At 35.7% G+C, this 140,542-nt stretch overlaps 7 protein-coding genes, 1 non-coding gene and 1 pseudogene across 16 annotated transcripts; 5 read left to right on the top strand and 4 right to left on the bottom strand.

Moving 5' to 3' along the window:
• Positions 1-6,298: 6,298 nt before the first annotated feature.
• LOC148570371 (small nucleolar RNA R71) lies at positions 6,299-6,406 on the top strand. Its single transcript, XR_015908761.1, has one exon. It is a non-coding gene; the product is annotated as a small nucleolar RNA R71 (small nucleolar RNA).
• A 19,468-nt stretch (positions 6,407-25,874) lies between these two features.
• LOC148570370 (serine/threonine-protein phosphatase 7 long form homolog) lies at positions 25,875-27,839 on the bottom strand. The gene is made up of 5 exons (XM_088507004.1): positions 27,774-27,839; positions 26,486-27,228; positions 26,319-26,406; positions 25,963-26,205; positions 25,875-25,901 (listed from the first exon to the last, which is right to left on the bottom strand). Exons 1-5 carry the CDS (start codon positions 27,837-27,839, stop codon positions 25,875-25,877), a joined length of 1,167 nt encoding a protein of 388 aa, XP_088363130.1.
• A 3,961-nt stretch (positions 27,840-31,800) lies between these two features.
• Positions 31,801-33,384, bottom strand: LOC107634394 (transcription factor MYB62). Its single transcript, XM_016337906.3, has 3 exons — positions 33,089-33,384; positions 32,631-32,760; positions 31,801-32,531 (listed from the first exon to the last, which is right to left on the bottom strand). Exons 1-3 carry the CDS (start codon positions 33,240-33,242, stop codon positions 31,940-31,942), a joined length of 876 nt encoding a protein of 291 aa, XP_016193392.1. The 5' UTR covers positions 33,243-33,384; the 3' UTR covers positions 31,801-31,939.
• Positions 33,385-39,282: 5,898 nt separating this feature from the next.
• On the bottom strand, positions 39,283-42,776 carry LOC107630332 (F-box/kelch-repeat protein At3g23880). 6 transcript variants are annotated; one of them, XR_002359250.2, is made up of 4 exons: positions 42,615-42,776; positions 41,176-42,514; positions 40,972-41,060; positions 39,283-39,595 (listed from the first exon to the last, which is right to left on the bottom strand). XR_002359250.2 is itself a non-coding variant. In XM_016333430.3 (3 exons), exon 2 carries the CDS (start codon positions 42,370-42,372, stop codon positions 41,218-41,220), a length of 1,155 nt encoding a protein of 384 aa, XP_016188916.1. In that variant the 5' UTR covers positions 42,373-42,514; positions 42,615-42,756; the 3' UTR covers positions 39,283-39,595; positions 41,176-41,217. The 6 variants fall into 6 exon arrangements, 2 of the variants coding, with proteins under 2 accessions (XP_016188916.1, XP_016188917.1); XR_001618248.3 differs by having other exon boundaries at positions 40,887-41,060; positions 42,615-42,756; XR_015907353.1 differs by lacking the exon at positions 40,972-41,060 and adding an exon at positions 40,721-40,753 and having other exon boundaries at positions 41,133-42,401; positions 42,615-42,750.
• Positions 42,777-45,431: 2,655 nt separating this feature from the next.
• On the top strand, positions 45,432-46,895 carry LOC107634393 (transcription factor BEE 1-like). Its single transcript, XM_016337905.3, has 6 exons — positions 45,432-45,870; positions 45,976-46,095; positions 46,176-46,241; positions 46,316-46,384; positions 46,465-46,542; positions 46,625-46,895. Exons 1-6 carry the CDS (start codon positions 45,493-45,495, stop codon positions 46,709-46,711), a joined length of 798 nt encoding a protein of 265 aa, XP_016193391.1. The 5' UTR covers positions 45,432-45,492; the 3' UTR covers positions 46,712-46,895.
• A 15,740-nt stretch (positions 46,896-62,635) lies between these two features.
• On the top strand, positions 62,636-67,840 carry LOC107630331 (uncharacterized). Its single transcript, XM_088509447.1, has 14 exons — positions 62,636-63,184; positions 63,268-63,342; positions 63,442-63,549; positions 63,713-63,745; positions 63,882-63,971; positions 64,054-64,179; positions 64,437-64,562; positions 64,812-65,219; positions 65,328-65,462; positions 65,854-66,072; positions 66,326-66,598; positions 66,741-66,878; positions 67,072-67,374; positions 67,469-67,840. Exons 1-14 carry the CDS (start codon positions 63,002-63,004, stop codon positions 67,673-67,675), a joined length of 2,424 nt encoding a protein of 807 aa, XP_088365573.1. The 5' UTR covers positions 62,636-63,001; the 3' UTR covers positions 67,676-67,840.
• Positions 67,758-69,868, top strand: LOC110270121 (CRM-domain containing factor CFM3A, chloroplastic/mitochondrial-like). 4 transcript variants are annotated; one of them, XM_088509448.1, is made up of 6 exons: positions 67,758-67,836; positions 68,108-68,352; positions 68,444-68,574; positions 68,662-68,992; positions 69,114-69,270; positions 69,352-69,868. In XM_088509448.1, exons 2-5 carry the CDS (start codon positions 68,172-68,174, stop codon positions 69,131-69,133), a joined length of 663 nt encoding a protein of 220 aa, XP_088365574.1. In that variant the 5' UTR covers positions 67,758-67,836; positions 68,108-68,171; the 3' UTR covers positions 69,134-69,270; positions 69,352-69,868. The 4 variants fall into 4 exon arrangements, with proteins under 4 accessions (XP_088365574.1, XP_088365575.1, XP_088365576.1 ...); XM_088509449.1 differs by having other exon boundaries at positions 67,761-67,836; positions 68,140-68,352; XM_088509450.1 differs by lacking the exon at positions 67,758-67,836 and having other exon boundaries at positions 67,970-68,352; positions 68,448-68,574.
• A 5,210-nt stretch (positions 69,869-75,078) lies between these two features.
• Positions 75,079-76,014, bottom strand: LOC148570369 (uncharacterized). The gene is made up of 4 exons (XM_088507003.1): positions 75,864-76,014; positions 75,552-75,756; positions 75,308-75,456; positions 75,079-75,236 (listed from the first exon to the last, which is right to left on the bottom strand). The coding sequence occupies exons 1-4, from the start codon at positions 76,012-76,014 to the stop codon at positions 75,079-75,081; spliced, it is 663 nt and encodes a 220-aa protein (XP_088363129.1).
• Positions 76,015-76,717: 703 nt separating this feature from the next.
• On the top strand, positions 76,718-77,497 carry LOC148570368 (uncharacterized; annotated as a pseudogene).
• The last annotated feature ends 63,045 nt before the right edge of the window (positions 77,498-140,542 follow it).

The following is a 140,542-nucleotide window of genomic DNA, read 5'->3' as shown; positions in this document are numbered from 1 at the left end:
ACGTGACTCTTAACGTGGGCAATGATGGCTTCGAGAGCGTTATTGGCAATTACTTTTCTCATTAACTTTGCAAGTTACTCCCATTCCACGTTAGTGTTAACGTTAGTGTAACTAACGTACCCACTAATGTGGTTCTTCTCTGCTTCCTTTGTCCTGAAATCAAGCAATAAAGTGCATCAAAGTTCTAGTCCAAGTCATGGGAAATGCAACATCCAATTTGTCATTAAATTCATGCAAAATCCTCATGAAATCATGTAAAGTGCACAATGTATGCTTGAATCAAGATGTAAGTGAATATCTACCCAAAACTAGCTTATTTCCTAAGGAAATGCATGAAACTACCCTAAAAATAGTAAAGAAAAGGTCAGTAAAACTGGCCAAAATGCCCTGGCATCACAACACCAAACTTAAAGCTTGCTTGTCCCTAAGCAAGTACTGGAACAAGAGAATGATGAATGGAATGCCTAGAGAAATGAGTCATTCTTGTGGAAGTCATGTCCCTGGTTTTATGGTGGTTTCATGCATAGCAACTTAGGTTCATTCCTGGCTTTCAGACCTTTATCATGTCCTAGAATACTCACTGTGATTGCATCCCATGAGACTTTTATTCATTGGTCCTTTTGTTGTCATTTCAGGGCTTATTTTTGTTCTTAAGCTAAGTGCTCTGTAAGGGGGCAACTCTTTAAAATAAGCTTTTAGCCAACACTCCCGAACCAGTTGGTTCAAGATGCTAAGTGTTGAAGCACCCCTAAGGACTTACTTGCTCAAGTCTCTCCCCCATACATACACACCACAGGCATATAGTTTATTTATTTTCTTTTCTTGAGACCTTGGTGTTCAGCACCTCTTTGGGTTACTAAATGCTCTGTAGTGAGGGTTACCCTTGATAGTGGACTTTCAGTTGATAATCCCGAGTTAGTTAACCCAATTTACCAAGTGATAAGGCACCCCTAAGAGCTTATTCATCCAAGTAAATCCCTCACACAGGAGCACCACAGACACATGCCTCAAGATTAAAACCATTGGTGCCTAGCCTTATTGCTTACTCTTTTTCTTTTATTTTCCAACCTTTATTATTCTTTCCTTTTTTCTTATTAGGATCTTCTTATTTAGCTAGTCTCATGGGGTGTATTCAAAGCATATGATTCAGGACAGATAGTTGTCTTCCCACCTTATGGTTGGACCAACTTAGCTAACTTATGACTGGTGCACGAAATTGTGATGTCCAGGCTCAAACAATCCCTGGCAACGTGAGCAACTTGGTACGCGTCATCGTGATTACACTTTAATTATGTAAAATTCATGGCTCTTTCTTTCCTTGGCAATGGCGCCAAGAACATGGTGCCAATACCATGGTTCACAACTTCGATACAACAAACCAGCAAGTGCACTAGGTCGTCCAAGTAATACCTTACGTGAGTAAGGGTCGAATCCCACGGAGATTGTTGGTATGAAGCAAGCTATGGTCACCTTGCAAATCTCAGTTAGGCAGATATAAATTGATAATGGTGTATTCCAATAATAATTAATAGAATAGGGATAGAAATACTTATGTAATTCATTAGTAGGAATTTCAGATAAGCGAATGGAGATGCTTTTCGTTCCTCTGAACCTCTGCTTTCCTGCTATCTTCATCCAATCAGTCTTACTCCTTTCCATGGCTGGCTTTATGCAAGGGCATCACCGTTGTCAGTGGCTACATCCCCTCCTCTCAGTAAAAAATATGCTCACATGCTCTGTCACAGCACGGCTAATCATCTGTCGGTTCTCGATCATGCTGGAATAGGATTCACCCTCCTTTTGCGTCTGTCACTAACGCCCAGCACTCGCGAGTTTGAAGCTCGTCACAGTCATTCAATCATTGAATCCTACTCGGAATACCACAGACAAGGTTTAGAATTTCCGGATTCTCTTGAATGTCGCCATCATTCTAGCTTACGCCACGAAGATTCTGGTTAGGAGATCTAAGAGATATTCATTCTAGCTTGTTGCATGTAGAACGGAAGTGGTTGTCAGGCACGTGTTCATGGGGGAGAATGGTGATGAGCGTCACACATAATCATCACCTTCATCACGTTCTTGGGTGCGAATGGATATCTTAGAAGCGAAATAAAATGAGTTGAATAGAAAACAGTAGTACTTTGCATTAATCTTTGAGGAACAGCAAAGCTCCACACCTTAATCTTATGGAGTGTAGAAACTCTACCGTTAAAATTACATAAGTGAAAGGTCCAGGCATCAAAATACAATCCAGGATGCCTAATACACTAGTAAAAGGTCCTATTTATAATAAACTAGCTACTAGGGTTTACATGAGTAAGTAATTAATGCATAAATCCACTTTCAGGGCCCACTTGGTGTGTGTTTGGGCTGAGCTTTAAGTGTTGCACGTGCAGAGGCCATTTGTGGAGTTGAACGCCAGGTTTTGATCCATTTCTGGCGTTCAACTCTGGTTTTGGATCCTTTTCTGGCGCTGGACGCCAGATTTGGGCAGAGAGCTGGCGTTGAACGCCAGTTTGCGTCGTCTATTCTTAGCCAAAGTATGGACTATTATATATTGCTGGAAAGCCCTGGATGTCTACTTTCCAACGCAATTAGAAGCGCGCCATTTTGAGTTCTGTAGCTCCAGAAAATCCACTTTGAGTGCAGGGAGGTCAGAATCCAACAGCATCAGCAGTCCTTCTTCAACCTCTGAATCTGATTTCTGCTCAAGTCCCTCAATTTCAGCCAGAAAATACCTGAAATTACAGAAAAACATACAAACTCATAGTAAAGTCTAGAAATGTGAATTTAACATAAAAACTAATGAAAACATCCCTAAAAGTAACTAGATCCTACTAAAAACATACTAAAAATAATGCCAAAAAGCGTATAAATTATCCGCTCATCACAACACCAAACTTAAATTGTTGCTTGTTCCCAAGCAACTGAAAATCAAATAGGATAAAAAGAAGAGAATATACTACAAATTCCAAACTATCAATGAAACAGAGCTTCAATCATATGAGCGGGACTTATAGCTTTTTGCCTCTTGAATAGTTTTGGCATCTCACTTTATCCATTGAGGTTCAGAATGATTGGCATCTATAGGAACTTCAGATTTCGAATAGTGTTATTGATTCTCCTAGTTCAGTATGATGATTCTTGAACACAGCTGTTTTATGAGTCTTGGCCGTGGCCCTAAGCACTTTGTTTTCCAGTATTACCACCGGATACATAAATGCCACAGACACATAATTGGGTGAACCTTTTCAGATTGTGACTCAGCTTTGCTAAAGTCCCCAATTAGAGGTGTCCAGGGTTCTTAAGCACACTCTTTTTTTTGCTTTGGACCTTGACTTTAACCGCTCAGTCTCAAGTTTTCACTTGACACCTACACGCCACAAGCACATGGTTAGGGACAGCTTGGTTCAGCCGCTTAGACCAGGATTTTATTCCTTTTAGGCCCTCCTATCCACTGATGCTCAAAGCCTTGGGATCCTTTTTATTTGCCCTTGCCTTTTGGTTTTAAGGGTTATTGGCTTTTTGCTCTTGCCTCTTGGTTTTAAGAGCTTTTGGCTTTTTCTGCTTGCTTTTCTTTCTATTATATTTTTTTTCGCCCCTTTTTTTTCTGCAAGCTTTGTTCTTTGCTGCTTTTTCTTGCTTCAATAATCATTTTTATGATTTTTCAGATTATCAAATAACATGTCTCCTAGTCATCATTCTTTCAAGAGCCAACATATTTAACATTCTTAAACAACAACTTCAAAAGACATATGCACTGTTCAACATATTCTCTTGATTTGCAGTCAAATGTTCTACCACTGAGCTATAGACCCTTGATGGAAGCTTTTGTCTTCCCTTTCCTCTTTCTAGAGGTTTCTCTGGCCTTAGGTGCCATCAATGGTTATGAAAAAAACAAAAAAGCTATGCTTTTACCACACCAAACTTAGAATGTTGCTCGCCCTCGAGCAAAAGAAGAAAGAATAGAAGAATAAGAAGAAGATATGGAGGAGATGGATGGGAGTGTGTATTCGGCCATATGGGTGGGATTGGGTGAGAGAGAGATGTTGAATTTTGAAGGTAGTGGGTGTATGGATGTGAGTGGTAAATGGAAAACAGAAGGGATGATCATGAATAGGAAGAGAGATGATGAGGTAGGTGGGGATCCTGTGGGGTCCACAGATCCTGAGGTGTCAAGGCATTTACATCCCTGCACCAATTTAGGCATGTAAAATGCCCTTGCACACAACTCTGGGCGTTCAGCGCCAGGTTGGTGCCCATTTTGGGCATTCAACGCCCCTTTGCTGCCATTTCTGGCATTGAACGCCAGAACCATGCTTGTTCTGGGCGTTCAGTGCCAGGATGCTGCCCATTCTGGGCGTTCAGTGCCAGAACCATGCTCTGTTCTGGCGTTTGAACGCCAGACAGATGCTCCTCCAGGGTGTGATTTTTCTTCTGCTATTTTTGATTCCATTTTTGAATTTTTTTTGTTTATTTTATGACTCCACATGATCATGAACCTATAAAGACATATAACTAAGAAAAATATAGTTAGATAAATAAAAGTTGGGTTGCCTCCCAACAAGCGCTTCTTTAATGTCAATAGCTTGACAGTGGGCTCTCATGGAGCCTCACAGATGTGCAGAGCTTTGTTGAGACTCTCCAACGCCAAACTTAGAGTTTGGATATGGGAGTTCAACACCAAACTTAGAGTTTGGTTGTGGCCTCCCAACACCAAACTTAGAGTTTGACTGTGGGGGCTCTGGTTGACTCTGCTTTGAGAGAAGCTTTTTCTGCTTCCTCTCCATGGTTACAGAGGGAGATCCTTGAGTTTTAAACACAAGGGAGTCCTCATTCCATTGAAGGACTATTTCACCTCTGTCAACATCAATCACAGCTCTTGCTGTGGCCAGGAAAGGTCTTCCTAGGATGATGGATTCATCCTCTTCCTTTCCAGTATCCAGGACTATGAAATCAGCAGGGATGTAAAGGCCTTCAACCTTTACTAGCACGTCCTCTACTTGTCCATAAGCCTGTTTTCTTGAACTGTCTGCCATCTCTAATGAGATTTTAGCAGCTTGCACCCCATAGATTCCCAGTTTCTCTATTACAGAGAGGGGCATGAGGTTTATTCCTGAACCAAGGTCACACAGAGCCTTAAAGATCATGGTGCCTATGGTACAGGATATTATGAACTTTCCAGGATCCTGTCTCTTCTGAGGCAATGTCAGTTGATCCAGATCACTTAGTTCATTGATGAACAAGGGAGGTTCAACTTCCCAAGTATCAATGCCAAATAGTTTGCATTCAGCTTCATGATTGCACCAAGAAACTTGGCAGTTTGCTCTTCAGTAACATCCTCATTCTCTTCAGAAGAGGAATACTCATCAGAGCTCATGAAGGGCATAAGGAGGTTCAATGGAATCTCTATGGTCTCTAGATGAGCCTCAGAGTCCTTTGGTTCCTCAGAGGGAAGCTCCTTATTGATCACTGGACGTCCCAGGAGGTCTTCCTCCTTGGGATTCATGTCCTCCACTCCCCTTGTAGGTTCGGCCATGGTGCTTATGTCAATGGCCTTGCACTCTCCTTTTGGGTTCTCTTCTGTATTGCTTGGGAGAGTACTGGGAGGGATTTCAGTGATCTTTTTACTCAGCTGGCCCACTTGTGCTTCCAAATTTCTAATGGAAGATCTTGTTTCATTCATGAAGCTCACAGTGGCCTTGGATAGATCAGAGACTAGATTTGCTAAATTAGAAGCATTTTGTTTAAAGTTCTCTGTCTGTTGCTGAGTGGATGATGGAAAAGGCTTGCTATTGCTAAACCTGTTGCTTCCACCATTATTAAAGCCTTGTTGAGGCTTTTGATCCTTCCATGAGAAATTTGGATGATTTCTCCATGATGAGTTATAGGTGTTTCCATAAGGTTCACCTAAGTAATTCACCTCTGCTATTGCAGGGTTCTCAGGATCATAAGCTTCTTCTTCAGGAGAAGCCTCTTGAGTACTGTTGGATGCAGCTTGCATTCCATTCAGACTCTGAGAAATCATATTGACTTGCTGAGTCAATATTTTGTTCTGAGCCAATATGGCATTCAGAGTATCAACTTCAAGAACTCCCTTCTTCATAGGCGTCCCATTATTCACAGGATTCCTTTCAGAAGTGTACATGAAGTGGTTATTAGCAACCATGTCAATGAGTTCTTGAGCTTCTGCAGGCGTTTTCTTTAGGTGAATGGATCCACCTGCAGAAGTGTCCAGTGACATCTTTGATAGCTCAGATAAACCATCATAGAATATATCCAGGATGGTCCATTCTGAAAGCATGTCAGAAGGACACTTTTTGGTCAACTGTTTGTATCTTTTCCAAGCTTCATAGAGGGATTCACCTTCTTTCTGTCTGAAGGTTTGAACATCAGCTCTAAGCTTGCTCAGCTTTTGAGGAGGAAAGTACTTGGCTAAGAAAGCCGTGACCAGCTTATCCCAAGAGTTCAGGCTGTCTTTGGGTTGAGAATCCAACCATAATCTAGCTCTGTCTCTTACAGCAAAAGGGAAAAGCATGAGCCTGTAGACTTCAAGATCTACTCCATTAGTCTTAACAGTATCACATATCTGCAAGAATTCAGTTAAGAACTGAAAAGGATCTTCAGATGGAAGTCCATGAAACATGCAGTTCTGCTGCATCAGAGAAACTAATTGAGGTTTCAGCTCAAAGTTGTTTGCTCCAATGGCAGGAATGAAGATGCTTCTTCCATGTAGATTGGAATTAGGTGCAGTAAAGTCACCAAGCATCTTCCTTACATTATTATTATTTTCGGCTGCCATCTCCTTCTCCTGTTCGAAAATTTCTGAAAGGTTATCTCTGGATTGTTGTATTTTAGCTTCTCTTAATTTTTTCTTCAGAGTCCTTTCAGGTTTTGGATCTGCTTCCACAAGAATGTTCTTATCCTTGCTCCTGCTCATATGACAAAGAAGAAGGCACAGAAAAATAATAATAATAATAGAGATCCTTTATACCACAGTATAGGGATCCCTGTGTGAGTAGAAGAAGAGGGGGAGACAAAGAATGTAATATAATGGAAGAAACACAACTGTGAGGATGGCAGAGATGTGAGATGAGATGTCAGGATATGAATGAATAATTAGAATAAGATGGGAGAGAGAGAATTTTCGAAAATAATTTTTGAAAAAGAGTTAGTGATTTTCGAAAATGGTTTTTGAAAAATGTTAGTATTTTTCGAAAATTAAGATTTAAAAATTAAAATAATTAATAAATTAAAAAGAAATTTTGAAAAAGGGGGAAGATATTTTCGAAAATGAGAGAGAGAGACTTAGTTAGGTAGTTTTGAAAAAGTTAAGAAACAAACAAAAAGTTAGTTAGTTAGTTGGAACAAATTTTGAAAAGATAAGAAGTTAGGAAGTTAGAAAAGATATTTTGAAATCGAATTTTTGAAAAAGATAAGAAGATATTTTTGAAAAGATATGATTGAAATTAGTTTTGAAAAAGATTTGATTTTTAAAATCACAATTAATGACTTGATTCATAAGAAATCACAAGATATGATTCTAGAACTCAAAGTTTGAATCTTTCTTAACAAGCAAGTAACAAACTTCAAATTTTTGAATCAAAACATTAATTGATTGTTATTTTCGAAAATTTGGTATAAAAATAAGAAAAAGATTTTTGAAAAATATTTTTGGAATTTTCGAAAATAACTAAGAATTTTGAAAAAGATTTGATTTTTGAAAAAGATTTTGAAAAAGATAAGATTTTCAAATTGAAAATTTGATTTGACTCATAAGAAACAACTTGATTTTAAAAAATTTTGAAAAAGTCAACTCAAATTTTCGAATTTGATGAGAGAAAAAGGAAAATATATTTTTTGATTTTTGAAATTTTTATGAAAAACATGAAAATTATGCAATGCATGAGATTTTTAGATCAAAATAATGAATGCATGCAAGAATGCTATGAATGTCAAGATGAACACCAAGAACACTTTGAATGTCAAGATGAACATCATAGACACAATTTTGAAAAATTTTTAATGCAAAGAAAACATGCAAGACACCAAACTTAGAAATCTTTCATGTTTAGACTCTAAGAAACAAAAAATGCACATGTAAAACAAGAAAAGATACAAAACATGAAAACATCAAGATCAAACAAGAAGACTTACCAAGAACAACTTGAAGATCATGAAGAACACTATGAATGCATGATATTTTCGAAAAATGTAAGATGCATATGCAAGTGACACCAAACTTATGATATGACTCAAGACTCAAACAAGAAATACAAAAATATTTTTTATTTTTATGATTTTCTAATTTTTTTTGGATTTTTTCAAAAATTATATGAAAAAGAAAAATAAGGATTCCAAAATTTTTAATATGTATTCCAGGAATCTTGCATTCTTAGTCTAAAGCTTCAGTCCAGGAATTAGACATGGCTCACTAGCCAGCCAAGCTTTCAATGAAAGCTCCGGTCCAAAATACTAGACATTGCCAATGGCCAGCCAAGCTTCAGCATGTAATTCAGATATGACATGCCTGACATACTCATTCCCAAAGGAATAGACATGGCTTTACAGCCAGCCAAGCTTCAACATGCTTTATGAAACACTAGAATTCATTCTTAAAAATTTTGAATAAAAAATTTTTTTTGAAAACATTTTTATTTATTATTTTTTTTCGAAAACAGATGAGAAAATTTTAGAAATATTTTTGAAAAATTTTTGAAAATAAAATAAAAAGAAAATTACCTAATCTGAGCAACAGGATGAACCGTCAGTTGTCCAAACTCGAACAATCCCCGGCAACGGCGCCAAAAATTTGGTGCACGAAATTGTGATGTCCAGGCTCAAACAATCCCTGGCAACGTGAGCAACTTGGTACGCGTAATCGTGATTACACTATAATTATGTAAAATTCATGGCTCTTTCTTTCCCTGGCAATGGCGCCAAGAACATGGTGCCAATACCATGGTTCACAACTTCGATACAACTAACCAGCAAGTGCACTGGGTCGTCCAAGTAATACCTTACGTGAGTAAGGGTCGAATCCCACGGAGATTGTTGGTATGAAGCAAGCTATGGTCACCTTGCAAATCTCAGTTAGGCAGATATAAATTGATAATGGTGTATTCGAATAATAATTAATAGAATAGGGATAGAAATACTTATGTAATTCATTAGTAGGAATTTCAGATAAGCGAATGGAGATGCTTTTCGTTCCTCTGAACCTCTGCTTTCCTGCTATCTTCATCCAATCAGTCTTACTCCTTTCCATGGCTAGCTTTATGCAAGGGCATCACCGTTGTCAGTGGCTACATCCCCTCCTCTCAGTGAAAAATATGCTCACATGCTCTGTCACAGCACGGCTAATCATCTGTCGGTTCTCGATCATGCTGGAATAGGATTCACCCTCCTTTTGCGTCTGTCACTAACGCCCAGCACTCGTGAGTTTGAAGCTCGTCACAGTCATTCAATCATTGAATCCTACTCAGAATACCACAGACAAGGTTTAGACTTTCCGGATTCTCTTGAATGCCGCCATCATTCTAACTTACGCCACGAAGATTCTGGTTAGGAGATCTAAGAGATATTCATTCTAGCTTCTTGCATGTAGAACGGAAGTGGTTGTCAGGCACGTGTTCATGGGGGAGAATGGTGATGAGCGTCACACATAATCATCACCTTCATCATGTTCTTGGGTGCGAATGGATATCTTAGAAGCAAAATAAGATGAGTTGAATAGAAAACAGTAGTACTTTGCATTAATCTTTGAGGAACAGCAGAGTTCCACACCTTAATCTTATGGAGTGTAGAAACTCTACCGTTAAAGTTACATAAGTGAAAGGTCCAGGTATGGCCGAGATGGCCAGCCCCCAAAACGTGATCACAGGATCAAAATATAATCCAGGATGCCTAATACACTAGTAAAAGGTCCTATTTATAATAAACTAGCTACTAGGGTTTACATGAGTAAGTAATTAATGCATAAATCCACTTCCGGGGCCCACTTGGTGTGTGTTTGGGCTGAGCTTTAAGTGTTGCACGTGCAGAGGCCATTTGTGGAGTTGAACGCCAGGTTTTGATCCATTTCTGGCGTTCAACTCTGGTTTTGGATCCTTTTCTGGCGCTGGACGCCAGATTTGGGCAGAGAGCTGGCGTTGAACGCCAGTTTGCGTCGTCTATTCTTGGCCAAAGTATAGACTATTATATATTTCTGGAAAGCCCTGGATGTCTACTTTCCAACGCAATTGGAATCGCGCCATTTGGAGATATGTAACTCCAGAAAATCCACTTTGAGTGCAGGGAGGTCAGAATCCAACAGCATCAGCAGTCCTTCTTCAACCTCTGAATCTGATTTCTGCTCAAGTCCCTCAATTTCAGCCAGAAAATACCTAAAATCACAGAAAAATACACAAACTCATAGTAAAGTCCAGAAATGTGAATTTAACATAAAAACTAATGAAAACATCCCTAAAAGTAACTAGATCCTACTAAAAACAATGCCAAAAAGCGTATAAATTATCCGCTCATCAATGACTATACCATAAACTCATGAACTTACTCCATAGTATGAACTCCTCTCTGGTCTTTAAAAACACTCATTCTCTTTTCATTTGATTCAAAGAGACAAACATACAAGTATGCTAAGTAAGGATGCAGTGACATAAAGACTAGTGAACATAGACCTCTTCAACACAAAAACTTAAAAGACAGAATTTAAAAAGGTTCAAACTATTATGGAAGCATGTTCTATTTCATACAAGATCTTCCTTATTCAAAGCATAGAAAAAGATGGACCAAAGAAGGAACTCCACCACCTTTTACTCATGTGGTTGCCCATGCTCTCCTCCTTGCTTGTCCTCCTTGTGTCCCTCTTGATTGCTCGTACTCCCACTCCCTTTGCTTTTTCCAATCAGCTTCTTCCAGAAACCACCATCTTCCATCTTCTTCTTGAGTGTTTCCTTCTGTTGTTTCACCTTCCTCTCTTCTTGTTCTACAAAATTTTTTTGGACCTCATCATATGTAGGGATGGCATAGTGTAGATGATGCATATTACTAGACATGTAGTTCAACTTGGCTTGAGTGTTTACGTTGAACTCTTCCCTATGTAGTTGCCGTCCTTCATTAAGTACAGTGAACTCATTGAATGCTTTCATCTGAGCTATTTGCCGCTAATTGAGTTCCTGCAAATGCTTATCTTGACGTTCTTGCCTCTCAGTAACTTGGTGGATGGCTTGAGTGAGCTGGGAGTATTGTTCCTGTTGCTGCTCCATTTGTTGTTTCTGCCACTCTTCTTGTTGGCTCATCTAGTTGGACTGAAGATTTAGTATTTGCTCTTGTCCTTCCATATGTCTCATCCCCAAATCTTCAATGGCTTTTAGAAGGTGATTCATATTCAAGTCGGCTGGGTAAGGATGCTCTTCTTGTTGATATTCTTCCTGATGAGACTCCTCTTGGTGAGCTCCTTCTTTTGCTTTTAGTTTCCCTATTTGTGGCCTTCTTTGTTGCTGAACAGGTGTAGTATAGACCATACGCTGGATTGTTATTAGCCTCCCAGGGTTCACCCAGTCTGGATTGCTATCCTCAAAGACCACCTTGGCCTTTTTGCATAATCTGAAAATGGTGCTGGGGTACCAAAGTCTGGCACCTGATTCAAGCTTCTCAGCTGAATCTTGAATTCCTTCAGCTATAAGTTCATGCACATTGATTTCTCCACCTTGTACTAGGCAATGTACCATAGTTGCTCGATTAATATTGACCTCTGAATTATTTGCAGCCGGGAGGATAGACCTCATCACGAGTTCAAACCACCCATTGGCTTCCGGGCTAAGGTCTCCCCTTTTGATGAATCGGGGTCTCCCATCTCCATACATCTCCCAGTCAGCTGCTATAACACAGATGTCAGTCACGATCTCAGTGAGCTCATCATTGTCTTGGCTTTTACTTATCCTTGCATGATAACTGGGCTCATCAAAATGTGGTGATTTCAGGTGAAGAGCTCTTGTTATAGCATTTGGGCTGAAGTCCACCTCCTTTCCTCTTACATAACTTTTGAAGGTTGGAGCCCTGGTTTTATCTTCTCTCACCACATTTGCGTAGAACTCTTTGATGAAGTTTCCATTGATCTTCCCCTCTGGATTAGTGAGCCTTTGCCACCCTCTTTTTTCAATTTTCTCCCGAATCTGTGGGCATTCGTCTTCATTGAATTGGAAGGTTAACTCGAGCAATATCTTTTTGAGCTTGATCCGCTCAAATTCTCGTTCATGGAAGGCAGTTTTGAATCTCTTCTCATCGAAAGGAATGCTCTCCATTGGTTCCTTCCTTTTTTTGCCTATTGGAGCTTGATGATGCCATGAATTTGAGTTGCTGTGTAAGGGAATTTGAAGGTAAGGATGGATGAAGAATTTGGTTGGTTAGGATGAGGTGTGATGAAGAGGTTTTGGACATCGAAAGTGTGGAGTGTGGAGAGTGGGAATTTGAGTGTGAGGGATAAGTATGCACTAGGACTCACTTATATAGGGAGATTGTGAGTGAAAGGAGGGTGTGAATTGATGGAATGGTTGCTTGATGGACGGTTGGGGTTGTGCATGGAGAAAGGACAAGGATCATCATTTTGTGAGGGTTATTGGTTCGGTCTTCAAGAGTCTCCTTTCTTCAATGTTGCATGGCAACATTTTCCAATGCATTCCTTCTTGAGACAAGTGTGTAGTCCCTCTTCATGAAATGGCCGAGCCTTTCTCATTTAATTGTCCAATCAATCTCCTTCAATGCTCCTCTCCTTTTCCCTATAAAGATCAAATAAGAAAAGTAAGAATTAATATCATAAAAAATCAATTTAAATTTTACGGCTAGAATAATAAAGAGAAGAAAAGATTTTGTTTATTCATGAACTCCAACTAACTAACTAACTGTGTATCCTTATATGCACATTGGTGGCACCATGGGGTGACACCAAACTTAGTTTGTAGCACTGTGATGAAAAGTTCTGTTCAAAGCTCCAAGACCAGCATGCTCTCAGTTGCATTCATGCTTTCTTGGCATGCTTTGAACACCAAACTTATTCTTCACTATATACTGCATATTAAGGATTTCACCAAGTTTTTGTCAAGTTTGGGTTGGAATTTATGAATATTGACTTATTCACTAGTAAAAGCTCATAAAACATGGGTTGCCTCCCATGAAGCGCTTCTTTAGCATCACTAGCTTAACGTTTCTCCTTCATCAGGGAGGTTGATAATGCTTCAAGTCATCCCCTCTTGCCTTGGACTTATATCCATTGGTTGTATCAATGATCTCTACATGTTCCAAGGAGAGAACTCTGTTGATAGTGAAGACCTTAGGTAACTGAGATGGTACAGTTGGGAGATTAGGGGGGATATCTGGGAAGTAAGCTGAGATCACTTTATCCCCTGGAGAGAAGCCTTCCGTAGGGATCTTCTTGTTCCTCCACCCCCTTGGTACCTTCTTCCTTGTCCCTTTTGATGTTGCCTTGCTCTTGGTGACTTCTTCTTCTAAGGGAATTTTGTTGTTGTCTTCACATGTCTCTGGTGGTTTAGGTTCCTCCAGCTTTTCCTTGAGTTGTGACAACTGCTTATTTCCTTGTTCATCAACCAAGGGTTTTCCCAGATGGGCTGGTTGTGCTTCAATGCTTGCTTCCTCTGTCAGCATCTCATTATGATCTTTGCTTGGTTCTTTGTTCTCTTGGTCTGCTTCTTGTGAGAGTTTGAAGACATTAAAGCTGAGTCATTCATCATGGATCCTCAATATTAGCTCCCCTTGCTCCATATCTATGAGTGCTCTAGCTGTAGCTAGGAATGGTCTTCCCAATATGATTGGGTGAGTGTGACTTTCTTCCATGTCCAGGATGACAAAGTCTGTTGGGAGGAAGTATTTCCCAACCTTTAACAATACATTTTCCACCACCCCTATTACTTGTTTTTGAGTTTTGTCAGCCAGCCTAATGACTACATCTGTGGGTATTATCTCATTGATCTGCAGCCTCTTAACCAGGAATAAGGGCATTAAGTTGATGCTTGCTCCCAAATCGTAGAGTGGTTTATCAAACATTGTTTCTCCTATGGCACAGGGGACATGAAAACTCCCTGGATCTTTTCTTTTTGTAGGCAACTGCGGTTGAATGAGGGCACTGCACTCCTTGTTCATCACTATAGTTTGGCCTCCCTTGAGTGAGCTTTTCCTGGGAAGCAGCTCCTTCATATACTTAATGTATGCAGGCATTTGTTGAATAGTCTTGATGAATGGTATGTTGACATGCAGAGATGCAAACAAATCTAGAAATCTTAAGTATATTCTCTTCTCCACAGCACCATTGAGCAGTTGGGGAAAAGGTGCATAGAGTCCCAGCAGCTCCTGTTGTGAGATTTCTAGTTCTTGATGATCTTTTTCATTCTTCTCTACTGAGGTATCTTCAGGTTGTTCTGACAGCTTGCTTGGCTTGTCCTCAGTCTCCTTATCACTTATAGTGACCATCTTGTAATCTTCCCATCTTACTTTCTTTGTTTCACCTCTCGGATTCTTCTCTGTGTCACTTGAAAATCCATATGTGGGTTTGGAAATTTGCTCAGAGAGATACTCCACTTGAGATTCCAACCTCTTGATTGTGTCTCCCTGGTTCTTGAAACTGGCTCGCACTTCCTCCTTGAACACCTTGTTGTCTTGAATCTCTTTGCCTATGCCTTCAAGTAGATTCTCAATCCTTGAGAGTCTGTCATCAAGTGATTGTAGATCAGGATTAGAGGTGGAAGGATGAGGTAAGTTATTTTGGTTTTGATGTGGATGTAGAGAGGTGTTGTTATGGGGTGTTGATATGGTCTAGATGTGAAATGTTGGTGGCTTGCATTGTTGGGATTTGGGTGTCTTTGATCAAGGCTTGGGTCTTGTTGATTTTCTCACCCAAAGTTTGGGTGATTCCTCCATCCAGGGTTGTAGGTCTTGGAGTATGGGTCATGATTTTGCCTAGGTGAATTCCCAATGTAGTTGGCTTGCTCCTGACTACCCTCTGCTTCTTCATTCACTCCTTCTTGGGTTGTTGATGAAGTGGCAATTGCTGCTACTTGGTTCCTCTCCATCTTCTTGGTGAGGTCAGCCAGCTGCTGGGTAATGAGCTTGTTTTGGGCCAGCAGAGCATCTACATTGTTTAGCTCCATTACTCCTCTTGTGTTCCCTCTTTCGGAAGCATAGTAGTCATTCTCTGCTACAGTTTCAATGACATCTATGGCCTCCTCAATGGTCTTCTTCTTGTTCAAAGATCCTCCGGATGAATGGTCTACGGCCTTCTTTGACTCATAAGAGAGCCCTTCATAGAAAATGTGCAGTTGCACCCATTCATTGAACATATTTGGTGGGAACCTCCTTGTTAGGTCTTTAAACCTCTCCCATGCTTCATATAGAGTCTCACCATCTTGTTGCCTGAAAGTTTGGACCTCAGCTCTCAGCCTATTGATTCGTTGAGGGGGGTAAAATCTTGCTAAGAATTTGTTCACCACATCTTCCCAAGTTGTCAAGCTCTCCTTTGGGAAAGACTCCAGCCACTTGGCTGCCTTATCCTTGAGTGAGAATGGAAATAAGAGCAGTCTATAGGCGTCAGGATGAACACCATTAGACTTCACTGTGTCACATATTCTCAGGAAGGTGGTTAGATGTTGATTTGGGTCTTCTTGGACACTTCCTCCGAACGAACAGTTGTTCTGAATAAGGGTGATGAGCTGTGGTTTTAGTTCAAAATTGTTGGCATGGATGGTTGGCTTTTGAATTCGACTTCCACAGTTTCCTGGGTTTAGATTGATGTAAGAGCCTAAAACTCTTCTATCCTCCCCAGCATGATTTGCTCGTCCTCCTCCGCCATGGTTGTGAGCTTCTTCTTCACGATGGTTTTCCATGTTTTCTTCCATGTTTGGTTCAAAGTATTCCTCAAAGTGTTCATCCTCTTCTTCAGCACCAACTACACATTTTTCTCTTGCCTCCCTCCTTAGTCTAAGGAAGGTTCTCTCAGGTTCAGAATCAAAGGAAGTTGAAGCCCCGCTTCTTCTCCCTGTCATACAACCAACAAGTACAAGCAAAGAGAATAGGTGCAGAAAGTATATCTATCAGAATTACTGTTAGTGTGAGTGATGCAATATATCAAACAGTTAGTGGGTTAGTGAAATGAATGGTAAATAACAAAGAAAAAGTAGGGGAAAGGGAAGAAATTAACTAAAACAGAAAGTAAATGACTCAAACAGAAAATTAAATCAAACAAAAATAAAATGCTCAATCTAGTTATCCTCCAATTTAATTATTGTTGATGCACAATCAATCCCCGGCAACGGCGCCATAAACTTGATGCACGGAAAACTTGTCTCATAACAAATCTCCCTTCGGCAAGTGTACCGAATTTGTCGTCAAGTAAAAACTCATAATAGAGTGAGGTCGAATCTCACAGGGATTGATTGATCAAGCAACTTTAATTAGAGGAATGTTCTAGTTGAGCGAATCCAAAATTTGAGTTGAGAATTGCAGAAAATAAAATGGCGGGAAGGTAAATGACAGAAAAAGTAAAATGCTAGAATTAAAGAACTGAAAATAAATGACTGAAAGTAAATTGCTGAATTGTAAACGGGAATGGGGTATTGCTCATAAATGTAAATGGCAGAAATTAAAGAGAATGGGTAAGATCAGAAATGGGGAGTTCATTGGGCTCAGGAGATGTTGCATTCTCCGGATCAATTTCATTTTCATCTCTTCCTCAATCAATGCACTCATTGATCTCCTTAGCAATCTTAAGTGATCGAATCACAATTTCTTGTAATTCAATCTCTCAAATCTTGATCAATAGCCAATTCCTTGGTCAATTGCTCATGAGAAGAGATGAAGTATGGTCACTGATTATACCACATGCATTTCCCAAATCAAGTGTTGAGAGGATTATAGTCACATATCCATCCAAACCTAATTTGGTCCAGCATGAGAAAGCATTTCTAGCATGATCTCTTCATTCCTCTTTCAAGGTTCAGAAGAGATCCAAGTATGAATAGCTTCTTTTCCAAGATAACTACCCAATTGGATGAAGATAGAAAGCTTTCAACTAAAATCAAAAGAAAAGATAGAAAAAGAATAATGAAAACTAGTATTGATCCATCAAATTACAACAGAGCTCCCTAACCCAATGAAAGGGGTTTAGTTGTTCATAGCTCTGGAAAATAAAAACAAAGATGGAGAATACATGATGAAACTAGAAGTGCAGAGAAAGTAAATACATAGAGTAATTCTATGCCCAGAGGCTCCCTATAATTTCCAACTCCCAATTTAATTCAAAGCTACTCCTATATATACTACTCTTCTGTTCTTCTAGTTGGTTCTTCAAGTCTTGGGTATGGGCCTTTGGATCTTGAGTTTGAAGCAGTTCTCTTCTTCATTGGGCTTGGCTTTACTTGCAGAGAGAAAGTTTGAAGTGGGCAGAGACTTTAGCTCAGGACGTTAGTGGTGTTAACGTTCAGTGAAAATATGGGTTCGAGAACGTTAGTGACAATCACCTTTTTCACTAACGTTCCTTACCAAAGTAAGAGACACGTTAACTTCAACGTTAGTGGCACAAACGTTGCCACTAACGTTGCCTCTTTGTCCTTCGCACACGTTATTGGGACTTGCCTTTCCCAATAACGTTGAGAAGTCTCCCCCTTCCCTACGTTAGAGTCCATGTTAACTTAGTTAACGTGGCTCTTTTAACGTAGGCTTGCCAACCTTCGAGAACGTTAGTAACACTTACCATTGTCACTAACGTTCCAATGTGCCCCTATTTCTCACGTTAGAGTCCACATTAACTAGGTTAACGTGGCTTCTAACGTGGCCATGCTAGCCATCTCCAACGTTAGTGACAAAGTTGAGTGTCACTAACGTTGGCTCATCATTCCCTTATCCACGTTAGCTTCCACGTTAACTAAGTTAACGTGGCTCATAGTGGCTTGTGTGGGCTCATTCCAACGTTAGTGACAATGTTGGGTGTCACTAACGTTGGCGATCACCTCCCTTCTTCACGTTAACTTCCACGTTAACTAGGTTAACGTCGGAATTAACGTGGCTTATTGGGGCTTGTGTGGGTTCCTTCCAACGTTAGTGACAATGTTTGGTGTCACTAACGTTGTTGACCACCTTGTTTCTTCACGTTAGCTTCCACGTTAACTAGGTTAACGTGGGAGTTAACGTGACTTTTTGTTACTTGGCCAACGTTAGTGATAAAGTTTAATGTCACTAACGTTGGCTTCCCATTTACTTCTTAACATTAGAGGCCACGTTAACTAAGTTAACGTGACAACTAACGTGGCCACTTATGAGCTTGGTCCAACGTTAGTGATAATGTTAAGTGTCACTAACGTTGGCTCCATTTCCTTTCTTCCACGTTAGAGTTTACGTTAACTTAGTTAACGTGACTCTTAACGTGGGCAATGATGGCTTCGAGAGCGTTATTGGCAATTACTTTTCTCATTAACTTTGCAAGTTACTCCCATTCCACGTTAGTGTTAACGTTAGTGTAACTAACGTACCCACTAATGTGGTTCTTCTCTGCTTCCTTTGTCCTGAAATCAAACAATAAAGTGCATCAAAGTTCTAGTCCAAGTCATGGGAAATGCAACATCCAATTTGTCATTAAATTCATGCAAAATCCTCATGAAATCATGTAAAGTGCACAATGTATGCTTGAATCAAGATGTAAGTGAATATCTACCCAAAACTAGCTTATTTCCTAAGGAAATGCATGAAACTACCCTAAAAACAGTAAAGAAAAGGTCAGTGAAACTGGCCAAAATGCCCTGGCATCACAAGGTCCTTAGAAAGGAAGCAGTCAAAATTGAACTTCTGATGACGACAGGAACCAAAACAAGTCATAATAAAAACTGCTTAATAGCCACTAGAAATTAGTAATAACAAAAATTGTTTCATATATACTTTATATCATTTCACAACTGTACATTTTTAACATTCATCTTGTATAATTGTCCCATTGCATGTATTAAAAATATAACACGCTTAAAAAATATTATTTCTATATAAATACGTATTTTTTTAGAATTTGAACACGTGTTTTTAAAACATTCATGATCCAGAATAATAAAGTCATAGTTCACTAACTCATAGCATTATTATTTTACAATATTTTTGTTTGATAAAACATGAAGGGCACTTCAAAATTCTTTGCGATCTAATTTTATGGAACTTGCAATTATTTATTACACATGTAACTATAAACATAGTTCCTTCCCTGCTTTTCTTATCTTGAATTAAAGTCATTAAGTTTTTCAAAAGGAAGAAAAACGGAAGAAAGTAAAGGTGATTTGTTTCATTGAGCTGTTGGGGAGAATAATCACCAAATCATTATTGAAAGAAATAAGAAGTGATGTTGGTTATGTATTTGACCAAATAATTTGCAAATTCAATGCAATGCCCTGTTTATTTTGATCTAATGCGTCAAAAGGACTAATCTTATTGACTTATTAATTGTTTTTAAAATCTAAACCGGCTATGTTTAGAATGTACCAAAAAAAGGATTGCGATAGTAGATGAAGATGGTCATCAGCATGGAAACAGAGACTTTAAATGGTCAAACTCAATACCAAAGCTACTTTCTTTTACATCCTATTCAATCAAATGCATCAACATCTTCTTATATAGCACGTAGACATGTAAAGAAAAAGCATAATACACTTTCAGCTGAGATTAAAAAACCTTAAAGTGTTGCCAAATTATATTTACAATTTTTTTCCTTAAACAAACAAATATGATACCAATTAAACCCTATTTATTCATAATCAAAGATGCCTAATCAGTAAATTGAACAATTATTCCCACATGACACCCTGTTAAGTGAGCTAACGAAAGAAAAAAAATTGGTTACCAACCTCAACTAAATTTCAAACACTTGTGAAAAATTTCAACCATCCATTCACGTATAGAAATAACCATCCGACTTACAATGAATAAACAACTCATAACACAACAAATTTAAAGCACGTGCTTCACACCAATTGCTAACTTACTAATACACGAAGACAAAACAAATCCAAATTCAGTCAACCACTAAAGACACGACAAGAAAAATAGGCTTCTCAACAATATTTACGGGTCATTATTTTTTTCAATTTTCTTATGTTAACAAACACTTCCAGAAGTCAAACAAACCCAGCAATTCCCACAAGTAGCAAAACAGCTCAATGCAACCATAACAAAAAAAATACTATAAAAATCTAATCTGTGAAGGAACAGCTAACGGTGGACTTACTTTCGATGCGGGCGAACATGCACCCACGACGGTTGCTCTGGGTTTGTCGGAGGAAGACCATAGGCGACGCGAACACGCCCGGACTTCAAGCTCGGGAGCTGGCCATTAGAAGAGGACGCAGGTTGCGGCTGGACGATGTCCACGCGACGACAACAGGGGGCTACGACTGCCGCTGCTCCTCTACACAACGGAGGCGCCCCGGAGGATGATTGCTGCGGCGACAGGCAGGCTGGACGACGGCAAGCAGTACAGACGAAGCGCCGGCTGTGAAGGGTCCTCCTTCGTCAATGCCGTTTCAATTGGGGGTAGGAGGGGGCTCTTTCTTTGTGAATGCCGTTTCAGTTGGGGGTAGGAAAAAAGTTTTTACTGCTAGGTCAAAAAAGAGGGGAGTGGGTGGGATGATTATGATGTTAGTAATTAGGATGATTAAAATTAGGATTTGGGGGAGGGGTGTCTACGGGTGTACTGTGTTATTAGTTTAATTGGGGTAATTTTTAGGTCCGTTGTTCATATTGTTCAAGATGGTCATTGTCTACCTAACACTCTCCTTTTGGTAATTATGGAAGAAAGCTTTTTTGGGTAATGAGAGACTGAATTGGAATATGATTATGGTGCCAATGAGGCTTAGCTCACATGGCATGTCTTTTCCTCCCCACATCAAAGGTATCGGGTTCAATTTCTACCGACTACAACCGAGGAGAAAAAATTGGTAAGTGTGTGAGGAGTGTGTGGGTGTGTGTTGTACTTAGGATTAGGAGTTGTCGAATTCACTGACCAAAGAAAAAAAATAGGATCATAGTGAAATGGAATGAGTGTAGTTGAATATTTGTGTTAACTTTTTTTATTGTACATTATGGATAGAATATTTAAATGGACAAAGTTAAAATATTTAAAAATTAAATTAAATGAATAAAATATTGAGTTATTAAGTATTATGAAACACACTGAAAATTAATTTCTCCTTATCACGTTAATGAATCATTAAAATGCCTAGGCAACATGAAAGTAGTTTATATTAATGTGGTTTCGAAAATGCCAAAATGGTATAAATAAAATTTTGGAGAAATAGAAATTTGAATAAATAATTTGAGACCAAGCATATTCTTAAATTATATAGAAGATATGTTTAAAGTAAAGATGAGATTTAAAATTTGAAACCCTTTTTATTAGAAAAAATCAGTTAGTTTTAAATTAAAAATGATAAAAATTCAAGTGCAGTTAATTACAGGTAAAGTTAATAATTAAAAATTGTTAGATAAAAATTTAATTAAATTAGTAAGTTATTTAATTACTTTCAACTATTAATTTCACGTAAAATCAACCACATTTAAATTTTTACCTTAAAAATTTGAAATTGAGAAGGATAACTTTAATAGAAAGTTCAGTTAACAAAATATTTAAAATTAAATATTTTTACATGTTGTTAATTTTATTTGCAAAGAAAACAAAATAAGAAACCGAAGATAGTTTAATTGCTGCTAATGTTCTCACGTTGTGTTTCTTTTGCATTACTAATTGTTAATTTAATAATTTTTTGGTAATACTTTACATGATGGAATATTTTTAACAAATAATGTATTTATAATGGAATATTTTTAACAAATAATGTATTTAAAAAATATGGTGTATTTAAGGTTTGTGTTTAATAAATTAAAAAATTTATATACTTGTACTTTTAAAAGTTAGGGATACTTTTAAAAGTACTTAAAAAAACTTTTAAAAATTAACTTATATTTATCAAAATTAAAAAATTTAATATAATCTCATCCATTAAAAATTTAATTCTTACATTAATATTTATTATAATATTTTTAAAATTTAAAAATTATTTTATCAAATATATTTATTATTATTATTTGTGCTTATTAAAATAATTTTTAATTTAATTTATCAAATATAAATATTATAACTTTTAAATATAATTAAAATGAAGTTAATCCCGCGCCACAAAAGCAAAGTAAAGTTTTTTTTTTATTTTTGGTCATGGACTAAATCCAAAGACCCTACCGAACCCCAATTTAACCAGCCCATCCAACTCCTAAATTAATTATCTCCTTCACGGGTGCTGAATGTTGTGACCGAAAACTTCATTTCATGGCCGCCATGAGTAGACTATGCTTATCCACTTTCAGAATAATCCGAATGAAACTTCTCTCCAAATGAAGCTTTTAATCTTTTGAGGAGTTTGGAAATTTCATATCTCCTTCCATAATTCTTTTAAATTCATAATTGATGAAACTTCTTCTAATCTATTATTTTGGCTTTCCATCTTAGTTATGTGATATTCAATTCTAACACTATAGTTTTCATTCTTTTTATATGGTCAGATAAATCTAGCTTCTCTTCTCAAAATGTTTGTAGGAGTCTTAAAATTTTTTTCTTTGACAATATCAATAAAAATTCCTTTAATCTTCTTCATATCCTGCCCGTCTCTTCCTTCAAAAGTTCACTAATATAATTTAACTCTATTCCCTCTCATCTTTGAATTTTTCTTTCGTCTACTACCCAATTATCATCCCAAACATTAAACTTTGATCCGCTATCCACATTCCATCTCCCATTTCTACAAAAAAAATTTCTTCCTTTAATTATAATTTTTCAAGCTCAAGATGCATTGTTATAGCATTTTGCATTCTAAAAATCTCCTTCAAAAAAATAGACCGTCTTTAAAATACGTACCCATATTAAATTAAAATTTTTTATTATTCTTCCAACTTATTTTGCTAAAAGAGCTAAATTTTGGTCTCGAAGATTTTTGGAATCTAGCCTTTCATTTCTTTTGCTTACACAAATCTTGTCTATTTATTCTATTTGTGGTCTATAACAAAATTAGTTTGGATATAGTATTGTAATTCTTAATTAGTTATATTGGCAATTAGTTTATTCTTTAATGAAAAGAATACGACTGTTTATAAAATTTATAGTTTGAGTTCTCAATTCTAATCATCACAATAAACACTCTAATTCTATCTAGATTGGTAATTCAAGAATTGAAAACTCTAAATTGAATTAAAGATTTTATTATTATGAGTGAAGGTACATAAATTATTTATTTTTATAAAATATCCAACATATAACTGATATTTAACTTTAGGTTTAATTATTCTGTTGGTCCTTATAGTTTCGCAAAATTTTCAATTAGGTTCCTATATTTTTTTTTCCTTTTAATTGAGTTCCTGCACCAAATTTTTTTTTTCAATTAGGTCCCTCTTAACAGTAATTTGTTTAATTATATAGGGACTCAATTAAAAAAAAATTGATGCAAAAATCCAAATAAAAAAATATAAGAATCCAATTAAAAATATTTAATGCAAGAACTTAATTAAAAAAAATATAAAGACTCAATTAAAAATTTTGCAAAATTATGAAAACCACAGCATAATTAAACCTTAACTTTATACACAATATCAACTTACAATAATGACTATTTTTCTAAACAAATATCTGTTGAAGTTATCAAGAGGCAATCCAGCAAAAACAATTTTTTAAAAGAAAGAAAATAAATTAAGACGACTTTTTGCCATAATAAAACTTTTTTTTGTTTATATTAGTAATTCACAACTCTTCAGTATAAGGAGGAGACGCAAACTAAATAAATAAAAAAAATTCCTACTTTTAAAATTATATAGTGAAAAATAATGTTATTGAATATTCTAAACTTATATATAAAACCTTGTTTATCATACATATATACATTGCATGATTAAAAAGAGAAGATTAATGGCTAGAAACATTGTTAGATATGTAGTAGCAATAATATCGATTATTGGAGAAATTGTCTGTTTTGCCTTCGCTGAATGTGATGACACTATTTGTGATCGATTTGCGACTTCGCATGAATTGTCATTATGTATAGGCAGATGTCGCAGAGCTTTTTCAGGTCATTTACTATTGTTATTACAATGCATTGGATATTGCTCAAGGTAGTATAAGTTATTAGTTATTACGAATATTTTTTAAATTTTCTCTATATTTTTAATTAAGTTTAAATAAAACTCTGACGTGATAAATTTTTCACTTTTTTATGTGGTATTGATGGAGAGGTATGTTCTGTGAAATACTTTTGAAGGGTTTAGGTATTTCTAATTGATTTCATCATGGATTTTTTTATTCTTTTTTGGGGTATTAAGGTGGTGAAATTAAACGAATTTTCTAATAAATGAAAAAATGATTTTGAGCCCTTCCAAATTAAAAAAGTGATTGAATTGGTACGAAATAGTAGATTAAAATGATGCTATAATGAATTTATGACACCTAAGATATTCGTTCTTTATAAATTTATCATTGTCGATAGGTTTAATTACTCTGTTAGTACTTATAAGTTTGCGAAATTTTTAATTAGGTTTTTTTATATATTTTTTTTAATTGACTTCCTGCACTAATTTTTTTTTTAATTGGATTCTTCTTAGCAGTAATTGACTTAATTTTATAAGGATCAAACTAAAAAAAAATTTGGTGCAGAGACTCAAATAAAAAGAAAAAAAAGTATCATAACCCAATTAAAAAAAAGGGCAATTTACGTTAGTAAATTGTTTCAGTTTCAATATTATGCAAATGCATTGTTTCCAAATCCAATACGCAAATGCATTGATTCACATATCTATATAAACCGCTACAACCAGCCGCGGTTTACGTGTTAAAAGGGTAATACATAAACCGCTACAAGTAACAGCGGTTTACGTGTGTGCGTGTGTGAGGGTAAACCGCTATAGGCTATAGCGGTTTATGTGCAGTTGGCTGAATGGGGCTGCCTATATAAACCATGGAGGGGCCAAATGTGGAGAGGTAGAGTGTTATTCACAAATGGAGGGGGAGGATAGTTTTGTGGCTCTGGTTCACTGCTCTGGAAAAATTCAAAAGAGTAAAAGGCATGGTGTAAAATTCACAGATAGAGAACCGCTTAGTATTTTTATCCGATCGTCGAATACGTTGGCAGAGATTAAGCTAAGCATATTACGGAAGTTCGGTACCTGTGGGACGAAGTGGGTAAAAAAGTTATTTTACAAGATTCTCATTGCCGTTGTGTCAACTGGTGTGAGATATGAGACCTTCGTGATCGGGTCGGATGAAGACCTGCAGGTCTTGTTTCACTGCAGGCGTAGTTTTCCGGAGGTGAGGATACCTGAGCTGCTTGCGAAGTTGGAAGATGGTGTGGATAGCTCTGGGGCATCGGCACCGAATCCTCAGTCGACCACAGTCGGTGGTGCATCGACATCGATGCCTGTGGTAGCAGCGGCAGTTCTGATTCCTGAGCCCGAACATGCTGGGGCTGTTCATGCATATGTTGCTTCTGTTGTGCCTGATTTCGAATGTGATGCCGGACCGGATCGAGTTAAGAATGCACTGTGTGACGATGATTCGGATGAGGAGCCTGTCAATATTGGTGGGGACAGTGATGATGATATTCCAAGAAGTACACGTTCAACCCATGGAGGTTCCGGTTCTGGAACACAAGAGTACCCTCCCCACCTCTCTTCAGGTAGTTGTGATCTGCGTGGGACCTGAGACGATCCTCTCTGAAATGCCTCTGGAGGTATCTGGGTGCCTCTGGGATCCGCGAATGCTGCCCCTGGGCTAAGGAACCGCTGAGCCTCGCGGTACCACCAATCTAAGTAATCAGCAGAGGGGTCGGGATCTGCCACTCGCTCAATGGAAATGACTACATCAAGTCTGTTCCCCCAGTGTAAATGCCAGACCTGATAGTAATGGGGGAACCACCTATCCCCTCCCCTCTCGTCCTTAGCATGCAGCCAGTCTACGTTCAAAGCATCCTCTGGGATATGCTGTACTCCACCCAACTGTGGAACAACCCTGTCAACCTGATGCCACTCGATGACCGCAAAGTATATCAAAGTAGTCACCGCTCGCCATATGCGACTATGCTCCTCTGTAAATATCTCTGGATGGACCACAGCAAGTACATCAAGCGCGGAGTAGGGCTCCCATACAATTTGAAAATTCAGAACTCATCAGACATTACCACAACAAGTATATATCTAGTCACGACTAGAGAGCAAACCAAAAATGAAACTCTAACTGGTATAAAACTTACATCACAAGCGGTCAATCGATCCAATGCAAGCCAATACCTTATGACCCTCTGTTCCTTGCCATCGTTAGGAGGTAAGTAGGCAGACCACCTAAATTTAAGTCATATGAGACACAAACTTAAAAAACCGCCCATGAAATTTTTAAGCATTAAAAAAACATAATCCATACCTGGATGCCAGCGGGAAAGAGAAAACCTCAAGCCCGGACGGCCTCAAAGACGAAAACCGCCAGAATATCCAACTCTGTAGCAACTGGAGCGGACCCGCAAGGTTAGTCACATTTCTGTTCGCTACCCGACACATGCATCGGTACAACCATGCCAAAGCGGCCGACCCCCAACTATACCTCCCCATGTCATCAAGGTTTGCCACAAATGGCAACCACCGTATATGTACCTGGTTCGCACTCTTGTCCCCAAATAACTGAGTCGATAACAGCATCATGATGTAGGCTCGTGCGTAGATGCGGACAGTGTCCTCGCTCGCATCTGGTGGTAGCACCCTAAACCTCTCGTGGAACCATGTAAAGTGTACTATCATCTGCTTGACCTTATTCGGTGGAGGCCGCTCACCGAATAGGTCCTCAAACCACTCCCAAGCTGGTCGGCCACCCTCCATGTATTTCTCAAACTCACCAAGGCAACCACTCACAGCCTCCCCATCCACAGGCAGCCCTAGCTGAAATGCCACGTCTTGTAATGTCACTGCGCACTCTCCGAAAGGCATATGGAACGTGTGCGTCTCAGGACGCCACCTCTCAACGAACGCACTAACCAATGGCTCATCCAACCAGAACCATTGGCTGTTTAGCCTGGCCAAATGGTACAATCCAATCCTCTCTAAATACGGGATGATCCTTTCATGCATGGGCATATTCTGTTGCCGTCTCACACTGTATATACACCTAGTGGGCTGCACAGAACAGCAAAGAAATACAAAGTCTAATTAAATTCTCCTATCCATAAAAAAAATTCCCCTATCTAACTGGATACAAATATCTTAAACCATCAACAAATGATGAACCATCAACAAATTCTCCTAAAAAAAAATTTCCCTAATCACGATAGTAAAAATAACAACACACATACTTGAATAAATAACAGTCAGAAATATAAAAATATTATAAAGCTTTAAAATTAAAAAACTTCATATCATACAAATACACTAACCAAACTAAAATAATTCACTAACGTCAACTGTCCCTTTCCCTAAACTAAACCAACACCATGTAGAATAACATTCATTGAAGGGATTTGAAATTCAGCTAAGTAGTCATATTTATAACTTAACAAGAAAAACTCAAAATACTAAACCAAACCCATTAAACTAACATCCTAGCATGCGAAGCCTAATTTCAAACTAGAGGGAATAATCTATAAATTCTAGTTCGTCTACCTTACATACCATTTTTCTGACTAACATATGCAAAGCCTAGAAAAAAATAATTATTAACTAACCTCGTCACTAGTAGAACCGGCAATATGCGCAACACCGTTCAGTCGGTACAAGGTCCTGTCTGCCATGATAACTTGCCGGAAGTCGCCGCTGAGATACCTCGGACCCGCTCTCAACTTACTCTGACCTCTCTCTAGAATTTCCTCTCTATAAAAAACTTCACAACCCCTCTAAATGAATAATCCGCGGCTACCACCACGGTTTATATAGACAGCACACTACACGTAAACTGCTATAGCCTATAGCGGTTTACCCTCATACACGCACACACGTAAACCGCTGCTACTTGTAGCAGTTTATGTATTACCCTTTTAACACGTAAACTGCGGCTGGTTGTAGCGGTTTATGCACACCTGTAAATCGCTACTGTCAGTAGCGGTTTATATAGATATGTGAATCAATGTATTTGCGTATTGGATTTGGAAACAACGCATTTGCATAATATTGAGGGTGAAACAATTTAATAACGTAAATTGCCCTAAAAAAACTTGGTGCAATGACTCAATTGAAAAAAAAAAGTACAAAGACCTAATTAAAAATTTCGCAAAACTATAAAAAACAGCAGAAAATGACATCCATATAATAAATTTAACATTAATTTCATAATTTTTATAATATTATGCTATCTAATTATATAAAAATGACACTATAAAAGATGATTTCATATATTATGGATCTAAATTCTAATATTTTATATGCTATTTGAAGAATAATTTTTATTTTATGAAATTCATTTGTTATATTATCTATTATAATATATAAAAGAAAAGATTAAAATAGTGTTATAATGAACTAATTATACATACATTCTTAAGATTTAGTATGGAAAGATGTTTTTTTTGTATAGATAAGTGACATTAAAAAAAGATAAATAATTTTACTTTTTTAATTTGACATTATTTAAATGTTATACATCTATTATTTATTATTGATTGTCTATTATAATATATAAAAATAGAGAGCAAAGTAATGTTACAGTGAGTTAATAACATTAAAGTTCTCAATAAGTTTGTCATGTTAATATTAAATTTAATTTGTAGTAATATAGAGAAAAATATCTACTTATATAGGCACTTTTATTGTGATATATAATAGAGAATAATATCTATATAATCATTCGGTTCTATTACATATTCAAGTGTTTTTATCAATTAAATTTAATTAAATTGGTTTAATTTTTTTTAGTATAACTAATTTGTTGTATGTTTAAACTTTATTTAATAAAATTATATAATTATAACACATACTAGCGTTAATTTTATTTTATGTATTTTTTTTATTAAACTTCGATTAGATTGTAATATAATTATATTGTTTCAGATAGGGATGACCACAAGTTCACATGTTACGAACAGGCCTTATTTTTATTATGACAACGATGACTATCAGGCTCCATAATCATTAGCGCTTTATTTTGATTAATTTAGCAGCATTTTAATCCTTCGTATTTTTATTTTGTATATTTGATATTTCACATCATATATACATCATTATTTTCAGATAAATTACTATTTTATTTTTTATTAATTGAGAGTTGATTATCAATTATTAACTATCGGGGTCCATTATATATTAAAAAAACCTACTGTCAAATTTACCGTTAGAATTATCCAATGGTAACGATCTTACAGTTTAATAAAAAAATAAAAAAATAAAAAAAATCACCGTCGAATTTTTTCAACAGTAACTCAACGCAAAGTCACAATGTCTGGTGCCAAATTTACCGTCGGATAATTTTCGACGATAACTGGCATCATAATTTTGTAACCTTCACATCATATTCCGATGCTGACTCCACGAAAATTACAGTCGAAAAAATAAATCCACAGGTAATCAATTACCAGCGAGATTTATATCGATGGATTGTATCTGATGCAAAATCCAATGAAAACAAATTTATCGGATTATTTTTGTTATTTCGCCGGTAAGTCCAATAGTACTCTTCTTTTGTACTTTTCACCTCATTGTCGTTCTTTATTGTTGTTGCTATTGTTGCACTTTTTTTTTCTCCTTCTCGTCCTCCTCCTCCTTCTGCTAGTTTTCTTCTTCGTATTTTTTCTTCTTTTTTGCATGTTTCTACCTCATCGTTATCCTTTATTGTTGTTGATATTACTGTATTTTTTTATTTCTTCTCTTTCTTCTCCTCCTTCTAGTGTTATTGCAGTCTTTTTTATTTCTTTTTTTGTTTGATTTTTTCTCCTTTTCTTGTTTTTATTCTTGTTAAGAGAGTGAAACAAAAAGAATTATGAAAAGGTAAAATAAGAAGAAAAAAATATAGAAAAAAAATAACAAGATGATGAAGAAGAAAAGGAGGAATACTGTTGAATTGTGCATAATTTAATTAATTTATCAGAAAAATAGCATTGAAATGTTTAACGATGACACAACAAATTTTTTAATTTTGACACATGAATATTTTAACCGTGACACAGATTCTTATTGAGAATATGAAACAAGAAGAATTATAAAAATGTAAAATAAAAAAGAGAAGATAAAGAAGTAAAATTAAAAGAAAAAGAAAATGATGATAAAGAAGAAGAGAAGGAAGAAGATGAGAAAGATCGGAAGAAGAGGAGAAGTATCTTTAGGATCACGAAAAGTAACTAGTCTTACATAATTTTAATAGAGTAAACTAATATTTCTATCTACGAAAGTTGAAAACATAGACACATCTACCCATGGAAGAAGAAAATTACCATTTGTACCCATAAAACATAGGTTCTACCCAACAAAATTATCCAAATACTAAAAAATCAACTAAAAATTCCAAATTACCCTTATCATCATCACATTCTCTCTCTCTCTTCGCAGAAGAAACAGATCCAAGGCCACAAATTCAATCCACAATGTGCAACTCCATCATTTCGTCTCTGTTTCTTTCCACATTCTCTAACAACAACAATAGCAATAGCAACAATAATAAAGGGGTAACAGAAAATGAGAAAAGAGATGAAGGGTATGAAGGGTACCATTGCAGAATTAGATGTTGAAGTCATAGGTGATGGTCCTTAGCAAACTTTCCGCCCTCTAGTTCTCTGGCGACAACAACTACCAGTGAATACAATTCTCCTATAATCTTCTTGTGAAGCCACGGAGTCCAGTCTTCGTCAGAGATCGCGTCCTCGCGCTCTGCAATGCCGGCTCGTCGTGACTGATAGAGGTCGCGCGACAGTGTTGATGGTTGGTGAATTGAAGTCGCTGTGGCTGATAGAGATCGTGCAATAGTACTTCAGGGAGTCCAGCAAGTTCAAGATTTTTGGAGGCAGAGATAGGATTTGCTTCTCGACAAAGCAGATCGGGAGTGGGAAGACGTCAGAGGCTTTTGGAAGTAGAGGGGAAGGTGTAATGGTGGTGATTGTGGGTCTCTTGGTCGTTGCGGTAGAGTTGGGGGAGGCGAAGAGAAAAATAAGGAATGGAAAAAATAAAAAGAGAATGCGAAAAGAGAAAGGGAGAGGGGGTGTGATGGTAGTATTGATAAAAATAAGGGTAATTTAAAATTTTTAGGTAGTTTTTTAGTGTGTGGATAATTTTATTGTGTGGAATCATATTTCTTGGTTACCAATGATAATTTTCTTCTTCTATGACTAAATGTGTAGCATTTTCAACTTTCATGAATAAATAGTAGTTTACCCAATTTTAATATAATACTTTATAATTCTGATTAATCCAATATATGATCATACATACAAAAAACTATATATTTTTATTATATACTTCTCTTGTCATATGCTTTAATTATCTTTAAGTATTAGTAGTCTAATTATATATTTTTAATACTATTGTGAAATGAAATAATGATCTCAATTTTATAACATAAGTATTTGAAAGTCCTCACTGAAATCATTATTGGCACTGAATTTCCAACTAAGCAATTCAATGCAAATCACATACTTTCTACTATCGAGTATTAACAGATACATTCAATATATTAAAAATATAAAAAGTTATCCTTTTTAATAAGTTTTAGTAAAATATTTTTTTATAATACTCTTAAAATTTTCTTGTTAGAATACGTATTAACAAAACCCATAAAACAATAGATTTCTATTTTACTTTGGTAGCTAATAGTAATCCACAATTAATTATCTAATAATACAGTACATACCCTTTATGGAAATAGTATTTGGGTCATTCAAAATAATAATAATAATAATAAACTAAAAAGATGTTATTTTTTAAAGTTACTAAATTGGCAGCATTCATCCATGTTCCACAAGTCACATGCAAAATCATTCACCCAATTGTGTCTTGCCATTTGGCAATCATCAACAGGGTATTCCATGTTGAGGGTCTCATTGTCATAGCCATTGCTATTTACATGGTAGCCATAATCATATGTGAAGGTCCCAAATTCATCGGTATCCAAGCCATTACCAAAATGGTTGGAGTTGTATCCCAATAACTGAGGCAATTTTGGTTCAGAGAAGGATACGCATGAACCATTGCTGTGTTGCTCAAGTCGTTGATCCAAATAATTTGGACATGTTGGGTGCACACAAGGTGGTGGTGTTATTGCTGCTGCTGAATACTGAGAAACAGGCATAGTTGCTTGGTTTTGGATTGGCAGGGCTGAAGAAGAGGACGATTCTCTTGCTTTCTGAAGCAATCTTGGAATCCAAAAACGCCTCACTAGTTCTTCAAACTCTCTGCTATCGGTGTCGATTTTCAAATGCCTTGCTTGTTTCTGAATCTTGGTTCTCCAGTAGTTCTTGATTTCATTGTCTGTCCTGCCCGGTAAATGCTGTGCAATCTTTGACCACCTGCAATCATAATCATAAAATTAAACACAATTAATATTATAAAAATCTATATCTTAATTACATATGTGTATTGATACATAGTTCCTTTATAATAAGCACCTGTTCCCCCACTTTGAGTGAAGTTCAAGAATCAAAAGCTGCTCCTGTGGTGTTAAATTTCCTCTCTTTACATCCGGCTTTAGATAATTCAGCCACCTTAATCTGCAGCTTTTTCCTGTTCTCTTTAATCCTGATTCATAAAACAGAACCATCCTTAGCATAAAAAATTGGTGAAAACTAAAATGAAAAGGCACACAATCTTATATTAACAATGAGAAAGTTCTGGCCAACAACACATCGCCAATATTGCAGTCAATATCCGACATAAGAAACAAAACATCCGAAACTCCTAAAAACAAGAATATCCATAATACAATTAGAAGAAACATCCGAAATTCAAACTCATCAAAAACTCATTATTAATGAACTTCATATTAAACTTGTTTGACAACACATGCTATAGTATTGATCTCTTAGCTTTCTATAACAATATATGATTTGGCATGTTAATGGTTTACCTGAACATTTAGCAAGTAAATTCCAACGGCCTTCGCCTTGGTTAGCAATGGATTGTGTGAGAAGATTATCCTCTTCAAGAGTCCAAGGCCCTCTTCTAATTTCATTGTCATCTTCACTACCACTGCTACTGACACTCTTTGAACTAGACATCATGGTGATGAAGGTGGGGGAGATTCTTAATCAGTATTAATTATAACACCTTATGCAGGGCTTAAGAAAGAAAAAAAAAAAAAAAGAGTGGTCAACAAAAGACACGAGTAATAAGAGTTAGAAAGCAAATTGGGGTACGCAAGATATGTACATACATACATATATGGTATAGTAATAGTAATAGTATAAATGTATGCTGTATCCCATTTGAGTTTGACGTCAAAGTGAATAATATATATATACTACTACTTTACTACTTTTCTAAAAGAGTTAAAAAAAAAAAAGGCTACTAATGCTGCTGCTTCCACAAATTCCATACGACAGCTTCCATTCACCTTCCATAGTCACACGACCACTGCAGAAACTGAAGACAAACTCTAAAGTGGATAGGTTCATTGCTCTTGGTATGCTATCTTAATATTAATAACATAAAAGGGACAGTTTACTTTTATTAGTTTGATGTGGCATCAGTCAGACACACACTCGCACTAGGAACCAAAATAGGAAAATAAGCGTTACTTACTTCTCTGTCACTAAAGATTCATATCATTCTTCTTTGTGTTGGTAATTTCTTTGAACCAGGTGCTCTTCCAAAACTGGTTATTATTCTTTGTAAAACCTAAGCCAACCATATATATTCGATGTAACACTTATCTATTTATCCATTGCAGTGGATTAAGGCATTGAATTACTAGCTAGTCCAAGTCATTGTAGGTAATATTCGTAAACAGTGACAGAAACGTGCTTGACTAGAGCATATATAACTTAAATTAGAAAAAAAAAGTAATGACCTTAATCAACACGTGCAATTAAGGGTGTTGGCATAACAAGGGGCGGCAAGGAAAGCCTGCTAAGAATCTTAGAATTAGGACCACTTTTCTATTTTGATTGGTTCTGTTCTGTCGCATGATGTTTGCTTTTACATAAGAATAGCCTTAATCACTAAGCCTTAGTTACGTGGTTCCCTTTTGTCCAAAAACTTCCCGCTTGTTCTTCTGGACACAACTCAACTCAAGAACAACTCCACAATCAGAAAAAAGTCTACATCGATTTATCACTGCTGCAATATTTGACCTTAATTTAAGGTATATATACAATTGCTGTAAGTTTATGCACATGTTCAATAATAAAGAAGGTAAAAATTTACGTACACATATTTTTATATAAAATTAATAATTAAAAATTATTAAATTATAATTTAGTTAAATATATCAAATATTTAAATTATCTAACAAATCTTAATTATCAATTTTGTATGGAAATAATTATAGGTGAGTCTTTACCTAATAATAAATGACTCATTTTTTATCTACTTATATTTATTGTAAGATAAAATGTGATACATATTTTTTATAATTTAATAAAAGATTAATTAAATGCATAAAAAAATGAGTCAATCATATATTTTTTATAATTTTCTGTATAGTTTTAACCGTTTAAACTTAGACGGCCGCATTAAGCGGATAATTAAGGGTCGGTTGATTAAACTTTTCTGCATATGTTGGTTAATTCGCATTAAGCTGAGGATTGATTTGAGCTATTATTTATTGGCAAAAAATTTGAAAAGATAGGAGACTTAAACTCACAACTTCTTAATTGAATATGGAGAATCTATACCTTTGAGCTATTACTGATTGGCAAAAATATTTAAAGTTGACAAGACTTGATAGTTGAATTGTATATCATTTGCTGGCTGTGATAAGTTTTAGTTGTGGTGTCAAATTTAGAACTTATTATTAAGTATATTCACGTGTAAGTCGAGAATTTCATTCCAATCTGTTTATTTTCTTGCCCCTCGTGAAAAATTTTTAGCTAAATTTTTCATTGGCCATTGTAACTAAATAGAAAAGTATAGGAAGACAATAAAAATACTAAACAATATAAATAATGAATATATTGAATATTTAATTTATTAGGTGTGCAGATTATTATCTTAATATTAAAATTTAGGTAAATAATTTAAAATGTAGTATATTTTTATTTTAATGGACTAATTTTAAAATTTTTTTTATTCACGTTATTCACAAAAGTTATTATCTACCTACTAAAATTCTAACTAAATACAAAGTTACATTTACGACTCCTTTTGCTATTGAAAACACAGCAATTTCATATGCAGTAATAAAAGGATTTGCTCCCATACATATTGTAAGTGTGGAGAGATACAAAGACATGCAATGCAAGTCTCTCTTATTCATTTTTATTTTTAATGAGTGTGGTAGTACAATTTTAATATGTATATAAATTAAATATTTCTCGTAATAAAATGAGTTAATCTTAGCTAAGGCTGAAAATGAGTCAAGCCAACTCATGAGTCAACTCGAGCTCGACTCATTAATAGTTCGATAAGCTGAACTCGTGAGCTGGCTCGATTATATGTATAATATTAAAAATATAGATTAAATGCATATAAGATATACGTATTAATAATTTAATATATATATATATATATATATATATATATATATATATATATATTTAATTATTTAAAATTTTATAGTAATCTTTTATATATAATTTTGATGTAGAACATAAATAAAAAATTTATAATTGATAGATAGACAATATATAAAATTTATCTTTTTTTAAAATTTTTTAAATATATATATATATATATATATATATATATATATATATATATGTTATAATTTATTAATATAGAATTATATATTATATTCCTATTATTTGAGTTAGTTCGTGAGCTCCAGCCAGTTCATGAGCTTTTGTTGAGTCGAGCTTGAACTTACAAAATAGGTTCGATTGTTAATGAGTCAAATCGCGAGCCAAACTTAATTTTCGTGAGTCGAGCTTAAGCTTGATCTAACTCAACTCAGCTCGCCTCACTTCCAACCCTAATCTTACCCATAAATTTCATAAATAGCATGCCTTTTGCATTTATTTTCTTTCTTGAGTAAGTGCCTCCATGATGCAATTAGAGGAGCATATATAGGTGAGATTTTTTTTAAATAAACATTTTAAATGTTTTATTTATCGGTATAAATAATTTGGATATGATTTATATTTTTATGTTTTATTATTTATCTCATTTACGAATTAATTATAAATATTTTATTTGTTTAAAATTTTAAATGAGATATATTCATAATTAATTCGTTTATACAGTAAACAAGATAAACAATAAAACACAAAAATAAAAATTATGTCTAAATTACTTATACCAATAAATAAAATATTTATTTTAAAAAATCCTATATAGGTGATAATTACTCACAACATAATTGTAAATATATTGAAGGATAGTCAGTCCTCTATTATATATTACTAATTGAAATTAAATTTTTTTATTAAAATTATTTTTTTTATTCACTCTATCTTTTTTTATATATTATTATTAATAATTAATTACAAAATTTATAAGTAAAATATGCAATATAATATTTTCTTTTATATATCATTATTAATAATTAAGTACAAAATTTATAATTAAATTATGCAACATAACATTCTCTATTTTTTTAATTATAATTAAAATTAAAATTAAAATTAAAATATAACTAAAAATTAAATTTTTTCATATGAAAATAATAATTACAAAATTTATTATTTGATTTTTCTTATCTATAAAAAGTAAAAACCTTAGTTTTTTTAACTGACGAAAATTTTTGTCTTCTATAATTTTTTTTATAAAAATAGTTTGATTTTATAAATTTTTTTGAGTAAACTCCTATTTCTATCCATACAAATTTTAAATATTGACAAATCTACCCACAAAGAAACCAAAATTAAAATTGTACCTACGAGAGATGAGTTTCTTAGGACAAAATTATCCAAACACTAAAATACCATCTAAAACCTCCAAATTACCCTTCTTAACCTAACCTAACCTATCCTAATCCCTAACCCTTTGCCACAGCTAAAATTTTTCTAGATCTCATCCACAACCGCCAGTGCCACCTTCAACAGAACCCAGCAGTTGAGTTGAAAGAAACAAAGATGGCATCAGCAAACACCAAACAGGGCAAAAACAGAGTTGGCCAAACTAGGAGCAGAGTTCTGTTCATGTATCACAAGCTTTATCCCTTTTAACTTGGTGGCAAGGCAAACGGGGAAAGAGACATACCCGCCAGTTCCAACAACGATATGGGGGTCGAAATCACGCAAATGGCGAAAGCAACGGATGAGGGATCATAACAAACAGTAGGGAAGAAAGAAGAGGTTGTGAGGGGCGACTCAACCTCACCGAAGGCACCAAGGCGAAGCTGTACCCTGCGGAAGGAACTGCAGCGCTTTCAACGCTATTTGGAGTGCCAACAAAGAGGAACTCCGTTGTGGGGTTGGCCAGTATGAGCTCATCCGCCATGGCCACTGCAGGGTACACGTGGTTGCCGCTGCCACCAGCTGCGAAGACCACTCGGATAAAAATGATTTCAAAAAAATGATAATTTACCTTTTCTTATCATAATCTATAATATCAACTTAAAATCGACTAATTTTAAAAAATTTATATTTCCATAAAAGTTATTACCGACGAAACAAAACACTAGTTACTTAATAAGTAGTTTGGTTAAAAATAATTTATAGAAAGAAAGAAACCATGCAGATTGCAGAGGCCAATGGCCGAGACTGAGAGTGGTACAGTTGGGCCTATTTGGATGTGACACGTGACAGTAATAATTGTTGTTTGACCAAAGTTGAGGATCATGACTTCATGAGGATATGATAATGGTGTTCATTGCCGACTAATATGATAACTACAAAGTCTGATATCACATCATTGATATGGCAACAGAATGTGATGGTGTCCGTCTAACTTTTCCAGTGGCAAAAAAATTATTTCATTGATCAATATTTTGTCATCTTTTCTTCGTATTAACTAATCTCGCATCAACAAGATTCAGAATACACATAATTACTATCCTATTAGACATATATGTTGTTATCTAAGCAAGCAATCTCACTTCAGTTGCTATGATATTAGACATATAGCGAAAGATCCAAGAAAGCATACCCTGGGTAACAAATTTACTCCGAACCAAGAAAGAACTAAAAACAATACCATGACAAGTAAGCTTCTTGGTTCCAAGAAGGGACTGTTGGAACTAAAATTGAATGGGAAATGGAGATGCAGATGATCAAAGTCACCTTCACACAGACCCAACCACGGCAAAAACTAGTGGTAAAAAATTAATAAACTTATGCAACAAGTAGTCAAAGAAAGGATGTTAGAATTTTGTGCACATGTAAAAAGTTTTACCCAAAATTGGAGTGATCTGCGTGCAAATTAACAAGTAAGATTACTTCAAAAATTACAGAACAAAATGAGGAAACACCCAAAAATTGAAGTGATCTGTGATCCAACAATAACAAGTAGCCAAAATAAGGAAACACCCAAAATAATCACAATGACCTGAACTTTTTCCTACACCTACATGAAATGGCAAGCATTTAAAATAACTTACAGAACAAAAAGCTACAGAAGCATAACTTTGAAGAGGAATTGAATTTTAAAAGGGTTGAAGTTTAAAAAGTTAAATCATACTCTACTATCTACCACAATGATGCAATAAGCCAACACTTAGATAAACAGATTGGGTGTTAATATTGAAATTCACATCAAAAACAGATTCAGTGTCAATATCCTAAGTTCCTAACTCACAACTATTCATTATATTATAATCTGCAAATATTAGCTCACTTTCTCATGACATTATCTTGAATAAATTCAAAATAAATTCACCCAACAATATATTTAACACCAAAATTAGCATAATGAATGAACAGGTACGACAGTTAGTCAACCTAAGGAAACACCAAAAGTATTTCCAGCACCCTGATCTTATGTATCCTTAAATGAAATGCAAGGATTTAAAACCACTTGCATGATTTCAGAAGAATTCATAGAAGTCAACCGTTGACCATAATCTTTTGCATACATGACACTGGATATCTCGTCATACAGAACATCATTACCAAGATTAAAAATATTTCTCTTGGTCTTCAATATAACAAGATATTGTCATAAAATGTCTAGTTGACTATAAGATATGATAACACCAGTGGGAATCATGAAAACAAGTAAATATTTTAAAAGAACTAATAACATTGGCAAAGGAAGTATCACACATATATATCACCTAATAACTGCTTCTCGTTCTATAAAATTTTGGTTCTCAATCTTCACTGCTTACATTCCTATGCATGCAGTAACATGCTACACATGTTGTATCATCTAAGGTTCTCAACATTACGGTTGCAACATGCTAAGATCTAATCACTATAACTACTACTAGTAGGAATTACCATTCTTGTAACCAAGCCATAGGATTCAAGCAATCAAGCTCTTTTGCACTCTTCCGGTCTATCTTTGTAATCATTGGTGTCACATTTTCCAGACCCTGCAGATAGAAATTGTTGTTTATATTTCCATCAATAACTAAGTTCGTAATTTAATAATTTGCATAAACACACTTATTTTTCCATTCACTTCTTCTATAACGAAAGTTTTGCAAGCTAGTAATAAATAAATATTGATCCAAATTTGTTGGAATTGAGTTTAAACAAAGAGAGAGAAAGAAGGATTTTTAAGAAAGACATAATGGTTTGAAAGAGTTTAAAATTGTTATTCAAAATACTCATATTTTGTTTGCATAAGTGATGCCAAAAATTGGTTACAAGTCTACAATTTGATCTTACAAAGCATAGATTGAGTTGTCAAAATGAAGTGCATGATAGTTACAGTATCTGGCTTTTATATTAGGCAAACTAAACATGGCAGTGGCTGCATTGTGCAGTTGCTATTCTTATCAAATTGGGAATGTAAGATAGCTATAAGAAACATTTGACAATTCAAATGAGTTAATCATGAGCTGAGGTTTCTACTGAATGCAACAGGGGACAACTTAGTATTAGCAGTGCAGCAACGTTAGCAAGTAGTGATAGCATCAAACTTATCATTTTACAGTTCAATGTCAATTGTGACTTTTAGCAGTATATTTTCTAGTGCATTGAAACAAATTCTCAGCTACTAATGTGAACTTTAATTCTTGGACTTGATAATTTTGTTGACAAAACAGCTATAGAACACTAAAAGCAGCCCCCTCATTGTTTTTATAATGATACCCCTCCCCTCCCAAGTCCCAATCATCCCTCTACAACATCGTTTTAATATCTTAATTTCATCTAACTTTTCTGGTGGCAAAAGATTCTTCCATTATTCAATATTCTGTCATTCTTTTCCTTTGAATTAACTAATCTCACATCAACAAAATCCAGAATACACATATTTACTATGCTATTAGACATGTATGTAACAATCTAAGCAAGCAATCTTACTTAGTTGCTATCCTATTAGACATGTATAAACTCTAAAGATCCAAGAAGGCATATGCTGCATAAGAAATTTCTCTGAACCGAAAAGAGAACCAAAAACAATACCCTGACAGGTAAGCTTTTTGGTTCTAAGAAGGCACTATCGGAACAAAAATTGAAGGGAAAATAGAGATGCAGATGATGAAAACCACCTTGACATAGCCACATAATTTCCACTGCAAAAACTAGTGAAGGGTATATACATCATAAATTGAGCAACTAGTACAATCCAGCTTGCCATATATCATGAAAAGGTAAATAACCAATAACTAAACAAAGAAAGTCAAAATTTCCTTGCTTCTACAATGAGATGCTCACCAAAATCATTCTTCATTCCAGAAAATCATGTTCTAGATCTAACAAATGAAAAAATCAACGCCACTTCATTTGTCTGTAAACTTACATCCAACGATTAGCAAAAAGTAATAAACATGTGCAACAAGTAGTCAAAGAAAGTATGTATCAAGTCTGCCCAAACTTTGAGTGATCTGTCTGCAAATTTGGATCCAACAAGAAGAAGTTGCCAAGTAAGGAAACACCCAAAATAATCACAATGACCTGAACTTTTCTATGCCTACATGAAACGCAAGGATTTAAAATAACTTACAGAACAATAACCCGCAAGGGCAGAACTTCGAAGAACTGAATTTTAACAGGGCTGAACCAAGCTCTCAACATAATCATTGGTAATGGCAAAATGATTTTTATCCAAGATGTTAATGTGCTCAACACTATTAACTCTCGGGTCATACAAAACTATCTTAGAAATGTCCCCGTTACTTGCTGTAAGCACAAAGATATCTCCATTCCCACATATAAACAAAGGCAACGGCAGTTCAACATTGATATGCTGAAAACTAATCTTTAGCATTTGAGTCCAAGAGATTTCATCTCCAAACTCCTTCATTTGCCACACAATAAAATGTGTTTTCTTGTAATCATGAGAAAGATACAGACAATAACCCCAAACATTCAGACTTGGCATGTGACTGGGGAGCTCATCAATACCATTAGGCAGCTGAATCTGTTTATATGTCTCCGATTTCAGCTCAAGCGAAACAATCACTAACATATCAAGTGTAACAGCACCCCAATCATAAACACCTCCCTTAGTGTTCTGGAGTGCAAGCCAATTAAGAGTGCCACCGACGTACATGCCGTCCTCTTCAATAGCAATTGGAAAGGCAGGGAAACTATCGATGTTCCTCCAAGAACTGCTACCGAACCTATAAACTTCCACAGTTGTTTCCCAAGAATTATCGGTATAGTTAATGTAGACAGCCGCCACCTTGTAACCGTCACTTGACTCATCATACCCGAACCCAAAAGAAGCATCCGATTTGACATGTAAGGGCGGCGATTTCACCGAACTAAACCCTGTGAGAGGGTTCCATAAACGGAACTGGAAATCGTGGGGATAATCTTCATTGCCATCCCAAATACAAACCAAACCGTTGCAAGAACCCAAAACCCAGCCTCGAACGCCTAAAGAGTGGCAACCATCTTGAGCAGTAAGAGTGGAGGAAGGATTCCGGATGAAAGATTCAACGCTACTCAACACTACACTCACTTCTCCTTCAGGGGATATTTCTCCTAGCGTAACAAGGAGGTTGGCATTTTTGGGCGATCGCTGAAGGTGAAGTTTGACGAAGTGAGGATTGGAGATGATGGAGTTCCATGACTTGCACACAAGCTTCAGGCGCGTGAGAGGCTTCGCTGGAATCCAAGAGAGGATCTCCATCTCCAGTTCGCCGAAGAGGAGCGGCTGTGGTGCTTGTGGCGGTGTTGGGTGTTGAGCCGCCATGTCTTCGGAAGTCGGATTACAACCAAGAACTGAAATGCGATTACAAGCTTAAAATGAAAATTATGCAGCAACCCTAAATCTGAAAGCAGTTATGGAAACTGAAAATTCATCTAGAGAGCCCTCCATTAACGACTAATCCGATCTGTGGACGATGTCAGCAAGAAATAGAAAGAATAAGGCATTGTTTATTGAGATGCAAAGAATGAGAACAAATATGGCAGAAAAGCTCACTAGCTACTCACCTCCCTGACCCGCGATGCTCCTCTTTCTATCTGGTAGTGTTTGAAGGAACGAGAACCCCACCGGAAGATACCATGGACTCGGCACTCAAGCTCTTACCGGAGCTCACTGCTGCTACCCAAGACCAAGAGCCTAATTTTTCGCCCTTCTCATTTCCCTCTCCTAGTTTTTTTTTTTTGGACTGGGCCTCTCTTAGGTTATATTTGACGGGACAACAAGAACATGACACAAAGATTCAGCTTTGATTTTGCGTCCTTGCGGAATGTTCCCAATTTTTTGGTCATAGTATGGGCCGGCAGTCCGACCCACACACAACAAAAGGACTGGACCCTTACCCAGCTGGCCCTTGCTTCTTCTAACCGTGATAGTCTCCGAGTGTTAGTTCTAAAATTTTTTTTTAGCGACTAAAAAAATGAATATATTTTCTGCTAAAAATTCAATCAAATCTTGCAGAGGCAACAATCACTCAGTATAAGAAATATTGCAATGCACGGCAGTTTTTGTCATGTAATCTGCCGCTGCATTTACAATCCGTTGGATTAGAGCTAAATTCACAGTCTAGACCTGTTATTCAGTTTTTGGATCTTGATGGTGAGATCAAGATGAACACTCGAAAGACTCTAAACAATAGTATGATATACATGGATGTAATCTATTTGACTTCTTTAAATCCACAATTCTAAGTCAAATAGAGACCACATAATATGACAAAAAATTCACCTCTAATAGCATTTTTTTTTTTGGTCAAGACTTCTAATAACATTGACCTCAGAAAAAATATTTGAGCAACTCTTAATTTAATTAGGTAAGTGATCCCCTAAAAATGTACCCAAAACCAGCCACATACCAAAAAATCAAAAGTTAGTTCTATACTTCTGAATAGGACTTTTTTTTTCCTGGGGTGAATTTCAGGCTTTATGGATTAAAGATTAGAATTGGACTGCAAAGTGATATTCAAATTAGCACATTGGAGTATTGGACCAAGAAACTTTGCGTCGTTAATGTTTTTTCGAACACTTGCCTTGGGCTAAACTTCAAACCTTTTCCTGACCAAAATACATCTTTGTATGAATTGACTCATATATATCGATAGTGTATATCTACTAAGTTCTGTAAATGAAACCTTTAAATGCATAAGTACCAATTATCAATGAACCCATTGGAATATTCTGATGTTTAAAAGGAAAAAAAAAAAAGGCAACTTGTTACAAAACTAGGACATTTTTATGAGTGTGAACTTGTGATAGAAGATCGAAATTCTGCGAGCATATACTATCCAAATTTTGTGATAATATCTGATCCGATTTGAATATCGAATATTGCTATCACATCTGCTGATCTGATTTGATAGACTCAATAAGAAAATTATCATCCGATACACCCTATTCTCAATTTATCATCATCTAAATTTTGAAGATATATTACTGAATATCGGTATAATATTTTGTGGTCCATGGTGACAAATTTTCCTCCGAATTTTCTTCAAAAGAGAGGTAGCCTAGCTAGGCCTAAGGTTATGGGAAATATTAATATGAACAATTAATACTACTATCTTTAAAGAACATATTAGAATTTTCACTTTAAGGATGCGATTATATAGGTTCTCCTAAGTGGGGAAATACAATTCAGTTATCTATTAGGTAAATCCAACCTAACTAGTAGCCGTCCATTACCATAAAGGCATAAACCATCTTACTATGGAATCCTCATTCAGACTTGAACTTGTTTGGCTGCACTTCCTTTTATTTTACTAAGCCTTAAATATAAAAGCATGGGCAAGTTCAAAAGAAAAAGAAAGGAAGGACCCTCTTGTAATAGTGTATGGTGTTACATGCGCTTGACAAATTAAGGGAGAGAAGGGGTGGTTCTGCTACGTGTTAATCAAATAGGGCGTTACCGATTCTGGGAAAATTGGTAATATAGGGGCAACTACTATTGCTCCATATGTTTTCTTTAGACTGTGAAACAAAAGGAATGAATCTATCCCTTTGGTAAAAGTTGAATTAAATGAACTACCATACTCCAAACACAAGTATATACACATTACATAATAATAATAATAATAATAATAATAATAATAATAATAATAATAATAATTAAGATGCATCTTATAAATATTATATCATATCAAAGACTGAGGAAAATCATGGTTCATTAAGGTGGTACTTGCATTGTAACATGTGGCAGAAGTGCAAAAACAAGTTATGATATTAGATTTCTTTATCTGAAAGCTTTGGATATATCATATTAACTGTGATAATAAATCAAGCACCTTCTGATTCAATGGGTAAAATTTATAACTTGTTAGAAATGTGGGAAAACATGTTTGTATTAGTTAGAACTTGGTTGTTAAATCATAAAATTAAATAAGCCTTTTTCTATTCACATTTGTTGACTGAAATAGTTGCATAACATTTTAGTAAAATATTTAGGTATTCCAAAAATACTAATGTTCCAATATACAATTGAGATCACTGAAATACGAGTATTTCTAAAATACCTGAAACTCAAGGTATGCCCTTTCCCACTACACCTAAAACTTACATAATAATAATGCATAAGAAAGGTAGAGAGCTAGAAGCTCTAAATGCTCCAAATTAGGCAGTGGTTGGTTTTCTCACAGAACATGGACCCATATTTCAGTGCATGTCTCAGAAGGCATGGGATTGTTATTGGACATTTTTCTCCTGTATGTGGAGCCAGCCAGGGGGAACAAAAATACACAAGCTCGAGCCGCCACGTGGCCATGTCACCCTGCTTCTGTAGTTCATTAATAACATAACTGCAAATCTTACATTATAAATAGTAGTATTGTTATCCACATTATCTAGACATACAAGTAAAGCCTCTCACATAATCTGTTTTATAAAGTCACATCACATGGCTGAATTCACAGCAGATTTGCATAGTTTTAGACCTTCTTTTCCTTTCTTAGATATTAACACTATGGAACTAACAAATGGATTCAAAGGGGTGATGAATGTGAATTCACATATCCTAAACAACAACTCAAGTTTGCATATGCAGGACTTTTTAATGCCTTTCAACACAAGTCACAGCTTCATAAGTTCTCCAGAATCTGAATTTTCAGGCCTTGTCCATTATGTTAATCACAGTGATCTTCCATCTTCACTTACCATATCTTCAGCAGATAATGAAATCCAACAAGGTAAAAAGCGCAAAGCGGTTGATACGCCGGACACCATGTCAGCAAACTCAACTCCTGCAGTATCTGAGAGTGGCAGCAACACAAAAAATGTATGTTTTCTTGAAATTTTCAATTCACTTTCTTTTCTTTTATTGGATCTTCATTGTTTGACATGTATGCAGCATAGATGTTCATTTTCACTGCATGTGTTACAGAACTATGGAAGAGGGAAGAGAGGAAAAAAGAATGAAACAGAAGAAAAGAAATCAAAGGAAGTAGTTCATGTTAGAGCAAGAAGAGGCCAAGCTACTGATACTCACAGTTTAGCAGAAAGGGTACCATTTCTAATACCCTCTACAAAGAAATAAATGAATGTGGACTAATACATATTTATCATTTAATAAATGTAATTCAGGTTAGAAGAGGGAAAATCAATGAGAAACTTAAATTCTTACAGAACATTGTCCCGGGATGTTATAAGGTAAAGCAGATTCTGATTTTTATATATCTTAGTTACCCAAAAAAAAAAATCTGATTTTTTTAATAAACTTGCAGACTATGGGAATGGCAATAATGTTGGAAGAGATCATAAACTATGTTCAGTCCTTGCAGCATCAAGTGGAGGTAAGTGATGATCAGAATAGCAAAGTATTTTTGTTGTTATAATTGCTGGCAATGAATTCATGTTTGATTATACTTTGCAGTTCCTCTCTATGAAGCTTAATGCAGCAAGTGCTTTCTATGACTTCAACTCACAGACAGATGCTTTCGAAACAGTGCTGGTGCATGCTCACTGAATTGAAATTCTCATCACTATATTATTTATTTATATGTAAATAATGTTTGAAATTTGAATTGTTGCAGAGAGCAAGGGCATCAGAAGCAAAAGAGTTGGCGAAGAATGAGAGAGAGGGACATGGCATTCAACCAACTTGGCCTTATTGCTTTTAAGTTTTAACCACACAAGTCATGAACCATGAAGAAGTTATATATGTTTTTCTAGTTCCTACCATTTTAGAAGATCATTTGTTTCCATTCGTTCACAATTCTTGTTTGTATAATCCCAACAACTCAATTGAGCCAATACGTGATGTGTTCTTGAGTGAAAATTGAAATATATTATAATAATAAAATATGATGAAATCCCACTGGCTAGCCACAAATCTTAAATGGAACTAAGATCTGCAATAGATTAGTTATTGACCTATACGTGAAAAAAAATAAAATAAAAATGATGTAATAACTTTAATAATTAATTAATTTTAAAACCTCATGACAAAACTCATTTTCGATGATTTTAATCATTTGGAGTAAAAAATTCTAATCATATTAGATGCACACAAAAATTAACTACCAAATTAATTATTTGGGTAGAATTTATATTGTAATACAAAAATATATATTTTCAATGATTTAAAAATATATGTATTAATACACAAATATATGATGATTAATTTAGTGACTAATGTTTTGTGCGCAGATAATATTTTGAAAATTGTTAGGTGTGATAGGGCTGGAAGCGAGTCAAGCCAACTCGAGCTCGACTCGTTAATAGTTCGATAAGCTGAGTTCGTGAGCTGATGAGCTAAGGTTGAGCCTGTAATTGAGCTCATAAATTAAATGAGTCGAGTTTGAGCGTGAATAAGCTCAACTCATTAGCTTGTGAGCTGACTCAATTATATATATACATTTTATACACACATATCCTATATACATTTAGTTTATACTTTTAATATCATATATATACATATAAAATAGGAATATATAATTTTACATATATTAATGTTCTTATTTAAAATTTTATAATTATTTTTTATATGATTTTGATGTAGGACATAAATAAAAAATTTATAATTAATAGATATATAATATATAAAGTTAATATTTTTTAATATATATAAGTTATAATTTATTGATATAAAATTATAGATTATGTTTCTGTTATTTAAGCCAGCTTGTGAGCTCGAATTGGCTCATGAACCTTCAGTGAGCCAAACTTAAGCTTAAGAAATAAGCTCAATTGTTAATGAGTTGAGTCGTGGGTTAATCTCAATTTTCGTGAGCCGAGCTTGAGCTTGGTCTAGCTCGACTAAACTCGGCTCACTTCCAGCCCTAGGTGCAATCATTCTCATGACTCTCTCATGCTCGACCAATTAAACCTTACTATAATTATCAAATTAAATTGATTTAATAACAATGACAGCAGCGGCATCAAATGAAGCCCCAGAAGCATTGAATTTCAAATTGCAGCTAATGCTATTATTGAATTCAATCAATATAGTGGCTGTAGTTCTATTCCTTTGTCATGAATAATCTCTAAGGCTGAAAATTGACTCGACGATACACTTTACTTGTTATATGTGCCTCTCTTTCTCTCTCACTATTCAAAACTCTGGTAATTAATAATGTAAGCAAGTTTTTATGGTGTACAAAATCTGTTGACTTGATTGCGTTGGTTTCTACCAAGTTCCACACTGAATTGTTGCCATAGTTTGGAGGCCCTACGGCAGCAATTATGTCGGTAAACTGAAAATTTAATAGTATTGTTAATCCGTTTAAGCAGTGTAAATACAACTACTAGAGTACTAGTGCGGAACAATATGGCGACCAACTAGAGAGCTGAATCCAAATCGACCATGGAACCCACCTACACTTAAAATCGTTGTGGATGTTGGCAATTCATTAAGTGAATGATTGAGGAAACAAAATATTTACAACATATTTGGTTGTCATCAAACAATGAAAGGGGAAGGGAGGGTTAGATGCATTGCATCATGAAATTGGGAGTAGATATGGGCCACGCCATGCTCAAAAGAAGATGGGCAATGTGGGTTCTCCATCACTTTTGCTTTCTGAGGTCTTAGCTTCACTGCAACTCTCTATCTATTTCCTATTTGACCCACTATTGACCAAGCTCTTTATTTGTCTCTTAGATAGTTATATTAAATGATGGGTCCCAATGCAAGACCCAAGTTCATAGAAGGGGTATATATATTCCTAATTCGAGGGACATATGTTGGAGAGTTGGAGGTAGTTGTTCAGGGGAGGGCTAGTACTTAATTCGGGAAAGTTAAAGGACTTAGCCACAGTGGGCGTATCTTGAACCTCTTTCAAGTAAAATAAACTACAACTTATTGCTTGTTAGATGCTCTTCGTATTTATAGAGCCAAGTAATAATTTAGCTCTTGAAAAATTGTGGTAGACAAATCCGTCAAGTACTAAAAGAGCTCTTACATTTGTGCATTTGTCATAGTTAATGGATATGAATTAAGTTGTTTAATTTAAAAATTTTAAAAGACGAATATATCTATGTTTCATTTGTTTTTCGTCAACTTCGACAGATGTGTCGAAATGAGCTTGTATCACAATCTCATTTGTGGAGCGGATACGATTCCTCTCTCAAAGGATGAACTCGATTCGGAATTTACTTATATAGTGTCTCGATTGAATTGATGTATTGTAAAATGGTATTGAAGAGTGAATTGCAAAGTGATCATAAAAAAATTTGTGCAAAAGATGAAAATAAAGATAAATAAGAATAAAGAAAATAACAGAAAAATAATAAAAATAAATGTAATAAAAGATACAATGAACTTTAAAAAATGGAAATAACCGAAGGAAAATAACAAAAAAAAATAAAACTTAAAAAAAATAAGAAAATGAAAAGAAAATAAAGAAAAATAAAGAATTTGAAAGAAAATAGTGGTGTCATTCAACACTCACATGCACAAGTATTTCATTTTTCCGTGCGTCAGTGTGACGAAAAATTTCTGTAGAATTTTGATGTGACTTTGAAGTAGGTTGGAATGCATGATTATTTTGACTTCAACCTTTCTATTTATAGAGGAAGGATTTGACAGTTGTTCCCCGCACATTCACTATGCAGCTTGTTCTTTACTTTTCACCTCATGTTCTCTATTCCAACTTGAGAATCAAGTAATAGTCAACTCAACTCGAGGGTCAAGTAAAAGCCTTAATGTTCAAGGAAAAAAAGTAACTGCTTTCTAACTTGTTTTTCACGTGCTGAAATCCTCAACTTCGACTTTGTTTATGCTGAAATCTTCGACTTTGACTCTCCTGCTAGCTTTGACAATCTTTGACTTTGACGTTCTTACACCATATTTCTTTGACTTCGACTTGCTTGCATCTGCATATGTTACTAGCTCCAACTCTTTAGATCGATACAAGTATTCGAAACTCTATAGTCGAAACTCATTTAAGTCGAGAAAACTATCTAGCACCAACAAATGTTGGCAATCTTTGACTTCGACTCTTCTTGCTCAAGTCTGCACCTTCAACTTAATTTTCAGCCTAATACAAACTACTGTCGACATTTATCTCAGTGTCGAAAAACTCATTCCGAAGGCCAAACTAATTCTCTTACTAGTTTCACCTAGTTATTCAAATTGACACAATTCTTATGTCGACCTTCAAAGAGTCGACATTTAATTGAGTCGAAATATCGATTTTGAGTGCCAACAAATGCCCTTTAAAACTTATTATTTTGTGAAAAAAAAACAAGTTTTATATATGTTTATGATGGGAGCTGGACCATCAAAGGTTCATAAAGTTTGACCTACTACCTCCTCAAAGGTATTGCATTGTCATTTAAATTGTTCTCGTTATCTCTTATACTTGCAATTTCACCTGCATTGCAATCGAAGCCATTTCAATCAAAGAAATCACAGAAAGGGACTTACTCTCAAGTTGCTGATGTCGACACTCCCTCTGATCGGGAAGTGGATCAGCCTATTCATGCTAAAACAGAAATTCTTTAGCTTATTGTTAGTTTGTCTGCCCCTGTTCCAACTCCGATTCAGAATCCACCATTGACAGCAGCATCTCATACTTCGACAACTTCTCCTCTGTTATCTTTCTTAAGTTAGCATCATCTATTAAATAAATGTTCACTTGCTATCTAACTTTTATACCCTTCCTTTTCTAGGTTTGCTATACTCCTCTTCCTAGTGATGCTGAAATTCACCAAGAATCTGATCCTGGATATGGGTCAGGATCGACTACTGCAGCTAAACTTCTACTACTGGACTATCGACATAGAAATTTGTCGACTAGGACATGGAGTCGACACAGAAATTTGTCAACCAGGATTAAGGGTCAACATAGAAATTCGTCGACAAGGACATAGAGTCAACACAGAAATTCGTTGACCAGGGTATAGGGTCGACACAGAAATTCGTCAACCAGGATTAAGGATCAACACAGAAATTCATCGACCAGGACATAATGTCGACACAGAAATTCGTCGACTAGAACATAGGACCACTTTTTAATGTTCCTTCTCTAGAAACTAGATATTTGATTTTGATGACATCAACTTCAACCTGAAAAATATCATGTTTGAAGCTTAATAAGTTTATTTGTGCAAATCTTAAGAAAGTAAATCAGACTTCTCAAATTCTAAGGGATCAAGATCATATATACAATCCAGTGCACGCTCCCCTATGCACTCCTTTCTCTCAGCCATGTAGCCTGAGAGTCGAGCCTAGTGGCTCGACACTTCCATTAGATGGTTTTTTTGGCGGCCAAGTCCTCCTTGGCCTTAGGGACCAATCTAATACCATGGGTCCCCACATAGCACCCTTTAATGAGAGATTGGTCACATGTGCTCATATCAACGTCTAGTGGTCGAACACTAGATCGATATTCCTTAATGCTAATATTCATCTGTTTGACATAGTAAGGTCCATCGTTAGCTTTGATCTCTCCAATCCTTCCATCTTCATCCCTTTGCCTTAGTAGGAAATCTAGCACATCTTCCCCATCCTTTGAATAAATTGGCCTTTCGGCTTTAAACATGTCAATCTCGACTTGACCCTTTTCATCGACTATGTCGACAGCAGCCATATTAATCGAGCAAATCATTTTCTCGATTTTAGCAAAGTTTAAATGTACTTGGTAGGGATCTGTATCCACCTTCATTTTTGGTTTCTCAGCAAACTTAAGTTGACCATCCTCAATCGCCTTCTAAATCAAATCCCTAAAATATACACAATTATTAGTATGATGTCCAGGAGCTTGATGAAATTTACAAAACTTCCGATTCTTGATTTCTGTTACAGAAGGGATTTGTTTTCCCTCAGGGAGAACGAGTTGCTTGTCTTTTAATAACATGTCGAATATTTGATTTGTTTTAGTTAGGTCGAAAGAATAACTTCTTTCTCCCAATAAAGGAGATTTGTCTTTTGCTGGATTAAGAGATCGACATACATAGGGAGGTCCATCTTTTTAATTCAGCTGTAAAAGCAGTTTCATTATTCGACTCTTCTTCAACGATGCATTCTAAAAAAAGTTACTTCTTTATTGAGAAAGGATTTTTTTCTCGCTTGACTCAAATTCCTCTTTTTCTTTATTTAGTTTCTCAATTTTCTTAACCTTGTCATCTAATTTAGCTATGTTGAGGAACTACTAATTCACTAGCTTCTTTCGAATAGAAAAGTCGAGACCATTGATAGCCATTTTGACTACTCCCGGTTCCGGAATAGGAGTAAAATATTTGTTTCTCATATTCTTGAAACGTATTAAATAGTCGTTGATCGAGTCACACTTTTCTCTATTGACTGTGAATAGATCAGTCAAAGTCACATTTATTTCTCCTTTAAAGAATTGATCATGAAAGCCTCTTTCTAATTGTACCCAACTATGTATCGAGTTGGATTGCAAGTTTAAAAACCAAGTAAAAACATTCTTTGCCAAAAGAGGAGGGGAAGTATTTTATTTTCAAATATTCATTGCTTGCCAACTCCCCTATTTCGACCATATAACGAGCAATATGTTCGACAGTCGACTCTCTACTTTCTCTTGAAAACTTAGTGAGAGATTTTGAAGCTTTTATGCCCCTTGAAAATTCAGCTTGCAAGACATAGTCATGGAAAGGAGAAATAAAATAGGGCTGATTAGTTATTCCTATATTCAGGCCAGCTCAATTCAATATTTGTTCGACAGTCTGAGTAATATTTTGCTCATAAGCCTGAGTAGCATTGTTAGCTCTAGCTTCATGCAATATCTTGTTAGGATCTTTCCCTCTATTCAATGTTATTGGAGGATTGTTTACATTGGAACTTAGAGGGATATTATAGGGTCAATTGATAATTTATGCAATATTATCGACACATCGAGCTACCCGCTCTATCCTAGCAGTATTGTTTTCAAGAATAGGGTTTAAGACTGTAGCCATCTGCTGAGTCAGCATATTAACTAAGTCATGATGACTATCCTTTATTTGCTGTCGAAACACAGCTAATGACTCGACTGCGTTTGAGGGATTTATACTTGTAGGAATGTGTCTCGACATCTTAGGGATGATAAATTCTCCCCTAGCTGTAATCATCGACCTTCTTGGTTCAATCGACACTTGCCTAGGTATCAAAATTATATTTGGAATGGTATTTTTTCCTGACACCATAGGTTGAGGTTGCTGCTTAGGTATCGACTGTACGGGTATTGAGTGCACGGGTATCGACTACATGGGTATCGACCCTAAGTGTAAACCCCGGATAATTAATAAATATAAGCCAGTAAATTAATTATTACTTAAAAAAAGTAGAAAGTTAAATTTTATAGTTTAGAATGGAATAAATAATTAAAATATAAATTTTGACACTAATATTAAAGGTTTCGGCATAAAATTAGGCAAAACAGGTCAAATCGAGCCCAAACCAGGTCCAAGGCCCAACCCAACATCACATTAATGAATGGCTTCAGCCACTCTCTCCCCCACATTATAAGTTTCACACTGGAAACATGAAGGGAGAAGGGGAAGAACTTCAAACCCTAGTCCCAAATTTCATCTCATCATATCTCTCAATCCGGAGCTCCGATCACCACACCGTTAAGCCCACTAACTAATTTGGTAAGGAATCTCGGTCTCACTCTCAACCTCTTTTTTTTCCCCCAATTTTCAAAAATTTGGATGTTTGGTTATTGAAATTTGATGTCTTGGTGTTTAGGATCCAACTAGCTTGAGAAAACCATTAAGTTTTATCCCATTGGTGCTTGGGTAGGGTAAGAACCTCAAAACTCTTATTGATTAGTGAATTAGCAAGCTTGGATGTTGATTTTAGTGAATATGTTGTGGATTTAGATTAAATAATGTTGTTTTGGAGTACCTTGATGATGTTGGGAGCTTGATTCTTGAACCTTGGTGGCCAAAATTCTGTTGGAGAGGCTTTGGAATTGTGGGCACTTGAGAAACAGTGACCTTGAGGTGTCTTTGACTTAGGAAGAACTCGGCCAAGGTATGATTTTGGTTTTTCGTATGCAATATGTAATGTCTTGTGAAAACTTAGGCTAGATGACCTAGGATAAGATGAACTGTGTGTTTGATGTCTATTTAGTGATTTTAGTTATTGTAGTATGTGTTGGATTGATGTGGATATTTGGTATGTTGGTGAAAGGTATGAATGTGGTGTATGATTGATGAGGTGATGGTTTTAATGAACTATAATGATACATTGACGATTGATGTTGTAGTGAGATTAATGGACATGAATTATTATTGTTGGTACATTGAGAAATAATGTTGTATTGAATGTAATTGTTGGAGTTAGACTTGATGATTTTGTGGAATGGGATGTCATGATATGAAAATGAAGTATTGAGGTGTGGTTGGTATGTTTTGGTGCTATGTATAGTTGTGGTAGGTTGGTAGAAAATTGTGAAAGTAGAGGTTTGATAATTTTTTATGAAAAAATAATTTTTGACTGAACTTCGGTGGGCTATAACTCGACTTCCGGATCCCAAACCTTTTCAAACTTGTTTCATATAAAAATTGGGTCCATAAAGTTTATGCCGTTCAAAGAACGGACTAAAATGATTTCTAACAAAAAAGTTATGCGCGTCAGAAGTTCAATGTGTAAAAATGAAATTTTGCAGCACTTAACCATTTTAGCTATTATGCATAACTTACGTACGTAAGCATGCACGCGACGTGGGCATTTCATTCGGGTTTGATGTCCCGCGTATGCGAGAGGGTGCATGCGTACACGAGGATATGAATTTAAGGGTTCGCGTACGCAGACACTCGCACGCGACGCGAGCAAACCATTCGAGCCAAGGAGACTCGCGTACGCGAGCAAAGGTCGCATACGCGAATTGGGAAAAATAATACTTTTGCATACGCGGAATATGGTTCCGTATGCGGGACCTATTTTTTAGAAATTTGAGTTTTGTGATTTTAAACATGATTTTAAACCTCTAAACCTCTATTTTTACTCTCTAAGACCCTAGAATTGAGTTGTAATGATAGTGAAGGGGGTTGAACTATGAAAGGTGGTAACCTAGAAGTGAAGGAAGTTGTGGAGTAATGAATTATGATTGAGAAAGTGCGGAAGTAATGATGATGATGTTATGAATGATGGAAAAATTGATAATCAATGATTGATAATAAATGAATTTGATAAAGGAGGCCTAATTGAGAATGTTGATGATGAGTGTGTCGGTCACTATATCCGAAGAGTGTGATGGGCACTATATCTCTGATAGGTAGTGACTATGACTATGATGAGGTGGATTGAAAATGATTATGTTAAGTTACTTTTTTTCTTGTAATATTTTTTGTGTATGATCTGTTATGTTTTTGTTGCATCGTATTTTTCTCTATTTGTAGAGTGTGTCGGGTACTATATCCCATAAGTGTGTCGGACACTATATCCCAAAAGCGTGGCGGGCGCTATATCCCAAGAGTGTGGAAGCACTTTACCCTGGAAAGTGAGTCGGGAACTATATCCCATTAGTGTGGCGGACACTATATTCCGAGAGCGTGGAAGACACTATATCCCAAGAGTATGAGAACACTTTATCCTAGGAAATGCGACAAGCACTATATCCCATGAGTGTGACGGGTACTATATCCCGAGAGTGTGACGGGCACTATATCCTAAGAGTGTGGAGGCATGACAGAGAGATGATATCCGGGTTAGCTACCAGGTGTGTCGGGTTCTGGCAAAGAAACTAACACATGAGCTCACGACCAGTAGAAAAGGCATACATCATATGCATTTAATTGTCTTATTTGAGTTTGCACTACTTGAGTTTGCCTATTTGAATATCTATGCTTACTTGCTATATGATTTTTCTGCTGTAACTATACTCTAATTTTGTTTTTCTTTGTCATGTTTTGTTTGTTTGTGTGGTTCCATCAGAGTTTTGAAGGATTGGCGGAAGACGGAAGGCGGAAATTAGGGCTTAAGTTAGAAAGGAATTAGAAATAAGAACCTTAGATAACCTACCTTGTTTATGGTTTTCCGTTTTAAATTCTGAGTATCGAAGTTCTATGATTACTTCTAACTTTTCCGAGACCTTATATCTTATGTACGTGGGGACCTTTACTATGCTGAGAACCTCCGGTTCTCATTCCATATATATGTTGTCTTTTTCAGATGCAGGTCGAGAGGTACCTTGTTGAGCATCTGGTGTTTTCTATGCAAGCGAAGATGGATATTTTGGGATTGATGTATTTTGTTTATGCCTTGTTTATATGTTTATAGACTCTATATATATATATATATATATATATATATATATATATATATATATATATATATATATATATATATATATATATATATAATTTATGTTTAATCCTCTTAGAGGTTTTTGGAGAACTAGGTACTTACCTTATGTATGTTGGGGTATTTGGGTTATACTTATATACTTATGTATGTAAATATTCTCTGGCCGGCCTTGGCTTCGCAGGATGAGCCCGGAGCTTGCTATCATGTATTTTGGTACTTTATCCTTTATATATTTCATGTCTTACCCTTATCTGTTTACCAGTTTATGTTTTCTAGTGTGATGCGCTTTTCATTTTATACGGTTTTTTGTTTAAACTTTTTTTTTTCAAGGCTCCTAGATACAACTTTCTTCAACTATATCTATATCTATATATTTTATTTTAGAGGTTGTAATACCTCACTACCCCTGTTTTACAAACTTAAGCGTAAAGCTCTGTGTGGTAGGATGTTACACTAAATATGGGGGATTATTCATAAGATGCGGACAAGCATTATAGTTGAAAACATTAGGGTTATACCCTCCTCATGTGGGGTATCCAGGAAGAGGCATGAGATTATACAGTGGATTAGTCCTCACGCTACCACTCCCAGGATGAATTATCACCTCAAAAGATGGTGAATAATTATATGACAATTCATACTGGGGCCATGTCGAAGGTTGCCCTTCTGTAATCACAATAGGAGCACCACATCGACCACTACTCACTACTATAGGGGTAGCTTCAAGTATTTCTCATACTGGCCTCCTCTGCCTCTTCAGAGTTCAACCCATCAGTCGAAGTACAAGCATAATCAGACATACTTATAATCTTACCACTTTGCAATTGCATGCAAAGTTATACGTCACTTAAATTTACCCAATGTCCCACCGGACATGCCAATTTATTTCACTCGTTTTTCGTCGATTTTGACAGATAGTGTCGAAACGAGCTTGTATCACAATCTCCTTTGAGAAGCGTATACGACTCCTCTCTCAAAGGATGAGCTTGACCCAAGATTTACTTATCTAGTGCCTCGATTGAACCGATGTATTGCAAAATGGTATTGCAGAGTGAATTGCGAAGTGGTAATCGAAGAACTTGTGCAGAAGATGAAAATAAAGATGAAATAAGAATAAAGAAAATAACAGGAAGTGGTAATTTACGGTTACCAATTTTTCATAACTTTTAATTTAATCTCTCCGCCATCAAACCTTATCAATATTTCTCATTAACAAATTTTCATTCACAACAACCCCAAAATCATCAAAACAACCCCAACTGGGCTGTTTCTCATTGACGAACCAACAAATCACAAGCAACAATAATTCAATAAAATTTCAACATAAACTTAATCAAACTCAATCAATAATCAAGCAAACCAACGATAATTTATCACTGAATATTTAATCGGTGCAAAATTACCAAATGCTACTTCCGTACGGCGATCACCAAACTAAAACACCAAAGAAGCTTTCTGAACCAGAAATCAAAGAAGAAAACGTCAAAATCAGCTACTCCACCTCCGGGGCTCTCTCAGCCGAACCTTGCATGGAGGGACAACAGCTCCACCATTGATTCCCCTCAAACAAAAATAACGTCAGCGTGAAGAGGAAGAAGATACAAACACTTTAATCAAATTAAATTTTTTTATCAAAATTACAGAACTCAAGAAATCAAACGCCAAAGGTTGGAGGTTCCATACTTTCTCATTCTCTCTCTCACTCACAGCTTCCTCTTCTTTTTTTTTTTCTTGGTTCTGTCATGTACGTGGGAATGATGATTAGTGATCCTAATTAAATGACATTGATGATGTGTCAAGGGGTGGAGTTGAGTGTCACAGTTTAGAGTTGAAATTATAAATATCTTAAATGGATAATTATAAAAATGGATATATTAAAATATAAATAATAATATATAGAGAGTTAAATATACATAAGTTACTAATATAAATGGCATTAGTAATTTAATGATAAAAGTTATACGATGAAACATTAGCAAAGTTAAATTTATCGAAGAGTATCGATATTTACTCATATACCAGTAGGTTTTAAACTTAATAATAATATTATTAAACAAATTCTTATTTTAATTAGAGTAGTTAAAAAATAAAATAACAATAATAATGATAATAATTTTTTTATTTTTTTCAAAATATCTCATCATAATAAAAATTATTTAAAAATTTTAATTAATTTAAATTCCAATTATAAAAGAATTAATTATATAAAATATCTTATTATAATAAATTTATATAATAATCTTAATTAATCTAAACTCAAATGATAATTATAATTATAAAAATTAATTTAATTTTAATCTATTAAAATAGTTTCTAATAAACACTTCAAACTAATAGAATAAATTATAATTAAATTAAATTTTAATAATCATAAAATTTTATTCAATTATTTTTGGTAAAATAATTTTTATCTTCTGTGCAACTGATTTTGTTATTGTCTTTGTTTGCGCTGCTGCTCTTATCTTTTGTTTGTGTTTTGTCTGCCGATCTTGTCTTTCATACATACCGATGCAATACACAGAACAATACTAACTAGTAGAGTGGAAATAACATTCTTATTCTCATTCTTGTTTACTTTATTTTTTATTTTTACCAATGAAAATGTCATATTTAGTTTATGTTTAGAGTTGTTAGCTTTTTTTTTTAACTTAAAAATTTATGACGCATTATACTTTAGTCTACGCGAATGAATTCTTTCAATTGTTTGTAACAATTAAGGGAGTAAAGTATGATCTCTTACCATTAATTTTATAAATAAGACAAAAAAATATAAAAAAAAAATAATAAAAAATTAAAAATCACACCATACTCCCTCAATTTTTTTTAATAATTAAAATTTGAGAGAATCCATTCTCTTAATCTACATCAAGAGATGGCCAATGCCACTAATGGATTCATTTATTTCTTTTATCTTCATATTAAATTATAGTGAGGGACAAATTCAAAAATATTATTATAGGAAGGCTAATAACATATATATATTAAAATAAAATTTATGCAAATAAATTATAAATGTAAGATGCATTATAAAAAAATTTATTAGTTGTAAAAAATCTATTTTGTTTTCGGGTCTACTCTTCACACTATTCATAGTTGAAAAAAAATCTTAGTTGTAGTAGTTGAAATTGAAAGAGTTAATAGTTAATACCAAGTGAATCAAATGATCAATCAAATGATACATTAAAGACTTTTGTGTCTTTGTTAATCCTTGATATAACTCAGAAATTATACACAAATTACTTAATACAACATGAATATCAAACTTATAATATTAAACTTGCATTCTAATGTGAAATTTATTTTGATTACTGAACTCATTGGATAAAAAATATTCTACTATTTCACTTATTTTTAGATATTAAAAATTATTAATATTTAAACTGAACTTTTATTTATACTAAATTAAATATTAAATATATTTTTCAAACAAAAAATAAAATTATATAATATATAATAATTTTATATAATTAATAATTTATTATTATTAATTCTTTTAAAACAAATCTAGCGGGCTAAGGCCGTCACTTGCCCCATCTGTCCATCCCTGATTATAGTGTCATTACATTATGTAACTTAAATTGAGGCATGGCATATATATGTCATTGCCTCAGGGTTTAAGATAAAATTCATTGCTTATGATTGATTGGTTTCTGCTGCAGAATAGTGTTTCAATTTCTGTATTATCTTTAACATCAAAGAACCTGACTCATATGAGTTCACCAATAATACGCATTCTTTACTTTTAGGTGCATAAACGGCATGATTCCAAAGAATTGAGTATAGACTGTGTTAAACTGATTCTTAATCTCTACATTTATGCAAACTATTAAAAATAATTATTGTAATTGCACAAAGAGAAAATGTGCAAGTTGGGAAAGAATAACATACTCTCTTAGACAGAAATTCTTCATTTCTTCTCATGTAATATTGATCCTAACTAATTTACAATTTATATCCTTGTTATAATGTAAACTGTTTCCAAGAATTATAAATCACTTGATGAAATATCACCATCAGTTTTAACCGAGCATCTTGGATGACACATTTGCTTCCCAGATGCAAAGATTGTGAGGAAATGCATTGCAAGAGAAGGATATTGAGCCTCCTCGGTCTGTTCTGTGCAAAGACACAACAAATGAAACTGATCCATCTACATGCTTCTACATATGATATCATTGAATTCTTTTGTAAAATCATTTTTTTATTATATACTTTTTTAGTATATATATGAACAAATGTAATGATAACATGAATATAGTTAAAACATGAATTTAGTTTTATTTCGTTTTGTTCACTTAACCTTCTTATCCACCCCTCAATTATCTGGCCTTCACCTCCAATAACACTAAAACAACTGTGATATAAACATTTATTTTAGTGATCCATAATGATGATAACTCTAATATACTTGATTAATTATAAATATTACTTGGTTTTATCAAAGTGATTAGCCTATATATTTTCTTGTATTATGTTCACTTGGACCTCGTTTTATTTATAGGTAGAATATTGTTTGCTGTTCAATGGTAGAGAGAGTATAATCCTTCATTGGTAAGTAAATTTAAAAGTATAATTATATTAATTTGGCCTTATGTTGTGATCAACACCTTCCATAAAATAAGCACTAACCAATAACATCTCCTGCTCCAACAACAATTCAGCCGAGGGTGACAGCAGCCATAATCCAAAAAGACCAATAACAATAACATCAAAACCATTGAATTAACATTGACCAGGTTTCTGTATATATTTACATTATAGTTATTAGTTCTCAATCAAACATAATCTACCAAAACAGTACAGCAACAGCAGCAGCGCAAACACAGATAGCAACAAAATGAGCTGCACAAAAGATAAAAACTAGACACTAACGTAAAAATAGTAGATCAATAATAACATCACAGATCATCCCTTAAAGTGTGATTCTTAATACTGAATCATTCACAACACAGTGACTAAGACACAGACAGACATATATAAGCTTACCTTTGGAGTTGCACGACTTTCTTTTTCAGTAGTTCCAACAACTCCAATTCTATCTGTTCGAATTCTTGCTTTCATGTCATCTGTAACCTTTCTCAAACCTAGGATATAAAAAATATAATTCATATATGCCAAATGTTCACTCAAGAATACAAGAGTAAGAATAAACTACCTGAAGTGATATCTCCTGAACTGATATGTTGAAAAACAGCAGATATCCTTACGTTTGGCTTAGAACATGAAGCCCAAAATGTTTCAGAACTATGGAGAGGAGGGGCAGCAGGTGAATTAGATGCAGCAATTACTTTTTTTGTTGGACTCTATACAAGGCTAAAGTATGAAACTTCTTAACATAATCCCTCAAACCAGGAACATATAAATCTTTCACAAGAGCTTTGACCCACTCAACATGATTTGGGTCTTTATTTCTGTCTCGACAAGCACCTGATTATTACCAAAAAGAAAACTAATCCTTCACATGTGAAATTTCAGTGAATGTGAATTAGTAAAGTGAAAGAAAAAGTCTAAGAGGCTATTACAAGATTGGTACACATGATTATGTAACTGAAGTATTTGCAAAGGTAAATTGCAAATCCAGCATTTATCATCATAGTATAACCATGCTTCCCACCATAAGCCACATCAGTTCCAAAAGCCTTATACCACTTGAAAAATTTATCATAGCATTTTAAAATCATGGAACAAAAGAAGGTTTTTTACAAGCAAGGACTATAAGTTTTTTTTTTTCTTCATGAGTTCAAAACATCATGCCATAGATACTTATTAAAATATGAAAAAAGGTAAGCATCCATGAACCCAAGAAGTTCACCATACTACGAAGTTTTGGTAAAACAGAGAAATCCCAACCAATAACAGAGGCATTGAGGCATCAAATTAACAAGAATAAAGTAACAAATTGCAGAGGTTGAACCAAAGAATAAAAAGAGTAAATCATTGAATTTAAATATTTAAAATTTTATATTAAATTTTTAATAATTATATTTTATATTTAATTAAATCGGTTGAATTCTGGTTGAACTCTGATTGAACTTTTGAATTATTAAGCCAGTCATTCTACCAATTTAGGTTCGGTTCTGGCAACTTTGTTCAAGACCGTATCCCCCTTTTAAATATGGTGAATGTTCCAATAAAAACATCTTTACATAAAGATGGTAACAATCTAACAATTTGCAATATGGTCTTCATTTGAAGATATTTTTGCAGGAATATCCACCTTTAAACATTACGTCAAAATTAAAACCACATCAATTTTTTTAGCAAAAGTGAGTTTTTTCCAGAAAAAAAAATAACCTTGCATTGCTCGACAGTAAACAAATATGAGCCGTTGATTTGTGCAAACAAACTTTGGGATTGAGAAGTTATAACAGTTAAAGAACAGGTGTGCAGGTAGTTGGATAGTTTTGATGAGCGGCCAGTTGCAGCAACTCCTACTGTACTAATTAAATAAGTTCCATCGATTTAATTAATTAATTATGACATTCTGTGACGACGACGAGACTCTAATTTTTGTTTACTCAGATTAGATTCGTCAACTCAAGACGTACGATTATTAATATTCATATTCATTTCTTGCACTTCCCCTTTGTCCTCTTTCCATTCGAGTTCCTCCCAAAAAGTAGCACCAATGACCAATTACAATGTAAGGGAGAGCTAGAGACAAAATCGGAGTTAGTTTTGCTTGAAATCTTTCCCTCATCTGGCTGCAATGAGTAGTACTGGCAAGAGAAAGCTGATTCCGATGAACATGGAAGAGGCTGCACTCTTGTTGAGCCATGTGACTCAGCCTCGGATCCCATTCCTGCTTGCTTTACTGTTCCTCATTGCTTACTGGGTTTCTTGTTTCTCCAATTTGCTTCTCCTTGCACTTGCTCTTTGGACAACTATCCAAGTAACGACCCCTTCTCTCTCTTCCCTTTTCCTTTTGGCTACTAAATAAATTAATTAACTAATTAATGATTTTTCTATTTCTAGTATCAGAGTTATCAACGCAAACTGCTTGAGGAGGACTTGAATAAGAAATGGCGCCGCATCATGCTCAACTCCTCGGTGAGTCGGTATACTATTTTCCAATTCCTTTTCTCTCCCTTTTGCATTCTCAATTTATCTCTACACAATTCACATGAATTCAACTTGCTGTGTACATAGCCCGTTACACCATTGGAACACTGTGAATGGTTGAATAAGCTCTTGACTCAAGTCTGGCCCAACTATTTTAATCCAAAGCTTTCAAGAAGGTTATCCGCTATAGTGGAGGTGACATTTCACTTTCCTTGTTTACGCCTGGATTCTATATATTTTCTAAACTAGATCGCTTACGTTCTACTTTATTTTGGTTTTGTGTGCCAAATTGCTTTAATTTGATTGCATATAAGTTTTTATGTTAACTTTGATTTTTTTTTCTTGTCTCATGATCTAGAAGCGGTTAAAGCTCCGGAAACCGAGCCTTATAGTAAGTAAATTGTGCCTTTTTTTTTTTTTTTTTTTTTTTTGTAAAAGAGTTGCACACTTTTTTAATTGTAACATGAAGATTAATGATGCTGAAAAATTAGAAAATGTGTACTGAACTAAGATGCTTGTTTTTGTAGGAGAAAGTTGACCTGCGTGAGTTCTCGCTAGGATCATGCCCTCCAAGTTTGGGTCTTCAAGGGGTGCGGTGGTCAACTTCTGGTGATCAGGTTTTGTTTTGTTTCACAATTGTTTTGAGCCTGTTTCCACATACCTAACAATTTTGTAAAGTATTCTGTTGGTATTTGACAGCGGATCTTGAACATGGGTTTTGATTGGGACACTAGTGACATGAGTATTTTGATGCTTGCCAAGCTTGCCAAGCCATTGATGGGAACTACCCGAATTATGATTAACAGTCTTCATATCAAGGGTGATGTATGTCAATAGGATCTATATTTCTTTAAGATTCTAAGGCACTAAGCTATATAAAATGAAACAACATATATCAAAACAAATAAGCAAGTTTGATTTTTGAAGCAAGTAATCACACTTATTACTATGAGAACTATAAAATACTTTGCCCGGATTTGAAGAAAATTCATTTCTAAACGCTTATGCCTTGTGTTTGTAGCCACTAATTATTAGTTAAATCATTTTTCTTTGCTAATCTAATCATTCACATTTTTATGCAGCTCCTCATTACACCAATTCTAGATGGAAAAGCCCTTCTGTATTCATTTTCATCAAAACCTGAGGTGAGAATTGGAATTGCGTTTGGAAGTGGCGGAACAGAGGTGCCTGGTGTTTCTTCTTGGCTGGTGCGTCTTGGAGAATTTATTTTTGAAAAAGCTAATGTTTATCATTTCTGGCATAATTCAATCCATTTTGAAATAATTAAATCAAGATGATTCTATATTCATTTTTGGCTTAGTTCATTTCAATTTTCACCGCGGGCTCAGACTTTGAATGTGCTATGTGAATTTAAGTCTCTTTCTTTAACCTTCTGTCTTACTTTCCTCCAATGGAGTACGATATTTCATTCCAATTGCACTTTTCCTTTTATACAGGAGAAACTTTTTACCGACACTTTGCTTAAAACCATGGTGGAACCTCGGCGCCGATGCTTCTCTTTGCCGGCAGTGAATTTAAGGAAAAGAGTTGTTGGAGGCATTATATATGTTACAGTGATTTCAGCCAACAAACTTTCTAGGAGTTGCTTTAAGGGAAGCCCATCTTTGAGGCAGCAAAATGGCTGCTTGGAAGAAAAATTGGATGACAAGGACCTGCAGACATTTGTGGAAGTAGAAGCAGAGGAATTGACAAGGAGGACAGGTGTGAGCCGAGGTTCAACACCAACATGGGATGCAACGTTTAATATGGTATTACATGACAGTACAGGAATTGTTCGCTTTAATCTTTATGAGTGCCTTCCCAGCAGTGTGAAGTATGACTACCTAGCAAGTTGTGAAATCAAGGTATTGTCATTGATGTTAATATATACAAGCAGAAAATTGTTTACTTTATCTCATTGCAGCAATTGCTTATCTATCTTTAAGCCTCACTGATGCTTTGTGTTTGAGAAGATGAGGCATGTTGAAGATGATTCGACAATAATGTGGGCAACTGGGCCGAACTCTGGTGTCATAGCAACACATGCAAAAGATTGTGGAGATGAAATCGAAATGACTGTTCCATTTGAGGGGTCCAACTCTGGAGAGGTACATTATCTATGGCTAGTAAATTAGCATCCACTTGCTTTGCTTTTTCTTTGTTGTGTAAAACGATAGTATTTCCAGGCAGGCTTTTTTGAAGTGGATACTTTGAAATTAGAATTGTAAAAGTAGTTATAGGAGATATTAGAGAGAGTGGCATTTTTGGAATAGGATAAGGACACCAAATGGGAGAGTACTCTTTATAATATGTACGTATAGATGTATAGACAAATGGGAGAATCCCCTTTAATAATATGTATAAATGTATGGATGTATAGATAATGAAATGATTGCTTCCTGCCTCTGTCTAACATTATTCTCTGATTAAAATAAAAAGGAAAATAAAATTGAATGTGAATGGAATGTTTAACTCATCATACCTCTCATCCATTTTCAGTTGAAGGTGAGAATTGTAGTAAAAGAATGGCAATTTGCTGATGGTTCACATAGCTTGAACAGCCTCAGTACTAGCTCTCAGCCACCACTAAGTGAATCATCAAATCTGCAGTCAAAAACTGGAAGGAAACTTAGGATAACTGTTGTTGAAGCAAAAGATCTAGCTACAAAAGACAAATTTGGAAAAGTTGATACATATGTCAAACTGCAGTATGAAAAGGTGAGTGAAACTGATTGTCAAACTGTTGTAGAGATTGGAATAACACGTTTCTCAATAGGATGCTTACTTGTAGTTGTACTATAATGAATAATGATTTAAACTCTTGAAGCACACTTTCCCTTTCTTGTGTGCAATTTGTGGAAAGAGAACTTGTGCAAATAGAATATTTGTTTACTTTAAGCATAATCGATGCAAATTGCAATGCCGTTTGAAAATAACTCACTATCTGATTTGGTTGTTAATACTCTTTCAGACTATCCAGAAAACCATGAATGCTCAAACTCCAAATCCTATTTGGAATCAATCATTTGAATTTGATGAGACGGGTGGTGATGAATACCTAAATGTAAAGTGCTTTACTAATGAAGTTTTTGGAGATGAAAATATTGGTAGTGCTCATGTAAATTTGGAGGGACTAGTAGACGGCTCAGTCAAGGATGTGTGGATCCCTCTGGAAGGAGCGAGTTCTGGCGAGTTAAGACTTAAGATAGAAGTAGTTAAGGTGAATGACCAAGAAGGATCAAGGGTATGTGTCCTCAACAGGGGCTGGGGAATGAAGCACAAAGCAATAACTTATTATAATATGATGCTATCACTTCAGTTATTTTTACCCATGTCAAATTTTCACCTAACTTTGATATCATGCATTGCTCCTTCAAAATGAACAGGATACAGCTTCGAGCTCACACAAAGGTTGGATAGAACTAGTTGTGATTGAAGCAAGGGATCTTATTGCTGCTGATCTTAGAGGGACAAGTGATCCTTATGTGAGGGTAGACTATGGAAACTTGAAGAAAAGGACAAAGGTTAAGACCTAGAATCCTTAATTTGCAGTAACAACACTTGATAACACATACTCATATTTCTACTAAATATTTGTGAAGTGTAATCTCCAAGCCTTTCATTGTTTCATTCACGTGTTATGCCCCCTGTTCTTTCTTGCTTATGTCATTTTTCCATGGCATTTTTATGCTGATTTTATCTGACATTGTGTGGTAGGTTATTCCCAAGACTTTGAATCCTCAATGGAACCAGACCTTAGACTTCCTGGACGATGGCAGTCTCCTTGTACTGCGTGTTAAGGACCATAATGCTTTACTGCCCACATCAAGCATCGGTGAATGTGTTGTGGAATATCAAATGTTGCCTCCAAACCAGATGGTTGACAAGTGGATACCTCTCCAAGGGGTGAAAAGTGGCGAGATCCACATCCAAATTACAAGAAATGTCCCTGAGATGAAAATGAGACAAGTTGTGGATTCTGAACCTTCGTTAAGCACATTGCACCAAATTCCTACCCAGGTTAGATCTCTTGCATAATTTTAGCAATTCCAATCAGAAGCTGTCTCCTGTTTCCATTTTCCCTTAACAAACTGTTGAAATTGAATATGGTCAGATGAAAGAGATGATGATGAAGTTTCGATCGTTAATAGATGACGGAAATGTTGAAGGACTGTCTAGGATTTTGAGTGAGCTAGAAACTCTGGAGGACACTCAGGAAGGATATATAGCGCAGCTGGAGACACAGCAAATGATGCTTCTCAGCAAAATAAAGGAATTAGGACAGCAGATCATCAATTCTTCTCCATCCCTTCAGAATTAACTAAGTAGTCCTCCAATCCATTCAAGTATATTGCTTCAATGAATCATCATAGATAGATTAATGTTGATGTGTACATGTGTATCAGAGTTCCGCCTACTACTAACTATGGATTAAGACAATCTGCTGTATAACACTTACTCCGTCAATAAAATCTTATTAATGTAAGAGACCTACTACACATACAAGTCTTTTTGACATACAAGTTTATACAAGTTAATCCTAATTGAATAAAATCCACTTTATAATGCAAGGAAGGAGAGGAAGAGTTTTGAATTATATAAAACTTATTAATACACATACATAAAAAATTTTTAAAAAATACAATATAAATAACTTGTATGGACTTGTATGTGTAAATGACTTGTATGTAGAGAATAATCCTTAATGTAAAAGTTATTATTATTATTATTTTTGTTTTATTATATAACACAGGAAATGAAAATGCATCAAAACAAATTCCAAAGGTAGCGCAGAGAAATGCTGGGTAGATGCGAATATGGCATTTCGGAACAGTACTGCGAAGTTATCGGAACTTCCTCTGAGTCTCAGGACCTCATTCTTGTGCACAACTGCTTCGCATTCTTATCAACTGAGCACTCTGAGGCCTTTCTCTATCACCGCCAAAATTGCCCAACCCAAACGACTCTCCAAAGCTCTTCCTTGCCATTTTGCTTTAGGTAATGTTATTCTACCACGGTAAATGGTAATGTATTAAATTCATTATCCTTTTACTTACATTACATGAATCTTTTGTTGAACCTTGTAAAGGTAGAAACCGAAATCTCCAAGGTCTCGCAGTTGCTATTCTGAAGCTCTGGGAGAAAAGCTTAGTTGTGAAGATTGCTGTTAAGCGTGGTATCCTGAATACAAACAATGAACTAATGGCTGAGGAGCTCAAGGTATGTTATATGTAGCTTTGGTTATAGTCCTAGTCATTGTTCAATGGAGCATGATGATAAATCTTTTGTTTTTATTTCCTGGTTCAGAAATTAATGGGAGGTACCTTGTTGATAAGAAATAAATATTTCATTGTAATGTATAGCGGGAAGGACTTTGTCCCGACTAGTGTCGCTACTGTTTTAGTTGAAAGACAAGAAATGACAAAACAAGTAGTAGATGATAAGGAGAAGGCACGGTGCAGAGCCATTGATGTAACTCAATCGGGGGCAGATGAAGCAACGACACAAGTAGGATCGTTGGCTGAGTTCTATGAGGCTCAGACATGCTGGGGAAGGGATATATCTGCCAAAGAATGCGAGAAGACGATCAAAGAGTCTGCAAAAGCCAAGAACATTAGGCTTTTCAGAAAAGTTGAACGTAAACTGGCTCTTGCAAATCTCAAATCCTTTTTATTGTTAAAGATTATATGCTTGAGATTTTTTATTTTTCATTTATTTATTATTATTGGTAATTATTATTATTGTTACAATCTGAACAGGCCCAGACCAAAAGGCTTAGAGCAGAAAATCTTTTAGCCAAAATAGAAGTTTCCTTGGTTCCAGCTGATCCTGATTGTGATCAGGAAACAATATCAGAAGAAGAACGTGCTATGTTCCGCAGGGTTGGTCGAATTATGAAGCCATACTTGCCACTTGGTGGGTAATTTTCAGCTGTATGAAAGTTGCTATATCATAATGGTGCATTACCTAACAACTACTCATCATGATAATCTTCAGGTATAGGTGGAGTTTTTGATGGTGTCATTGAGAATATGCATTTGAATTGGAGACATCGTGAGCTTGTTAAATGAAAGTGGTGGAATACTAGTGTCGATAGATAGACTTCCAAAAGGATGTTGTCTTATTTACCACCGTGGGAAGAATTATAGGTGCCCCGTTACCATAAAGCCAAGAAACCTTCTAACAAAGGCAGAGGCATTAAAGCGTTCAATTGCCATGCAGCGCCACGAGGTTCCAAATTTTTATGTCAATGGCAAATCTGTAGATTTTCTTCTATATCTTTCATGTCTCAATCGATCTGGACGACATGCCGTTGTATGCAGCGAGGTAGTGCTAGGTATCAAGTCTGCGTATATGCGGAATAAAATTGCTGCGTTCCGCTTTATTCAATTTTAGAGGGAGACATGACATGCCTACGGAATCCCTCACCAATCAAAATCTATCACTGCGATCTCTCTGTAAATATCCAATTTAATGAGAGGCAATGCAATTGTGGCTCCCCGTCCTTTTTTTGATAAAGTTTTTATTTTTTAAAATAATTTATAAAAATTATCTTTTAAAAGATAATTTTTAAAAAATTATAGTACTTGTATTTGATAAAATTAAATTAAAAATAATTTTTAATAAATATAAACATCATAATTATATTTGATAAAATAATTCTTAAAATTAAAAAGGACTATAATAAATATAAATATAAAAATTAAATTAAGTCCCTATAGTTTTACCGAATTTTTAATTAAGTCCTTATATTTTTTTTCTTTTCAATTGGGTCCTGTATGTTAATTTTTTTTCAATTAAGTCCCTACCGTGAGAATAACGTTTAAGATAAAGAATATTCTTGAATCTTGATAAAAAATGAATATTCTTGTTATTTAGTTGGAGTAGCTAGCTGAACAAACATTAATTTTTTCAAAATACCAAAAGCACCCCTTGCATTTTATCCCAAAAAAAAAAACCCTTAAGTTGCTCTCTGGAGATCGCGTCCATTGCCGTCTTCTGCGTCGGTCTGTCGTTGTCATCCGTCTCTGGCGTCATGTGCAACGGACGCTTGGTGGTCTGCTGTCCATCACCTCCTTCTCTGCTTTGTTCTGTTTGGAGGTCTTCTGCGTCGTTTGTCCGTCCAAGACGTCGCCGTCCCTCGCGGTGCTTCGCCTCGCCTGACGTTGCTGCGCCGCACGGAGCCGAGCCCCGCAGCGCCTGGCCTCCCGTCCTCGCGTTGTGCCTCTGCTCGATCTCAATCTCTCTGTACTCGAACTATCTGTAAACAGATGACAAAAAAAAAGCCTCTTTTTTCAGTTTTAAAACTTGATGTTTATGTTTATTTTATTTTTTTTAAAATATGACATTGGTTGAGTATCTATTTGTTGAATTGATTTCTGGATTATTTTGATATAATGGTTTATTTAGGGTTTACAATATGGATATTTATATGCAGAAATTTTGTTAATTGGTGAATTGACATATAAATTAATTTTGCTGATGATGAATTTGGTTTATTCTTTATTGTTGATTGTTGTTGCTGTGATGATACTGTTTTATTAGGATTCTGTTTCTCTTTTTTTTTTTTTAATGTAGTGATGGGGATTTGGATTTTACCATAGACATACATCATGGTGGCAAGTTTCATGATATAGGCCATGGATTAGAATATTTGTGCAAGGAAAGTGGAAGAACATTCTTAAAGATCCCCAATTCGCACCCTTTCTCACTTCTCGTTACAAAATTTTTCTAAGTAGCCTTTTCAATTTCGTGTCTTTAGGGTCTTAAATTTCACTGCAATGTGCCTAATTTCCCTTCGTGTATTTTGTTTTCTGGATAAATGATAAAATTTGAATGGAAGAAAACTGAGTTAAGGATTTAGGGTTTTTAATTTTTGTTCTTTTGTGGTAATTTAGGATAAATGGCGAAATTTGAGCGTTAGCAATGACACTCAAAAGTCCAAAAAAAAAAAATCTAAGGTTCCTAGAATCAAGGCTGCAGCCCTGCTAGTGCTACCCTAGTTGCTGTTGGTAATGTCATTGTTGTTTTTGGGGAAGATGCTATTCCTGTCACCACTATGATTCATCAACCTGATCTTTCTGTTACTATGAGTGATTCCTCTCAAAATGACAAAAATGCTAAGAATCCTCCTGGGTATGCAAATTGATGTCACTAGTTCTACATGGATTATTGCAATTAAATGATGTGGATTAGGATTGTAGTTGTGGTTAAAAATGTTGTATGTCTCAATCAAATAAAAAGGTATTTTGTTACTTTTGAATTATTTCGAGACTTGGTTGCTTTTGTTTATCTTCTCTCTAGGTACGATGCAATGGTTTTAGAAGCGTTGTCAGTTCTGAAAAATGCTAATGGATCTAACCTGAATGCCATTGTTAACTTTTTTGAGGTAAGATTATTCATTGTTTTTTTATCATAATAGTTTCAATACATCCATGGTTGATTGAAATGTTGTGTATCTGAGATTATATGTTATATAGGTATTGCATGTAAAAGCTGCTAATAGAAATGTGTTAACTATAGTTATGCATTTTTTATTTTTAGTGATCGTATATGGAGGTGTATATGGAAGTGCCCGAAGAATCCCAAAGAGATGAATGGATTTCACAAAGATGATTTTACTCCGATTTTTTTTGTTTCGAAAGCAGGTTACCATGTTTTGATTGAAGTTTTTGGTGAAAAGGACTATCTTGTTGGGACACCTGATGAACTCAAGTCTGCTCTTTTAGAATCTTTCTCGGCTTGGAAATCGGTCGTTATCAATGTTATTGTTAATCTTATACTAGTTCAAAGTGTGGGAGACTACCACACAAAAACTTATTTCTAAATTATCTATATTACATTGAAAACTACGTTTTCTATGGTTTTCGTTTTTAGGTTTCAAATTTCAATAACACAAATTACATAGTATTGTGATTTTCTATGGTGTACCATGATATGATAAAGATATAAATTATATTCCATAAATCCACACAAATGTAAAATATTACATGAATATAATGAATACTTAAATGATGAAAACTGAATTTTACATATACTTATTACTACTATTTCTATTTCATTTTATCCCTTCCTTTTTTGTATGTTCTTAAGATAAGATATTTTGAAAGTAAAAAAAAAGTATTTTTGGTATAATTTGTATATAAATAAGCAAAAGAATGATAGTGGCAAAATAAAAGGAATTATAGGAATATTTTTCATGTCGTAAAATCATTGAATAGGGATTATAGGAATATCTTTATTGAATATTTTATAGTTTTACTAAATTTTCAATTAGGTTTTTATATTTTTTTTTCAATTGGGTCCCTAAGGGTATACAAATAATTTTACAATTCACTAACATTTTTTTAATGTTTAACGTTAACAGGGACTAAATTGAAAAAAAATTAATGTATAAGGACCCAATTGATAAGAAAAAAAAGTATAGGGACCTAATTGAAAATTTGGTGAAACTATAAGGACTTGTAGAGTAATTAAACCTAGAAATTAATCAATGTATAAATTTATATTAGAATTTTTTATTGATAAGTACATACTAATTTTAAAAAGTTTTACCTTAAATACTTTTAAAAGTACTCATGTCTTTTAGTTAGTGTTTGTTTTGAAGTATTAGGACAGAATCTGGCAGATTAGAACTCAGTATCATGTTTGTTAGTTCAGAAACTGGTATTAAAATTTTAGTCTAAATTTCAGTCTCTGTCTCCAAAATTTCAGTATTTCAGTATCTCCAAAAAGTAAAGACATAGATGATTGAAATTTTTAAAATAAGAGACTGAAACGTAAATAACATTTTATACTTAAAATACTCTAATTTCAATTAATTAATTTCAACTTTACCCTTTGTGCAAATTAAATTAGAGATTCATTCTTATTTCAATTTCTGTCTTTTATTTTACACAAAATACAATATTGAGACTTATTTCAGTCTCTGTCTCTCAGTTTTTATCTCTCAATTTCAATATCTATCTCTTAACTTTTGTATAAATACGTACTCTTTTTAATTTACCAAACATAAAATGAGATACTTATACTTTTTAAAAAGCACAAGCGCATTTTCAAAAAAATTATCATATCATTCTTTTTTTGGTCGTACATCCTAACACACATGCACACCCTTCCTTCCCTATGGGTTTCATATAACCATTTCTTAGTTATAGCTAGGTTTTGAAACGTGATGCATTTTCTAGCACGACATATTCAAACGCCATAAGACCAAGTCATGTAGTGCCTTAGTCTATCGTTTAAAGTTTAGAATTTTTTTTCCCACATATTATTCACTTTATTGTTTAGTACTTTTGCTCCTCAATCTAATTTTGATAGAAAATGATAAAAATGCAGGTGCTTACGTGAAGTTGATAACTGAGAGCTATTAAATGATTTGACTAAATTTTTATCTAAAAATTTTTAATTATCAACTTCACGTGAAGTTGACTGTACATGAGTTTTTACCATCTTCAAATATTAACATACATATTTGAATCTTTAAATAATAATAAGATGATGTGTTAAGATTTTTTATCATTACTTTGATTGATATACTAGTATAGTTCAATAGTTTACTTATTCACCTATTTTCCATCAATTTCCTTAGATGGATGACTTGAAACATACTTGTCAAATTAGATTAGACCAAATGATGTCGCTTTAATTTTGGCTCTAAATATTTAATGAAATGATGTCGTTAAACCTTAATAAAGCTTGAAACATTCCCACTTCAACATTTTAATTACTTCGTCTTTTTCTTTTCCACTCTAACTCTTTGCGTTTAAAATTCCCTCTATGGCTAGAAGATAGGATTTGTTTGTTGAATTAGTTACGATTTTTCGAGATTCTTGGTGTGGGTAGCATAAAAAAGAGGGCATAGAAACCAGTTTCATCCAATTAATTTGTTATCGTTTCAACCATTGTAGAAGGAGAGGGGGGATAAGTCACAACGGAGGGGCTGGCGTGGATGATCAGAGGTGTCAAAGAAGAGTAGAGGCATCAGTGTGCTAGCTATGGTGGTGCACTGCTTGCGATGCGTGCTGTCGACGATGTGCTGCTGTGATGGCAATGCAAGAGGATTAGACAAAGACGGTGGTGTACTGGTGTTGCCGTGTTGGGGTGCTGGCAATGGGATGTTGGCTGTCTGGAGCGGTGGAGAAGTGGATTGTGGAAGCGGACAAGGTGATTGTGGAAGCGAGCTAGGCCACATGCTTCTTGTAGGAGAGGTGACGAGGTAAGAGAGGGTGAGAAGTGAGTGAGGGCGTTGTTACTGGTAATGGTAGAGAGTATAGACCAGGGAGTTAGATATGACTTTTAGACTTAGGTAGTGTTGGAAGAGAGATTAGAGACTGAGAGTTAGAGACTAGAAGATAGAGATTAATTAAATTTTTATATTGTATATAATATAAAATATATAGGACTACGTTATTTTTTAGCAAGGTTTTGAGAATTGAACCGGTCATTGAACTGCTCTAGCTACTGGTTTATTGGTTTATAGGTTTAACTGGTTCGACCGTGGTTGAACTGAAAAACTGTTTTATAATAAAATAATAAATAAAATATAAATAAACACATTAAAATATAATTATAGTCTAATGTAAACTTTAAAATATCATTCAAATTAAAAGTACTACACAAACCAGAATGTTATAATCTCATTCAAATACAAATTCAAAAGTCAAAAAATAAAACAACCAATCAAACATAATATGGCAACATCAAAATGATCCAAGTTTGTCATCAATCATAAAAATCCTCCATAACTTGCTGCAGATTTGCGTCGTTGATATCATCACCTTCATTTCCACTACTTGGACCAGAAAAAGCAAGTGGTGCAGCATAAAATGTACTACTACTACCACCACCACCACTTTGATCTAAACCATCATCAATCTCATCTAACAAAATATAACACTTTTCAATAAATTAAAGATCAAAGCTATTGTAATTTATTATCTGATCAATAAACTATAATACTCATCAAGCAAGTCTTCAATATTACTTGGAAGATCAGGCACTTTTTCAACAACCTCTTCCGTCACCCAAAAGTCAACCATATCAATACTTTCAATATCAATTGGATCATATTGCACCTTTTGCTTTCTTTTTTTTTTCTTTCTATCCTAACAAATTAAATACAATATATGATAAGCCTAGTGTATTAACTACACAAAATCTAATGATATGAAATGAAATGATGAAATATATATTACCTGGATATAAGACACAAATTATATGTAACATACACAATATCACTTAGCCTATCATGCTCCAATCTATTCCTTCTTTTTGTATGAATTTGATAAAAAAGACTCCAATTCCTTTCACACCCTGAAGAAGCAGACGCTTGGCTAAGAATGCGAACTGCCATGTTTTGTAGACATGGAACAGAACCACCAAACAACCTCCACCATTCATCTACAAGTTACAATCCCATAGCTCAAGTATTAGTTATCAAATTAAGGAAACAAAAACATAAAATAAGTAAATAACTAAATAAGTTATTATCAAACAGATATTATTACCAGGTTGAAGTTTTTTTGCAACTCGAAAAGCTTCAGGCCTATTAAAGCTTTCCTTTCGATCTTTATATAAGTGTATTTCTTTCATTGCCTCAACTGAATCTAAATTATCAACCTTGCAATGCAATGTAACAAGATCAAGTAAACCTCGCATGACATCAGGTGCTTCTCTATAATTTTCATCAAAAAAGCAAGCAGGATTCAAGAAATAAGTTGCTGCATGAAGATTTTTTTGAGTAAATTACCAATTATTCCCCCGATTTTGTAAAACGCTGATAATAATAACTCTAATATTTGTTAACGACAATTATACCCTTGAAAATTTAAAAAAGCGCAACAAATCTGCCCAACCGTGAAGAGAGCCCTTCTCCGTTAAATGGAGTTTGGTGATGTAGCAGACGGAATTCCAATGTGGCATCTGTTAAGGGCTTTAGTCCCGTTTCTCCTTTATCCCTAATTCATGAAACCTAATTGCCCAATTCGAAGTAAATGACCAGGCTAACCTTAAATGAAACACTCCATTTAACTATGACCATTTAGGACGTGGAAAACTGAAGAGTTTCTTAGTGTTGGTCTCTGTTTCTCTTCATCTTGTGTGTCTCTGCATTCGCCTCTTGGAATTGTTAACATCACATGCAATCTCACGTTTGGCATTGATACTCGGTGAAGAAATCTCCATTGAACAACGAAGGTTTCGATAAGTATCATATGTTTCTGTTCTTCTTATTATCAGTTCGTTAGGGTTTACATATTGTTGGTGATGAAGTGAATTTTTTTTTTTGAAATGGCGGTTCGATGATGGGGTGTCTTGATGTGTTGATTTATCTGATTGTGACTTATTTGATGATTTTTGTTAGATGGAAACTCATATCACGTTTGTATATCACCATCGGGGTTGGCTAGAGAAGGATGCGGATGGTGTGGTGAGGTATAACGGTGGTTTAGTGAGTATGATCGACAGGGTGCATGTTGATACATGTAATCTGTTCCTTGTTGAGGGTTTGTTTCTGGATTTAGGTTATACTAAGTATAATGAAGTGTATTGGTTGGAGCCAGGGATGGATTTAGCTAACGGGTTATGGGTGCTGAGAAGGGATTCCGATGTGGTTAAGTTGTGTGATGTTGCACTGAAGAATGAAAACAGGGTCCACTTGTATTTTGAGCATCCTATTGATGCCGATCCAGAGTTAGTTAATGAAGTTGAGAGACCTCCTTCAGAAAATCAGCAAAATCATGACGAGGATCTCCCACAGCATGAGGAACATGGAAGACCAGATGATATAGAAGTAGATGGAGCTTCTTCAAAAAATCAGAAAAATCATCAAGATGATCCCCCATAGTATGAGGAGCAACAGCAAAAGGAGGGTGAATCAATGTTGAGTAAAGGGGGGAATGATCAATCAGAGAAAGATGACGTAGCTACTGATAACGTACCCATTCAAACTCAAGCTGCAACAGTTGAAAATGAGGAATCCAATTTAGGAGACAACCATGAGACACATGTTGAAGGCGAAGAGGGGCAATCTCATCCTGAAAAAGCTGATGGCTGGAAAAGAAAATGCAAGAAGAAACATGGAAGGCCCCAACCATATGGTAGAGCGCAACCTGCCCCACAGAACAATGGTGACGAAAAATAGCTACAATTGAGTGTAAGACACAGATCCACTTTATTAACAAGCAAGAAACATAGCTACAACAATGTCAACATAACTTCCACAAAACAATAACACATAACATCCATTAATAAAAACTGTCCTGCATGCATCCCTTCTCCTATCTAACCAAAAAAATCACACTCATAATCAAACTCAGTACAATTCCACACAGAATGATGCATAGAAACAATTCAACTCTCTTCATGTACTCCATCATCATCTTTCCATCTCTGTGTATGGTCTCAGTCTCAACACTGGTAAATCTCCCTTTCAAGACTCCACATTCATTGCATACTAGTGTTCCATTCTTGGATAATTTCTCCAGCCCAACAGATTCCTCGTTGGTTTTGTCCATCCACTAAAAATAACGGCACCCAGTGTTCTTCGTCTGCCCAACACAAAAGTCATTCATCAAGCTCAATTCTCAATAGGGAAGGGGGAAAGATTTACCAGAAAAATTCATACATACCTTCCACAGAGGACACATAAAAAACCATCTCCCTGGGTTTCTTCTCGTCTTCGACTTCAATGCCACCACCTGAAGACGGCAGAAGCATGTCCCGTCATAGGGCTTGCTCCCGTGCTCTTCGAGCCCTTCAGAGCTACTATTTTTGATTGACTGTGTCCTTCGATTGTTATTGGACATGCTTCTGCTTCTGGTGAATTGGGAAAAATGTTAAGGTTTATCTTTCTGGTGAATTGGGAAAAACGTTCTCTTTCATCTCCATATAAAGGAGAAACGGGACTGAAACCCTTAATAGATGCCACGTTGGAATTCCGTCTGTCACATCACCAAGCTCCGTTTAACGGAGAAGGACTCTTTTCACGGTTCAGCAGATTTGTTGCGTTTTTAAAACTTTCGAGGGTATAATTGTTGTTAACAAATATTAGGGTTATTATTGTCAGTGTTTTACAAAATCGGGGTAATAATTGGTAATTTACTCAATTTTTTTTCAAATGTTTGTCCCATCTTGAGTTGATAATCTCTGTGTAAGGTTGATATGCAGTCTTACTATGCTTGAACATTTCTTTGATTCCATTTTCTGACCTCAACATACCTTCATAAACAATTCCCAGTGATGGTTTATCATCGGAATCTACCAAGCAGGATCAGTTTTCCCCCGAACATTAGAAGTTTGTGATTGACTTTCGTTAGATGCGGGAGGAAGAGAAGGTTCATTCAAAGCAGAATTATTTTTAGCATGATTATTCCTAGGTAGTTCTTGGTTGATACTTTCATCCATACCTAAACATTACCAGCAATCCAACAATGGTTTTTTTCAATTTCTATATTACAACAGCCCACTCCAACTCAATAATCTCAACTTTCAAGTTCACAACAAACAACATCCAAAATTTTTCAAAATTATTCACAATTATTCAACAAACAACAAAATCCAGTTCACTAAACAAAGTAAAATCAGTTCAGTAAACAACAATTATTAACCAAAGTTCACTATTCAGTTTAGCAGGATCAGTTGAATCAGTTCACAGTTTCACACTACACAGTTCAAAGAAAAATAAAATAGGGAGACAGAGTTCACAGTAACAGAGTTAACAGTTTCAGAGTTCATCTAAAAAAATTACCTGGAACTCTGGAAGCTCGAAGGCGCCTTCAACAGAACATGCAATAGGGAGAGTGTGAGACAGTGACGCCGAGTGACTAAGCAGTGGTGGAGCACCTTCGAAGGAACGACGGCTGCTGCGAGATTAGGTGGCTGTTCGAAGGAACCACGGCGGCGGCACGACGCGGTGGCCGGACAGAGGTGAGGGACGACGAGCTCGATGAGAACCCCTGTCGTGTGAGGGTCAGAGAGGCGTTCTCACCTCTGAAGCTCGACGAGGAGGGGGATTCAAGGAACGAATTTGGGATTTACTCGATTTAGGGCTAAGCAAAGCATGAAACGGCAACGTTTTGCTGCCCAGCCAAAAAACCGGTCGGGTCACGGTTCGGTTCGACCGACCGATAACCGGCCACTTCACTGGTTCAATCCCGGTTTTTAAATTCTACAGTTTTGTTGTTTAACCGATTCATTTTTCTGTGCAGTTCATGGTTCAACCGGTTTGACCGGCCAGTCCGAACCGGTTTTCAGAATCTTGTTTTTTAGTACTTATTTGGTGGGAGTAGATGCAGTGCTGTGGTGAGGGACGAAGGACCTGTTTAAATAGGTTAATAAGTAACTTTTTTATTTTTAATTTATAAAAATATATAATATTAATGTGTGGTACAATTTTTAAAATTAAATTATAATTTTTTATAAGAAGCTATTTAAGTGTTTATGGAGAAGTTAAAAAAAATGATTTCTCTCATAATAAAAAACTTTTGAGAAAATGATAAATAGGTCCTTGACCTCTTGGTTCGCCGACATTTAAGTCCCTAGAAATTTAAAAAAAATATTTAAGTTCCTAACATTTTCAAAACCTGGACATATCAATCTCTAGGTCTAAATGTCTCATTTTAAAAACTTTCCCATGTGTGCATCCGTATATCGGCCAAATCAGGACAACGGAAGCCACATTTGATTTTTCCATTGGGTTTGACAGACCCAAGTGAACAGAGAGATCGAGAGATCGATGTGTCTAGGTTTTGAGAAAGTCAGGAATTTAAATATATTTTTAAATCTTCTGGGACTTCAATGGGACTTCAATGTTCATGGGCCAAAAGGTCAAAGACCTATTGTCCTTTTCTTAAAGCTTTTTATCACAATTCTTTTAAAATAAGTACTTTTAGAACTAAAAAACCAAACACAAACTATTTTTTAATATAAGCATTTATTATTTAAACTATTTTTTTAATATAAGTTTAATTAAACTATTTATCCAAACTGGATCTAAAAGTTGAATGGAGGTTTTGAAAAATTAAATAAAATATTTTTAAAAATAAATGTTATTAAAATTTTAGTGTTCGTCTCTAGAAATTTCAATCTTCATTGTTGTTGTAACACCCTCACTATCAGAAGTCACGCTTCCGGATGCGCTACTCTGATAACAAGAAGTATTACGACTATTTTACATACTAAATATTAAAATAGGAGCCTATGACTCGACATTGTATCGCTGATTTCTTTGAAAAACCAGAAATAAATACTTTATGTTAAGAAAAATACAAACAGGCATAGATTCATATACAAGACTGCTTACATAATATTTCAATATATTATACATATAAAACATATAATTCATATCCCTCTTACAAACTTGTAATAACAAAGACGAGGGAAGAAAATAATCTAATTAATACAACAGCATATAAACCAAACGCAGTATAACTCTTCTTAATGCTTCTTCATTTGGTTCCTGAAAAGGTAAAGCTGTAGGGGGTGAGAACCTAACCACATGGTCTCACCACGGAGTTTCAAAGTTGTCATAAGAAGATATTTAATAAGAAAACTGTTTTTAAGCTTAGCGATTATCATTGGCTTATGAATCTTTTAAAACCAATACGAAATCGTTCAAAACTTTTTTAAAGAAACAATGTTTAATCCTTCATAAGTCTGAAACCTTTCCTTTCGTATAAGAAAAACTCAATCAAAAACTAACCACGCAATCAAACAACACAGTCATTAATTTAGCACCAAAGTTCATTCTCAAATGTAGCACGCCAGGACAAACACAGGCAACACAGACAAGGAAAGCACAAGTAGGTAGCAGTTATAGCAAATAGTTCAAGTAGCAGTTAAGAACAGTTTAGCAATTAGGCAAACCAAAACAAGTTCAAACCCAAGCAAAGCATACAAATACATATGATGCATGCCTGTCCTACGGCTGATGAGGCTCATCTGTCGGTTATCCAGCCAACCCGACAAGTCTGAATTGTCCTTAGACTGTCCCCCGACGTGCATCCCCAAGAGTCTATGCACAGCTTTTTCTCAAATAATCAATATTGCTCAATGGGGGTAACATTTCCGGGAATTTATATAGTGCCCGGTCACACTTACGTCATAGGGTCAACAGAGTATCGAGTTTTCAACCCGGTACACGTGATGGCAAGCCACGGCACTTAATCCAGAGAACCTCGTATCTAAGATATTTCAAATTCATAAGCCATATAAATAATTCATTCATCATTCATCAATATCTTAGCCATTCTCAATATCATCATCATTCGTCAATCCATATCCCATTTCCAAATTCATTCAAAAATCATATTTCAAATCAATCCTCATCATCCTTCTTTCCGTTAATCAACAATCTCAAACCAAAACATAATTCTTTCTTTGATAAATAAAGTAATCTTAAACCACATAATGCTTAAAATTAAACCTTTTTAAAATAACTACTTCAAATGAAACTTCTAATTTTATAAAATTTCGGCAGTATCTCCTCTAAAACTCGGAATCTGCCACCCTTTTCGGGTTCCAACAAAACCATTTCTCAAACTCCTTTCAATTCAATTTCAAAATCAGAGCAATTTCAATATCTCAGATCATTTTCAATTTAAACTCATTTTTCAACAAATCAAGCTTATTTCTAATATTATAATCCTTTCCAGATCTCAATTCATTTCCAACAAAGCCAACCAACATTTACTCAAACCCTTTTCAATGGTTTCAAATCCGAGTCATTCACAAATCTCAAGCTGTTTTCCAAACCCAAATTAACTCTAACATCAAATCATTTTCCAATTCTCAAATTATACTTGATAAACATTCAAATCAGATTTTCAAATTAATCTTCCACTCACTATCTCAATACCAACTCAATATTCAGAAATAGCCACAGTCAAGTAAGCAATCACATTCATTCAAGGCAATTCAGTTCAATTCATAAGACTCCGTAATCACTAAAAATATTTATTTGCTTAAATATCAATTTATAACAACTCTTAAGAATAAAAATGAGTTTAATGAAAACGCCCCTACCTCGATTAGTCGCAAGTTGCATAATTAAACCCATTGAATCCTTATTCTCATGCTAATCGGCAGCAGCCGCAGAAATTCCGATAACCACATATTTGTCATAATTTAGAATTAACACGGAATGGATATTGAGCGATATTAGAACATAATTGATAATAGAATATTGGGATAAATAAGAACAAAACCGAATAATCTCACCACGATAAATAGAATAGAGCGACACAGTAGCAGCTTCCAAATTGACCGGACAGCAGCTCTAATAGCGGCCGGAAGCTCTGATGGTTCTGTAGCAACCTTAATTTCGACGCACAAATACCGGAACCCAAACCTAAGGTACCCACATCTCAGAATCTCCAACAGATTACAATAGAACACTGATTTCAAGAAGTTTCGGAAACAAAGTGCTTACCAAGAAGACAAGGGTTTCGGCGGCAACTCCAGTAGCTACCTCTAGTGGCGGCGGCAGCTGAATAACTCACAATAACAACTTCATTCAACATAAACACTCCCTCACAACAGCAATGGAACAACTTAAGCGTACAAAAGGAGATCAGAAATAAGGGTAAGGCTCACCAGAACAGTAGCGGCTTCAACGGTGGTTCTCCGGCAACAACGGCGCCGTTTTCTGGCAATAGAGGCACGACTACAACAACGGTGGTGACAGAACAGCAACTCCAAAAACCCAACCACTGAACCAATCTTCACCAAATTCCAAACCTTGATTTTGGAAAACCCCAATCCACGGACCTTCCTCATCAAACCCCGATGACACCGTGCAACTCATCGGCGTCCATGGCAGCGGCGGAGATGAAGCACGGCAGTGAGCTGCTATGTACATCGCATCTTTTTCCTCTCTCCTTCGTCCAACGGCAGCAGCGACGGCAAGGGTTCTGGCGGCGACGAGCACGAGCAACGGCGAGTCAAGCTTCACGGACGACGCGGTTCCCTCCTCCTTCGCGGCCTGCTCTCTCGCCTCAGATCTGATCCGCAACGGCGACGGTGAAGACCTCGACGGTGAGGACGGCGAGGGCTGGACGCAGGCTTCGAAGCCTCCTCGGCACTGCTCTCTCTCTCCTCTTCGTCGGCGACGTGGCGGTGGTACACGACGGTGGCGTACGCAGACAGCCTCCCCGGCGCTCACTTCCTCCCTCTCCTTCCTCGCCTTTCCTTCTTTCTTTTTCTTTCTTTATTTTTCTTCTTTGTTTTCTGAAGCAATATATTTAGGTTAGGTTTGGGGAAGGGAAGGAAGTGGGGTAGAGGGTTAAGATTAGGGTAGTTTAGGTCATTTTAATAAAATTAAGGGTATAGAGTATTAATTAAAAACCTAATTTCATCTATTAAAATTATTTTAAAAATATCATTTGATTATTAATTTACTAATTGACTTTTAATCGAATAGTTTAATTTAAAATTAAAGATACAACAACAACAACAACAATAACAACAACAACAACAACAACAACAAAGTCTTATCCCACTAAGTGGGGTCGGCTACATGAATCAAACGACGCCATTGTGCTATGTCATGTATCATGTCTACAAAGAGACCGTTTACATGTAGATCTCGTTTGAACACCTCATGGATGGTCTTCTTAGGTCTTTCTCTGCCTTTCGCCCTTTGTCCATCTTCCATCTCATCCACCCTCCTGACTGGATGTTCTATCGGTCTTCTTCTCACATGTCCAAACCACCTGAGACGCGATTCAACCATCTTTTCCACAATGGGTGCTACTCCAACTCTCTTCCTTATATCTTCATTCCTTATTTTATCCAATCGCGTATAACCACTCATCCATCTCAACATCTTCATCTCTGCCACACTCAGCTTATGTTCGTGCTCCTTTTAGCCGCCCAACACTCCGTACCATAAAGCATAGCCGGTCTTATAGCGGTGCGATAGAATTTACCTTTAAGTTTTAAAAACACTTTTTTGTCGCATATAAAGCCAGATGCACTCCACCATTTTGACCAACCTGCTTGAATCCTATGATTTACATCCTGTTCAATCTCTCCATTATCCTGTATAATGCATCCAAGATACTTAAAACTTTTAACTTGTCGTAGGATGTTTTCTCCAATCTTCACCTCTATATTAGTGTTTTCTCTTCTCAGACTGAACTTACATTCCATATATTTAAAATTAAAGATAATATAATTAATTTTCTTTATTAATCAAATTAAAGTATTAAATTCTAGAATCTCTATTATTTAACTAAATTGTATAAAATTCTTATTCTTTTGCAACTGTTAAGCTGTATAATTTAAATATAGAAAATTATTCAATAATTATAAAATTAAGTAAAATTTCTAATTAATTATCAAAACCTAATTTAATTAGCTTTAATAAAATAATTTCTGAAAATAAAATTTCTAATGAATAAATGAATTAAAATTAATTCACAGTAAGATTTACTTGAAAATTCTGGATCTTACAGTTGTCACTTTCTAGAGATAGTAAAAATGACTGAAATTTTAGTTTGAATCTCTGATCTTTTTTCTCAATATTAAATTTTATTTCTCCGGCCTTAATTTTAGTCTTTAAAAACAAATACTAGCTTAGTATTAAATTTGGATAAAAGGGTTTTTTTTTTTTGGTCAGGGGATAAATAGGTTAAAAAAACAAAATAGGCAAGCGCCCACTGGGCTTTCCCGTCTCCCCTTGCTGGGTTAGGCGGACATGCTGTTTTTGGTGGTAGTAAAAGTCTAGTCCCGCTTGCCTTTTCCCACGAGTTAAGCGAGCGGGTTACCACTTGTTTGTCACCCCTAATTCTTGGCACAGGGTGTATTCTAGTTCACAATATTTGAAGGAGGGAGCAATAGTTCTTCACCAAATCCAGTCACTTACAGATAAGTATGGAATAGAAAAAGTAAATATTTTTCATCCTTTCCAAAGACAATGTATGCCTCACTCCGGTTTGTCATTCAATATTATATATGTGTAGGTTGATTTAATGATTTTGGAAGTAGATTATCTACTGGGATTTTTGTTTCTTCTATGGGTGTGGGGAGGGTTCGATGTGGTTTGACATGCTCTGTCTTTGTAGTTAGAACATAGACATTTTTTTTTTTTGTTTCCGATCATAGACATTTTCTAAATGAGATTTTAATTTTGTTTGGGCTCGTTAGATGGGCTTTACTAAAATGTTTGGGCATTTTAGTTTTCGATAATTAACTCTAGACATAAACTAGAATATGTTGCAAGGACAATTCGAGTTTAATTAAAAAAAACACAACAAAAAAAATTTATTTTAATCTTTGTTAATTAAAAATTAAGAAAATGAGTTTAATTTTGATGCATAGAGTATAAAGTCTTTTTTATACAATAATTATCTAATTAAATTTATATATAAATAATTTTTAAAAATATTATTTTAAAAATTAGTTGACCGTATAAAATATCTATAGAGGATGAAAAATTACATTCTAAACAAAGAAAATTATTTTTCGTTTTCTTGATATTCATAGGTTATTCGCTCGTCTGCCCACAATTCTTGCTTCTTTTTCGAGTAATAATGCTACTTAGCATGCATAAACCTTGTTATTTGTATACTATGAAAAATGTTAGACAACAGCATATGCAAGTAAATTTTTTGTTCATATATGATGTATAGTTCATTTACAGATGCCAGTAATGCAATTGTAATATAAATTTATGATGCACATATACTGATACAGACACAAAATATGATACGACATGAGATATTCGGACACACAAATTTAAAATTTTTATAAGACATGGAAATACGACATATATATAAAAAGTAATGTTACACATCCAAATCTTTTTATAAACTAAGTTCAACCAAGTTAAAAAATAAGACTTGAAATAATGTTAGGTATAACAAGTTTTTGTTATTTTAGACCAACTTGGTTGGACTTGGTTAAGAAAAAGACTTGGATGTGTAGCATTATTCATATATATAATATAAAGTATTTTTTAGATAAATTATAATAATATTTTGGTATTTTATTGATATTAAGATATAAATTAGATTTTTAATATCTTTTTTTAATTATATAAAGTATGAAAATATTTTTTTCTTTTAATAATTAATCATATAGCACTACAAAAAAACATTGAATACTCTCTCTCTCTTCCCCCAACAACCCCCTGATAAACTACTATTTTATGATTTATCTTGTGCTAAATTGAGTAGATTTTATTAATTATTCGCACACTTATTCATACAAACTACATGGTTTTACGAATCCTTCCTAATTTTGTTCCATGGTTAAAAACTTGCTTCCTAAGCCTTTAAATTGTTAATTTTTAATTCTTGTTTATTACCATTTGATGCCGTGATGTGTTCGTGAAGTGTTTTCAAGTTTACAGGGCATGAATGACTTAAAGGATGAAGAGGAGGCATATTAAAGTGGAAGGAACACAACAAACTAAGGAGCTGAGCAACGAGGATCGACGCACACGCATGGCTGACGCATGCGCGTGAATTGGCGCATCGTACATCTACGCGTACGCGTGACTGACGCGTACGCGTGACAAGCGCAGAAGACCAGCGACGCGTACGTATGGCCGACGCATACGCGTGACAGAGCATTACGTGCTGCATTCATCAGAACTCGCTGGGGGCAATTTCTAAGCTGTTTTGGACCCAGTTTTCAGTCCAAAAACACAGACTAGAGGCAGGGGGCAACCGGAGACTCAACACACATTCACTTTCACTTAGTTTTAGTTTTAGTTTTGAATTTTAGAGAGAAAAACACTACTCCTAGGCTTCTTAGCATTCTTAGTTTTTGCTTTTGGATTGGATATTGAGAGAGCTACTACTACCTTCGATTGAAGTCTTCATCATTATAGTTTGCTTTTCTATCACTCTACTCTTTTGTTTTCCATTTAATTGCCTATGGTCATATTTGGATATTGTTAATTTTGAATTTATTAATGCAATGAACTATATTTATATTTAATTCGATTACTTGTTTGATTTCTTTCAATTAATTATCAGCTCCAAATTTGTTTTTATTAATTTAATTTTAATTACCATGTCTCCTATCTACTCCCTTTACATGTTTGAGAAAATGGCATTCATGTTAATAGAGTAGAGCTCCCAACTTGACTTTGGAGTTGATTAATTGGAAACCCTTGAGTTTTAGGAGATATTTCTTCTTTTTATCTCGTCACTAGTCAAGAGACTTTTCTTTTTGTCTCGTAACCAGTGAGGAGATATTTTTCAATTTTGTCTCCTACGAATAGAATCAGAAATTGAGTAGAATAGAAAGAGAGAATCACACCCAGAAGTATCCTGGTTCAGCTGCTAAGTGCAATGCAGCCTACATCCAGTCTCCATCACAACAATGATGAAATTTCACTATAATCAAGCAGATTACAGATACTAATTCTCCCTAGGAACTACCCTTCCTATCCGAGACAAGTCCAGAATCTAACCCTAATCCTGAACTTGACTTGGTCATCTGCCAAGCTTTCAACAACTAAGTGCTAACCCAACTTGCAAGGGGATCCCCTCAGGATCATGACAACAAAACAGAAATACATACAAAGAATTTCTAAGATAATAATGGCTTTTTCTTTAACTTTCTGCCTTTTTCCATTCATTGGCTTTTTCTTACAAAACCTCACATTTTACCTTTTACCAATGAAATACAGACATACTCACTGAGAAAAAGAAATATTCAATGAAAGCCATGAAGGAGAAGAATAAACAGCTCAAAGAGCTATGGGAACCTAAACGTGTGCTCTCACTCCTTGTCTCAAGCCTTGGCCGTTCATCCTTATTATAGAAGGGGAAGCTTCCAAGGTTGAAACGGTTCAACCGAGCTAACTTCTTCTTCTTCTTCTTCAACTTCAAAATCGGTTCATACAGAGAGAGAAGAGGAAATCGAATGCAAAATCCAACATGCAATTACCTCACTCTCATCCCATCTTATCAAGCTTCATCAATCTGAGCCTTCCATCTTGACTTGGTCCCCAAGAAGGATTTCTGACCCTTGATGAACCTTTGATCCTTGACAGCTCCATCTGTTCTATCTTCTGCTTCTTTTCCACGTAGCTACAGTAGCTACCTCCTGTGATGGATGAACAAAAGTAGAGACGAGCCATACCCCAGGGATCTTCTTCTCTGACCGAAACGGATTTCTTCTACTTTAAGCATGGAAATCTTGAAGCTTCTTCTTCACATCTTGCCTTTAGTAGAAAAGATCTCAGTCACGCCATGCTTTGGATCTTCTTTTTGCAAGGACCATCATCACCTTGGCCTCTTGCTTGCTTCTAGTTTCTCTGCTTCTACTTCTAATAACTTCTTCCATTTTCTTTCCCTGATGGAAGTGACAATCTAAAAGCAAGAGAGAGAAGAGAGAGACGAAATAAAAGCTTTCAATGAGAGTAAAGAAGGAAATTAAAATGAGTTAATTATCCATTTTCTTCCCCATGTCTTGTAACGTGTGAAATCAATTAATGCCATCAAATCAATTTCAACTTTCTCTTTCCTGTTTTCAAGGTATTAAAACTAGTTAATTGAATTTGAAATCCATCATCCATTGAGAAAGGCATCCGTGGAATGCATGCTTTTAATTCAATTAAAATTTGAATTCCATCAAGGCAAATGGATGACCGAAACATCATGCTCTATTTCCTTTCTCTTTTCTTTGATTTCAGACCAAGGCTTGTTGGTCTCAAAAATTAATTTAGGCTAATCATATAATACTTGGCCTAAATACCAATTGCAAAAATAATTCAGCCACAATGCTTAGAATTCTTTTTGTACCCAGGCTGAATATTATCATCACATTGGGCTTGTGTATTTTTCGGCTCAATAACAAACCTGCATTTCTCAACAAAATTGTTAAACAACCAATTAATTATAACCATAAAATTAAGTTAACAATTTTGTAATTAATATTTTTAACAATGTTTGATCATCACAATAATTTGAAGTTTTCAAAATTCAACAATCTCCCCCTTGATGATAAACATTATTAAAAATTTAATTGAAAAAGGGGTAAAGATTAAGAGTACTCCCTTGAAGTTTTTGGATCCTCCCCCTTTTCATTTGTCACATAGCTCCCCTTTAATATGTGCCATTTTATTAGAGGAAGCTTTACCTGTAACATTCTTAAAACCAAGCTTAATACAGTTCCAAAATAAGTTACAATGTATTCAACATATAGATCGTAAAAATTTTGAACAGCTTGATTTTTGAGCAGATGAATTAAGATAATCAAAATTTGATTTGTTATCTTAGATAACTTTCTGCTCACAAAAAAATAATCTTAAAATATGCCTGAGTACCTTCAAAGTATATTCCAAATAACCAAGACTCAACATATTTCAAATTAACATGTAAAAAATAATTCCTGTTAAAAATTTCTTGCCAAACAATTAAATCAAGCAAAAATCCAGCAATGCACAGTTCATTCATCATAACAAAAATTGGCAGAATAATAATTAGAGCAGTATTATCAAAAAATATTTTTAACAACAAAAAAAATTGGATCAGCAATTAGATCAGTCCCTTTTCACACACCTTTCCTCTCCCTTTTGTCATCAAGAGGGGAACCTGCAAAACAAATGAACAATAATATGTCAAAATACAGAATATTTGTTTAAACCAAATCAAAAGGGTCCAGAGTATCCAAGTATAGTCAACCAACAACACAAAAGAACATTACTCAAACCAAAAGAATAGAAAACTAGAAATTGTTCAAACATAAATGGGCAATAAAGAAACAGTTTCAATTCAGTAATTCATCCCTTCTTTTATTTTTCTCCCCCTTTTGTCATCAAGGAGGGACACATCATATGTCAAAATTTGCAAGGCTCTTATCAATTCACAAAAAATTATCAGCCATCCTTAAAACAAGCATGAATTAGAGCTAAACTAAATGTTAATTAAATACTATTTATTCACAAGCTCAAATGCTAAGCTATAAACAATATTCACAACCATATCAAACTGCAAACTTTTAAACACAAATTCAAATAATAAACAGCAGCTTCAAACATCATCATCATAGATTAAGATAAAAACAAAAAATAGCCTTTCAATTTATTTTTCTTTCTCCCCCTTTTCTCATTAAGAAGGGATACCTGCATGAAGAAATAGTTCAACATATATACAAAAAGTGTAGAGCAGGTAAAAGTGCAAAAGCTAAGTTACAGACACCCAACAGAGATCTACAACTAAAATCCAAAAATAGAACAAAAATAATGATAAACCAATATTTTAGAAACAGTTTTTCAGCAGCAACATCATGGAGCAGCCTTAAAAAAGAAAACTCAGATACCAAAACAAAACAAAAACTATAATAAGTATAAGCAATATTCACAATCAGACCAATATGCATAATCATAGCTGCGTGAAAAAAATAGTGTAAAACAAAGAGAATTGCAGCCAGTCTCAGACATCATAAGTTCAACTGTTTCACTATAACTGTTTCAATTTATTTTCACACAATGCTTACTCCCCCTGTTATTATCAAGAATAGTAAATTTGCACACAAAAATAGTTCAATATGCAATCCACAAGTGCAAAACAAGTATGAGTGTTAGTGTCAACAGAAGTTGTAAAATGTATCATAAAAAAATAGATTATAAGAAAACAGCTGCATTAAATTGGGCTAGACATCAGATTCCTCATCTTCGGTTGTAAGAGAATCTTCTTCTTCTTTCAAAATCATGTCCTTGGCTGCCTTTGTGCCCTTTTCCTAAGATTATTTTACAGCACCACTACCCTTAAGATTTAAAATTTTGTCTTGGGTTTCATTACTCAGATCGATACCAAAATACTCAAAAACGCAAGTTAAAAACATTCTATATGTAAGGAAAATAGGAGTAGCGGAGAAGATGAGAAGGTATCATAATAACTGCTTTAAATGTTCAAAATTCTTTTGAAAACACAAACCAATTCAATAAAACGAGATTTAAAGAATTTTGAATTTTAAAAATAATACAGGCAGTTTTGAAATGACAAGTCAAATAAAAGATTGAAAAGATTTTGAAACTGATTTGACTTGAAAAATGATGAATGTAAATACTCTCATTTTTTGTGTATGTGATCAAAACAAGTAATGAGACCTACTACATAAAACAAAACAACTTTCTCTTGAGTTTAGTGGTGGTTTTAAGGAAACACATTTGACCACCAAAGATTTTGTTAAGATTCAAATTCATTTAAAATTATCAACACATAGTCTGAACTTCATGGAACCTAGAGGGAGTCATCATCTGCCCAGATTTGTCTCCTTGTAACATGAGAAACAAAAAACAACTAGAAAGATCTTTAAGCATATTTAATTTAAAAAACTCAACAATGAACAGTCCTTAGAGTAGTTCTCAATTTCACAAATTGAATGTCAATTGTTCCCTTTAGCACATGTTCTTTTATGGAATGAAATCTTACTTTAATGTGCTTAGTTCTTGAGTGTAAAACATGATTTTTCAAAAATATTTATTGCACTCAAGTTTTCACAAAACATAAGGATACTATTGACTTACAATTTGTAATGTGCAAGATGTATTTTAAACCAAGTCAATTGAGAACAAGAGGAAGTTGAGAATTCGGCCTCAGCCGTTGATAGAGCAACAGTAGCTTGCTTCTTGCTTGTCCACACATGGATTTTCTAAGACAACAACAAATTTTTGAAATGCTGCTCCTATTCACACGATCTCAACAAGATCTTAAATTGGACCAGTTCTTTCTCCTTTGCTTTTATTCAAGAGGGATCTTCAATGATAAATTCATGTGGATAGTTCTTAAAGAACTTCCATTCTCTTGGCTTTTGTGAGGTGATCTCAGATTGAGTATGAACATGATCTGTTCCATTAAGATTTTCAGAAATCTTTATGTCAGGAGGAGACAAAACAGAATCGTCTCCTAGATTCTGGTTTGCAGAATTGTGAACATCATCTTCCATTGAAGGTTCAGATTTGTCTTTTCCTTGAATTCTTCTGAATTTTGTGCAATCTTAGTTCCTGCATCAATTTTCTCAACAACACTTAAAATAGAGTTAGAATCATAAGAAAATGATGTGTATGAACTCCCCAATTATTCCATGTTTCTTGATGTAAACTCTATAAGCTTTACTAGTGGTTGAATATCCAACAAAGATACCTTCATAAGATTTTTGGATCAAATTTTCTAAAAATATCTTTAGTGCTTAACACAAAGTATTTGCATCCAAAAGTATGAAAGTACTTAAGATTGGGTGGTACTCCTTTTTAAGGCTCATATGGTGTTTTCTTTAAAACTTTTCTAATGATGATTTGGTTCAAAATATAGCTTCAATCCAAAAGAATTTTGGAATGTCATTTTCACCAAAACATAGCTCTAGTCATTTCTTGAAGGCCTCTATTTCTCCTTTCAACAACTCTATTTTATTGAGGTATGCTAGGACATGAAAAATTATATGAAATACCAAATTCATCAAAGTATTGTTTTCCAAATTCATTTTCATGATCACTTCTTAAGAAAACAATTTTCATTTTGAATGTTTTTGCATAGAGTTAAAAGAGCAAGAAAGACATCATTCTTATGAGCTAAGAAAAAGAATCCATCCAAACTTAGTATAGTCATCAAACACCACTAAGCTATAGTGCTTACCACCAAGACTTTGAGTCCTTGTAGGACCAAAATGATCAATATGTAGCATTTCCAAAGTTCTTTTGGTTGAGATGTCATCCTTGGGTTTGAAAGAAAATTTTTTGTTTATTTACCTAATTGACAAGCATCACAAGTGATGTCATTGTCAAATTTTATTTTTAGGAAGATATCTAACCAAATTCTTTTTCACAAGCTTAGAAACTAGAAACATGCTTGTATGTTCTATTTTCTTATGCCATAACTATTTCTCATATTCTATGGAAATAAAACAAGCTACATTTTGTTCTTTTAGTTCCTCTAAGGTTAGTCCATACACATTATCGCATCTTATAACTTCAAACAAAATTTCATCAGATTTTTCACACACAACCAAGCATTTCAATTTCTTGAAAATAGTCAAACAACATAAATTACACAATTTGCTAATGCCTAGAAGATTGTGTTTCAACCAATCAACTCAAATACAACATCAATGAAAGTTGAGAAATTCTTACCAACCTTACCTACGGCCACAATTTTTCATTTACCATTTTCACCGAAAGTCACAAAGCTTCCATCGAATTCATCAAAGAAAGTGGACTTTTCGGTCATGTGCCTAGAGCATCTCCTATTCAAGTATCACATGTCTTTCTTCTTCTTGGATGTTAAGCAAAACTGCACAAATCTTTTAAGTGACCTTAGGTATCCAAACTAATTTGGATCCTTTGAAGTTAACCCTTCTTGGTTGCCCAAGTGTATTAAAATCACAAACAACCTTATATGTTTTGTTTCCTACTCTTCTTTTGTCAAAAAAAGCATTAAGAAGAAGAGTGACCAGATTTATTGCAATTAAAACAGTGATTTGTGGGCATGTTGCTGAAAACACTTTAAGATATGATGCTGATGGTGATCAAAAGATTTGAATTTTCTGATATTTGAAAGGGTGCATTTCTTTTGAAAGATCCATCTCTAACATTAGTACCTCCTTTTTCCAGAAACCTTAAACCAGAATTTCTTGACACAAATGAGTTTCTAGAACGTGAGGCTCTTTTGTGAAAGAGAATTTTTCTAAAAGCGTCTTCATTGTTAGAGATGTAACTCAGTCCAGAGTTTATTTGAAGCAGGTTTAGATTTTGAATAAGATGTATTTTTATCAAAATCTAGTTTTTCAAAGTCAGCATCAAGGTTAGATGAACATTTAAGACCAGATTTATCAAATGATGATTTTATTCTTGAAAATGATGATGAAAATTTTGCAAGTGATTTTTCAAAAAAATTGCATCATTTTTGCTACATACCCTAAACCTGATTTTTTCAAACAACAGTCTTTGATTAGCAAGTAATTTGTCCAAGTTGCTTGAACTATGTACAAATTTTGCTAAATCATTATTCAAACTTTTGATCACTTTATTTAATCTTTTATTTTCAGCAACAAGTTCTTGAGAAGGATTAATAATGTGCTTTCCTTTGAACTTTTCAATTTCAGATTTCAAAAAACTATTTTTTTCTATGAAATTAAAAGCACATTTGGTCTCCTTCACCTTTTCTTTAAAAAATCATTTTCAGCCTTCAAAACTTCATTCTCAGATTTATATTTGTTGTATTTATACAGCAATGTTTCAGAAAGGTGAGTGAGATCATCAGTAATAACATGCAAATCATCAAGAGATAAGTCAGAGCAATCTACCTCTTCTTGTTGATCTTCATCATCAGCCGTGAAACATATTTTAGCTTCATCTTCGAAGTTTTCTTTCTCATCTGAGTCAATCTTGAGATCCTCCCAAGAAGCCATAAGTCCTTCCCTTTTGGTTCCTTTGAGTTGTCACCTCTGCTTCTTCCTTTGAGTCTTCATCATTCTTATAAGTTTTCTAGCAAAACACACAAACTCATCATCTTATAAACAGTCACGGGATTCATCATTCAATGATTCAGTGCAAGATTTAAGAGCCACTTCTTCCCCCCCCCCTTTTTTGTGATTTCATATGCTAGTAACTTCTCTATCAACTCATTACAGGTCATTTGACTTTCCACTCTCTTGTCAAGCTTCTCAAAATTTTTTCTCACTAGCATCTGTTCGGAATGAGTAATCCCCATAGCATCCAAACTATTAATGATGATAAAGAATCATGTCATCAATTGATTCTCCTTCCTTCATAGAGAATTTCTCATACTCTCTGCTCAGCATGTCACTTCTTTTTTTTTTACTTGTGTGATGCCCTCAGGTGTGACTTAAAACTTTATCTCAGATTTTCTTTGCTGTTTTGCATCTTGAATCCTTCTGGTATTCCTTGAAGTTGATTACACAGTTCAGCATATTGATAGCATTGCCATTTAGTTTTCCTTTCCTTTTGTCATCTTCATTCCATTCTGCTTCGGCTTTGGGAGAGACAACACCACCAGCGCCATCCTTTGTAGGGACTTGAGGATCATTTCTGATTATCTTCCACATGCTGTAATCCACTGACTGAGAAAAGATCTTCATTCTTCCTCTTTTTTTTTTTGAGGAATGGAAATCTGTTGTTAGACTGTCCTTCTGTCAGAATATAAGCTACTGTGTTTGAACCCATGTAGTTCGCCATCAGGATCTTTTCCTCCAAGTTGTGAAGCTTGATCTTTTTGAGACCAAGCTCTGATACCAATTGATGGTTATCAGTGGCTAAGAGAAGGGGGGTTGAATCTTATCCCCTTTTATGCTGAGTAACTCTTGCTGTCCTTTTTAAAATGCTTTCGGAGATATTTCTGCTTTTTGTCTCGTCACTAGTCAAGAGACTTTTCTTTTTTTCTCGTAACCAGTGAGGAGATATTTTTTAATTTTGTCTCCTTCGAACAGAATCAGAAATTGAGTAGAATAGAAAGAGAGAATCACACCTAGAAGTATCCTGGTTCTAAGTGCAGTGCAGCCTACATCCAGTCTCCATCATAACAATGATGGAATTTCACTATAATCAAGCAGATTACAGACACCAATTCTCCCTAGGAACTACCCTTCCTATCCGGGACAAGTCCAGATTCTAACCCCAATCCTGAACTTGACTTTGTCACCTGCCAAACTTTCAACTGCTAAGTGCTAACCCAACTTGCAAGGGGATCCCCTCAGGATCATGACAACAAAACAGAAATACATACAAAGAATTTCTGAGATAATAATGGCTTTTTCTTTAACTCTCTGCCTTTTTTCACTCATTATTTTTTTCTTACAAAACCTCACATTTTGCCTTTTACCAATGAAACACAGACAGACTCACTGAGAAAAAGAAATATTCAATGAAAGCCATGAAGGAGAAGAATAAACAGCTCAAAGAGCTATGGGAACCCAAACGTGTGCTCTCACTCCTTGTCTCAAGCCTTGGCCGTTCACCCTTATTATAGAAGGGGAAGCTTCCAAGGTTGAAACGGTTCAACCGAGCTAACTTCTTCTTTTTTAACTTCAAAACCGGTTTGGACAGAGAGAGAAGAGGAAACCGAATGCAAAATCCAACATGCAATTACCTTACTCTCATCCTATCTTATCAAGCTTCATCAATCTGAGCCTTCCATCTTGACTTGGTCCCCAAGAAGGATTTCTGACCCTTGATGAACCCTTGATCCTTGACAGCTCCATCTGCTCTATCTTCTGCTTCTTTCCCACGTAGCTACAGTAGCTACCTCCTGTGATGGATGAACAAAAGTAGAGACGAGCCATACCCCAGGGATCTTCTTTTCTGAACGAAACGGATTGCTTCTACTTTAGGCATGGAAATCTTGAAGCTTCTTCTTCACATCTTGCCTTTAGTAGAAAAGATCTCAGCCACGCCATGCTTTAGATCTTCTTTTTGCAAGGGCCATCATCACCTTGGCCTCTTGCTTGCTTTTAGTTTCTCTGCTTCTACCTCTGATAACTTCTTCCATTTTCTTTCCTTGATGGAAGTGACAATCTGAAAGCAAGAGAGAGAAGACAAAGACGAAATAAAAGCTTTCAATGAGAGTAAAGAAGGAAATTAAAATGAGTTAATTATCCATTTCTTTCCCCCATACCTTGTAACGTGTGAAATTAATTAATGCCATCAAATCAATTTCAACTTTCTCTTTCCTGTTTTCAAGGCATTAAAACTAGTTAATTGAATTTGAAATCCATCATCCATTAAGAAAGGCATCCGTGGAAGACATGCTTTTAATTCAATTAAAATTTGGATTCCACCAAAGCAAATGGATGACCGAAACATCATGCTCCATTTTCTTTCTCTTTTCTTTGATTTTGGACCAAGGCTTGTTGGTCTCAAAAATTAATTTGGGCTAATCATATAATACTTGGCCCAAATACCAATTGTAAAATAATTCAGCCACAATGCTTAGAATTCTTTTTGTATCCAAGCTGAATATTATCATCACATTGGGCTTGTGTATTTTTCAGCTCAATAACAAATCGCATTTCTGAACAAAATTGTTAAACAACCAATTAATTATAACCATAAAATTAAGTTAACAATTTTGTAATTAATCTTTTTAATAATGTTTGATCATCACAATAATTTGAAGTTTTCCAAACTCAACAAAGATAATACACAAAATACTTTTAGTATACATCCAAAATTCGTTTAAATTTTTTATGTTTTTCTTAATATAAATGATTTTATAATACATCTAAAATTACAAAATTGCATAACAAATAATTTCTTAATAAATCTTAAACTTATCCAAAATTAATTATGTTCATTGTTCTTGTTAATTAGAACTAAAAATATTATATATACCAATGTTAAAACGAAAAAAATTTGATTTTGATACTATTATTTTAATTTTAATTTAGTTTATTATTTTTATTTTATTAAATTTAAATTTAAATATTTTTACTTTAAAAAGATATCATTTTAAATTTTAAATATTTTAAAAATAATTATTACAATAGATAATAATTAAATAAAGGATAAACTATGATGGATAATTGGATACTCAGCTCCAATTAACAACTCATTTCTACCTACAAAAGAACTACAAATAGCTCACTTCAGATATAAACTATGGCCCACAAATAACATACTCGCTGACTGCCAAGCCCATCTTATTAACATGCTACACATTAATTAATCATCATTGATTTTTATAATAATAATCCCGTAATCTTTCCTAACCCAACCTACTACTACTGAAAATAATACAGGAGTTGTCCCTCTATCACCATATTACCATGTCATTTCTGACACTCAATAGTGAATCGTAATTGTAGTGTGATTTTTTGGCTATCTGGAGAAGTCGACATCTGACATTTATAGATGTAGAAAAAATTCTTTATCTACATCGTAGCATTTGCCTTATTTTTATTCTGTACTTATTTTTGTATTTCACCATTGGTGGTTGGAAGAGATAGTATAGAGCTGTCACATCTTCAGTTTGCGGATGACACTATTCTGTTTTGCCCATCGGAAGAGGAGATAGTGAAAAATTATAAGCGATTGCTGCGTTGTTTTGAATTGATGTCAGGGCTAAGTATAAACTTTGATAAGTCCAGTTGACTCCAATCAATTGTGAAGGAGGTTGGGTCCAACGCATGTGTAGCTGGTTGGGTTGTAAGGAAGGTACCCTACCTTTTAGATACCTTGGAGTTCCTGTAAGAGCAAGTCTGAGACTAGTCAAGACCTAGAAGCCTATTATCGACAAGGTGGAGGAGAAACTGAGCCTGTGGAAAGCAAATGTTCTAAATAAGGCTGGGAAGTTGGTGCTTATAAAATCAGTGTTAAATAGCTTGCCAGTGTATTATTTGAGCTTATATAAGATGCCAAAGGCTGTGGTTGAGAAGTTGATTTCTCTACAGAGAAGATTCCTATGGAGTAAAGAGGATGGGAGGAATGGTATAACATTAGTGAAATAGGAAGTGGTACAGGCTCCTAAGAGGTTAGGTGGGTTGGGAGTTGGCGACGCTATGATTCGTAACACTGTACTGTTATTCAAGTGGTGGTGGCGGTTTGCAAAGGAGGAGTGCCCGCTGTGGAAGAAGGTAGTTTGCTCCTATAATAATCTGAACCCAAATGTGCTACTATCCACCCAAGTACTACCTACCAGAGGAGGTCCGTGGAAAGACATATGCCAGATCCAAATCGAGGAGCAGCATATAAGGGATAAGATAATTACAGGCTTGTCCATGGAGGTCGGTGATGGGAGGCGGACTCGGTTTTGGGAGGATGTTTGGCTACAATGTGGATCCTTGAAAAATCGGTTCCCCAGACTTTTCTCTATTTCAAACCAGTGTGGGTCGGTTATAGGGGACTGTGGGTTTTGAGATGGGTTAGAGTGGATTTGGAACTTCCAATAGAGGAGAGAGCTATTTCAGTGGAAATTGGACCTTCTGGGGCAGTTACATGAGGCTTTGCAACCTGTGAAGCTAGTGAGTAACAGGGAGGATAGAGTTGTGTGGAAATATGATAGGCAAGGTATTTTTTCGTCTAACTCATTCATGCAGGTATTGCAGGAGGAATTAGTACTAGAGGAGGTATCCATTTACAAAGGAAAGACTGAGTCGGCTCGGGATCATTAGTCAGGATGATTTGGGATGCGTATTGTGTAACAAGGATGCAGAACAGATTCATCACTTATTTCTTGGCTGCGAGTTTTCTTGGCAGGTGTGGAGTGCGTGGATAGCTGTGTTTGGCTATCAGTGGTCTGTCCCAGGTTCCTTGAAGGAACATTTTCTTAGCTGGACAGAAGGCCCGCATAGAAAAGAGGATAGAAAGCAGCGGTTGAGGTGCTTATGTGCAATCATTTGGAACATTTAGCTTGAAAGGAATAGAAGGATATTTCAGAATAAAAGCAAAGGTGTGGAAGAAATTATCAACTTGACTGTGCTTAGCTGCAACGAGTGGCAAGGTGTGGACCCTTTTTGTTGTTGATGGCTATGCCGGAGATGACTTAAGAAATGTCTTGTGTTGTGTTTTTCTTTGTTGTTTGTTTGTAGACGACTCTTTTGCTCCACTTTATTGTGTTGAGCTTCTATGTTTCAAAAAAAAAAATAAAAGAATGGAACAATAATGACGTATTTTGAACTTGCAGAATATTAGAGCACTATAAATTTGCCCTATTTAATTTCTATGATCCAAACAGTTCGATTGAATCAATTTTTATTGAGTATGACGTTTTTTTTAATCAAAATTGACAAATTCTTACTAGTTCACAAGTAGAAACAATTTTGGTTTTGAACTGAACTTTAATTTACTGGTTTTTTCATGGAACCCATCGATTCGATTCAAGTTTTATAACTATAGATGTTTGTTTTTGTTCTCGTAACAAATAATCCATACTAGTGTTCGTTTTGATATGATTTTTGAGGCCTAAGAATAAGTATTTTCATATGTTTAATTTTATACATTATTTTTCTGATATATATATATATATATACAGAAAGGGTGGTCTTGTCTGGTGAGTTGTCACAATATGTTCATATATCAAAACGAAAACTTTTAAAGAATATAAATAAAATAATAATTTATATAAAATTAATAATTAAAAATTATTAAATAATTTAGTTAAATTTATTAAGAGTAAAGGACATTTTCGTCCCTGACCTTTTTTTTTGCGGACATTTTCGTCCTCAAGCAATGGAAAATACATTAAAGCCCCTGACCGTTGAAAAACGTGGATATTTGTGTCCCTCCGTTGATTTCTGTCGTTTCCACTTGACGGAAAAGGTTGAGGTGGCACAGGTGGCGCTGAGGTGACACGTAACGGAGGCCACATGGCATTGGGGCAAAAAGTTATAGGACATATAAGTCCCTGGAGACGAAAACGATGCCGTTTTGTCTCCTCCCCCAATCAACACAGTTGAATCCCCATACACAATACCCAGAAGACCCATAGTTGAGTGAGAGAATTACAGAAAACCCTAACCCAAAAACGATCAAAATCCTTCATCTCTGTTTCTCCCTCCAAAAAATACAACACGTAGAAGAGCAAAAGGCCAGGGGTGATCGCTGGTGGCAGAGGCTGAGGAGAAGCTTCGTCTGAGGTCGTGGCTGCTGTCTTCATCACAAGGTAAGATTGTTATGCTTAGTTAGGAATGCAATGTGTTTGCATGTTTACAGTGTAAGAAAGAAAGGGAAAATGGGGTGTATTGCGTGCTGTGTAGGATTAGGGGGAGGGATTGTGTTCGGGAAATGTAGTTTCTTTCATATGGTGTGCTGTTTCCTTTTTTAATCCTAGTTCTGCACTGGTCAATTTCAGATGGTTGACATGTTTGTGGTTCCGGTGTTTCATCATGGAGGAAACTTCGTAAGAGGACTTGGTGGAGAAATGGTTTATCAGAATGGAAAGGAGGAGAGGTTCCCTGAGATGGACCTAGACTTTGTGAATTTTGGAGACCTAGTGACACTATTTAAGGGTTTGGGCTACCAGTCATACAAGGCAGTATACTGGTATGATCCATCAAGCACTGAATTTGAATCCGGAATGAACATATTGACTGGGGATGTCGGGATCAACGCAATGCAAGAGAACCTAATGAAGCACCCAGGGCGAGGTGAGTTCCATATATACTTTGACCATCCTGTCGACGAGCCGGAGGTTGTTGAGGATGCTGCCCAGGATAGAGATACTGCAGGGGAGGTGGATGAAACTGCAGAGGAACTGAATTCTTCCTCTTCATCTGATGACGGGTACGAGAGAACAGAGGACGTCTTGTACAAACCTCCACCGGCTGGAATTGAGAGTGACAGCAGTGAGAGTGACAGCAATGGTGGGGTCACTGCTGGGAAGAGGAAAAGACAAGGGTAAGAAGAAGGTCGTTACGCCGATCAAGAAGATAGTTACTCCTAAGAAGAAGGTAAATACTCCTAGGAAGAAGGTAGTTACACCAAAGAAGCAAGGGAAGAAGAAAAGACAATTTCGCACAAGGGTTAATGAAAGAGGGGAAGGGAGTGGGAATGGGACTGATGCACGTGGTGAAGCAGGGGATCAAGGACCTGACCTCCAGCCGGATTATGCAGTCGGGGGTGGGTTTTATGTCAGTGAGCTCCCAACGGAGGTGGAGGAGATAATGTTTGAGTATGAGTCTGAAGACTTACATACTCCCATATCATCTGATGATGAAGGCAGAGGTGAAAAGTACCCAGAGTTTAACGATGAGTATAATCATGGTGAGGGTAGGTTTGAGCTGGGAATTAGATTTGTCACTGTAGACAGGTTCAAGGAGGTAGTTAAAGATTCTTTCATCGCTGAGGGTCGGGAAGTGAAATAGATAAAAAATGACAAAGAGAGAGTGAGAGTGGGGTGTGGGGATAAGGAGTGCCCTTACTTGGTTCACTTGTCATACAACAAAAGTCTGCAGTGTTATCAAGTGAAGACCTACCATCCACACACTTGTGCAAGGGATTTGGGTAGCAACGCTGCTGATCAACACTGGCTAAGTAAGAAGATTGAGAAGCAGATGTCCACCCAACCACACATAAATACAAAGGAGGCTACTGATTTTCTTAAAGAGGAATTTGCCCTCTGTCCGCATCCTAAAATGGTTTATAGAGCAATGAAGGAGGCTAGGGAGAAGATCCAAGGAAATGAAAAGGAACAATACAAGAGATCCAGGGATTATTGTGAGGAAATACTGAGGAGCAATCCAGGCTCATCAACCAGGCTTGAGCTCATGCCAATTCCAGATGGTCCCCCTGTGTTTGATAAACTATATATTTACCTAGATGCCTGCAAACAAGGTTTCAAAGATGGATGTCGTCCCTTGTTGCATTTGGATGGGTGCTTTCTGAAGACATATTACGGTGGTTGGCTTCTAGCAGCAGTTGCTCAGGATGCAAACAACCAATTCTATGTTGTTGCCTATGGAGTGGTCAGGGCTGAGACTAAGGAAGCCTGGAAGTTGTTCCTGACCAATCTGCAAGGGGACATAGGAGACGATGCTAACCATGGCTGGAACTTCATATCAGACCAACAGAAGGTAACTCTAGGTTATGGTTATTGTCATTGCTTTGCATTTGGTTTAGATCATTTATAATTTGTTGATGATATTCATTGCCACCTACTTGGTTAATTTCATTGCTGTGTGGTTGATTATGTTGTGGCCAGGGTTTGCTGCCTGCGTTGAAGGAGTTCATGCCACACGCTAAGCTCCGCAATTGCGTTATGCATATGTGGAAAAACTTCATCAATCGCTACAAGGATCTATACATTCGACAAGTTGTGTGGGAGTGTGCCAGGTGCACGACTGTTGCTGAGTTCAAGGAATGCATGGAGAAGTTGAAGACAGTTAACAAGGGTGCCTGGGAGTACCTCAGCAAATTTGAACCTGAGACATGGGTGAAGGCTTACTTCTCCCATGGGCCAAAAGTGGATAACCTCACAAACAATATGTGTGAGGTTTTTAATGCAAAAATAGTAAACTATCGCTGCAAGCCTATCCTGACCATGTGTGAAGAGATCAGGTGCTATCTCATGAGGCGGATGGTGAATCATAAATGGGTCTTGGAGAATGACTCAGGGAGGCTAGCACCAGTTCAGGAAAAGAGGATGGAGAAGCTGTTAAACCTAAGCACCAAGTGGACGGCTGAATGGGTTGGCGATAATGAACGAAAGAGGTTTGAGGTTTCTCGGAAAGGAACTAAGGTGGATGTGGACCTCATTAGGCACAGTTGCTCATGCAATCGATGGCAACTGACTGGTATGTCCTCTACAGTACTTGGTCCAGTTTCTTTGCTATTTTGATCTGAATTCCCTTTACTATTATTTTGGTTATATTACTCACCTTCGTTGCATTACCTTAGGCATGCCCTGCTTACATGCATTTGCTGCCATAAGGAAGAGACATGACACACCTCAGGACTATGTTCACCCTTGGCTATGCATGGAGTCCATTAGGAGGACATATGCACACTGTATTAAGCCTGTTCCAAGTCCAGAATTTTGGGTTTGAACTGAGTTCTCGAAGCCAGACCCACCTATTATCAAAAGGCCAATTAGACGGCCAAAGGTTCATAATAGGCAAAAGGATCCGGCTGAGCCACTCATGCAAGAAGAAAAACTGAAAAGGTCATTCGTTGTATCCTGCAGCAAGTGTGGTGAGAAGGGTCACAACTACAAAACATGTAAAGGAGCCCCTTCCAACCCAAACTGGAAGCCGAAGACAAGGCGCCCTAGGAAGAAAGCAGCTACTTCCTCCCAGTCACTGATTGTGCTTCCACTGTCACAATCTGCTCCAGGTTCAGAGGTAAGAACCCTATAGTGATTAATCTGTCTTAGTATTAGTACTACTAAAGTTAGGGATTAATCTGTCTTAGTATGGAAATAATTAAGGACTACGATGTCTGATTACTGATATGTCTAGGGACTATTCTGTATTAGTACTGCTAAAGTTAGGGCCTAATCTGTCTTCATAATACTACTCTGCTCACATCTTCCATGCATATTTGCAGGATGCATCCAGCAGTCAACCAGGCAGCTCCCCAAACCCCACTGTTGTGGAATCACCTGCCCCAAGCAATCCACCTATGCCACCAGCTCCAACAAGGGTGACAAGATCCACACTTATCATATCACCTCCAAGGCCAACAACTACTCAAACCAGGCCACCAGCTCCAACTATAGGCCGTCCATTTAAACCTCCAGCGAAAGCCAATGACACATCTCGCCCACAACAGTCCAGGTTCAGACCAAAGTAGAAGATCTTTAGGCTACCGGCACCAATCGCTGCATCCACAATCAACACTAGTACACAACAGCCAACTCCATCTACCATCCCATCTGCAGCTCCAAATCAAGATGCTCCACCCCAAAATTTGCCAACTTCTCCAAAAACAAAGGACTCGAAAGAATGAAGACTACTGTCATTAAGTGCTTTTTGTGATAACTTTTTGTCTATGTAATGGTTGTTGACAAGTAGTTCAAACAATTTAGGTTTCTGTCCCATACTTTTTGAACACCCTTTGTGGGTCAGATAAACATGGATGTTAACTAAACAACTTTTTTTGATGACTAATGCAATGGTATGTTATGTATTAGGGAACCAATTTTAATTTCCTCCACATCTTACACAACACGTACAGGGCAATACAATCATCATTCATATAAATAACACTGAATTCACCTATAATTGCTGCAACAATATTACACACTTTTTCATTCGTTTATCAACTCTTACAACTTAGAACAACAAAAATCAACACAATGACAATGACACAGATACACCATCTTATTGGCTTTCTTTTCATCTCTAGAGCTAATATCCTCTTCTCCAAGCAACTTATCCTCATTTCCATGTCTTGCTGCCTGTGATAATCTTCTGCATCTACAAATTCCTTCTCTCCCATATACTTTGTTGCTGTCAATCCAAGTCCAGCAACGTGCTCATCAAGCCACACAAAAAATTTGCAATACGGTTGTCTTGCCTGCAGCAAATCAACCCACATAATTCAAACCCTAAAAATTAGAAACCCTAACACATCTTCAACCAAACGTGGATCACATTGCGTTTCCATACCTTGTAAAAGGGACAGCCCAGAAACAATCTATCCGGATTGCTCCGGGTCTTCGACATGAAAAGGACTGCATTTTCTCCACATAAGCACTTTGGTGAGATGCCATGTTTGCTGTCCTTCTCCTTAGGACGTGAGCTCGAGCCCAGCTGATCTCCACCTCTTCTCCAGCTGGATGATACCCCTTCAGATGCCATGGAAGGAGGAATTTCCTTTCTGCCACAACTCCCCACTACACCCACTGCGCCGTCACTGTGCAGACGAGTGATGAGGGAAGACGAATTTCAAAGATTGGGGGAGGAGACGAAACGGCGTCGTTTTCGTCTCCAGGGAATAATATGTCCTATAACTTTTTGCCCCAATACCACGTGGCCTCCGTTACGTGCCACCTCAGCGCCACCTGTGCCACCTCAGCCTTTTCCGTCAAGTGGAAACGGCAGAAATCAACGGAGGGACATAAATGTCCACGTTTTTCAACGGTCAGGGGCTTTAATGTATTTTTTATTGCTTGAGGATGAAAATGTCCGCAAAAAAAAAAAAGATTACGAACAAAAATGTCCTTTACTCATTTATTAATTAAATCGTCTAACTATTTTTAAATGTCAGTTTTACATAAATAACTGTACTATTTTATATATGGAATATTTACAAAAGAAAAAGACGAAACGCAACTCTACCATCAATTTCAATCTCCAACGGAAGATTGAAGCCAAATTAAAATAGTGTTCGATATTTCAATTTTAGGTTGAAAGGTGGGGCTACCACCGTCCACCCACTTTCAATACACGCCCCGCATAAGGAACCCATTTCTTCTTCTTCTTCTTCTTCTTCTTCTTCTTCTTCTTCTTCTTCTTCTTCTTCTTCTTCTTCTTCTTCTTCTTCTTCTTCTTCTTCTTCTTCTTCTTCTTCTTCTTCTTCTTCTTCTTCTTCTTCTTCTTCTTCTTCTTCTTCTTCTTCTTATTATTATTATTATTATTATTATTATTATTATTATTCTCTTTTAATTTTCACAATAAAAAAGGTCCAAACTCAAGATTTCTACTAAAAAGATATAATACTTTTGTTATGATACGTACTTATTTATTAAGATATAATATATATACACATGTTAATCAGGGGCGGAGCTAGAAATTATTTTGGGAGAGGCTAACATAAAAAATATAAGTTAAGAAGAAAGAAAAATTAAAAATTAAAAAAAAGTTAAACTAAAAAATTAAAAACTTATACATATACCTTATTAGTTTGGGGGGGCCATTGCCCCCCTTGCTCATAACGTGGCTCCGCCACTGATGTTAATAGTTATTTTAGTATCCATTATTTCGGTACATATTTGTGTGTTTAACTTGTTAGCATTTATTGTCCAAATTACAGTTTTTTTATTTTTGTATTTAAAAAAAATCTTGTCGTCTTACTCTTCAACACCCTTCTCTTCAGTTCCTCTCTTACTATCTATTTCTCTAACATGTTGTGTCACAAAACGAGCCAATGCTACCAACCAAATGTGTTACTTGAAGGGTAAGTAGAGAGTAGACTAAAATCCTTAATCTAGTTATTGAAGTTCGTTAATGGAAGTAAGTTATATCCAAAATTAAGAAAATATTACGAAAAAAATTAACAATATATTAATTAAATTTATTGATTTTATTTGAAGAATATGTTTGCAGCTTAATTGTAAAATATTAAATTTAATTTATTATCATTTGAACTAACCAATAATTGAATGGAGATATGCGTGCACAAATACTACTACCTTTATAAATTTTTTTTTTTTTTTTTACCAAAGATACGAGACTCGAACCCGCAACCTCTTAATTGAGTATGGGGAGACTATGCCATTTGAACTATTACTCATTAGCTACTACCTTTATAAATTCATGAGTACTATAACAAAAGACTTTAAATAAAATAATTTTAAAGATATAATATAATAAATTATTTTTTAATAGAAATATTGAATAATTTCTTTCACAAATTTTAAACATATATTTTATGTAATTGATGAAGAGAAATTTTTGAAAGAATAATGTATATCATTAAAAATTCTGATTATAATATTTTTAATGATTATGTAATTATTTAACAATTTTAAATTTGAGTTTAATTTTGATTTAATCCAATCAGATTTATGTATTTAAATAATTTTTTAAGTAATGTATTTTAAAAATAAATATTTCTCTCATATGATAATAAATGATTAGATAATTGTGTAATTTTTTTTAGAGTTTAATTTTGATACACTGACAGTGTTTACACTGTCGTACAATCATAATCATTTTCTTAGATAACCATTCACGTGATCGATGTAAAAAGAGACAAGTAATTGGTTCAATGATTTAATGGTTCAACTAGAATCAAACTGTAGTTGAACCAATTTAATTAAATATGCATTAAATTAAAATTGTATAAAAATTCAATATATAATTTTAAATTTATCAAAATTTTCTTGCTCCCCCGGTCCTGTTCCTCCAAAGACTTCCTTTTTACTAAATTAATTGGCTAAACTACATGCACAACTAAAATTTTCTGTTTTATTTTAATTAAAATTTTAAAATCAGATCAACAGTTACTATGGCATAAAAAAAATTACATATCTAATTGAAACAAAGTTCTCACATTTCTACAGAAACTTGAAATCCAAAAAGAACAAGAATATATAATTGATAATATCTCGGATTCAAATCTAACATGCTTAATCAGAACTAGTTAAAATATCAACACTCTATAACAGCATGAGTCTGAAGAGTTTGAAAAAGTTGCTGACTAAACTAATATAACAACCTCATTTTTTTTTGTTTAAGTATTATGTTAATTTTCCAAAGATCCACTCTGTGTTATGAGTTATGACATGTCTTTTTTATTTGTGAAATTTTAAACAGCATCTATGCTTTTGTAGAAGCATAACACCTATGATCCACAAATTTAATCTCTTCAATTTCAGCAGTAACAACTATATTGCCATAAATAACCAAATAATCTAAAACTGAATTACATTAAGCAACTATTATGTACAGAACCCTGCATCAATCCATATGATTAACCAAATAAAGAATTCTGCATCAATTCATATAGTTCATATCAATTCATATAATTCATATAATTAACAAAAAAAATTAGTTGAAAACCCAGTAGACCAGTACAACTCACCGCGGCAGAGAAGTAGAGAATAGAGAAGGCATATAGGTCACAGCGGCAGAAAAGATGCCCGACGACATTGACAGAGACGCTTCCAACGACTGGATGAGCAGACAGCATCAACCACAGAAGCTTCGTAATTCAGATGACCAGATGAATGACGCCGCTGATAGCAGCTTCAGTCTGCGACGGTGACTTCCTTTCGCCCATTGGAGGTCCTTCTGCCCAGTGGCAGCAGCTCTGATGCGGCGTAGATTGTGGTAGACTAGGGGGAGGTGGCCTTCGTTGGAGCTGGACGAATGTAACACCCTACCACACAGAGTCTTATGCTATACTCATAAGACTGAGGTGGCGAGGTATAACGACCTCTAAAAATAAAATCATATATATATAATATAGGTGAAATGAATATATATTCGATGAGTTTTGAAGAAAAGTTTAAACAATAAGTCGCAAAAATAAAAGCGCATCGCTCGCGTAATCTTTGACTCAACCTGCGAAACTAAGGCTGACCGAAGTATAAATACATAGATACACATAACCCAAAATATCCCAAAATAGATAAAACAACAACCTGTTTCTCCACATCAACCTCTAAGAGGAATAAAATAAAGTTATACATACAGAGGAAAATCTAACTATAGAATATCAAACATAAACCCAAAATACAGAGTCCCAAATATAACACTTCGCTTGCAGACAGAACTCCAGACACTTACCCAGGTGTCTCTCGACCTACATCTGAAAACAACAACATATATATGGTATGAGAACCGAAGGTTCTCAGGATGGTAACGATGCCCACATAAATAAGATATATGGTCCTGGAATGCCAGAGGCAGTCCTAGAACTCCGACACTCAGATTATACAACTTAAAGACTTAAGACAGAAACCATAAACAGGAGTAATTATCTAAGGTTCTAACTCAATCCTAACTTAATTTATCAAATTACAATCCACTCACTGTCTCATAAAACTCTAACTCTAAATTCACCTCCTACCTCCTCCAACCCTCCAAATTCACCAGTGCACAGACAAACAACACAAGTAAAGGCAAACACATACAAAAAGCACATATAACAAGTAGGTAGTTAGCAATTAACATGAATAAACAATTAAGCAAGCCAAGACAATGCACAAACAAGCAAATCAAACATGTGCACATGATCCATGCTTATCCCACGGCTGATGAGTCTCATTTGTCGGTTATAAAGCCAAACCCGACATGTCTGGTCGCTAATCCTGGACAGAACACCGAACACGGAGCAAGTGGGACAACGCCTCAACCCTTGCATCTTACCCGCGTACCCGAAACAGGGGACAACTTCACCCTGCCTCTTATCCAGGTGGTGTTATAGTTCTCAACCCAGAGCAAGCGGCGAGAGAACACAGCCCTTGCGTCTTACCTGAAGTCTTGAACTTTCCCGGAGTAAGTGGATAACACCACTGCATCTTACTTGGCTTATTGACTCTTACCTGGAGCAAGTAGATAACACCACTGCATCTTACCGAGAGTCACATTCAGAAATACATTTCATTATCATAACAATTCATTCGCATTCGTCATTCTTAATTCATACCCGAAGCAAGTGGATAACACCACTGCATCTTACCCAGTATTCTCGCCTCTTACCTGGAGCAAGTGGATAACACCATTGCATCTTATCCGGAGGCATATCTTAATCAGATTCAAGTTCATTTTCATTATTATTCTAATTTATTCATAATCATTAATTCATTAATTCATTTTCTATACATTCTCAACATCTCTACACTTCTTTAACATATACCCAGAGCAAGTGGTCATTGCCACCGCCTTTTACCCGGACACCTCTATCTCATTCAATTCATTCAAATTCAATCACCATCATACCTTAATGTCATTATCCTCATCAACCCATTTCTCTCCCATTGAAATTCATTATTATCATCGTCATAATTATATTAGTTCCGCTAACACTTCTCCAGCTCAAAATCACCACTTCACAATCATAATTCATTACCCCACAACTTGCTTCATTCCCAAGTTACTATCCCTTCCTAGCTTCACCCCATCACTAAGTATTCAACTAAGGTTTAGAGGCTAAAAGAGTAAAAATAGAGATCTAGAGGTTCGAAATTAGGTTTTAAACATAAAATTTAGTTTGCTGAAACACAGGGGCTACGCGTACGCGTGGGAGTGCATTTTGCCCATCACGCGTACGCATTGCCTCGTCTGCGTACGCATACATACCAAATAGAAACACCCATCCACATATGGAAGGGTTCGCATACGTATGCATTGCAGATTAGTCAAAAATGGCTAAGTCTGCATAATTTCAGTTTTACATACCGAACTTTCTCGTTTTAAAATATTTTTCATCCGTTCTTTAAACGGCGTAAACTTCACGGACCCAATTTTCATATGAAATAAGTTTGAAACAATTTAGGAGTCTAGAAGCCAAGTTATGGCTCACCAAAGTTCAGCCAAAAATCAATTTTATACAAAAATCCTCAACCTCTATTTTCATAAAAAATCAAACTCAAACCTCAACATTCTACATATATAATCAACACTACAACATACCATATCATATTAACACAATACCACACCCTTTTATCAACCTCCATACCTCACTTTCACAAAACTACCATACATAAACTTCACAATTATACCAACAACCTTCAACATACCATCATATATACACATTCATTATGACCAACTTATCAATCATCATCAAACCATCATTTATCATTCTATTTCTATCATAATCAACAAACACCAACAAATGCTAAATCCACATCAACAATTATCATCAAAGGTACTAAACAATTAACATACTCATGCCTTCATTCCAATCCTAAGGTCATCTAGCCTAAGTTTTCACAAGACATTATATATTAAATACGAGAAACCAAAACTATACCTTGGCCGGTTCCTCCCCCGCTTGGAACACCACAAATTATCACCGTTCCGCAAATGCTCATAGCCCCAAATAGTGCGTCCAACAGAAAATTCAGTTATCGCAGCCCAAATTCAGCTTACCGACACCACCAATTACTTCAAACTTCCAACATCTAATCTAACAATATACAGTGTCATCATAATTTAACATAGGGTTTTCTAAATTGGGGATTCACCAAGAGTTAAGAGCTCCTTACCTTACCCACAAACTATTAGAACAACACCCAATCATTTTTTGCAAGCTAATTCGATCCTAAACCATCAAAACATCATAACTCTCAATTTTAACATTCATGAATTTTCGAAACTGAAGAGGTAAAATTTGGGTGAGAAAGATTGAATTTCTTACCAAATTGGTTAGTTTTCTTTGTAGAGAATTTCGAGACAAATACGTGGCCACTGACGGCTCGTTAATCGGAGCTCCGAATCAAAAGTTACGTTGGATTGAAGATTGAAATTGAAATTGAAACCCTCACTTCTCACCTTTCTTCCATTTCAGTGTGAATCACATACGGGGAGGATTTGTGGCTGAATTGCTTAACTTTAGGTTTATATCTATTGGGGTATTGGGCCTGGTTTGGGCCAGTCCAACCGGTTCGGTCTGTTCGGTCCAATCTTGAGCCAAATTCTTTAAAATTAGTGTCAAAATTCTTATTTTAATTTTCTCTATCTCATTAAACTATAAAATTTCATTTTCTAATTTGTTAGAATAATAATGAATTTATTTGATAATTATTTACTAATTTTACAGATTTTACAACGGAGATTGGAACGGAAGTGAAATTAGGGTTGAAGTGTGGTGGCTGGTGAGTGAGGGGAGTGAGGTCTCAACATAAGAGGTTGGGTTATGGGTTACTAGGTGCTTATGTGGGTAAGTGGGTCTGGGTTCATTTAGTTTTCTTTCCTTTTTTTTTTACATCAAAATGATGCCATTTTGGATCCAAAGAAAAAACTGGCACTTTCAAAAACCTGGCCGGTTCGACCGGTTTACCGATTAATCACCGGTTCGACCGATTTTTTTATTGATTTTTTGCAAGAAAATTCTAGAAATCAACCAAGGTTCTGAAAACCGAACCGGTCATCAAACCGTTCTAATTACTGGTTCACTGATTCATAGGTTCAATCGGTTTGACCGTAGTTGAACCAAAAAAACTGTTTTATAATAAAATAATAAATAAAATATAAATAAACACACTAAAACATAATTATAGTCTAATATAAATTTTAAAATATCATCCAAATTAAAAATACTATATAAACCAGAATGTTATAATCTCATTCAAATACAAACTCAAAAATCAAATAACAAAAACAACCAACCAAACATAAAATACCAACATCCAAGTTTATCATCAATCATCAAAATTCGCCATAACTTGCTTTAGTTTTGCTACATTAATCCCTCACTTATCTAAACCCTTGTGGCTTGCGAGACTTGTTTGTGGATATGCCTAACAGAACAACCAAAGGAGATTAAAGGCCATGCAAAGCTTCATGTGTTTTCTTTCTTCTTCTTTTTTTTCTGTCATGCGAATTTTCTGTTTGTGGAATAAAGTGTGTTAGATATCAAGCTTGTGATTTATCTATGCTTACATCATTATAGCTTCATCAAGATGTACCACCACTCTTGCAAGAAATGAAAAGCCTTGTTATGAATGCCAAGAATAAAATGAATTGAGTAGGTTTAACATGACAGGTTTAACATGGTAGGAGTAGGTTTATCATGGCAGGTTTTCATCTTCCACTCAATGAACAATTTATGAAATCAACAATAGCAAAACACAATATAACAATCAAAAGGTCAAGAACAACACCAAAACAATAATTTATCAAATTAACAAGTTAATAAGATTAATTAAAACTGAAAATCAAAATAACAAAAATAATATTCAATCATTTATTCAATCACTATATCACTATATCAGTTCACACTTCACAGTTCACAAAAAAAAACTATATCACTATATCACCATTTCAGTTCACAGTTGAATTACTTGAATCAGAGTTCACATAGCTTCACTATATTAGCCAATCATAAATTCAGAGTTCACAGGACTTCATTATATCAGAGTTCAATCATAAATTCATAGTTAATTAAAAAAATTACCTACAGAGCATGCAAGAGCCAGTGGTTCGGAGGGGGACAAAGACACTGAGAGACAGAGCCAGAGACACCGAGTGACCAAGGGAGACATAGAGACCGAGAGCACCGCGGGAGACAGAGCATGCAAGATTGGTGGAACAGACGGTGGCTTCGAAGGTTGCGATGGTTGCTGCGCGAGGGAGGCTTCGAAGGTTGCGCGACTGAGGCTTCGAAGGTTGCGATGGCTGCTGCGCGATGGAGGGGAAGTGAGCAAGCACGAGGCGGTGGCTGAACAGAGGTGAGCTCGATGAGATTGAGACTTGAGAGGCAGCCCCTTGAAGAACTGAAGATTGATGGTTTAGAGGTTATAGCAAACTCTTGTTGTAAGTATAGTTACTAAACCAAGCAATCAACCTTTCTTACAAAAGTTTTGGTTGTCACAAGTAACAAACCCCTTAAAAATTGTTAACCGAGTATTCAAACTTCGGGTCGTCTTCTCAAGGAACTGCAAGGAAATATGTTCTTATTATTGGTTATGGAGGTTGTAAATTTGGGGTCGAGAGTGAAGAGTAGATATGACAAATAATTCAAATGGCAATTAAAATAAATAAATACTGTAAAGCAAGCTTTTGGCAAGGTAAGAGAAATTGGAAGTCCAACTTAGTTATCTCTATCAACAATAATGAAAGTTGAATCTAAATTCCACTTAGTTAACCTTTACTAAAGTAAAGGAAAGTCAAGGGACTAATTAGTTTGACCTTTGAATCCTATTTATTTCCTAAGAAAAAAAGTTGGGATTATTGAAGTTCAGTTCAATTAGCAAGATAACGATTATCAATTATGCTGAGTTTAATAATGTTGAGTTACTGATTTCTTAACCAAGACCAAAAGGGGAAAAAGTAAAATTGCTGGAATAAAAATGTCCTTAGATGGAAAGCAATGGTAACACAAATTAAGGAGAAAGCAATCAATAACTGAAATATCTCAAATAATCATTAATTCAAATTATAACATGGAAAGGGTTCATAAGTCAAGTTGGCAACATTTATAGGTACGAATAAAAGCATTAAAATAAATATTAAACCTGGATCGAGAGTCACTCTTACAAACTAAGAGAAGTTCTAAATCCTAATCCTAATTCTAAAAGAGAGAAGAGAGAACCTCTCTCAAACTAAATCTAAATCATGAAAAGTGAAAATTGGCGAGCTCTCTCTGAATGGATGCATTTCCCCACTTTATAGCCTCTAATATGTGTTTTTCAGGTCGAAAACTGGGTCAAAAACAGCCCAGAAATCGCCCCCTGCGTATTCTGGTACGTTCAGGTCGCGGACAAGTGACACGGAGGCGTCGTCCACGCGGCCGCGCGGATTGAAGTTTGCAGATGCGACGCGTCCGCGTGGATCACGCGTTTGCATCACCTAGCGTCAGGGCAACTATGGCATATTATATATCAAATCGAATCCCCAGATGTTAGCTTTCCAATGCAACTAGAACCGTGTCATTTGGACCTCTGTAGCTAAAGTAATAGCTGTTTGAGTGCGAAGAGGTCAGGCTGGACAGCTTAGCAATTTCTCCAACTTATTGTATTCCTTCCACTTTTGCATGCTTCCTTTCCATCCTCTGAACCATTCCTGTCCTGTAATCTCTGAAAACACTTAACACACATATCAAGGCATCTAATGGTAATAGGAGAGGATTAATAATAAGTAAATATAAGATCAAAGAAGCATGTTTTCAATCATAGCACAAAATCAGGAAGGAAATGTAAAACATGTAAATAGTATGAATAAGTGGGTAAAGAGTTGATAAAAACCACTCAATTGAGTACAAGATAAACCATAAAATAGTGGTTTATCACCCCTCCCTAGACTGAGTGTGTGTGAGAGATGAAGAGGAGAATGGAGATCGATTAGGGGCTAGGGCTTGCGCGATAGAGTAAGATTATATTAGGGATTGCTGGTTCAATGAGTGAATCAGTGAAAAATGGCGACGTTTAGTTGTGTTTTACAAAAAACCGGTCGGGTCACGGTTCGGTTCGATCAACTGGTTCTCGACCGATTTGTCGGTTTGATCACGGTTTTCAAAATCTGCGGTTTTTTCTATTGTCCGAACCACTTTTTCCCTCGATTTATGGTTCGACCGGCCGGTTCGAACCAATTTTCAGAACCTTGAAATCAACAGAATTGGCCAGGTGACTGGTTCCCGATTAACCCAGTTGAACCAGCTAGTCCAGTCCGATTTTTAAAACCTTGATAAAAAATAATTATTTTTATTAATGTGTGGATGTACGTTTACCATGGTTTTGAAAACCGAACTGGACCGACCGGTTCAATCGGATTAACCGGAAACCGGTCAGCTAGCCGGTCCAGATAAGCCTAAAAACCGTCCGACAAAAAACCGTTGAAAAACTGGTCGAACCGGCACTTAACCAGTGAACCGGTAAAACCAGTCGGTTTTTTGACGGTTTTCAAAGGTTTAAAAAAAAAAAACAAATCCCCATATAAAAGCCCAGCTACCCCCTTTCTCTCAGAAGAAAACCCTAATACCCCTTTCTCTCTCCCTCTGAGTTCCACGCCGCCACCACCCCCTTTGAGTTCTAGCGCCGCCACCACCAACAATAGCGTCACCTTCTCAGCTTCTCTGTCCTCGTGGTGTCGCCAAGCTTGCCTCTGTCCTCGTCGTCGTTGGCCACCCCTCTTTTCCTCTTGGATCCATTCTCGTATCGCCAGATCTACTGGGAGCTGTTGTTCTCGTCGCTGTTTCTGTCCTCGTCGTGTCGTCAAGCCACTTCTGTCATTGTCATCGTCGGCCTTCCTGAACTCGTCACTGTCCTCGGCGTTTTTGCCCGTCTTTGCCCTTTCTCTATCGAGCTCACAACACAATTCGAGCGTTACTTTCTGCCGCCGTGGACTCTTCGTCGTTTCACTCTGCCTCCATAGAAAATTACACAGTTCGATTCTCTTGCTCTCCCTCTTTCTTGAGTTATTCGATCGGTAGTTCAATTTTTTTGTTTTGTTAATTATAATGATTATGATTTGCTATTTTTATATTTTGAATTCTGATGGTTGGATAGATTAAATTCTGATTGTTGTAATTGCAAAAAATATTTCAATTGGATTACCTATGTAACTCTGTTGATTAACTGAAGAAAATATGGTTACTGCTTCATTTGATTTTCATCTTTTTTTGTTACTTTTGGAGTATTTTTGTTAATGGTTTCTGGTACCTTATTGAATTTTTTAGAATAATTCTATTGATTTTTAAAAATTAAATTATACATTAATGCCAATAACTACAGTAAGCTTTTTTTCTTTGAGATAATGTACGTCATAAGAATTTTTAAAGAATTTAAAGGTATATTTTTTATAACTGAAGTTTTATTTTGTTATATGTAATTTATACTGAGTTTATTTAGTTGAAAATTTATTGAATTTAAATATTAAAAATGATATATTAATTTTTTATAATTTTATTTTATATTTAATTAAATCGGTTGAATTCTGGTTGAACCACGGTTAGACCAGTAAACCACTAAATCGGTCATTCTATCAGTTCATTGATCGGTTCGATTTTCACAACCTTAACGTTTATACTGATAATGCATCAAAATTAATTTTTTTTTATAAATGTATGAAAATTATATTCTTTCAACTTTACCATCTATCCATGCATATGGCTCACAGTTCTTGTTCTTAATTATTACTCTCTTATTATAATAGGATCGAAAATTTTAATAATAAAAAATTAATAAAAAATAACCAAATTTTTTTTTTTTTGCCTCTCTAATATTAATGTAATAAGATATAAAGTATAGACCATTCCTCTTATTAATTAGTAATTACTAGAAACATAAGAGTAGTTTGAATTAAGAGAAAGAGGGAGGCATGGAATCGAAGTTTTATTATAAGAGTGATCATCAAAAAGGGGCCACAATGTATATTAATATTTATACATATACTATATTTATGTTACAGTGCACACGCTTAATATTTTCACGTGATGATAATTAAAATTAAAAAAAATAATATAAAATAAAAATTCACATAGAGTCGTTTTTATTATTTAAAATTAATAAATTAAAAATTATTAAATAATTTAATATATTTAATTAAATTATCATCTAATAATTTTTAATTATAACTTTATATAAAAATAACTATATTTAAATTTTTATTTTAATATAATATTATATTAACATCTTAACTATCATCTCTGTGTAAAAAAACATTGACGCAATAGTACCCACCTAATAATATTCCAAACCTTTAATTTGATATATGTAGGGAGGAATCAATTCCCTCTGGTCTTGGTCTTTGGCACCGTGACGACCAGCTTTCCTCCGCTACAAACCGCCGTGGCCATCTCCGGCCTAGTCCACGGCGGAAGCCTAAACCGAAAACCATAACACTGCTCGGCAAAACAATCTCCACCATCCATTCCCTTGATCACGATCTTGGTTATTCCAGGAACAATCTCTACAGCCTCTGCACTCACTCGACAAGAAGAAGAGCCTCTACACTTGCACGACGCAACAAATCGGAGAAACTGCGTGGTTTCGTCGATCGAAACGTCGTCGTCTGTATGGAGAGGGAGTTCAAGAACGCTGGCGAACACGTGCGGAAGTCTCCAAAGCTTCTTGGTATTGTTTGGGTTTGGGTTCGATGAAACGATGGCGTTTTGGGAACGATGGTTGGTTCGTTTCTTTGAAGAAGGGTGCACCTTCATCATTGTGAACATTTCTAGTTATTTAGTTAGTTAATTACCATGAATAAGGCCTTGTTTGGATGTATCGATATGGATAATGAAATGAGAGAAGAATGAAGACTGAGTGGTTTAATTTGTTACGACCCACTTTCTAATAAGACTTGAAGAGGAACGTGGCCGATTTATGTTTGTGGATGGTCATTTATACAGAGACACCGTGACAATATTCTGTTTGACGAAATTACCCTCTATAAAACAATATTTATAAAACATATGATAAGATCATTAGAAATTAGAATTTATTATTTTTTATTTTTTATGATCAATTACCGTAATGACTTTTAAATTATGTATTTAATTTCATAAGTCAATTATTAATCTGTTTCGTCATAAATTTAAGCTCCATTTAATGATTTACAACTAGCTAATAATTTAATTTGCTGTATGCATAAAGTGAGAATTAAATTTTTCGATATTTATTTAATCAGATAAATGAATTAACTAATTGACCAACTCAAATTAATTGTGATACTTCTTATATATGATATGCTAATGACACTATTAATTGAATTATAATTTTTTTTTCAAATTTCAATCATATTGTAGTGATGAGTTATGACAAAATTAAAGTAGAAATTTTATTTATTTTATTTTTTGGTGTATATGTATATAATGTATAAAATAGTAATTATGGATCTCAATTTAACTAATACAAATTTTAATTACAAAAGAATTTAGAGCAATGTTAACTGAAAAGAATTTCGCATATGAACAGTTGAATAACTAAAATTTACATTTATATTTCTCTAACTTATGTATAATTCACATAGTTCAATATATTGGCGGAGCTTTATTAGGAAAATGGGGGCTATGTTCCCTCCTTTTCCTCTTCTAAACTTTTGTAAGTAGTTCTATTTTAAAGAAAAATAAGTTAGCTCAATTGATTAAAATGATATACTTTTAATTTATATACTTGGGTTTAATATTATCCATCTTCACCATTCTTTGAAATGTTTTTTATTGCATGCATATATTTAAATCAATATTACACTGAATTATATTTGGTTTTTCATATATTTTTATATATTATTTTATTTTAAAATAATAAAAATTATAATATAACTAGTAGTAATATCAATTATTAATAAAAAGTTAATATTTTATTTTAAATTAATATTACAAGTTAAATGTTATTATAGTATCAATAAGATTTATTTTAATAAATTTTGATATTTTTATTTTATTAAAAATTTAAAATTTTATTTTGTTGTATTATATTATTTAATTGTAATAAAAATAATACCAAAAATAATTAATCTTGATACTTTTGAGAGATAAATATTATCAAAAATAAAATTAATCTTTTAAAATATTACAAAATAATTTATAAATCATAATCATTTTTGTATAATTTAAATAAAAAATCAGTTTTAAAAAAAATCAATTTTTAAATTAAAAAATAAGTTTTTAAATAAAAATAAGTTTTTTTAGAAAAAATATTTTTTTTCATGTCAAAAGTAATTATTTTTAAAATTGACTTTTTATTTAAATCACATTGATTTATTAATCTAAACAAATTTTTTTAACAAAAACCAAATTTACTTTTTTAATTAATCTTAATCATATGTAATCTTATATTTTAATCAATAAATTTAAAAATAAAATAATTATATTTATAATTTTTATTTTAATATAAATATTATTATATAATTTTTTTATTAAAATTTTTGGCCTCCAAAAATTTCTTTCAAGCTCCGTTCCAATTCAACAAATGACTAAATGATGGACCGGACACGGTAAATAATTTAAAATTCAACTATTCGTGGACTATTTTTAACAATTAACAAGAATACACTTGATGACTTCCGTCAAAAATAAATAAATAAAAATACCAACTTTAGTTCAAGATAGACATTAAATTCTGGCTTTAACGTTTTCAAGATTAAAATACTATACATTGTACTAAAGGCATATATATAAAGAAAGTAACGGAAGCATAATAAAATTGACTTACGTGACTTCAATTCGGAACCAAATCTTTTTGAGAGGAATGATTTATGATTTATCATTATCAGAATAAAAGTATGGTGTGTGAAGAATGGCATTGCTTGCTTATGCTTTTCTTTTGTCCGCAGGAATAATCTTGAAAAGGTTTTGAGACCAAATAAAAAGAATAAGAATAATCCGTATTAATTTTGGGTTAAAGGAATTGAATTGGAATGATGTGATGTTGGTGCTAATTAGTTATATTTTGTGTTTGTGGTTCGTATAAATTCATCAATATGTGTTGCCTACGCAGCTTAGCTTTAAACCTTAGGATAATTTTAAGTTTAATTATTTTGTTGGTTTTATAGTTTTGTAAAATTTTTAATTAGGTCTCTATATTTTTTTAATTGGATTTTTGTATTAAATTCTTCTTTTTATTTAGGTCCCTCTTGATAGTAATTAGCTTAATTTTATAGAGATTCAACCAAAAATAAAAAAATTGGTACAAAGACCTAAATAAAAAAAAGTATAAGAATCCAATTAAAAAAAAATTTTAGTGCAAGAACTTAATTAAAAAAAAAGTACAAAAATCTAATTAAAATTTTTAAAAAACTATAAGAACCAACAGAGTAATTAAACCATAATTTTATTATTATTATTATTCTTTGACACAAAGACAAAAATAAAGTAAAATTAAAAAAATTGAAAGTGATTCCCCATTGAAAATTGAATAGTCAGACTCCACTTTGGGTATGGAATGAAGGTTAGTTGCCATTCAAACCCAAACAACCCTAAATTATATATTAGAAGCTTTATTAACTTGAATTTTATTCAGGTTTAATAATTATTTTGTCCGTATAATCTTATCATATTTGTAATTAAATTTTTATATTTTTTTAAAATTAAGTACTTACATTATTTTTAATTTTATAATTAAGTATTTTTTATAAAATTCTATAAAATACTAAATAATTAATTGACAACTAATAAATAAATTAAATGAGAGCGAAATAGAATTAGAGATTTAATATTTATAATTTAGAAAAATAAAAATATTTTAAGGTGCGAATTAAAACACTAATCTTAAAGATTTTGGTCTAAAATTAAGCCAACAAACTAAAAGAAATGAAATTGGGTCTTACCGGACCCAAACCTCCATATATATACCCACATTTAATGAGTTTTCAGCCACCATTTCCCCCATTAAGTGAGAGAGGGCCGAAATTGATAGAAGAGAGAAGAGAGGAGAAAATCTAACCCTAACTCCACCTTCAAACTTTCATAACTTTTGCTATGGAGCTCCGATTGACAAGTCGTTTGCGGTTACGCGAAGTTTGTCTTCTCCTCTTCAATTCTATCTAGATAGTTTGGTGAGTAACTCGAAATCTCAATCTTAGTTTCTCATTTAAAACTGAAATCACGTTTTTGGTTTGAGTGTTGAGGATTTTTAGTAATTTTTGATGTTATAGGGATCCTCTAACTTATGTTCTTGGTGGTATCCATCATAATTAGTGGATAAAGATAAGGAACCATTTTTCCTCTTGATTCATCAGTTTATGAAAATCCTATCTTTTAATATTGTGTCAAATTATATGATATGATGTTAGATTGAGTAATTGGAAGCTTGGCTTGGTAGAACTTTGAAAAAGAAAGCTTGAAAGCTTGGAATTGCGACATTAAGGTACGGGTGAGTAGGCATTATGTAAGGGTATGTGAAAACCTAGGTTACTTGCCCCTAGAATAAGTTGAATGAAATTGATTGTTGGTATGTTTGAATAATAGTTAGTATGAGTATTGAGTTGGTTGATCCGTTTTGACATGAAATTGAGAGTGAAAATAATGAGTATTAGATGAATTGAGAAGTTCTATGTGATATGGTTGCAATTGGATATTGTGAAATATATTGGTGTTATGTTGCTTGAGAATGAATATGTATGTTGTAGTTTTAAATTGAGAATTTAATGTATGAATATTGTAATACGTGTAAATTGGGTCGGAGGCCGTGATAGGGTGAGAAAATCTCCTACGTGGTAAGTTGAGGTAAGTATGGTGAATGTTTGTATGAGAATGAGAGAACTAATTATTGATTGGTTTGAAAACTGGATATATGAATTGTAAAGCCTGAGAGATTAGTAAATAATTAGCGAATAAATTAATTATTAATAAAAAAAATTAAAAAATAAAATTTTATAGTTTAACATGATAGAGAAAATTAAAATAAGAAATTTGACGCTAATTTCAAAGAATTCGGCCAAAAATTGAGCCGAACGAGCTAAACCGGTCAAACCAGACCTGAATCGGGCCCGTGGGCCCAACCAACTCACTTACTTAAGTGAGCTTCAGCTCACTTCTCTCTCTTCTGCATGCAAGAACGCAGAAACACAGCCAAGGGAAGGGGAAGAGAAGGGTTCCAAACCCTAACCTCCATTTCAAACCACCATATCTCTCTACTCCAAGCTCTGATCGCCGCACTGTTTGAGGCCATGCCACCACCGCGTTAAGCTCTACGAATCCATCGGAACAATTTTATAGGTAAGCCACTCTATCACCCTAGTTGCTCTACCCCTTTTTATTTTCAAAATTTATTAAAGTAGTGGTGAGATTTTGCTTCCTTGATGTAATAGGACCCGATTATCTTGAGAAAAATATTTACTCTTGCTTATATGACGCTTGGGTAAGGTGAGAATACTAGAACTCTAGCTAATTTCTTGAATTGGTGTATTAAGTATTGAATTTGGGTATATGTGTGTGTGATATATGTGAATTTAGGTGTGTGTGTGTATATATATATATTGGAGCTTGAATTGTGAGCTTTGGATCTTGGGGAGGTTGGGTGATGTTGCCTTGGTGATTTTGGACCTCATGGGGATATGTTCGGTGCATTAGTGGGTTGCGTTGGATAATATGTGAAAATGGGTTAAGGTATGGTTTAGGTTTAGGGACAAAAATGATACTTTACTCCGTATTTAATATATAATGTTCTGTGAAAACTTAGGCTAGATGACCATAGGACAGGTTGGAACGTATAAATATATTTAATGCTTAGTAACCTTGATAGGGATTGTGATACAGATTTGGTGTTTGTTGGATGAATGATGAATGATGATTTGATGATGATATGTGTATGTATATATGTTGAAAAGGTAAAATGAGAATCTTGTTGATGTATTTGAGAGGTTGATGCATGATATTGTTGAATTGAGAAATGGTAGGATGTGAAGATTGATGTGGTATTGATAAAGATATGTTGTGTTGATGGTTATAGGTATGGTAAGTTGAATTGAAGTTGAGTTTTAAAGAAAATGAAGGTTTTGGCATTTAAATTGGTATATTGTTGCGTTGGATATGTGTAAAGGAAGTGGGAATTGAGTTTAGCTTTTATAAAAATTGAGGTTTGAGGTGTTTGGAAAAAAACTTATTTTTAGCCAAACTTCGGTGAGCTATAACTTGGCTTCCGAATCCCCAAATTATTTCGAACTTATTTCAAATGAAAATTGGGTCCATGAAGTTTATGCCGTTTGAAGAACGGATGAAAAATATTTTAAAACGAAAAAGTTATGTGTGTCGGAAGTTTGGAGTGCAAAGCTAAAAATTTTGCAGCATTAAGCATTTTTGCTGTTATGCATAACTTGCGTACACGACCACTGCACGCGACACGAACAACCTATTCGGGTTGGATGTCTCGCGTACCCAAGCATAGAAAATTGTACTTCCACGCGTACGCGTGGCCAACGAATACGCGTGACCTTTCAGAAATGCACTCCCACGCGTACGCGTGGCCCATGCGTACGCGTGACCCCTGTTTTCAGCAAATGGGATTTTTGTGCTTTAAATATGATTTTAAACCTCTTAACCTCTATTTTCATTCTTTTAGCCCCTAAAGATTAGTTTTAAGTGTAGTGATGAGATTAAGCTATGGAAAGGAAGGTTACTTGGAAGTAAAAGAAGGTCTAGAGTAACTGAATTGAGATCTTAATGATGAGATTGGGGATGACTGTGTGTGGCTAGAATGGTCAAGATGTGTGTGTGGCTGAAATGGTCGAAATGGCAAGGTCTGGGTGCGATCCCGCTTGCGTGTTAACTTGAAAATGTGTTCGGATGGAAAGTTGAGGACGGAAGTTCCCTCTCTTGTCGTGATAGGGGTGTGGGGAAAGTGGAAAGACACTCTCCTTCGTATTATTTTCCCCACATTCTTTTCTGGTTGCAAGTTGGAAAGGCATACTCATTCGATGTGGAAAGGCACTTTCCTTCGTGAAACCTCCAGGAGAAGGTGGAAAGGCATTCTCCTTCGTCTATGATCCTCCTGGAGATACGCAACCTAGAAACCAATGTCTGAGTTAGCTATCAGATGTGTCGGGTTCTGGAAAAGTAATCGACACGTAAGCTCACGGCCAGTAGGATAGACATACATCATATGCATATGTGTGCTTTGTTTGATTGTGAATTAATTGGGATTGCCTAAGTGATTATAATATGCTATTTGTTGTATTTGCTATCTGTATTACTTGTATTCTACCTATGTTTAGCATTGTCTGCTTGTTTGTCTTTGTAACTTCACCAGGAGATAGAGGAACGGAGAAAAGGCAGAGATATTTAGGGTTCTAGTTAAGTTTTAGTTAGATTTAAGGATATGGTTAAGTTTAGAAAGCCTTAGAGAACCACCCTGATTTGTGTTTTCTGTCTTAGTTTCTTTAAGCTTTATATCTCATGTGCGTGGCACCTTTACCATGCTGAGAATCTTTGGTTCTCATTCCATACTATGTTGTTGTTTTTCAGATGCAGGTCGAGATGCACCTCGGTAAGCGTCTGGAGCTTCCGCAGCGAAGTGGTTTGCTTTGGGGTTTTCCTATATATATATATATATATATATATATATATATATATATATATATATATATATATATATATATATAGCTTCTCCTCTTGTTTATATAACTACTTTACTTTTGTACCTTTTAGAGGTTTTATGGAGAACTAGGGCTTTTAAAACATGTACTTTTTGGGCTAAGGGTTGTATATTTTATATGTAAATATTCTCCGACCAGCCTTAGCTTCGCAAGTTGAGTTAGGAGCTTGTTATTTTATACCTTTTGGCTCTCTATTCCTAGTTTCTGTTATCTTATTTTTTTTAACCTTAGATTTCTTCGCATGCAAGTAATCTTGTTTCCGGAGCGTTGTTCTTTTTATTTTGTGTTTTTGCTCTATCCGTTTTTCAAAGCTCCTCGTATACTGTATCCTTTTCAATAATATATATATATATATATATATATATATATATATATATATATTATTTTAGAGGTCGTAATACTATACCACCTTTATTTTACGGCTTAACCGTAAAGCTCTGTGTGGTAGGGTGTTACATGAATGTGTGTGTTGTTGATGAATATAAGGAATTAGACAAAGTGTGTTAAATAAATTGGGAATGAGTTGAAGTAGGCTTCAAGTGGTTGAGAATTGTTGAATAAGTGTTTGGGAGTGTATTTGAGAGGTTTTGGAGTGGTTTATGATTGGAATGAATTAAAAATTTATGAAATTGAAGAGTTTTGAGAAATTGGTAAAAACAGATTTTTAGTCCGTGACTCAGCCCTCAAAGTTAGAAAATTAATGAAAGTAGATTTTTATGAAAATTTATTCAATAATCTTTCTAACGGTTCAAGAATGGTTAAAAAATGAATTTTGTACCAAAAGATATAAAGGCTAAAAAATTGGGTTAAAAAATTGATTTTTACACTTAACACCTTTTTGCCTTTCTGCAATACTCGCGTACGCGGAGGTGCCACGCGACGCGGGCACTGGGCTCTGTCTAGTGGTCTTGCGTATGCAGAAGGAGGCATGCATACGCGGGAGTATCGAAATGGCAGACTTGCGTACGCAAACGTGGTACGCGACGAGAGAAAATGCTGTTGTTTTCACCACTTGCGTACGCGGACAAGGGCTCGCTTATGCGACACCCAAATTTTCAATCCTTGCATACGCGAGCCACATGCATGCGTACGCAGACCTCCAGATTTTGCAAAAGTGTTTTTTTAAGATTTTTTAACCATTCCTTTAGCCTCCAAAACCTCTGTAAATCCTGTTATGAGTCTAGAGCCGGTGTAATAGAGAGTGGAGAGGATAAGTATGGAACCTAACAAGTTGAGTTAGTAAATTGAAGAGATGTGGATTAATGTAATAATACGAGAGAATGATGAGATTGAGTTAATATGATTGAGTGATGAGATTGAGATGATACGAGAGAATGATGAGGTTGAGATGATTCGAGAGGATAACAAAAACGAGATTATATGATTGAATGATGAGATTAAGTTGATTCGAGAGGATGATGAGAACGAGAATATATGATTGAATATATGAAATCGTATGATTGAATAATGAGATTGAAATGATTAGAGAGGATAATGAGAATGAGTTTGATTGATAATTGAGCTTCTAGGATAGATGCAAGGATTGTGGTTTTGTCCCACTTGCTCCCAGTTGGTATTTGAGCTTCCTAGATAGATTCAAGGATTGTGGTTTATTCCCACTTGCTCCAAGATAGAAGTGAGACTGTTGACCCTCCGTTGCAAGATGTGGCCGGTCAATTATACATTCCCGGATAATCCGAATGGATATTTATCAATGAATATGAATGCGAGCTTTGGGGATGCGTGCACAGAGAGATTATCCAATGGTTAGCTACCAGGACATGTCAGATTTGGCTGTATAACCGACAGATGAGCTAATTGGCCATAGGGCAGGCATGTATCATTTTTATTTGTGTGCATTTGTTTAGGTGTGCATCTTGTATTTGGTTTTCCTATTTGAATAATTGTATCTATCTTCTAATTGATCTAATTGATCTACCTATACTCTCTATTTGTGTATTCTTTGTATTGTCTTGTATGTGCTTGCATAACTGAGAGATCCCTTATGCTGACGTTGGTGATGCTGAGGGTTGTTCTTAATGAGAGGTGATGATCGAGAATTGTGGAAATGAATAACTGAGAATAAATTGATAATATTGAAATTAAACCTTAATTGGAAATTATTAAATGAGTTGGATGTAAGACCCAGAACCTTTGAAAAGTCTTATTATGATCAAGTCTCAAATCATATAGTTATTTATAGCCTTAATTTCGGAAATCATTTTATTAAAGATAATTAAGGCAAGTTGTGATTTATTGAATTTGAGACAAGTTATGATTTATTATCCAATTTTATAATTGTTGGATTATTTTCTATATTCAAATTATAAAGTTAGTAGTTGTGAAATAATAAGGATTTTATATGACTTGGATTAGATAAGTAATATTTTAAATATTAGTATTGCTATTTTGGAAAAATGAAGAAATTAAGTATATTATTTCTAATTATTTGATTTGGGCATTTTATTGAAGGTAATTGGTAAAATTGATGAGCAAATAGTATTTTTCCATATACAATTAGTGTTGAATTTAATTTGGGTTTCCATTATTGTATCATTCCCAATTTTATGTGAAATTACCAAATCACCCCTTGTCCAATTTTCAAAATAATGAAACCCTAACCCAACGACCCGTTACCCGACCCGGTTCCCTTTTCCCCCATACCCAACTGCAGCCGAAATCCCTTTCTTTCCCCCTAAAACAGTAGCAAACACACACAAACCCTTTCAACGAAAATTGAACAGAGAGTGAGAGGCTGGGTTGTGGGTGAGGAGAAGAGGAGAGGAAGGAGATTCGTGCCGGTGTGCTGGGCTCCACCACCGCCATCGCGTCGTCGCCGTCGCGCCTCCTGCGAGCAGCTTCGCCGTCTGTTCTGCTTTGTGTCAAGTTTGTCTCGCTACTGATGCCGCCGAACTAGGCTGAGGGAGAGAGAGATCGAAACGAGCCATGAGAGAGGGCGACGAGCGCGAGCCAGGACTGGGAAGGAGAAGACACCGCCGCGCATCCTTGCCGCTGTCGCTGGAGATCTGGGAGTTACCGTCGATCGCCTTTGAGTCACGCCGGACCCAGAACTGTGAACGTGATGGATGCAATGCAGGAGCCCGACGCGAGAAAGAGGGAGCGCGCGTGCGCGCGCAGGGAAGGGCGACGCCGCTGTCACCGCCGTTGCTGAGCTGCTGTCGCCGCTGTGAAGGCTGCACTACTGCCTTTGTTGTTGTTGGGGAGAAGGAGACCGGAATGGGTAAGTAAGATGGGTTTTTGACACCGTTGGAACTCTGTTGCTGTTGTTGTCGTGGCCGCCGCACCTTTGGCTGCCGGGAGCGGTAATGTGGCCGCCGGAACCCATCTTTCTTGGTAAGCATTTTGCTTTCCAAACACCTTAAATTGATTACTCTGTTATAGTCCGTTAGAAATTCTGAGACATTGGTTACACAGGGTTGAGTCCTGGTATTTGCGCGTCGAATTTAAGCTGCCGCTGGACCACCGGAGCTTTTGGCCGCCGCCGGAGCTGTTGCCGGGGCCGGTTCGAAATTGCAACTGCTTCGTGTTGTTATTCCGATAAGAAATTATGTTTTGAAAAGCCTCGCGTTAGTATTCGGTTGTGTTTGGTTAATAAATGAGTTTTGGTAACGTGGGGTCGAGTCCTGATTATTATATGTTGTGATTAGTGTTGCTATGGTTATTGCGAAAATGGCTGGGAGCTGAGGTTTTGGTTGCCAGTGATTTCGAGTTGAGGCGGAAAGGACTCTGTGAGGCATTTGGGTTATGGAATTTGCGTTTTGAGGTAGGGGCGCTTTCCAAAAACTATATTTTTATATATTGAAATTATTATATATGGATACTGATGCGAGAGAATGTATATTTGGTGATTGTATCGGCTTTATGTATGGTTTGATTTGCCTTGGTTGATTATGAACGTCTGTTGGTTGAATTGTGTAGTTTTGTGAAACGAAATGCTTTTCAAGTTTATTCTTTTAAAGCTTTGAGATCGAGTTTAATCCGTTGAGAATTGATTTGAGTTAATTTTCTTGAGAATGTGAAAAATAGAATCCACTCTTCAATTCAGCCTGGCTTGCTTTAAATGATCTGGTTTTTGATACATGGTTGTTACTAAACCGTTTCCTTGAAACCTTAGAAATGAGTTTATTCGGCTGATAATGATTTGATTTTGAAACGATTTTCTTGAAATATGGTATTGAGATTGACTGTCGGATTTTGGCTTGCCTTTGAATTGATTTTGGATTTTGGGCTGTTGGAAAAGGATTGTGGAATGGTTTGGTTGGGACCCGAACCGGGTGGCAAAGTCCAAGTTTTAGGGGAGGTGCTGCCGAAATTTCTATAAAATTCGAGTCTTTATTGAAATGTTGTTTGGAAAATGATGAGTTAAGGGCTTCTACTATTCTATTTGAACTATCAAGAAAAGGATGATTCATGCTTTCGAAATGAGTTAGTAAAGAGAAAATTGTGATTTAGTCTTGCTTCTTAAGAAAGGCATTGTATCTCTTTCAAGAGAAAGTTATTTAGATGAAACTTGTGTTTTAAAGCTATTTGAATGTGAAAAGGGTTTATGCCTTCGAATTTGACTTGGGGGTTTCAATTAAAGAAGTTTCAATGACTTTGAAAGAACCCGAATGTCTATTGACAAGTTTCATTTTGAAATGTTTTGAGAAAGGTTTTAAGTACTCTTTGAATTCTGAATTCTTGCAAGACTAAGATAATTTTGAACAGTTGAAACGCTTTAGAATTTATCATGGGGGTTAAAGTTGGTTTTGCCTAAGTAAAGGAAACGGCTTTGAAAGAAGTAAATGATTACGTGACTCGGTTTGGCTTAGATCCTATTTTATTACTCAAATCGGAAAGCCAATGTTTTAATGATTTTAAATGAATTTGGCGAAATGAGTTATGTTATTCTCCCCTAAAGACTTGGGACTTGCCGAGAAACTTTTGTTATAAAATCCCATTGTTGGATGGGTGATTTTGAATATCTCAAAGAGATTTTTAACTTGCCATGATTATGGAAGTTTTGTAAAGAGGGTGCCGAGAGTGGCATTATTTTTAAAAGGAGAATTTACCTTGAGTGAAAGTGGCTTATGAGGCTGAGATGATTTGAGAAATGAGATCTTTAAAGCCAAGGCTGAAAAGAGTTGAAATTTGATTTCAAAGTGAAATGACTTGAGAAAAGTGATTTATGGCTTAAATGCCGGTTTTATGAATTTGAGGATTTTGAATGGTGGAAGTGCTGTTTTTATTATGGGCCGGAATGGCTGTGTATGATTATGAATATTGGCTGGTTCTGGATTGAACCGTGAGCCGGAATGGCTGTGTGTGATTATCAATATTGGCTGGTTCTGGATTGAACCGTGAGCCGGATGGCTGAGATGGATGTTGATCCATGGCCGAGAATGAATGCATATATGCTGAGATATTGATAATTGTGAATGTTTGCACTTCCACTATCGGAGATGAGGGTTTCCCTGGGAGGAAGCAGTGGCTAGCCACCACGTGCTCCAGGTCGAGACTCGAAGCTCTTTTGACCCTATGTCGTAAGTGTGGCCGGGCACTGTGAAAGGCCCGGATGAGCTCGCCCCCGTAAATATTCACCAGTGAGGGTGATGGATATGGATCATTATTATGATCAAGCTTATGATGAGTATAACTCAAGTTGGGGATGCGTGACAGAGGGACAGTCCAATGGTTAGCTACCAGGACTTGTCGGGTTGGCTTTATAACCGACAGATGATATCATCAGCCACTAGGGACAGGCATGCATCATATGCATCTATGTGACATTATTTGGGTGTGCATATTGTACTTGGTGTGCATATGTGATTAACTGCTAATTGTTCTACTTGCTGTAACTGTCTGTTTGTGCTTGAACTTCCTATCTGTATTTGCAACTAGGACTCTATTGGATTGTGGTGATTGGTTGATGGTTGGATTGTTTGGGCCTAGGGCCGTGGTTGAAATGAGATGGACCGATGGTTGGTTTCGGTTTTGTGTGTTTATGGTTTGGAAAAATATGAAAGGCTATTTTGGTTCAGCATAGATAAACCTTTTTGAAAGGCTTTTGATGTTTTTGAGAATTGAACGGTTCCTCTTTCAGAAAAGATTTCCGACTTTACTTTTTTTGAAAACCGTTGTTTTTGAAAAGAGGCATAAGACGGTTATTAATCACTGGTACGGTTTATCTTCACGTATCCTATTACAGTAATTCCCAAAAACCCTCTACTGAGAACCCTTTCGAGGATGATGTTCTCACCCCCCTACATTTTTCCCCTTTCAGGATATGGGTGCAGAAGTCACGAGAAGTTTATTTAGTTGTTGAGATGCTCTGTATTGTTTTAGTTATGGTGTATTGAACCCTCGCCTTTATCTTGATATATTCTGTAAGAGGGATAGGAATTGTATTGGTTAATGCTTGTAATATTATATATGTATATGTATATATATGGATGTACTCTTTATGAGTTTTTGTAAGTTGTATGGTATTTATGGATGTACGTTATCGAACAAAAGTATTTTTGGGAGCGGTATTACGGTTTAAAGTTTTAATCAGGCTCATATTTTAGTATTAAATAGTATAAGTGTCGTCGTAATATCCGAGCTATCAGAGTCGCGCAGCCGGAAGCGTGAGCTTTGGTAGTTAGGGTATTACATTGAGAATCTATGATATTGAGATAGATGATGATTTGTATAAAGGAAAATTTAGATTTAAAGACCATCAATATAGTTGAGATTTAGTTTATCTACCTTGAATCGGATTAGCGAGAACCCTAGGCTTGGACTTGTGTGATTGGAGATTAGGATTGTCTAGCGGGTTCATGTGATTTTACATAGTCTCTATTTGGAATTATTGTCCTACTGAGAACCCCGTAAGGGATGATGTTCTCACCCGTTTTGGGAATTATTACATTTCAAATGTAGGTCCCGGTGCTTCTCAGTGAGCTGGAGGTTTATTTGGAAGGACAGCGAAGAAGACTTTTAATTCTGCTTTAATTTTAGAATCTCCTATTTTTAAAAACACTTATATTATACACTTGTTTTCAAAGACTTGCTGATACGGATTTTGATAAACAATATCCACCGGCAAGTGTACCGGATTGTAATCAAGTAATAATTCACTATGAGTGATGTCAATCCCACAAGGATTGATAGATCAAGCAATTTTAATCAACTAGTCATTCTAGTTAAGCAATCAATTGAGGAGAGTTGGTAACTTGACAGTGAAGTAAATGACTAGAAATAAAGAGCGGGAATGTAAATAGCTGGAAATTTAAAGTGCATAAAGTAAATTGTAATAATATAAACGCAGGAAAGATAAATGACATGAAATTTAGAGTGCTGGAATATAAAGGAATTGATGAACAATAAAGCAATAAGAGTAAAATAGGGGATCAAAAAGGGGGTAGATAGGATAAGGGAGATTCATTAGGGTACATAAATATTGAATTCTCTGGATCAATTATTTTTCATCTCATCTTCAATCATGCAAATCATTGATCTCTTGGCAAATCATAAGTGATTGAAACCCAATTCCTTAGTGAATCAATCTCTCTAAACTTGATCAATTGCCAATTTCTTGATCTAATTGCTCATGAGAAGAGATGAAGATTGGTCTCTGATTTAGAGCCATACAATTCCGTAAACCCAAGTTGTGGGTTGATTACATGTCATAATATCAAACCCAAACCCAGATTTGTACAATTGTGAGAAAGGACTTCTAGCTTAATTATATGATTCCTTTTCCAAGGTTCACATAGAATCCAAGTAGATTCAAACACTTTTCCAAGATCTTCGAATCCTTGAAATGAAGAATGAAGATTCTTTCTAGATAATCAAATAAAAGATGAAGAGAAGAAGAGAATAAAATTCACTATTGATATATCAAATTATAATAGAGCTCCTTCCCCCAATGAGAGAGGGGATTTAGCTACTCATAGCTCAGAGAAAGTACCAAAAACTGATGAAAAATCCAAGTGGAGTAAAGTGTAGAAAGTAGAAGTAAACATTCTGAAAGGGAAAAAGTTTAGAAAGTAAAAGTCCCCCCAATGAAGTGCTTCCCTGAGGTTTATAAGTGCAAATTAAACTCAAATTATAAGTGCAAACTTATTTCTAACTAACTCTTGATGGACCCAACTTGCTGGGTGAGGGGCGGGTTGAGTGGCGTGCCACGTTGGTGGCGTGCCCAAGTTGTGAAGGTCTTTAATCTTCTCTGGATCCTTTACCTGGCGTGCCGCACCCACTGGCACGCCCATTCCCACACCTAATTTTAAGAGTTGACGTGCCACTCCTTTGAGTACGCTCAAGCTTACACTTTGGAATTGTTGCCTGGCGTACCACGCCATAATACACGCCCATTGGCATGCCAGTGTAAAAAGGTTTGGCGTGCCACCTGTACGAGCATGCCAAGTTACATGCCTGTTTTGGAAGCTCTTATTCTATCTTCTGAAAATTTGGCCTAGCGTGCCATGCTAGTATAAAGAGTTGGCGTGCCACTTTGAGCAAGCACACCCAATGCCACGCTTGAGGTTAAGAACTAGCGTGCCATGCCGTATGCACGCCATACACACGCCCTTGTTAAAGAATTCCTTAAGCTGGTTCCCAGCGTGCCACTTCTTCGTGCACGCCCAATGACACGCTGGGGCTGGATAGTTGGCGTGCCACGCTATACTACACGCCAGTGGCATGCCCCCTTGATGATGAAGTCTGGAGTCTCTGGGTACTTGGCCTGGCATGCCATGCTTTGGACACGCCTATTGGCACACCATCAATGAGGGTTAGCGTGCTACTCTTATGGGCACGCCATACACACGCCCTCTTGTTTGCTGCTACTGGATATTAAGCCTGGCGTGCCATGCCAAGCACACACCAACTAGCACGCCCTTGCATGTGGCCCTGGCCTGCCACGTTATATTACACGCCTTCGAGCACGCCCTTGATTGAGAGGGCTTCTGGCCTGGATGACCAGCGTGCCATGCCCTCTGACACGCCTAGTGCACGTCCAATGTCACAAGTTGGCATGCCACTTCTTTGAACACGCCAGGTGGCACGCCCTTGTTGGAGGGGTCTGGGAAGGCTTTTAGAATGTTGGCCTGGCATGCCACGCCTTTGGCACGCCCGTGTTACTGGACTTAGGAACCTTCTCTAGAGACTTGGCCTAGCGTGCCACGCCATAGCCACGCCCATGGCACACCCAGTGTAAAGGGTTGGCATGCTACTCCTTCGCACATGCCTTTGAGTATAAGCCTGGCGTGCCACGCCATACCACACGCCTGGTGGCACGCCCGTATTAGTGAATGTCAGGAACCTCCTCTGTTGTCATGGTCTGGCGTGCTACGTTGAGGACATGCTTAGAGGTAAGCTTGTGTTAAAAGAGTGAGCGTGCCACGCTTGGGACACGCCTAGAGGCACGCCAGCTTTGCTTCACCCATAGGGTTTTCTGTCTTTTTGGCCCAGCGTGTCACGCCAGTTGGCACGCCACTGACACACCCTACTTCTTTTCTTCTTTTCAACCTCTTTGCTTCCCCTTTTTCTTGAAATTCATGCAAGATAAATACTCAAAGTAGTGCTCCTTAAATTTCATGACATATTCATTAGTATTACACCATTTAGTTGAGAAATTTTTCATTCTTGACAAGAACTACGTGAAAATATAAGCAGATGATGCAAGTCATCACTTGCCTTTAGAGGCTTATGATGTATTTTGGAGAGATAAGTTATGTCTATCCAACTATTTACTATTGTAACTCTAGCTGGCCTAATCTTCGCAGGCCGGAACTAGATGATATTTATATATATACTTATATATGCCTTATTACTCTTATTCTTTCTTCGAGCTTTTAATTAACTACGTTATCCGACGCGCTTATATTTACTATGAGTGTGAACGATTGGCAAATTGTCCTTTATTCGAGTTTAAAATTTTTTCACAGGCTTCTAGTGTAATATCCCTATATATATATATATATATTATACCCCAGCTTGAGTCGTAACACCAAACCATGATTAAATTATGACTTAAGTATAAGTCAATGAATTGTAGGGTGTTGCATTTTTCGTATAAAAAATATTAAAATTAACAAAATATTCTTCTAAAAAATTATTTGGTTAAATATTTAATTAGGTTCTTAATTATAGGTATTTTTAATTTGTGGATAAATATTCTGTTAACTCTAATAGTTTTTGCACTAACTGGTAATTAATGATCTAATTATAAAATTAAAGTAGTGTAGAGACTTAATTAAAAAATATATAAAAATCTAATTACAAATTTAGTAAAATTACAAGAAGTAACAAAGTAATTAATTTTTTTTATTTATTATAGGTAGTGTGATGATCTGTTTATGAAAAATTACAGTAATGCATATATATATTCAATCAACAAGCCCATGAGATTTTTTTAAATAAATAAAATAAATATTTTATTTAACAAAATATATATTTTGTAGTATTTTTGTCAACATTCATCATATGTCTTATCTCATTTACAGTGTAAACGAAATAAGATTGTATGTATCTCATTTACAATCATTTATATTGTAAACAAGATAAGGCACGAAATAAGAGACGTGTATATTTCGTTTACAGTGTAAATAAGATACGTGCAATCTTATTTCGTTTACACTGTAAATGAGATACGTGAATACTTATGACATTTTTACTATAAACGAGATGCGTAACGACAAATTTTTAGCAACTATAAAAGGATGTGCAACCCTTTGTATTCTCCACAAATATTTCACTTCTTCTTCTTTACCCTTTTTGTTCTGAAAAGTAAGCCAAAATGTCTTGTAGTAGTGAACATTTGGTTATAAGTGTGTATCTCAATTGCCATATGAGAAACATTGATATTGGGGTGAAATTTGAGTGTGAGAATCCCATTTTGTTGCATACCCGGTGACTAAGTTATTGTCGGAGCTGGAAAGTCTGATATTGAGTAGTGTTCATACCCTGGATCGAGCTATACGGTCCGGATCGGACGGAGATAAAAGCGACCGACCTCTTACAAGGTTGGCCGTCACCGACCTCTTCTTAAAGAGAGCTCGGACAAATCGCCATAGAGGCCCAAGCAGACCCAAAGCAGAGGATCACAGCCCACCTGGTGGTTGACCAAAAGATAGGTGATCTTACCCACGAAAGATAAGATAAGATAAGATAACAAACTTATCTTAAAGGAAGGTCACTCCACACTACTATAAATACACTGGAGCACCCAAGTATAACTCATACTCCAATTCTACAAAAAATTTGCTAAAAGCCCGTGCTAACTTAAGCATCGGAGTCTCTTGCAGGTACCAGCACCCTCTGGTGACCAAGGATCAGCAGCACCTCAAGATCCAGCAAGTTGGACACAGCTGCTCCGACCACACCAGAAGATCTCCTCCGAGATCGACCTTCAGTTTCAGGTAACCCTCGAAACATTGGTGCCATTGCTGGGGACCCTGAATGTCATCCCACCGTCATGGTAGACAATCCCGACAACGATCATGACTCCGGTTTGGAAGAAAGAACGCCGCATAAGAACATGGATGCTGCATCCAAGGAAACACCTCAACCCAAGGGAGACAAGCAAACCCCAAACGCAGAGATCATAGATGCAATCCGTGAACAATAGGATCGCCTTAAACAGCTCGAACAGGAAGCTGAACAGCAGCGAGAGGCCGAGAGATACCTCCGGAGAGAAACAAGATGGCGTCGACAGCTGGAGGACAAGCTCTTAAAGCTCGAAGCCGACCTCAAAACTAAGACCACCCGATCCAGCCACGAAGATAGCCCCCACAAGGACCAAGACCCGTTCACAAAGGAGATCATGAAAGATAAAGTTTCAAAGGACTTCAAAGCCCCCGACATGACCCTGTACGATGGTACGTCTGATCCAAGCCATCATCTCAGCAATTTCAGAAGTCGAATGTATCTTACGGATGCCTCAGACGCAATCCGTTGTAAAGCCTTTCCGACCACTTTAACCAAGACGGCAATAAAGTGGTTCGACAGCTTGCCGCCAAGATCAATAGCAAGCTTCGATGACCTTGCCAAGAAATTCCTAGCTAGATTCTCTATCCAGAAAGACAAAGCCAAGCATGCTTCAAGCCTGCTAGGGATTAAGCAAGGAGATTGGGAAAGCCTCTGCAACTACATGGAAAGATTCAACAAAGTATGTCTGGACATACAAAATCTTCCAACAGAAGCGACCATCATGGGTCTCATCAATGGCCTACGAGAAGGACCCTTTAGTCACTCCATATCCAAAAAGCATCCAACATCTCTCAACGAGGTTCAAGAACAGGCGAAAAAATACATTAATATGGAGGAGAACTCCTGATTAGGAGAAACCTCCAAGACTGGATTCTCCTACCCACCTCGGGACAATGATAAAGAGTCCAGGAAGAAAGAAGACCAACCTACTGAGAAACCCAGAAAGTACCACAACTACACCCCTCTTTGGGTGTCTCTCGTGGACGTTTATCGGGAGATATGCAACACTGAGATGATCCCACCCCCTCGCCCGATTAAACACAAGAGAGGAGGAAGTCGGACAGAGTACTATGAATACCACCAGATCTACGGACACCCCACTAATGAGTGCCACGACCTAAAGAATTTCATAGAAAAGTTAGCACGAGAAGGGAGACTAGATCGGTTCTTAGCCCACAGAGCGAACGAACTAAAAAAGAGAGGAGGGATGAAGAGGGTGGACGAGCTGAACGTCCCCTCACACCCCTGAGAGACATATTCACATAATAAATGGAGGATTCACAGGAGGAAAAATCTCTAAGTCATCGCGCAAAAGATACCTTAAAGAGGTGTACCATGTCGGAGGAGGGGACAGGTCGGTCGACCTCCCACCTATTAACTTCACTCAAGAAGCGCCGTGAGCATCATCCCAGGGCATGATGACCGCGTGGTCGTTACCATCATACTTGCCAATGCCAATCTCCACCGAACATTGGTAGACCAAGGAAGCTCTGCGGATATCTTATTCAAATCCGCCTTCGACAAGCTCGGCCTACAGGAAAAGGAACTCAGAGCATACCCTAATAGTCTGTTCGGGCTCGGGGATACCCCATTCCAACCACTAGGGTACATCTCGCTACACACGACCTTCGGAAGAGGAACACGGTCAATAACACTGAGCATATACTACATCGTAGTCGACGTGAGCTCGGCATACAACGCCCTCATAGGTCGGACAATGCTAAACCAGCTCGCCGTGGTGGTCTCTACTCCGCACCTATGCATGAAGTTCCCGACTCCAGAAGGGATCACCACTATAAAGGGAGACCAAAAGCTCGCGCAATGTTGTTACAACGAAAGTCTGAACCTTAAAGGCGACCCCAGAGTAAAAGAAACCAATACTATAGAACTCGGGAGAATTCGAGCTCGTGAAGAACTCCGCCCTCAGCCGGAAGGTGAAACCAAAGAAGTTCAAATTGGAGATACTCCAGACAAAACAACAAACATAGGGGTGAATCTAAATGAAGACCTAACAGAGCTGCTAACAAATCTCCTAAAGGATAATTCTGACCTCTTTGCATGGAAGGCTGCAGACATACCCGGTATTGATCCCGGACTAATGTGTCATAAGTTAGCCGTATACCTTGGGCCTCGGCCAGTACAATAGAAGCGTAGGAAGCTTAGTCCAGAGAGGTCGGAAGCCATAGAGGAGCAGGTACAGGCCTTGTTGGAGGCAGGGTTCATAAGGGAGGTAAAATATCCATTATGGCTAGCCAATGTAGTATTGTTCAAAAAGTCAAATGGGAAGTGGCGAATGTGCACTGATTACACCGACTTCAACAAAGCCTGCCCGAAAGATCCTTACCCACTCCCGAATATAGACACACTAGTCGACGCCTCATCGGGATACAAGCACCTCTCCTTCATGGACGCTTACTCGGGATACAACCAAATCCCGATGTATCAATCCGACCAGGAGAAAACCTCATTTCTAAACCCAAGAACAAATTACTGCTACGTAGTCATGCCTTTCGGACTCAAGAAAGCATGAGCTATATATTAAAGATTGATGAACAAAGTGTTCGCCAATCACATCGGAAAGCTGATGCAGGTTTATGTAGACGACATACTGGTAAAGACACAAAGAGAGGAAACATTGTTATCCGACCTCACTGAAGTGTTCAACACCATAAGAAAGAATGAGATGAGATTTAACCCCACAAAATGCATCTTCGCAGTAGAAGCTGGAGAATTCCTTGGCTTCATGCTCTCTCAAAGGGGGATTGAAGCAAACCCGGATAAATGCCAGGCCATACTTAGCATGAAAAGCCCGACCTGTGTTAAGGAGGTCTAACAGCTCAATGGAAGACTAGCGGCTCTATCTAGATTCCTTGCTGAATCGGCATTAAAATCTCTCCCGTTCTACACAACGCTAAGGAAAGGAAAGATGTTCGAATGGATCCAAGAATGTTAAAAAGCATTCCAAGACTTTAAGACATTCCTGGGGTGACCACCCATCCTAACCCAACCCAGGGAAGGTGAAGAACTAATCCTATACCACGTCGTAGGAAGTCGGACAATAGCTTCAGTACTAGTCAGAGAAGACAAAAATGGGCAACAACCCATTTACTTCATCAGTAAGGCTCTACAAGTGGCTGAACTAAACTATCAAAAGATAGAAAAGTTCGCCTACGCCCTTATACTCATTTCTCGACGGCTCCGGCCATATTTTCAAGTTCACACTATCAGAGTACGGACCAATCAACCTATAAAAAGTATTCTACACTTAGTTGGAAGAATTTTACAATGGGCAGTCGAGTTGTACGAGTTCGATCTCAAATACGAAGCTCGGACAGCCATCAAATTCCAATATTTGGCCGACTTTATTGTAGGATATACCGACACCTCAGACACCCCCACTGACATTGATGGTTCATCAAACAAAGCCGGAAGTGGAGCCGGAGTAATCCTAGAAAGTAATCAAGGAACTCAACTTGAGCTCTCCTTAAAGTTCGAGTTTTCCACCTTAAATAACCAAGCCGAGTATGAAGCCCTACTGGCAGGCTTGAAGCTGGCTAGGGAGGTCGGCGCTCAAAAGCTTACCATTTTCAATGACTCACAGGTAGTCACCTCGCAAATAGAAGGGAGCTACCAGGCTAAGGATCCCACCATGAAGAAATACATAGACAAGACCAGAGAACAGCTCGAAAAATTCATGGGATATGAGGTCCGACATATACCTTGGGAATAAAATGCCCGAGCTGATGCACTTACAAAACTAGCTAGCACCAAACCTGGAGGTAACAATAGAAGCCTCATCCAAGAAACACTACAAAATTCATCAACCTTGGAAGAAAAAAAGTCTTAAGCATATCAGACCAGGACCTAGGGTGGATGACTCCCATAGTCAGCTATCTCAAGTCTGAAACACTTCCCGTAGACAAAAAGGAAGCAAAAAGGCTAGTAC

The sequence above is a fragment of the Arachis ipaensis genome, chromosome B3, assembly GCF_059453495.1.
Source record: "Arachis ipaensis isolate K30076 ecotype BB chromosome B3, ASM5945349v1, whole genome shotgun sequence".
In the NCBI taxonomy this organism is placed as follows: Eukaryota; Viridiplantae; Streptophyta; class Magnoliopsida; order Fabales; family Fabaceae; genus Arachis; species Arachis ipaensis.
Note: the sequence above shows the minus strand (reverse complement) of the source record. Positions and strands in the feature narration are given on the sequence as shown.

Bases quoted from the DNA above. Each gene is read 5' to 3' on its own strand.
- LOC148570370 (XM_088507004.1), bottom strand. From the start codon at position 27,839: ATGGCAGACAGGACCTTGTACCGACTGAACGGTGTTGCGCATATTGCC. The intron at 27,229-27,773 runs GTTAGTTAATAA...TGTTCTGTGCAG, and splicing joins CCGGTTCTACTAGTGACGAG to CCCACTAGGTGTATATACAG. The intron at 26,407-26,485 runs GTATGGATTATG...ACTTAAATTTAG, and splicing joins TCTTTCCCGCTGGCATCCAG to GTGGTCTGCCTACTTACCTC.
- LOC107634394 (XM_016337906.3), bottom strand. From the start codon at position 33,242: ATGATGTCTAGTTCAAAGAGTGTCAGTAGCAGTGGTAGTGAAGATGAC. The intron at 32,761-33,088 runs GTAAACCATTAA...TTTATGAATCAG, and splicing joins TTTACTTGCTAAATGTTCAG to GATTAAAGAGAACAGGAAAA. The intron at 32,532-32,630 runs GTGCTTATTATA...TTATGATTGCAG, and splicing joins CACTCAAAGTGGGGGAACAG to GTGGTCAAAGATTGCACAGC.
- LOC107630332 (XM_016333430.3), bottom strand. From the start codon at position 42,372: ATGGCGGCTCAACACCCAACACCGCCACAAGCACCACAGCCGCTCCTC.
- LOC107634393 (XM_016337905.3), top strand. From the start codon at position 45,493: ATGGCTGAATTCACAGCAGATTTGCATAGTTTTAGACCTTCTTTTCCT. The intron at 46,242-46,315 runs GTAAAGCAGATT...ATAAACTTGCAG, and splicing joins TTGTCCCGGGATGTTATAAG to ACTATGGGAATGGCAATAAT. The intron at 46,543-46,624 runs GTGCATGCTCAC...GAATTGTTGCAG, and splicing joins ATGCTTTCGAAACAGTGCTG to AGAGCAAGGGCATCAGAAGC.
- LOC107630331 (XM_088509447.1), top strand. From the start codon at position 63,002: ATGAGTAGTACTGGCAAGAGAAAGCTGATTCCGATGAACATGGAAGAG. The intron at 64,180-64,436 runs GTATGTCAATAG...ATTTTTATGCAG, and splicing joins GTCTTCATATCAAGGGTGAT to CTCCTCATTACACCAATTCT. The intron at 65,220-65,327 runs GTATTGTCATTG...GTGTTTGAGAAG, and splicing joins TAGCAAGTTGTGAAATCAAG to ATGAGGCATGTTGAAGATGA.
- LOC110270121 (XM_088509450.1), top strand. From the start codon at position 68,153: ATGCTGGGTAGATGCGAATATGGCATTTCGGAACAGTACTGCGAAGTT. The intron at 68,353-68,447 runs GTAATGTTATTC...TTGTAAAGGTAG, and splicing joins TCCTTGCCATTTTGCTTTAG to AAACCGAAATCTCCAAGGTC. The intron at 68,993-69,113 runs GTAAACTGGCTC...CAATCTGAACAG, and splicing joins GCTTTTCAGAAAAGTTGAAC to GCCCAGACCAAAAGGCTTAG.
- LOC148570369 (XM_088507003.1), bottom strand. From the start codon at position 76,014: ATGCGAGGTTTACTTGATCTTGTTACATTGCATTGCAAGGTTGATAAT. The intron at 75,757-75,863 runs GTAATAATATCT...TGTAACTTGTAG, and splicing joins TGCAAAAAAACTTCAACCTG to ATGAATGGTGGAGGTTGTTT. The intron at 75,457-75,551 runs GTAATATATATT...TTGTTAGGATAG, and splicing joins AATTTGTGTCTTATATCCAG to AAAGAAAAAAAAAAGAAAGC.